This window comes from Sylvia atricapilla, chromosome 28 (assembly GCF_009819655.1).
Source record: "Sylvia atricapilla isolate bSylAtr1 chromosome 28, bSylAtr1.pri, whole genome shotgun sequence".
NCBI classification, from domain to species: domain Eukaryota; kingdom Metazoa; phylum Chordata; class Aves; order Passeriformes; family Sylviidae; genus Sylvia; species Sylvia atricapilla.
In genome coordinates, this window is record NC_089167.1 from 3,487,113 (window position 1) to 3,630,532 (window position 143,420).

General features: G+C 50.1%; 1 protein-coding gene across 1 annotated transcript; it reads right to left on the reverse strand.

Moving 5' to 3' along the window:
- Nucleotides 1–10,877: 10,877 nt before the first annotated feature.
- On the reverse strand, nucleotides 10,878–97,557 carry UNC5D (unc-5 netrin receptor D). The gene is given in 18 exon segments (XM_066337076.1): nucleotides 10,878–10,972; nucleotides 10,974–11,085; nucleotides 12,768–12,946; nucleotides 15,219–15,383; nucleotides 18,112–18,261; nucleotides 20,260–20,487; nucleotides 21,377–21,545; nucleotides 23,077–23,161; nucleotides 25,369–25,728; nucleotides 27,554–27,739; nucleotides 37,506–37,670; nucleotides 38,082–38,249; nucleotides 39,409–39,589; nucleotides 54,343–54,446; nucleotides 58,027–58,170; nucleotides 63,367–63,585; nucleotides 97,059–97,164; nucleotides 97,429–97,557. Coding segments are annotated over 18 exon segments (2,940 nt in total). The 3' UTR covers nucleotides 10,878–10,882.
- Between the last annotated feature and the right edge of the window lie 45,863 nt (nucleotides 97,558–143,420).

Sequence of the window (143,420 nt, forward strand, 5' to 3'; positions counted from 1 at the left end):
GGGTGATGGACTGGTGAAAGCCAGGGAGAAGATTGGACAGTGTCTGCGAGGATCCATGGGGAGAAACCTTTGTTACACCTGGGGTATGTTTAATCTTCACTTTTCCAGGAAAGGGCAGCTGGAAACTCCTTCAATGGCAGGAGGGGCTCCGCAGGGATGGGTGAGCGGGGCACGGGGGCAGCAGCAGGAGCTGGGGCTGGCTCATTCCCGGTTTTCCTGCAGCCCCAACCCCGTGTGGCTTTTCCCCAGTCCGGTGAAGGCCTCCACAGACAGAACCGCTGGGGAGGGAGGAAAATCGCGAAATTCAACTTTCCCTGGTTTTAAGGTCCTCTGTGAAACCCCTCAGAACATTCCCGGTGCTGTTGGGAATAAGAACAGAGATGCTGAGGTGATTTCCCCGGCCTGAAATAACAAACCCCACGCTGGGAGTGTTGGGAAGGATGGAGGGAGCTGTGAAGTTCTCATTTCAGAGCACCAGAGCCAACAGCAGCATCCCCGGCCTGTGGGGAGCTCAGGGAAGGTTTTTATTCCATGTGCTCCCTGCTCTGCCCAGGTACCACCCCCTCCCTTCCTTTTTTATTAATGTCAGAAGACGTTTCCAGCCCCGCAGGGCACAGGAGGCATTTCCCAGCTGGGCTGGTTATTAATTCAGGCCCAAAAATTTCAATTCCAGGCAGCCTGAGGTGAGGCTGTGCCCTCAGTGCTCCGGCAGAGTCCCCACAGCAACCTCTGCTGCCTCATTTCCATTTTTATCTCTGACAGCACCAGGTACTGGCAGGGAAATGAGCGCGGAGAAAAATGGGCTCTGCCTGTCCCGGGTGTTTCCTGCAGGACCCGTCAGCTGTTGGGGAAAATGAGCCAGGGTGTAACTCACTCCTCAAGGAGAATCAGGGGGAAATGCACTTTTAAAGAGCAGCGTTTTGTCATTTCTGGTGTAAACCTTTTGCTGTAATCTCAGTAAACTCTGGAGCGGGGCTTTAATGAGCCTGGTGTTTGCAGAGAGCTGCGGGTGCCCTCCTTAGCAGGGAGAATTAAACAGAAATAATTAGCGAGGGACGAGGGTGCAGGGAAGGAAATCACAGCGTCTTTCCCAAAGTCAAAACTTTAATTGACTTTCCACAAAGCGGTGAAGTTCTCTCGGCAGGAATGGTGAACGCGGAGGTGTCAGCGCTGTCACAGCCCCTAAACCCGGTGACAGCCCCTAAACCCGGTGACAGCCCCTAAAACCGGTGACAAATCCTTTCAGCAGCGGTTGTCACTCCTGGGCGAGCTCAGAAATCGAGTAGGAGCTGAAGGTGCTTTTCCTTCCAAATGTTGTCGGTGTTCCCACAAGGCCGGGATCTCTGTTCTCCGTCTCCTGCTCACTCCCAGCTCCCCGAACCTGACAGGAGCCCCTGCTAATGAGCAGTAAATAATTGCCAGCCGTGGGCAAGTGTCTGAGCAGGGACCCGCCGATCGCAGGTAATGAGGGGGAGAATTTATTTACCTGTGCACCCACCGAGCGGGGCTGAGAGAACCTGGGCTGCTGCTCTTGAGGGGTTTGTCACCCACCACCCCGGGGTGCTGCTCTCGAGGGGTTTGTCACCCGCCACCCGGCGGGCAGTTCCCAGAAGAGCTCAGCTGCTAATTAGCACCTTTAAAAATAAGATTTTTAAATTTTGTTTTAGCCCCCACATGTCCCAGCAGCTCCCAGCAGTGGCTCGGGTATTTTTCAGCGTTCCAAAGCCTTGGATCTGGGTTTTGGGGAGGATTTTGGGGTCAGTTTGGGGTTCCAGGTGTGATCAAAAACTGATCAAAAGAAGAATGTTTGATTAACATCTATTGAATATTCAGCACAGCTCTCCTTAAAGAGAGAAATCCTAAAAGGGTGAGGTGAGCTTTGGGCGGACCTTGTGCCAAACCCCCTCGGTCGAGAAAGCTTCACTTATTCTGTCTCCTAATTGGTCTGTTTTCTTAGCTCCCGCACCTCTGCAGCCGAGAAGGAGATGGAGGTGAGTGACAGGAGATAGCCTGGAGGCCTGGGCATTGCAGGCCAGGTGTTGTGGAGGAAGGACCCAGAGACCACAGCCTCAAAAAAATGAGCTGGATGAAGAGCAACATGGTTCTTGCCTCGGTCTTACCCCTCAGCAAGGACTCAGCCTCTGAGAGCAAGCAGGGCCCGTGTCAACTCTGGAGGCTCTTCTGAGATCCAAGCCAGAGCCTCTCTCCCCTTCACCCACACTGGAAGCTCCTGGAGAGGCCACAGGGGCTTGGTGGGGCCTGGCCCATCTCCATCCTCTTCCCACAGGAGCAGAAAATCAGGACAAGCCGTACAGAGCCCATCAGGGATTTGGGGATCACCATGGAGGAGTCACCGGTGCCCACACCTATTCCTATGCTGATGAAGCTAAGTGTGACCAACACATGGCTCCAGAGACTGCCCCAAGCTGGGCTGGGATCAAACCGAGGGGAGCTCTGACTGCTCTGAGGGGAAACTTCTCGAGTGGGGAAGGCATTATCTATTTTTCATATTCGCATTTGGGTTTTTTTTTAAGATTTTACTTCACCGGTGTTGATTTAGTGCTCTGCCCTGGAAACTCACAATCAGCGCGGAGCTCTGTGCCACCAGCGTGCGCCAGGTTTGATGGGAATATTTGATGGGAATATTTGATTTTACTCCACTCAAAGCTAAATTAGCTACAAAGCTTCTCCTCTCCCTGCTCCAGAGTGTGGTTTTGGAGCTGAGCTCGGCTTGGTGAGCACAGCTTTGAGGGCACAGAGGGATTTTCATTTTTTTTGCTGTGGGAATTTTGTCCTGGCCCCGCTGCTCTCCCCACGCTACTGGAAAAAAAAAAAAATCTTGAATAATCAAATGGGTCATTTCTGCTCAGCGGCTGAAATTTATCGTCCCACCGAACCGAGATCTTCTGAATGTTAATGAAAAAATCCCCCATCAGCCCGGCTCACGCCATTCTGCTTTATGACCTTATTAAATCTCACACTTTCCCCATCGCGTGGTGACAATTACTGGAGGACAGGCCGGGGCTGCTCAGCGCTGTCAGCGCCACGGGCCGGGAGATTTACACCCCGAGACAGTCCTGAGAGACATTTTTACACTCCTGACAGGATTATATAACAAGAGGAAAGGCCATTAACAAATACAAAGGGACGAGCGGGAGGGAGAGGGCAGGTGAGGGATGGGGCGGTAAATCTGCGCCTCTGGCAGGAGGTAATAAAACCCCCGAGCTGCCAGATTTAATGAGCCGCTGGCCCCACGGACAGGGGGAAAAAAAACGTTTCACCCCACGGAGAGGGGTGTTATAAATGCGTATTATATAGTTGGCTTTTCGCAGATACACCATATGGATAATTGTGTTGTGTTATGGTTTATTTATACGAGTTTAGAAGGGTAACGGATGTGTATTTTCTGATTTTACCAGAGGGTTAAGACTGAGGCTTTTTTGGGGTTTTTTTGAGTTTTTTAAATCTCTTATTTGTAACATCTAAACCACCAAGCCAAAAGTTATGGGAGGGGGGGATCACCTTGTGACCTTTCATAAAAATACCTGTTAAATTTCTGTTTTCTCATCCAAATGGAAAGAACCAGAAAACCTCAGAAGAAAATTTACACCCGTGTAACCAGAGTCAGTGGAGCCACCCACAAAATAAATCGATTAGATAAGATGATTGGGAATACTTAAAACTGATCAAAAGAAGAATGTTTGATTAACATCTATTGAATATTCAGCACAGCTCTCCTTAAAGAGAGAAATCCTAAAAGGGTGAGGTGGGCTTCGGGCAGACCTTGTGCCAAACCCCCTCGGATGAGAACCTTCACTTATTCTGTCTCCTAATTGGTCAGTTTTCTTAATTTTTTATTAAAATTATAATTTTTTAAAAAAGAGAGTAGAACTTGTTTTTCACAGGGGGAAATGCTTCACCCCACAGAGAGGGGAAATGCTTCACCCCACAAAGAGGGGAAATGCCAGCAGATCTCCAGGCTCAGGGAGCAGCTGTGGGACCAGCCTGGCCTTGTCTGGGGACTGAATTCTAATATTTGATTTTTTTTTTCACACTCTCATGAAGCTGGGAGTATTTATTTCCCCTCTTCCCCCCCCCTTTTTTTCCCCACTCTTTTTATATTTTTTCTTTTTTCCCCCCTTTTTTAGTTATTTTTCCTCTTTTCCTCTTTTTATCCTGTTTTTCTTTTTCCTTTTTTCTTTTTTTTTTTTTTCTTCCCCCCCCCTTTTTTTTTTCCTCATCCTGAGAATTTCCCAGCTCTCTCCTGATTCCAGTGGCTGCTCTTTAGCAGAATTCTCCCAAATTCTGTAGGGAACTCACTCTTGGAGGAGGGAATGGGGAGCTGGGAGCCGTCCTGCACAGCCCAGAGCTGCTGGGGCTGGGGGGAAGGAAAACACCAGAGGATTATCCTGATTTATGGCTCTTGTCCCCACCTCTGCTCTGCCGGCATTAACGGATGGATTAATTAACTAATTAACACCTTTTACTCCTCAGGGTGTCCCTATGTAGGGAATGTTCCTCATTCCATGGGCAGGATCTCGGGGTCACTCGCTGAGGGTTAATGATGGGGACATCCTGGGGGTTTTGTCCTTCTCCAATCTGTCCAGGAAGGGTTTTGGGGGCTGCTCTTGAGAAGGGAAATGACCTGAAGGGTTAAAACCACCCCCAAACCTCGGTGTGACCCACCACTCCCAGCGCCCGTCAGTTTGGCCCCAGCAGTGAGAGGACAGCAGGGTCAGGGGTCAGTAAAAGACTCTTTATTCATAAATAGCGGATAATTCCCATCTGTACATCTCTCTCCAAGGGCCGGGGCCCTGCGGGTCTGAAACTCGACAGAAAACATCCAAAGTGTCCACGGTGACTTGTCCAGGACGATAGAACACAGCTGGTTGGCATTACCAAATATATATATATATATGTATAGATATTTATATATGTACATGTGCTGAAAAAAGAAGCCAGTGCAGCCTTTCCCAAGGAGTCTCTCCCAGGTATTTTCACTGTACAACATTCAGAATTTACATCGATAGAACAAGGCACAGAAAGTGTGGGATGAAGCCAAGGCCATGCTTTTGAGTCCATGTTCTGTCTCCCTCCCCCACTCCTTCAGCTTCATCCTAAAAAAAGGGTTCAGGGCTCTGCCCTCCTTCACCCCAAACACGCCCAGCCCGGGCCAGGGAGGGATGCTCAGGCAGAGCAGCCAAGAACCGAAATTTCACAACCTATTCATTGCAAAAATAAAGGAGCAGAAGAGAAAAGAGGTCTCTCTCTGGAGGATTACTTGTGGATTTGTGTTTTTTTCCCCTCTTTTCAGGAATTATTTATATGTTGGGTTGAAGTTCCTCCTCCCGTTTTCACCTCAGAGCTGGTCCCAAGTTTTGGAAGTTGGAAATGCAATGGGGATTTTGTTCTCTCTTGTCTGACACTTGCTCAGCATCACGTTTTACCTTATCCAAAGGGACAGAAGGTGCACAGTTGAGGTTTCTACAGCCATTTATCAGCTGGGATCAGGGTCACAGCAGGAGGAATTTGGCTGTGGGGCGGGAGGAGGCAGCTGGGTGAGCTGATGTCACTCTCTGGGGCTCCCCAAGCTGAGTTTGGGGTTTGTCTGTGCCCTGGGCTCAGCACTGGGGGCTGGGTTTTAGGATGGGAGGGGAAAGGACACAAAATCTACAGCTTCACCTAAAAATATCCCTCCCTCCTTCCCCCTGCAGTGCCCAACGGGGACACCTGAAGGAATTCCTTGAGGAGATGTCCCCACCACAGGCCAACTTCCCCAATCCCAGCATGGGGAATGGCAATGGGTCTTCCCTGCCACACCCGGGGGTGGCTCAGTCCTGGAGGGTTGGGAGGGAACCCCAAGCCCCAGACCAGGCCTGGTGCAGGGACCCTGAATGCCACAAACCCTGGGGCTGGGCAGTGAGGGCTGTGTGCAGGACAGGGTGGCAGTGGTGCCAGAGTGATGGCAGTGCCAGGGTGAGTGTCAGCGGTGCCAGGGTGAGTGACAGTGGTGCCAGGGTGAGTGACAGCAGTGCCAGGGTGATGGCAGTGCCAGGGTGAGTGACAGTGGTGCCAGGGTGAGTGACAGCAGTGCCAGGGTGATGGCAGTGCCAGAGTGAGTGACAGCGGTGCCAGGGTGACAGCAGTGCAGTGACACGGGCAGCACTCTGCTCACAGGGCTGTGGGCACGGCTCTGGGGGCACAGCCATAGGTGTGCTGGCACCACCACAGCTCTGCTGGCACAGATACAGCTCTGGCGGCACACACCAGCCCAGGCACAGCCTGGCCATCTCTGAGGGACCTGGTGACACAGCCCTGTGGGACATGGTGACACTGCCCTGTCAGCTCTATGGGACATGGTGACACCAGCCCTGTCAGCTCTGTGGGACACAGTGACACAGCTCTATGGGACACGGTGACACAGCCCTGTGGGACAAGGTAACACCAGCCCTGTCAGCTCTGTGGAACACGGTGACACAGTCCTGTGGGACATGGTGACACCAATCCTGTCAGGTCTGTGGGTCACAGTGACACAGCTCTGCGGGTCATGGTGACACAGCCCTGTGGGACACAGTGACAGAGCTCTATGGGACATGGTGACACAGCCCGGTGGGACACAGTGACACTGCCCCTGTGGCTCTGTGGGAGGGACACTGCCCCTGGCCCTCCCTGGTCAATCACAATCCAAGGCAACTCCTCAGCTCAGGTTAGAGCAGCTCCTGCAAGAGCTCGAGAATGATCCCTCTTCTCCAGCCCCAAACCAAGAGCAGAGTTCAGTCTGCACTGCTGAGCCCTAAGGCAGGAACCAGGGAGGGGAACTCCCAACACGGACTGTGCTTGGACAGGACAGAACAGGACAGGACAGGACAGGACAGGACAGGACAGGACAGGACACGTTCTCCTGCACCCAGCTCTGCCTCCTGCCCTGCAGGCACTGCCTCCAACAAAGGATGCTCCGAGCCATCCTTCAGCCCCGGAGGGATTAATTTATTTCTGTCTGTGCTGGGAACGAGGGTTTTGCTACGACTTCTGCTGGTTTTGGCAATGAGGAGAGGCAGAGCTGTGCTCCTGGGGATGGGTCACAGTCACCAGCACCAGGGACTGCCGCGTTCAGCTCCTGCACTTGCTCAGGAACCCTGTAAATCATTTTAAACCAGCCCACCACGCACTGTCCATTTGTGTTTGCTGCCACAGAAACCCCCTGGCCTCTGCTGGAGCTGTGTCCGGGGAGGAATTCCACCAGAGCTCATCCCAGGAATGGACAACCCCTGGAGAACATTCCTGTAGCATGGACAGGCTCTGGGTGAGGGAGAACAGCACAGAACTCCCTGGGGGAATCGGCCCAGGAAAGGCCAAAGAATAACCCTGGAGATCATCCACGGTTGTCAAGGACTTAAAATCTCATTTCCTGTTTTCCACTCAGTTAATTACGAGCCCAGAACGGAGGCAGCTCTTTGCTGCAGTCTGTGTTTCACAGGCAGAAAAGGCTGAAAAAAGAAGATCCAGGTGGTGACCAGAAGCCCAGCCTCGTCCATCCCTGGTTTAGCTCACCGTGGACCTGAGCTGTGTCTTCCTTTTGTGGGAAATATTCTCTGGAATTGATCGGTTCCTGAACGCTTTAAAACCCACCCAGCACTGCCTTGCAGGTGGAAAAAAGAATGGACTTGAAATGTGATGTGAATACCCCGGACCCTGCAAATCCCCTTCTGGTGATTTGTGCTGAATAAGATTCTCTGAAAGGCAGCAGTGCCCAGGCCAGAGATACAAACCAGGACAAAAGCAGCTCCCTGGATTTTAGGAGCATTGTGCCGGTATCTTTTGGTCTATTACAAAAATCCCAATAAAATTTCCGTGGGAGTGCAGGGCGGGTACGGAATGGAAATGAGCTTTATGGTGCTGGCGGAGCTGGGAGTCGTCTTTAAGATGCAGCCATTAGCCTGCAATGACTCACAGCACAGAAATACCTGGGCAAAGTGCTCAGGAAGATGAAAATCTATTGAAACAGCTTCTTTGGTGATGTAAATCAGAATGGCTCTTTCCCCTGAGCGCAGCCAGGGTGGCCACGTGGAATCTACAGGGGGGAAAAAAACCTCACATTTCTCTTTCTTTTACCTCAGGTTCAGGAAAATTGTCTTTCAAATATCATAATTTATACAACAGAAGGAAGGAATGAATTTTTAATTTCTGGCCTCTAATCCTTTCCCAGGTGCTCCTCCACATCTCTGTTTTGGGCCAAATCACATAAATATGTGCACAGATTTCCAGAAGGTCTTTTTAAGAGAAAGGGAGAAAGGAAATAAATATTTGGGGCATTTCTGGTTCATTGAAGAACACAAGAGCATCAGAAGAGTCAGGAATAGGAAGGAAAACTCAAGAGTTGTTGATTCAGGTTCTCAAAGAGTGAGATCAGCAACAAGGAACAGCTTTAGCCAAAGGGCAGAAAAACCAGGAGCAAAACCTAAAAGGTTAATAAAATTCCAACTGAGGCCCTGCCCCAGCCACAAGAGAACAGTTTCCTTCTGGAATTGTCCAGTTTGGACATTTATTCCTTTTCAGGACATGAACTCTGTGGGATTGTGGGTGGAACTGGGATTCTGGTGTGGGGCTGGGGCCCTGTGAGCTGAGATTTGGGGACCAGCCCAGCTGGGTCCCTGTTAGCTGAGATTTGGGGACTGCTCAGGAGTCCCTGTGAGCTGAGATTTGGGGACTGCTCAGGGTGGGTCCCTGTGACTGAGATTTGGGGACAGCCCAGGGGTCCCTGTGAGCTGAGATTTGGGACAGCCCAGGGGTCCCTGTGAGCTGAGATTTGGGGACAGCCCAGGCTGGATCCCTGTGAGCTGGGTGTGCTGCACTGGGGGGTTTGCAGAGCTCCTAGGCTGTTCCCAGGATATTCCCAGGATGTTCCCAGGATGTTTCCAGCTGTTCCCAGGCTGTTCCCTGAGGAAGGGCGCAGGGCTGAGCTCCCAGAGGCTCCTTTTGGTATTTTGGGACCTCCGGTGGGTTTGGAAGCAGAGCAGAGCACGCAGCTGTGGGGGACGGCCCTGCAGGCCCCTGGGCTGTGCCGGGGGACCCAGCCCAGCCTCGCTGCAGAGCCAGACGCTTGCTCTGAGGCAAGGAGAACCAATTCCCTGCTGGAGGTGGGGCTGGTTTCCTCCCGACAAACGGCAAGCTCGCACTCCGCTCCTTACCTGGCTGCCAGTCCTTGTTTTGTTTTGTTCTAATGCCTGACATTTGTCCAACGAAGAACAGGTTGTGTGAGGGGGACGGACTGGCAGTCCCACTGGAGCTGTAATTCCCAGCCCTGTGAGGAGCATGTGCTGCTGAAAGCAGTGACAGCTTGCAGCCGGGATTTCTGTCTGCCCCTTCACCGGGAGCCTCCTGCCAGGCTGCAGAGGGATGCTGAGCTGCAGGAATGTTTGCAAAGGCTCAGGATTCCCAAGTCCTCAGGATTTCCAAGTCTCAGCCTGTTCCTGAGCTGGGCAGGCAGTGACACTGGCGATTCCAGAGCAGCAGGAGCAAGGGCAGAGTTGTTGTTGCGGGCTGTTGCTGTTGTTCAGATGTTCACACTACAGTCCTGGGTGAAGGAATAATTCCAGACTGGACCTGCCCTGGGGGCTGCCGTGCTGCTCTCAGCCAAAGCAGCCCCCAAATCCTTGTTCTGGCTCTCCTGCATTTCCACAAAGCTCCAAAGCCTCATTTCTGTTTCCTTTCCTCCTGCCTGTGCTCCTGGCACGGGCCGAGGAGCACCTGGGCTGTGGTGAAGGATGGGAGGAAAGGAATGGCCAAACGACGGTGAAATGTGGCTCAGCACCAGCTCCACCAGCTGACCTCGCTCCAGCGACAGCTCCTTTTGGTTGGTTAAAGCCATAACTCATATTTGTATGGAATGGATAAGAACCAAGGCAAATTAGATTCTGCTTTGGGGGTAAATGCCATTTGTAACTAAAACCAAGGTGACACAGCCAGCTCTGGGTCCTGTGGAATCCCAAATTGTGCAGTGAAATCAAGGCCAGCGCTTCCAGTGCCGTGTGGGGTTTGTGTTCTCAGCCTCAAACCGAACCAAGGGGAAGCTGTGCTGATTGCCTTCACCTTCAGGGAGTGAAGTAACAAAAATAAATGTCTCAACCTGCTAAAACAGGGCTGGAAATTTCCCCGTGTGTTATTTGGTATTTAAATCCACCCCCCAAAGACAGTTTTGACTAAGAAAGTTGCAGACGTAGAAAATTAGAAAATTCCTCTTGCGTGTGCACACACCCCCCAGTCTCAGAGGAGAAGGGTTGTTCTGGAATTTTGGTAACACAGCAGGCAGCAAAGCTCTGCAGCAAATGTACATTCATTAAGGGGCTGGAATTTTTTAAACAAATTATTTGGAGTACACACGGTATGAAATAATGATGAGATCTTCTAATCCTCAAGCATCTGAACAGGATAAGGCCAAATTTTCAGTTTTCCTGTAGCAGACATAAAGTGACAACGTGATGGGATTTTAAACCACTCCCGACGTGAGAACCCTTTTTAACCAGGACTAACCTCCAGTGGACTCAGAATATCCACCACTGGTTTGTGGATTTCACTAGGCATTACATGAACATGACTGTTCCTAAACACACAATAACATTTACCTCTTATGGCTCTGTGTCTCTCTCCCTCGTGCCCCAAAGTGCAGGTTGTCTGGGGCACCAAAAGGTGGATTTTAAGCGGAGGAGGACAGGGAGAAGCTTCTTTTCCTCGTCACCAGAGGGTTTTTTTTTTTTTTAGCAGGGCTGGCTTCTGCTCCCTCGCACTGCCACTGCTCTGGGGTGAGTTTCTGTCCCCGCCAGCCCCTCGTGTCCCCTGGCCCGGAGTCAGGGCGGCTGGCCGTGTGTCCTGGTGGACAGAGGGACTAAAGGCCCTTCCTGCTGCCGGGGAACTCGGGATCCTCGAGCTGGGGCTCTGCCACGTCTGGGAGCTTGGAGTGTGTCCTGCCAATCTCCCTCCAGGGCACAGGCCAGCGAGTCCAGGTCCCCGTCGTGCTGGTGCCGAGCCTCCCACAGGTCCAGGATGACGGCGGAGGGGCTGCTCTGGGTGGCGAAGAAGGAGAGATTCCTGCAGGGAAAAAAGGGGGAAAAAGGGATGAGGAGCAGCCTTGGGCTGCAGCTGTGCCCTGTGCCCGGCACCATCCGCGGGCTTGGAAAATAAAAACCCTCCAGCAGAGCTTGGGGGTGAGCTGAGGAGACGCCGGGGGGGTGGGTCCTCATGTGGCACCTGCCCAGCCCAGGGACAGTGACCACAAATCTGGGGTGTGACACCCGCCCAGCCCAGCCCAGGGACAGTGACCATGAGCCTGGGGTGTCCCCAGACCCAGCCCAGGGACAGTGACCACGAGCCTGTGGTGTCCCTAGACCCAGCCTGGGACAAGGACAGTGACCATGAGCCTGGGGTGTCCCCAGACCCAGCCCAGGGACAGTGACCACGAGCACAGGGTGTCCCCAGACCCAGCCCTGCTGCCCCTGCAATGGGCAAATCCCCTCTGGGCAGCACCACCAGGAAATCCAGCAAGGATGTGACAGGGAGAGGAATTCGCAGCAACTGATGGTTATGCAGAGACACATCACCTTTTAGCTGTGATTTCCTATTTTGCTCATGAGTTTCTGTTTCATTTTTAGGACCTGCAGGGGTGATTTGCATAGAATTTGATAAAACAAAGTGTTTATCCAGAACTCTTTTTCCTTTGGCTCAGATGTGGTTAATTGAGGTTCCCACGCAAAGCAAGAAGCCAATGGAAAGTTACTTCGCTTGATTTAAGTATTCCTCTGCTCTCCTGGGAACACATTTATAGAGTTGTGACAATCAGAAAATATTTTTGTGAGGGAGCTGCCTCCGCCAATTTAATTTAGCCAAGCGGAAAAAGCAAAGCAAGAAGTAAATTGGTTTTTACAGCATCTTTCAGTTTTAATAATCATAATATTATTACTCCAAACAGCAGAGCATGACTGTCTCTTTTAAAGATGTCTTTCCCTTAAAATAAAAATAATAATAATAAAAAAATCTACAGGATTCATTTTGGAATAGGAAATGCACCCATGAGCACCAAGGGGATTTGCCTGGGGGAACGTGCAGCGTTCTAAGGGCTTTGAACAACAGCTTCCATGACTGGACAAAACCCTTCCTCCTGCAGGCTGGGAGTCCTGAGGGTGGACAGAGGAGTGTCCATCCCCGAGCAGCTGAAATGAGGAGTGAGCCTCCAGCACCAGGAGCTGAGAGTTCAGCAGCTGAAATGAGGAGAGAGCCCAGCTCAGCCCCTCAATTCCCCACACACACACAGAGCTGTGGGAGCTGACAGCGTCAGGACATGGATTCTCAGGCTCCAGGCAGTGCCTTGAGGCCTGTGGGAAAGCAAGGACAGAACGCTCTCAGTCTGGCCTGGGAAATCGTGAGGAGGAACCCAAAACAATCCCTATAAACAGCCCCTGTAGATCTCCTCCTCCTGACGCCTGGTGTTTCTCCACCTCGTTTACTGGTGGAGACGTTCACCAAAAGGTGGTGCCCTAAAGGACCAAACCCTATCCCTTGCACTCAAACACTGCAGAAAGAACCTGTCCCTCACTAAACTTTGCTCTGAGCCCTCCGAAGAAACCAGAGTTCTCCGTGTCGTTACATGAGCCACCCTGAATGGTAACGACACGCTGCGAGAGCAGCAAACAAACACAAACCCAACCCCTGAAGAGCCGATAATTCCCATTCCAGGTGCCCCAGCCCTGCCCAGGTGCCCAGGGCGCTGCCATCACCTGCTGATGCTGTTTTTCTGGGCCAGCATCTGCCAGTCTTGCCCTTGGCGCCGGGCCGCGTCGAAGGTGGCGCAGATGCGCTGGCGGATGGAGCGCGGGATCTTGAAGGCCTTGGCGCCCAGCTGGGCAGGGAAGGCGCCGTCCTCGTGCCCAAAGAAGGGGATGTTCTCCCTCTCAGCCTGCAGGGAACGGGAGAGCAGAGCTGGGAGAGGGAGAATCAACCTGGGCTTCAAGTTCCTGCTTGAACTGACAGCGGGAAACGCCTGAGCTAAGAGGTGCTGTCGTGGCCTGTGATAGAACACCTGGAACATTTCATTCATAAAAACCTTTAAAATGGTTATTTTCCTTTCCATGAAGGAAATATTTCCTTCCCTTCCCTTTTTTTGGTTATTTTCATGTTACAGAGCACTGCTGGATTTCTAAACCTTTAATGGTTTGAATCGCAAACGTGGATGCACAAATTTGTGCTCGTTTCTCTCTTTCTCTGGGTGTTTTTTTAAACACCTGAATTCTTTAAGCACCTCAACTCCCCCAGCCTCTCCGGAATCCAGGTCCTTTGTGGATCTAGCCCCTCTTTTCCCATGGAATCACACCAGCCTTGCATAACAGAGCCACGTTTCAGTGCATTACTCATCTGAGAGTGACACAGCATCAATATTAACCAGCAGTGGTGGTGCAGCCTCCATCCAACATTTGTGACACATCCCCAGGGCCAGGCAGGCTCAGCCCTGGGTGCTGCAGGAGGTGCTGCTGCCCTGCACGTGTGAGATAAGCACAGCAGCCCTGGGATTGTCACGCACCGAGCAGCTCCGGGAGGGACTCGTCACTTGTAGATTTATTTTCCAGTCAAATTATCCTCCCTCTTCAATCACTGCTGGAGACAGGCATGAGAAAACCTTGCAGAGCAGCAAATCTGCTTGGAGCAGAGCTGGAACATGCTCTGGGGGATTGAGTACAGACAGGGCCCTTAAAAACACAGCAGAGAGGGGAGAGCAAGGCAGCAGCAGCACGGGCTGGAGACACTGAGAGTGACAGAGGGGTTGATGAAATAACAAAAGAGGAGCAGAAAACGCTCAGGCAGCCCTGAGGAGTTTTTACACAGGATTATGTTCCTGCTGCTCTTGCTCAGCTGCTGCACTCCCTGCTCAGGGCATCTGTGGGTGCAGAGCTCTAATCCAGAAGTATTATCTGGATTAATCAACAAAGATGCTCAATAATCTAAAAACCCCTGAAGTTGTCGTGGCTGTGGGGCAGAGCAGCAGCTTGCTCACCTGTAGGTCTGATTTCTTTTAGCCATGAACAGGGACACAAGTTTGTGCCCCTGTCCCCAGCCCTCAGTGCTCTGCCGGAGCTTCCTGCTGGAAAACTGCAGCCACCAACCCACCCAAAAAATTGTTAAATTATTGATAAATTATTGTCAGAGCTGCAGAGTCTCTGAGCTTTGATTTCTGCTGGAAATGGGATTTAAACCCTGCTCACAGCTTGGAGCTACAACTACACGAGGAGAGGACAAAAACAGGGAGGGAGAGAGGTGCTGCCCCATTCCTGGAAGGGTCCAAGGGGCTTGGAGCAACCTGGGATGGTGGAAGGTGGCCGTGCCCAGGGCAGGGGTGGCACTCAGTGGCCTTTGAGGTCCTTCCAACCTCTGGGCCTGAGAGATTTTATCCTGCTGGCAGCTGCTGACTTCCTCCCAAGGAAAAAATTCTCAAGAAAGCTTCCTCTAGAAACAATCCTGGCAAACAACTCTCCTTTCTCCAAACAATCTTTCTCCAGGTGGTGCTTTGCTGGTTTAACCAATGGCATTAGAGAGGTGTCGTTCCTATTCACAACCACGTTCAGTCTGTGTGGGAACACCTTATAAAAGGTAGTAAGAATTACACAATAAAAGGCTTTTTTCTGTGCTCTTTGTCCTCTGAAATATTTAGTCCCTCATCTTTCTTTTGCGTCCTACAACAACAAAAACCTGGGTGACACCCCAAATCCTGCAGGTGGAAATGTCCTTTTGTCATTTGTAGATGTGGTTTTCTGTGAGCCTGACATTTCTGGGTCTGAGAGATTTTATCCTGCTGGCAGCTGCTGACTTTTTCCCAAGGAAAAAATCCTCAAGAAAGTTTCCTCTCGAAACAATCCTGGCCAACAACTCTCCTTGCTCAGAACAATCTTTTTCCAGGTGGTGTTTTGCCATTTCTCTGGTTTAACCAATGGCATTAGAGAGGCGTTGTTCCTATTCCCCACCATGTTCAGTCTTTGTGGGAACACCTTATAAAGGCAGTGAGAATTAGACAATAAAGGCTTTTTTCTGTGCTCTTTGCCTTCTGAAATATTCTGAGTCCTTCTTTTGTGTCCTACAATGACACAACCCACCCCAACCCAACCCAACCCAACTCAACCCAACCCAACCCAGCCTACCCAAACCTACTCCCTGCCGCGGCCCCCCAGGGCAGGGCTCACCTCGAGGACGGGGGTCTGGAGGTGCAGCAGCAGCTCGTGGCCCTGCAGCTGCCGCACGCTGATGGTGCAGCACAGCTGGCTGGTGCCGGGGCTGAAGCGCTCCAGGGAAAAGGCGCCCAGCAGCGGCCGGGGGCTGCCGCGCCACACGCGGGAGAATGGCACCTCCTGCGGGACACAGGGACACATCAGGGACACGTCAGGGACAGGGCACAGAGGGGAACACACCCCCCGGTGTTCCTACAACGCTCTGCTGGAGTGAGCTCAGTAATGACCCTGGTGAACCTGGCAGCTCCAAGCGGCACCGAGCCAAAAAATGAGGATTCTGTTAATGAACACTGAAGGGCTGCAGTGGCCGAGAGCTCCGGGGGAACGAGGAATGGCAGACGCCTCAAAAAGATGCTTAAAGACACTTTAAAAGATGCACTTCACTCCCTCCCCCTTGCCAGGATCAGGATCGCTCTCTGTGCCTCCTTGGAATCACCTTGGAACCAGAATCCAAGGAAAGGAACTTCCCAGTGAGACCTGCCCTGGCCCTGGAATCAATCTCTTCTCCATCCTAAAGAAACTTCCCCCTGGGAACTGCCCTGGCCCTGGAACCCTCTCCTCCTGTCCCCAGCCCCTGCCTGTCCCCAGTCCCTGCCTGTCCCCACCTCCCTCCTGTCCCCAGTCTCTCCTGTCCCCAGTCCCTCCTGTCCCCAGTCCCTCCTGTCCCCACCTCCCTCCTGTCCTCACCTCCCTCCTGTCCCCAGCCCCTGCCTGGATCCCAGCTGGCAGCAGCAGCAGCAGTGAGATGCTCACAGTGATGAAGGAAACATTAGCAAAACGTTAGAAGTGGAGCAACTGTAATTAGATTTTTTTTCCAGGGTGATCATCTGTGCTTTCACTCCGAGTGGAGGAATCGCTCAGCTGAAAGGAGCCGTGTGAAACAACGCAGAGCAGCGAGGAGTGCTGCAACAATGAGTGGTTGGAGTGTTTTTCCGGAGATGCTTTCAGCTCCATTCTGCCTTTAGCATTAAGCTCCTTGCGGACAGGAGGGCTGTAAATCATCCCATGGCCCCGGGCAGGGATGGATCCTCCAGGAGACAAGGATGGGAGGCAAAGAGCAGCTGTGAGCAGCCAGAGGTGCCTGCCCTGCCCAGCCCTGCAGCACCCACAGCCTCGGGGGTCCCCGGGGGGACGGGAGCCGAGCCCTGGGCAGCTGCTCCTGCCAGCCGGGACAAACACGGCTCTGAGCAGAGCCTGCGACAACCCTGGTGCCACCATCAGCTGCCTTCCTGCAGCTCCTCAGTGCTTTCTTCATCTGCTCCCGCCCTGGAGCAGGATCCCTGCTTGTCTGGGACGTCATTTCCATAAATCTCTCCCCACGCTGCCCGGGGAGGTTCTGCTGCTGGACCAGAGAGTTCCCTGGAACAGGCTGCCTTCAGTTGTTCCTGCCAGGCAGCACAAGCAGCTGCTCCCGCAGGGTGGGACGTAGGAGAGGAACCCAGGGAACACTGGAAGAAACTCCACGTGCAAAAATAGATTATCTCCTCTATAAAGAGGCTGGAACAGAACCAGAGCTGTCACCAGACTGTTCCCTCTGTGCGAGGGAAGCACAGAGCCAGGGGAGGCTCTGCAGCTCCTCCTGGGAGCAGGGATGGTGTTTCGGAGCTGTCCCAGCCACACTCAGCTGTAAAATGTAAAATGTAAAATGTAAAATGTAAAATGTAAAATGTAAAATTAATTATTCCTTTGGGTCAGGGCGGCCCTGGGTCAGCCCGTTCTGCCACAGAGGTTTTGTAAAGGACTTTTCCCATCCCTGGGTCCTGCTCTGATCAGGCTCTAAGTGGCATTTGGAGGTTGAGTTCCAGTCTGTCACAGACATTTATTCCCTGTGTTTGGACAAGGGATTAGGAGACAATAAATTAATCAAAGTATGGAGCTCTATAATCTGCTGAGGGCAGAAGTGAATTTGCTGCATTAAGAGGAAACTCCTGTGATTGGATTTTCGTTTGGACACACGCTGGCAAGTCTCTGCTGGAGAACTGGGACACCCTAACCCTGCTTTAAAATACAGGGGAGTGAGAGGAGCAAACAAAACCCTGCAAAGCTCCTCTCCCTGTGACACTGAAAAGGCTTAATTTATTTCATTTTTTAAATTGTAGCTGCAATTATCCCCACGTTGTTAACGAGGAGAGGCTTTCTCTGGCTCTGGGTCTGTGTTTATAACTTTCAGAGCCCATTACCCTCATGTTTTGGGGAGTGTGGTGACACATTTAAAACAGAGTTTTTGCCAAAACCCTGGAGGATGGATAATTGTGTCTCTGCTGCTGGGAGAAGGGAGATTGTACATTCTAATTGAGTGCTGTATTTTAAAACCAGCCCACTCCATGTGCCAGCACATTCCTTAGGATTTCCACTCATCAAAATCCTTGGAAATTCTTCTTTTGTTTTGATTTTTTTCCTTTTTGGTTTTCAACAGCCTCTTTAATTAAAGGAGAAGAGAAAAACCAATTTGCTGCTCTTCAGCTCTAATGCTTGGTCTCTGTGTGCTGTGATTTGAACTCATGGTTACATTTAAATGTCATTTTTAGCCATATTTCCACAGTTATATCAAAACTGGGATGACAGATATTAGAAACATCTTGAGGAGTGGTTAAGTCTGAACAGGAGGAATATTTGCATTCTGTTGGAGGCAACTGAAAGGAGGGAAAGCACAAGCATTTCTGTAAAATGACAAATTTACAGCGCTCTGGTGTAAACGAAATCTGTGTTTGCCACAATCCGAAGGCAACATGTTTTTGTTAAACGCTCGGGAGGTTTAAAGATTTTTTTTTTTTTTAAATAAAAGGAACTTTGTTTTCCTCTGGGTTCTGCCCCACAGTGCAGAGGGAAGGAGGGGAGGTGCAGGTACCTGACAGGCAGTGAAGGGTTTGATTCTCCACAGGAAGGGAGGGACGTCCAGCACCGACATCTGGAGGCTGCAGCTGTTGCCTTTAAAATGCAAAAGTTTGGGTTCCTCCAGCAACTGCCCCCCTTGGAGCCTTTCATCTGAAACCACTTCCTGCAAGGGAGGAGGAGAGGATATCCTCAGTGTTAGGAACAAACCCCAAACCCAATGAAAACCCCTCTCTGTGGAGGTTGGATGCACAGTGACGTTTCGCCCGTGGGCAGCTGATGGGTTTGATGTCTGTGTTTCCCCAAAGGCTGGGTTTGGGCACTGCCAGCCCCATTTCTGGGAAGATGGTGATGGTTGGACACTGAATTTTTAGCCCAAACAGCCCCAGTGCAGCCCAGCTGTGCTCAGGAGCTTCTCTCAGGGCTTTCCAAAGCCCTCCAACATTTCAGTGAAATCATTTCACTTCCATTTCCCACCTCTGGGGCTCTTTCAGAATCACTGGACAAGACCCTGAGCAGTGAGAAGGGCAGACTCCGGGCAGGGGGTTGCATTACAGCCCTCCAGAGCTCTGTTCCAAGGGAAATTTCTATGTAATTCTGCAAATTTAAAATATAATGCAAAAAAAAAAAAAAATCCCCCCTGCCTGTACTTAAGCGATGTTTATTCCTGAGCTGTTGCAGTAAAAACACCAGCGAGGAAGAAAAGGTTGCAGAAGTCTTTAAGGATCAGCAGGAGAGCAGTGCTTCCAAATTACCTTTCTTAATCCACATAAATTATATCAAATCTGTGTCCATCCACGGGGTTTAGTGCTCCTCAGGACCAAAGCCATTGCCAGAGGAGCCCCTGGAATCGTTGTGACCTTCTGAAAATTCAATGCTTGAGCTCTCTAATGGATTTCTGTTATAAACCAATTTTTACAGGCATTTAGGTTGGTTTAACCCCTGATGGTCGGGTCTGTATGAAGGAAGGAATTGGGAGACTTCAGTTTTTGGTTTCCAGCCACCAAGGGAGCAGATTGTTCTTTTCATCTGTTCTCAGAATTCCTGGAGTGTGTTGGATGTCTTTGGATGTTCTGTGAGTGCTGCTGTGCCTTCAGTGGCAGACGTGGGGCTGCTCCCACAGCAGCAGCATTTGGGAAAATCAAGGATGTGGGTCCCTCCAGTTTTGAGGGCCAGGAGTTTCCCAGCACACTCAGACCTTCACAAAGGCCCAAGTCAGCTGCTGAGGGAGCAAGGAGGGTTTTCACACAGGGAAAAAGTTTAAAAAAAAAAAAAAAAAAGGAATTTTGTCTCTGACATAAACCTGCACCGTGCAGGATTAACTCTCAAACACAACTTGGCAACCCCAACTCTGACATTTTACCCAAAACCCTCTGTAATTCCCCAAGTTCCCCACTAATATTGACCTGCTTTTAGGGGCTGCATCAGTGCCTGAAGGCAGGGCTGTCTCACTATCTGCAAACACCCCGCTCTCCCTCCTGGGAGCGCAGAGAACTGGTAATTATTCTTCTGATCATTTCCTCCAGACTCATCAGGAAGACACCGGTACCCACTAATTGTCTAAGTGTTATAAAGAGGATAATTACAAAGCCATTGTGAGCCTCTAACAATCCTTTTGGTGCCTTGGCTTTTATTAGAAGCACAGAGGCAGCAGCGTGTGCTGCAGTCAGAGCCGTGTTCCCATTCCAAAGGAAGGGAAAAATTCATCTCACAACTGTTTGCATTTCAGCTCCCCAAAGAACAGCGTTTTGTTAAAGCCCCTGAGTTTACCAAAAGCCTGAGAATGTCATTGTTTTGTCCTGGAACACGGTGCAGGAAAATCATTCTCCTCTCAATTGCCACATGGGGATTGGGCTGGATTTGTTTTTAAGAAGAAATGCAGGATAATTGAATTTTTGTAAACCAGGGCTGGGTGAGTCTGGGTAGATGAGAACGTGGCAAAAAAACAAGAGAGCAAACAAGAGACTTTGGCTGCCCTAAAGCTCTCAGTGTAAATCCACAACTGCAGGGAAATGAAGAGATTTATTCCAGTGCTGCAGCAGCGCTGAAAAAACCCCACTATTCTCCTTGGGTTAAGGTTGGGGCTGCTCAGGGAGTAAAAAGATGTCGGCATTTCACGGGGAAAAGCAACACAGCCCAGAGGAGCAAAGCAGAATCCATTTACCTGGAATGCACAAGGGGTGTTATCCACACAATAAACCCTCAGATTGTAATCCAGAGAATTGCAAGACAGGCAGCCAAAAACGGCGACTTTCAGCTGTCGAACGGCGCAGTCAGAGAGGGGTTCCCCAATTAGGGCATAAGTTCCAAAGCTGTTTAAGAGAATGTGACAGGCATAAGGATCCAACAGGCAGTAGCAAGAAGTAGTTTCCTCTTCCACAGACATCACTTCCTGCAAAACGAAATTCGGGTTTAAAGAGAATAAAGCGAAGTCGCAATCAATAGGCCTCGACAATAGGAGTCATGGCATTAATGTTTTATTTTTATTCAGCTGGAAGGCAGAGCGTTGCTGAGAGCCAGGCTCCACTCTCGGGGAAGGGGAGAAGGGGGACTGCTTCCCTGAGTAAATATTCCCAATTTAGCCCTGAGTCAGCAGCAGGATTTATGGCCATGCCCTGTGCACAGCTCGCTGTGTACATACAATAGTAATGATGATGCCTAAGCAATTTTAGCAGCTTTTTTCAAGTGCTCTTGACTTTCTGGCTAATTTTTCCCCCCAGTGTCAAGTTAAAAAATTACCTTGAAGGTTAAAGTCAATAAGCAAACCTTGAACAATGGCTGGGGTTTGACTTCTTTCCAGAACACCCATTACAGACACGTTTTCCCTCCTGAAAAACTCCCTCTGCTCTGCCTCTGCTGCTCAGCCCTGCCCTGTGTCCCTGTGTCCCTCTATCCCCATGTCCTCTGTCCATCTGTCCCCGTGTCCCTCTGCTCAGCCTGTTTGAGGCCAGCCCTGCTGGGGCTGCCAAGGACTGAGTAAATCTGAATTAGGGAAATGGGGCTGGGAATGGCTGAAAGCAGAGCAAGAACCAGGCAAGGGCTCAGAGAGGGACAGGACAGGAGGACAGGAGGACAGACTGCAGCATCCACGGCTGGGCTTTGTAACCAGGAACTTCTGTCCATCTTGGTAAAACCCCCGGCACAAATCCCGCTGCTCCTTCCCAACCTGCAAACCCTTTTTGCTCTTTCTCTCCGGTGTCTCTCTGAGCCTCCCCCTGCCAGGACCTCTGCACGCCCCAGGGTCAGCTCCATCCCCTCGGTGGGCACAGCTCTGGGCTTACCTCCCACTGCCCCTGCTGCGTCCTCCGCTTGAGGTGGATGCTCCAGTGCTGGGGGTCGGCGTGGGCGCAGTGTGGGATGGTCAGGGCACACGGGGTGCTCGCCGCCAGCTCGGGGGGCCCGCAGCTCACCTCGGGCCCCAGCAGCACCTCGGGGCCCTCGGGCTCCAGGCTTGGGGCAGCAAAGACAAGAGTGGCTGTCAGGAGTGAGAACTCACTGCAAATATTTCAGTTCAAATCCAAGCACCTCCCTCATCTGCTCATTTCTGCTCGTTCCGCGTGGAAGCAGCAGCTGGAGATGAAACAAACCCATTAGACCCCACCTAACTCCAATCAGCGGCCGGGCGGTTTAGGACTCTGGTGTTTAAAATGCATCTCAAGTTGTTGAACCCAAATCCAGCGCTGAGGTTGCTCAGTGCCAGCCAGCCCTGCTCCGAGCACCAGCTGCTCCCGGCCCCACCGTGCTCTGCCTTCAAATGCTGCCATCAACAACATTTCCACCGCAGCCAAGATAAAGCAAATTATGGCTTAAAAAGCACAGGCTCATAATTTTTTTTCTTTTTTTCCAGATTGAGTGTGATGTCCCTGCTTTGAAAACCCGTTTTTATTCTGCAGGAGGAAGGGGCTCGGTGACTTTTACAGGCTCAGGGACGTGTGTTGGATTGAGGGCTGGGGATTCACCTGGGCTGAGTTCAGGGCTGTATCCTCTGCCTGCTGACTTCCAGAGATGTGCAACCCGATTTCCTTCCCTCCCACCCCAACAAACTGAACCCAGCCCCACATCCATGTGTTTTCTGGATCTCTTGGAATAAATCCCTGGGCAGGAGCAGTGCCAGGGTGGAGGAGCCTCCCTTGGACACTGAACCAGCAGCTGAAGCCTCTTGCCCTACTGGTTTTGTTGCTGTTTGATTGAATTTTAATTTTGGTTAATTTTGGTGGCATTTCAATTCATTTGGGTCCTGTGATCCCCATGATTTGCTTCTAAATTACTGGGCTTGCAGTCCCCTCTTCAAATGAAAGCAAATGGTGTTTCCAAGATGAAAAATGACAGGAGGAACCTCAACCAAGATAAAAATTAGAGGAAGGGCCTCAAACAAGATAAAAATTAGGGGAAAGGCCTCAACCAAGATGAAAATAAGAAGAAACAACTATAAAAGCAGGATATCAAAAGGGGAGAAGCCTAGGCTGACTTGGATACCCCATTCCAGTGCCCGTGGTGGAGCTGTGCTGTGGGTGCCCAGAAAATGCACTTTCCAAACACCATTCCTGCTGGAGAGAGGCTGGAACGTCCCAACCCTCCCCTTAGCCTGTGTCAACAAGAGGGAGACTACAAGGGAGAAAAAAGGCACAAGATGGTAACAAAAAAAGGCCAATTCCTCTTTTTCCTCTCTCAAGGGTCACAGTCATAAATTCTGCTGAAGCCTCAGTGCTTCCAAGTGTCTGTAGGATTCTCAGCCTAAAACAAAAAATCCAAGCACCCCCAGAGCCTGAGGTGCAGGTGCTGAGTTCCTCCTGAGCAGGGAGAGGAGAAGGCAGCAGCAGGCACAGGAATTCCATGGATTCCACGGAAGCAGCACTCCAGGAATGCTTTTGTGTCCCTTTCAGGGTCCCAGCAGGGTGGTCACCCCAGCAGTGGGGACCAGAAGTGACTCCTCCTGTTCCATCCCAAACCCAGGAGAGGGGGCAGATCCCAGAGCTCTCACCTGGACTCCCTCTGGGCGACGGCCAGGTAGATTTCCCAGGAGCTGTCCTCAGGAATGGCTCCGTGTGGGATCAACAGGCTGACCCCTGGAAAAGAGCAAGGGCAGGACTGACCTTGGGAAGGGCAGGGAACAGCCCCGAGGGAGCAGCCCTGAGGAGATGTCCCTCTGAATTCCTGCTGGGGAATGTTCCTTTGAATTCCTGCTAGGGAATGTCCCCCTGAATTCCTGCTAGGGAATGTTCCTCTGAATTCCTGCTTGGGATCCTTCATCTGAATTCCTGCTTGGGAATGTTGCTCTCAATTCCTGCTTGGGAATGTTCCACTGAATAGGGAATGTTCTCCTGAATTCCTGTTAGGGAATGTTCCTCTGAATTCCTGCTTGGGATCCTTCATCTGAATTCCTGCTTGGGAATGTTGCTCTCAATTCCTGCCTCTCATGGAAATGTCATCAGATGAAAGGAACATAAATTATCAAAGGAAATAAAGTTGTTGCTTTTCCATTCAATGAAAAGACATTTCCCGAAAAGACATTTCCCAAAAAACTCTTGAAGGCTCTTTCCCTCTTCCCAGCTTTGAAACCAAACCTGATCCTTGTGGCATCCCAGGGAGTCTCCCCACAGAGAGGGCACCTCCACCCCTCTGCTCCCACACATCCCACTCCTCCATCCAACCCATCCTATTCTACTTTTGCCCCACCAGAGTGGCTCAGAGGTTAACAAGGGCGTTTCCCACTGGAATTAAACTGCTTTATCTCACTCCCAGGAGAGGGACAATGTGCTTGGCTTTGCATCTGTCACAGTGCCGAGCCCAGTGAGGCACTGACTCCATCACACTGGAATTTACAACTGCTTGGCACAGCTGATCTTACATAAAGGCTGCAAGAATTACATAAATTGCGAGTGGACCAAATACATATTTTAATAATCTAATTGATGGGACCGTCGTTACATAAAGCAGCTAAATATACAGTATGAGGGAATTCTTAATTCGTGCCTTAACTCGGTGCCTCTGCAGCGTTCCTTCCTCAGCACAAAAGCAGCCTGTGGAGAGATGAAAACATTCCCCACGTTGTGCACGCCTGGGCTGTCACTGTTATCAATCCTCTCTAAACACAAACCACGTCTTTTGTGGTGACCTTTAAAGCACCCGTTTTGTGGGACACGAAGGATAAAGCTCTAAATCATCCGGTTCAGCCAGGGAGCAGCAGATAATCCTGGAGCTGCCGCTCAAATGAAAACAGAGCTGAATTCAGAGTGAATAAATGTCACTGGGGTTTGGGGGGTGATAACCCCTGCCTGGCAATGGGGTGCTTGGCTTTTTGTGCTGCCTTTTGAGGAGAGGGAACGCCCGAGGTAAGGGCTGGGATTTGGAGGGATGCAAACACAGCCCTGGGGTACAACTGCAGGGCCGTGACCCCACAGCCTTGGCTGGGCTCTGATCTGCTGCTCAGCTCACGCGGAGCTCTGAGGGGACAAAACTCCTGACACAGGGCAGAGGGAGCACCCAGAGCCCAGCCTGGGACAGGACGGGCGCTGCTGTGGGGATCTGATGTCGCTTTGATTTTCAGCCTTCTGATACTGTTTACGTATTTCTGTTGGAGATTCCCATGTACCATAAACGAAGTAAATTGTTTTCATTCCTTTCTGTGATAGACTTCTGAACTGACCACTGGGGCCAGAGAGGTGCCCCTCCTGTCCTCCAATCCTTGATCAAACTCTCAATCCCATTTAAACCTCAGACCTTAATAAACTGTCCCCTTCTTTTCCTCACTCCAACCTGACGGGTGAGCGCGGTTCTTTCATGTCGTGAACAGCGACAGGCAGGGGAGGTTTTTGCTCCAAGAAAGGGGGGGACAGGCAGGCAGGAGGGGCAGGTGGGCAGTGGGGCTGTCCCCAGGCCTGGCTGCTGTCCCCGTGTTCCGTGGGCAGGGCTGTGGGGCCGCTGATGGAACGGGAGCCCTGATGTGAGATCCCAGCCCTTCATGAGGAGCCTCTCCTTTGGAGCGGGATCCAAGCCAGGCACAGCTTTGATTAACGGGACTTTCATGCTGGAGACATCAAGAGAGGCAGAAATTTAACAGTTCAAACAGGCATGATGCCTCTTCAGCCCTCAGCCCAGGCTTCTCTCTGATCCCCCGTGTCCTGTGTGGGCAATGTGCCCTACTTCCCAAAATCTGCATTAACGGGGCCCCTGCTTCTTCTTTCCTGGCGTTTTCCTTTTTAAGTTTAACGCCACATCGGGTGGCCTGATCTAGAATTCTTTGATGTGCTTCCAGGAGAAAAGAGCCACCCACCTGTGTTTGGGACCACCAGGCGGCCCCCCAGGTGCCCAAAGAGGGCCGAGCTCCTGAGCTGGCTGCTGCTGGAGATGGAGGCCAGGCTCTGGATGAACATGGCCTTGCTCCTGGCCTGGAGGGTCCCGAAGGGCCGGGGGCTGCCCTGGGGGAAGGTGCCGGGGTGGGCCCTGTCGGTGACGCCCAGGGACACCATGAAGGAGCTCTGCACCTTGACCTTGATGTCGGCCAGGGGGTTGAAGAGCGACGACTCCGTCATCAGCTCCTTGTCCAGGGGGTCCTGCAGGCAGATGGGGCCACTGTAGGTCCTGCTGACCGTCAGCTCGGGCTGCAGGGACGAGTTCAGCAGCAGGGAGTTACCTGTGGGGACAGGGACAGGGGTCACCTGTGGGGACAGGGACAGGAGTCACCTGTAGGGACAGGAGTCGCCTGTGGGGACAGGGACAGGAGTTACTCGTGGGGACAAGGGTCACCTGTGGGGACAGGGACAGGAGTTACTTGTGGGGACAGGGGTCACCTGTGGCGACAGGGACAGGAGTTACTTGTGGGGACAAGGGTCACCTGTGGGGACAGGGACAGGAGTTACCTGTGGGGCAGGGGTGACCCTGTGGGGACAGGGACAGGAGTCACCTGTGGAGACAGGGGTCACCTGTGGGGACAGGGGTTACCCTGTGGGGACAGGAGTCAGTGTGGGGACAGGAGTCACCTGTGGGGAAAGGAGCGGGGGGATGGAGGCGACACCTCAGGAATCCCTCCCCAGGCCCTCCCCGTCCCCTCTGGCACTGGCTCTGCCCTCCCTGAGCCCTCAGAGCCCAGAATCACCCCCGGCCAGGCTGGAGGACACAGAGCTGGGGCAGAGCTCCTCTGTGGAGGGGCAGAGATCTGACTCTCGTGTTTGCCACACCTCAGGCAGCTCCAGGGGGAGAAATCCGAGGAGGAGCCTCCTTTGTTTTGGATTCACGTTCATGTCCTTGCCCTTTCTCCTCTCCTGTTGTTTTCTTTCCTTACATTAAACCCCACCGGGTGACAACATCTTCCTGCAGACCTTCTACACAAACCCACAACTTCGTGCCTGAGGGGAACTGGGACAGCAGTGACACAGGGGAAGACACCACTGTTATTCATTTTGAGGCATTTTACCTCAGAAAACACTCTGGAAAATGAGGGGTGGATGGATTTAGGGCCCGAATCCTCCAGCTGGTTTTGTGGTGGGGTCTTTTTCTTTGCTGGTTTAGTCGGGGATTTTCAGAGCCTCCAGAATGAAAGGCTTTTAGCATGAAGCCAAGCAAACAAGTCCCCAGACTCAAAACAAGATTCAAACTGAACCACAAAGGAAAACGTTCCTGTTTGAGGCAGTCATTGAGATTTACACAGCCCTAATTAAAGGTCTGGATTTAGCAATGGATGAATGAACCTCCTTCAAACGTCCTTGTCTGCCAAGCCCTTCTCCCAATTTCTTGCAAGTCATGCTTGGTGAGGAACGTCTCCAGGAAATAAAGGAACTGTAAAAACAACACCACAAAACCCCCCCAAACAAACTCTGCGACATATTTCCCTTTTCTGAGGAGAGAACAGAGACACGGGGACACTTTCGCACCCCGCCCGCGCTGCCACCCACCCACAATCCGGCAGGTCTGAGGTAGAGCGGCAGCACGGAATCAATAAACATTCTGCTTTCATCCCCCTCCTCTCCCTCCCCACCTTCCTGTTCAAAGGGAATCACATTCCTGAAAACCTGAGCGCTGCTTTTAGCGAATGCTTTGTCCGTATTTTATGGCGCTGGTGGGTTTTTTTCTCCCCAGGGCTTTAGGGCTCCAGCCTCACACAGGTTTATTTCCCACAGACCTCGGTGTGGCTACAGGACAATTCCAGCTGGGGGTCTCAGATTGTCAATGATGGAATAATCGCTTTTCTTGGAGCGAGGGGAGCTCTGTGGCTCCTGCAGGAGCTGTGCTGCCTGGCCTTGCTCTGACCTGGCCGCTTTGCTTTGGGTTGAGCTCCTCCTAAATCAGCGTAGGAGCTGGGCACAGCACTTCTAAAGCACCTGGAGCGTGGCCAGGGAGGATTCTGTGTCTGTGGGGCAGAGCAGAGCCAATTCCAGCGTCCCTGTCCCTGTCCCCTCCCCGGGGCAGGAGCCTGAGCCGTGGGGACTGCGCAGAGAAGGAAAGGAAATCGCCGCACTAACCTTGTCTGACTGTTTTAAAATTAAAACTCTGGAAGCCTCCCGTGAGTGCAGAGGAATCAATGACATCCACGCCGTACTCACTCTGACTGCGCCGGTACAGCGTCACCCCCAGCGCCAGCACGGCCACCGCCAGCACCGCCGCCGCCAGCCCCGAGTACAGCGCGATGTCCCCGCCGCGCTCCACGTCTGCGGGACACAACGGCCTCTGAGCACCGGGACACGGGGACACGGGGACAGCGGGATAGGGGGGGACATGGGGGACAGGGGCCATGGGGGACACAGAGACATGGGAGACACAGGGACATGGGGGGATGGGGGGGATATGTGGACATGGAGGCATTGGGGAGACACAGGGACATGGGGGGACATGGGAAGTCACTGGGGGACATGGAGGAATGGGCACACAGGGGGACAGGGGAACACGGGGACACAGAGGGACAGGAGGATATGGGGACATGGAGGACACAGGGATATGGGGGCATTGGGGAGACACTGGGACATGGTGGGACACAGGGACGTGGGGGGACATGGGGACATGGAGACATAGGAAGTCACTGGGGGACATGGAGGAATGGGCACACAGGGGGACACGGGACACAGGGGGATATGGGGACATAGGGGACACAGGGACATGGGGCGATGGGGGATATGGGGACATGGGAACATTGGGGAGACACTGGGACATGGTGGGACACAGGAACATGGGGACATGGGATGACACTGGGGGACATGGAGGAATGGGCACACAGGGGGACACAGGGGGACACAAGGAGACGGGGGGATATGGGGACATGGGGGACATGGGGACAAGGGAGGACATGGGCACACAGGGGGACACAGGGGCATGGAGGGAAACAGAAGTACGGGGGACACAGTGACATGTGGGACATAGGAGCATGGAAGACATGGGGGGACAAGGGGGCACACAAGGGGACATGAGGGGACATGGGGACACAGAGACTCAGGGGGACACGGGGAGCCCCCTCCTCCCCTCTGTCTTTGCTGGGTGACCTTTGGGGTCGGTGGCAGCTCTGTCCCCTGCCAGCCCAGCTGAGGTGACCCCACAGCCCCGGGGGCACCTCCAGCCTCTGGGAGCTGCTGGAGACTGAACCCCCCGGGGCTGGTCCCAGCCAGGAACCCAAACCCCTGTGACTCCAACCCTCCACAGAGAGAGGGAACCCACTGCTGTGACAGTGAACCCAAATGGAACCTGCAATGTTCCATTATCCAAACAGCCCGCCCTGCTCTCCTCCATCTGCCAGGATTTGAGATCCATGGAATCAAACCACTTGGCACGGCCCCTTGGAGGGTCCCTGGGTGCTGCCCTGATTTCTCAGCTCCAGGGAGGGTGAGGGAGCTCAGGGCATGGGCTGGGTCCTGCTGGGGGCTTCTCCTGCCCAGCAGAGTCCCAGGAACAGAAATTGGATTTATTCCTGGCCAACGAGAGCAACAAAAAATAACTGGGAAATCCAGAGTGCTCCGTGTCAGTAAATGAACTGCACTGCACAGAAATAGGGTGAAAAGTTAAAATCAGCGTTTAATAAATAGCCAATTATGGAAATTACTTAATTACTGTTTGGGAGGAGGCTTCTGTTGTGCTTTTCTGCTGAAAGCCAGATAATTTCATTTTAGCTGAGTTTTGAAAATGAACGCGGAACTTCAGACTGTTGAGATGAAAGGAACGAGCACCTCTGGGCAGCGTTTCCTTGGCTCAACACTTCCTCACAAAAAAAAGAAGCGTCTGCAAAGTGCCACCAACCCCAGCTGGATGTCCTGGGATGGGGCTGGGCACCCACGGCTCTGTCCCAGCAGGGAAATGCCCCAGAAATGGCAGCACCAGGACCCCAAATCCCAATGGCAGCACCAAAACCCCAAACCCCAATGGCACCAGGACCCCAAACCCCAATGGCAGCACCAAACCCCAATGGCAGCACCAGGACCCCAAACTCTGCACCAGGACCTGGGAACGAGGCTGGGACTGAATTTCAGCTGGGCACTCCAATCAAAGATAAAATCAAAGGTTTGGTTTCAAACATCCTTGACAGAAAGCATCCCTGTCATCCCCTCTCTCCAGCTGGTCCCAGTCAACCCCAACCACGAGATTCCAGCTTCCCACCCCAAAGAAATGTTCTAGTATCAGCTTTACCAGCACCAGGAACATTTAACCAAGAAAATAATCCTACAAAATTTCTGCTTCATTGTTAAGTAACCTCCAAGTGAAAAATTGTTCTGCTTTTAACACGTTCACCACTTGCTGGGGAGGAAAAAGAAAAATCGCAGAGTTTGCATGGAAACATCAGCCTTGAGGGGGAATCCACCTTCTGTGGCAGGCCAGGAAACCACACTGAACAAACCCATAGGGTTACAAAATTCAACTTCCTAGAACAATTCCATTGCCACACGCTTCTACCAAAGCAATCACTAAAATAAATGATTTTTTTTTTTTAATCTAAAGCCTTTTTTTTTTTTCCCCCATGAGATCCCCCCTTGAAAAAAATGCCTTAAAGAGAATTTTGAGCGTTTAGGGCTCAGTTGAGGATTGCAGAAAAACTGGCTGACAAGGTAACAACGGGTGAGGCCAGACAGAAAAAGGAAATGCAAACCCCCAGGTCTGGAAAACAAACTGGAAACGTCTCAGATCAGACCAAAACAACCCAAACCCCAATCCAGAGCCCCACTGCCGCGCTCCGTTCTGTTCCCCAGCACCAGGTGCAGAAAGGGAAGCACAGACAATAATTACATTCCTGTGTCTTCCAATCTCCTATTCCCGAGCTGCTTTGTTGTTACAGGGAATTAATTATGAAACGCTATTGTTGAGTTAATTTCTGTGGGTAATTAGAGCCATGAAGGAGGCGGGAGGAGGGAGGGGTGGATCTCCAGAACCCGGGGAACAATCGGGGTCTTTCCCTTCCCAAAGCTCGTGGTTATTGCACCACAAAGCGCCTTTAACTCCTCCCTTTGGGTCACTGCTTTAACAAGGAAAGTGCTGAGGCTGTGACTTGTCCCTCCTGCCTTGCTGGGGTGATAAATCAGCGAGTCTGAGGGATGCAGGAATATCCTGGGAAATAGGAATAGCAGGAAAAGCTCCCTAGGGCAGCAGAGGGAGGGAATCCCAGAGCTGATCTCCTGCCGCTCCTCAGGTGCTCACTCTAACTGCAATGTCTGACTCGAAATCTCCTCGAGGGCTTCAGCATCTCCTTTCCCATCGATCCCCGTGTCAGGCAGTTCCACTTTCCTGCTTTTAAACTCTTGTACGTGGGTTGAAGATGAGAGGGAGGGCACGGAACAAAAAAAAAAAAATAAAAAAAATAAAAAATGGGAGCAGTTGGACTTCAGCAAAACCTTTCTGAGAAGAATTTTCTTTTCATTGACTGTGAAGTGTCTCCAGAGCCTGAATTGGACGCTGGTCTATAAATTTTCTGATGAAAAACTCTCAGAGGAGTTCTCCCCGAGGTCCCTTCCCTGGAATGAATTGCTCTGTTCCATGGAGCACCTGGCAGAGTCACCCGGGGATCCCAGAACTGCCCGGAAAACTCACCCCAAACCTCAGGGGAACAGAGATCACAGGCAAAGGATCTTTTTCAAGGTTTAGCCGGGTTTTAAACAGCTTTATGCTGAAGGGCAAACCCAGCGTGACTCGGTATTCCCTGAATTATTCTCATGGAACACAACTCCATGAGAAAGGAGCTTTTCTTTTTGGTTTAGGACTTCGGTGTTTCTTTAGAAACAGCTACTAGTTTTTTTTTTTTTTTTAAAGTAATTTCTGCCTCTTCACCTTCTGATCTTTTCTTTTGGAGAATTCCTTCCGTGGGAGATTAGAAATTAAGGGAAGGAGGCAGGCGTGGGAAATTTGGGGGGAGGTTCTGTTTGCTTTGTTTTTTCTTTTTTTTTTCCCCCAGAAGGGAAAAAAAGTGAAAACCAACCAAACAAACAAACTGGAAAAGCAAACATCTATAGCCCGCCAATTAGCCCTTAATGAGCTGCATCCTCGCGGCCCCGGGGCGGGAGGGAGCCTGGCAGGCACGGGAGTTTTATCCCTCCCTGCTCCAGGATCCCTGTTTGTGGTAATTGCAGCCCATTTGTCACTCCACCTCCTGCCACTGTTACACAACATCCATCGAAAGCGCATTTGATGGTAATGAAGTTTCTATTAACTATGATTAAGTTTCATAAAGCACCTGAAGATAATTTAAGATGTGCAGGAGCAGAAAATGAAACATTTGGTTTAGCGCATTAGGAGACGTAATTGATTAAATTATCTCATTTACGAGGAGCGCAGTGCAGGGCCCACTTCCAGCAGGGAGAGGAGATCTGGGATCAGGGCAGGACATCCCAGCTCCCCTTCCCGAGCTCCCCAGCACTGCCACGGCCCAAAGTCCTCATCCTCATCCTTGGAGCACAAGGATCACCAGGCAGGGGCTCAGATAAGGGATCAGTCAGTGAGATGGGCTGTAACTCAATTATCATCATAATTGGCTTTGATTTCAATCCTTCTCATGGATGGACTCCCTTACCTGAGCCTCTGACTCAGGTAAAGGATCAGTCACTGCAACAGGTTGTCTCACAATTATCTTCATAATTTTGATTTTGCGTCCTTCTCCTCACTCTTGGAGCACAAGGATCACCAGTCAGGGGCTCGGGTAAGGGATCAGTCACTGAGACGGGCTGTCCCACAATTATCCTCGTAATTGGCTTTGATTTTGGACCCCTGATGAGTCAGGGAGTCTTGGAGCAGCAGGAGCTGAGCTCTGTGTCCCTGCCCCAGGCTGGAGCTGAGCCCTTCCACCCCCAGGCCTCTGGGAGCCCAAATCAATCCCCCTGCAGCCGAGTTCTGGGTCGATCAGGAGATCCAGTGATGATGTGACTTGAGACCATTTCCTCTGTGAAATGGAACTGCACACTCAGGAGAGAGCAGCCACTGCTTGAGCCCAGCCTGGCACCCCTCAGGGCTGGTTCTGGGGACAGACAAACCCAGAGCAGAAGGGTTCAGGCACCCTCAGCCGCTTCTGCAGCCCCATAAACTGATTTTGGGCAACCTGAGAAACAACTAAGAGGCAGGAATGTGAAATCACAGCCTCACCAAGGGTGGAAAACCCACAGGGATCACCGTGGTCAGCACCAGCCTCGGCCCACCTCAGGGGTGGGCACTGCCCCATCCCCTGCCCGGGGGGAAATTCCTGCTGGTGCCCAGCCCTGGAGGCCCTTCTCTCTCCCCCTGTCCCCTGTCAGGGCGGGGCTGAGCTGCAGGTCAGGACAGAAGCCCCAGAGCAGCCCTGGATGGTTCCCAGGCACAGACACAGCCTCCAGGTGGGACAGGAGCGGCTGTGCCAGCTCCCAGCCAAGAACCCCAACATCTGCACCAAGAACCCCAAACTCTGGCATTGATTCCTTATTTCCTGACTCCAAGTGCCCTGGGGATGGATCCAAATGCTCCAAGGAGGGATCCAAGTGCTCCAGGGATGGATACAAATGCTCCAGAGATGGATCCAAGTGCTCCAGGGATGGATACAAATGCTCCAGAGATGGATCCAAGTGCTCCAGGGATGGATCCAACTACTCCAGAGATGGATCCAAATGCTCCAGGGATGGATCCTGTGCCCTCAGCCAGGGCGCCCTGTCAGACACAAACTGCTGAGGATGAGGATGAGCACTCCTCTGGCTCACACCAACCCTGGAGTCTCAGAGCTGTGCCAAAGATGTTCTCAGCAGATGCCAAAGCCTCTCATAAAACCTCAGCTCCTAAACAAATAACCCAAACAGCAGAGAAGATGAGGGAAATCGTATTTACAAGAGAAAAAAAAAAGAACCTACTTTGGGGTTTTATTTCATGAAGAGGTTTTTTATCTGAGAGGGGGAGAGAGAGAGAGAAAGTTGCACTTAATAAATTTACATGGAGCATATCTATTTCCTATATTGCTTCTGTCTCACTCTATAAATGAAACATTTTCTCCTTGTTAGCTGACAATATGAATATTTTATGTTGTCCATGTTTTTCTCTTCATCTTCTTTTTTTTCCTTTTTTTTTTTTTTTCCTTTCAGGAAGTTCCTTCGCAGCAATTTCTCACTTGGTTAATTCAGGTTATTTGTTGGGTCTATCGGATGCTGTTGTTTATTTACACCTCAGCAAGAAGGAAGTTCAATACCTCGCAGTGGATCACTGGCAAAGAGACTCAGGTCAGAATTAATGATCCCTTTGTGTGTTTGATGCTGGTGATGGGCACCTAAAGCAGTTACAAGATACAAAAATGCCCAGCTCATTCACATTTTTGTACTGAAATACCTAAATAAATGGCACCTCTCTCTGTGTGTATATCAGCACACACATCTGTGTTCCCCCAACAGATGGAAATATGGGATAAAAGGGGTTTTCTATGGGACTGCAGCTCTCAAAGATGAGCCTCCCCTGCCTCCCTCATGCCAGGCACCTCAGTCACTATTTATAGCCTAAAACCTCCCAAATTTATAACCTAAAACCTGCTGAATTTATAACCTAAAACCTGCCAAATTTATAACCTAAAACCTGCCAAAGCAATCCTTAAAATTGGGAGACTCAGGTGGATTACCAGGCTCCTTCTCTTCATTCTGATGCTTGTGGGGATGCTCAGTTTAGAAAAACTTCACCCAGAAGACGGTTGCCAAAAACCTGCTGGGATGAGTTTTGGGGTTTTTTTTCCCTGCCCAAGGCTGGTGTTGATTTTGCAGGAAAATGAGGCACAAAAGCACCCAGAGAGGAGAGTCAAAGCTGAGCCTGCAGCAGAGCAAACCCCTTCCCTTCCTGCCCCAAACTGCAGAGGGAAAAACATTTCCCATGAAAATGGAGATTCCTGGGCCCAGGAGCCTCCTGGCAACAGCAGCAGAGCTGCCTGGAAAATGGAAATCGAAATGATTTGTGATTGTTCTGTGATTGTTCGGGGTGCATTAGTAAAAACATGTTTGCAGGTCAGCCCTGTTTGTTTGGTTGGGGTTTGGACGCTGGCAGAGGAAATCAATAGGTTTTGAAGTCGGGGAAAAATAACTTTAAAGCAAACAGATAAAAGTAAAACAAAAAGCTCTCCAAAAACTCCCCCTCTGTTCTATTAAGCAAAGAGAAAGCTTTCACCTCTGTAGGAGAGAGAGAGAGAGAAATCCACCCTGGCAAAGCATCCAGCTGGGAATACTGGGAGGGAATAACCACAGAGAGAACAAACATGAGGGAACCAGGGAGGTCCTGGCACTGCCTGGGCTCAGAGTGACCTTTGCATCCCAGGGAATCGATCCTGTGGCCCTGGAAACCTTTTTATCTCCCTCAAACCCCACAGGAACCCTCCTCCTGCAGCCAAGTTTGGATCTGCAGGAGTGTTACGAGTTCCAGGAGAAATCCCCTGGAGGAAAAGCTCTTCCAGTTGCTCCTTGGCAAGGATGGGACAATCGGGATCCACCCAGGGATCCAAGGCCAAGGGGAGCTCTAGGATATTCCCCATCGGGGTTATTCCCAAATTATTCAGTCAGGGACCGAATAAAGAAGCTCAGAATTGATCCATTTTATCCTTGTTTCATTCACTGCCTCCAGATGTGAACGTTCATCCCCAGGATCAGGATTTTCCCAGCCAGGCCACCCTCCATTCCCGTCCTCCCTCTCAGCTCAGCCCTTATTTGTCAGCCAAAGGAGTGTTTCTATTTTTGCCTCACAGGAGGAGCAAAGTTAATGAGTTGTGCCTGATAAAAAACCTCCAAGAGATTGGTTTGCTGTGGCTCAGGGCTGCATTTCCTCCACAATTCCCCACGGGACGAGGAGCGGAGCAGGAAAGTCACAATACTGGAAGATGAACAGGGGAGAGGAGATTTTTTTTAAAAAAATAGGGTAATTGCAGCAATTCCTGTTAGCTGGGAAAGCAATTACAGCCCTAAAAACAACGTGGCACAAGGACATGGGGACAGCTGGAGCCAGGGAGGGACAGGGTCACACCTGGAGATGGAGGGAGCAGGAGGCACGGAGCACTCCAGACCAGCTGGGCCCACAGGAAAGGCACAGATGAAACTAAAACAAAAAGCTCTCAAAAAAAAAAAAAAACCCACCCCAAACCCCCCAAACCCTCTGTTCTATGAAGCAAAGAGAAAGCTTTCACCTCTGTGAGAGAGAGAGAGAGAGAGAAAGAAAGAGAAATCCACCCTGGCAAATCCAGGCTTGGAGCAGAGCCTGGGGGTGCTGGACAGGGCTTGGAGTCACTTGGGACATGGGAAGGTGTCCCTGGAAGGGGTCCCTGGAAAGTGTCCCCATGGAAGGTGTTTCCATGGAAGGTGATCATGGAAATTGTGCCTGGAGGTGACCATGGAAGGTGTCCCTGGAAGGTGTCCCCATGGAAGGTGTCTCCATGGAGGAGAGTGGCACTGCAGGGCTTTAAAACCCCTTCCCACCCAAACCACTCCAGGATCTGGTGACTCCAGGGCCTCTCCAGCCCAGGGAAAGGAGGGAATGAATTTGTGTGAGCCCCCAAGGCTGGGCAGGGCAGAGCTGCCCCAGCTCCCTCTGCCAGAGGCTCTGGGCACAGTCCTGGCTCTGTCCCTGTGCCCCAGGATGGGTGAGGGGTGCAGGGCCCCCCGGGCTGCCCAGGACCCCACAGCGGGGAAAGGAGGGAATTTGGGGCAGGACAGGAACAATTCCCCCTCGGTGTGCCTGCAGGCAGTGACCTGAGTGGGGCCACCTCAGCCTGGCCCTGGGGACACCACAGATGGAGCTGAGGGGGTGGCAGGTCCCCTCTGGCTGTCACAGCCTCAGCTGCTGCTCCTCACACCCTTCCCACGCATCCTGTTGCCCACGGATACGCTAAAGGGCACTGGGATGGATTTGGGATGGATTTGGGATGGGTTTGGGATGGTTCATCCATGGACAGGGACCCCAGGATAAGCACAGCCCCTAGGAGCTGAGCGAGTGGCACTGCTCCCAAACCCTCTCTGGTTAGTCTTTCTTCAAACACAGGGAAGGGAAAAAACAAAACTGAATTTCTTTTCTGTCCTTGGACACCTTGGAGCTGTTCTGTAGCCCTGGGAATTTTTTAAAGTGCTGGGATCCGCAGGAAGAGTGCTGAGTGCTCCCTCCCACCAAACCCCAGCAAAATTTGACTGAAGGTCTCAGCTCAGGTTTCTCTGGAGCCTGAATAAATACACCGGATGCTCTCTGCCACTGGGAAAGCATTAAAATCTCAAGGCAAAAAAAAAGAAAAAAAAAAAAAAAACAAACAACAAAAAACAAAAAACAACAACCCAAAAAGAGTTCGTTTTGTTTAGAGGAGAAAAATGCAGAACCATGGAAACAAGGACAGAGGGCTGGTAAGACACAACGTTACAGCAAACAGACAGATCCTTGTTTACATCCCCAGCCCTGGCACTCCTGATGGCTCCCAGGGCTGCTGTTCCACCTGACGAGGTGACAGCCCTTCCACAGGGACAGGAGCGGGCTCAGGGCAGGGATAAAATCACAAATTCCTGCCGTGTTTGGAGCCTGTGCCGCTGCAGGGCTGCTCAGCCCGGCTCCCCGTGCTGGGGACAGCAGCAAGTTCCAGTGCCAGATGCTGCCCAGACACCGGTGAAGGGCACAGCCCTTCCCAGGGAGCTGCAGCTTCGGGTTTAACACCTCTCAGAGGCAGCAAAAGCAGCAAACTCCGACCTTGACCGGCGGCTGAACCCTCAGCTCTCCTGGGGACTTTGCCCGTTTGCTCAAAAGGAAAGGCAGAGGCTGAGGGACACGTTTGGGTGTGGAGGTCAGAGTTACACCCCGCAAACCCCCTGGATGTGGCATTTCAGCATCACCTGATCGCTCACCGGCAAAGAACGACCAGCACAAATCCAGCAGCCTGGAAAAATCTCCAACTCCGCACAGAAAACCACCTCCGTTTTCACGGGAATAACTGACACAAGAGCCCCACCCGCAGCAGTTCCCTGGCCTCCAGCACAGCCCACCTCTGAGGATGCTCACCTTGGATGCACAGCCCCTCGGTGCAGTTCTCCGACTCCTGGCTCAGCCCCTCGCAGTCCTTGCCGCCGTTCCGCGGGGCCGGGGCCGCGCACTCGCGCACCCGCAGGTGCTCGCACTCGGGGCTGCACACCGACCACTCGCTCCACACCTCCCAGCTGCCGTCCACTGCCGGGGTGGAGAACTCATGGTCAGCCCTGCTGGGCCACCGGGGAGTCCTGCAGCAGCGCTGCTTTCCCCTCTCTGCTCCAGAACTCCATGTCTAATATGACACAAAGCAACTTTTCGCCAGATAAATGGTGCTGTTAACAAAGTTCTCAGCTTGGGTTTTTGTGTTTCACTTTCTGGCGTTGTTAGCATCAGCCCCCCGTCCAAACTAAGCCCAGACCCCCACCCTGATGTCCCCCTGAGCCAGGGGCTGTCCTGGCAGTGGTAACTTCCAGCCTGGCACTGCACCCACACCCACACTAACTCAGCCTAGCCACGGCTGCATTCCCTGTTCCCTTCCCAACTCCCTGCCCACGGAAATGCGGGAATTCTCTCCCCCCAGAGCCCCCCCTGCCCGGGGCCCTCACTCACCGGGGCAGAGGGAGGTGCAGGTGATTTTCTGCACGGACATGCCCTCGCAGAAGGCTCCGCCGTTGAGGGGCGCGGGGTTGGTGCAGGTGCGCGAGCGTTTCTGCCAGCCGCGCCCGCAGCGCGCGTTGCAGCTCGACCACTCCGTCCACGAGGACCAGCCCCCGTTCACTGCAGAACACCAGCACGGGGGGGCTGTGGGGCCGAGCCAGAGCCCCCCTGAGCCAAAAAACCCCAAACCCATCCGGGCTGGAAGGGCCGGGCTGGGGGACACCCTGTGAGACGGGTTTGATCCCCTGTGCGCCGGGTTTGGGTCGGGGCAGCAATAGTGTGGAAAATGGATCTGTAGGGAAGGGGAAATGTGGGAAATGGATCTGTAGAGAAGAGAAATGTGGGAGATTAATTCATAGGTAAGGGGAAATGCGGGAAATGGGTTTGTAGGCAAGGGGAAATGTGGGAAATGGATTTGCAGGAAAGGGGAAATGGATTCACAGAGGATTCTCAGAGCCTAACAGGAGGCTCACATAATATGGCTTCAACTCACACAGTATGGATCTATCCATATCTATCTTGAAGTTTGCATCCATGCTAAAATTTGTATGGATGCAACCTTCAAGATAGAAAATGCTGACTTAGAAAGGCCATGAGATACAGACATTGTTGTGAGAAAAATGGAACCCAAAACAAGTTTCTAATGATGGCCTTGCAAATAGACTTCAGATACTTTGGAGAAATAGAACTATGAAAGGTGCATTGTAGCAGGACCCACGAGGGGTAATTTTAGATGTTTGGCTTTAAGGCATTAACAGCATTGTGTGACAAAAGCTTATAGGCCAAGAGACGTTTATAGTCGTTTGTAATTAGGAAATAGTTTGGCTTCTGACTGTGATGGTGGGAATTGTAACACCTGCACTGCCTCACCCTTCACTTGAGATGGAATAAATTGTTTTTAAATGAGTAGAAGAAGAGTTTCTGAATGGAATAAAATGGAATAAAAGCTTTTAAAACGCCTCTCAGTTGCCCCAACTCTGAGTCAGAAAAAGGCATCATCCAACACAAGAGCAGCCAAGGGCAGGGCAGGGCGGCAGTGCAGGCGCAGCCACCCATGTCCCCAGCCTATGTCACTGACCATGGACCACCACGGTGGCTGAGAGGTCCCTGTCACTGACCATAGACCACTACGGTGGCCGACAGGCTCCTCCTCACTGACCATAGGCCACCATGGTGGCTGAGAGGTCGCTGTCACTGACCATAGACCGCCATGGTGGCTGAGAGGTCCCCGTGACTGACCATAGGCCACCACGGTGGCTGAGAGGTCCCCGTCACTGACCATAGACCACCACAGTGGCCGACAGGCTCCTCCTCTTGGCCACGATGTTGGCAGCCATGCAGGTGTAGTTGCCCGAGTCGGAGAGGCGCGCCTGGCGGATGATGAGGTTGTGGTCGGCCCTGGTGTCGATGTTCTCATCCAGGTTGGAGTCGATGGGCTCCTCGTTCTTCAGCCACTCCACCTGGCAGGGAGGAGCACAGGGAAACATGGGGCAGGCCAAAGACACCTCATCACCTCGTTAATTGGATGGGGAAGTGCTTCCTTTGGCTGGTAACTCAGAAAAGCTGATTTTCCCTCAAGGAACATGGAATATAATCTCAGCCGAGTGAGAACAGGAAATATTTTTACATATTGCTCCTGCACCGTGCATTGGACACTCAAACACTTGGACAGCTACCAGTTCTATAAAATAGATAATAAGTGTTATTAATTCCACTTTTTGTGAAGAACCAGGAAGATGAAATTGCCTGACAGGGCACATGGAGGAAGAGCCGAGTCATCATAACGGATTCCCAGCTGACACAAACACCCTGAGAACAGAGGCCATTAGTGTTTGCTGCCACGCTCCATAAACCCCCTGAAATGCTGTGTACGAGGTGTTCCCATCCATCTTCTCCAGTTCACCTCCCCACGTCTCGGAGCACGCCCAGCACTCGTCTGCAAGGCGCCTTTCCACTCCAAACATGAACAGAAAATAGTTAAGGCATGGCAGGCTGCTGTCACAGGAGAGCAAAATTAAAAATAGAAATAAAATCAACGGATTCTATTAAAAGACCAAAGAACGGGGGGTTGTTTTAACAGCTTTTCCAGATCTGGAGGAGCTCTGGCTGTGCCCTGCAGTCAAACTCCCTTCTCCACTCCCTTCAGATGAATAACCTTGTTTAGCAACTTGTGGAAGGACTTGGAACTTTGTGGTAATGAGCTTATGGCTGTGGTAGCTGCAGGCATTCATTAGCACTCAGCTCTGCGCAGATGGGCTGCAATTTGTACATTTTCCAGTTCCTAAACAAATCTGCAAACGCTGACCATCAAAGCCAATTACATTTGGTGCCAGGCAGCAGATTCCCCTCCACAGCAGCGCTCCCAGCTCGGCTGGGCTGGATCCAGCCCTGCACAGCCCCGCCAAGGGCTGCAAACCCACCTGGAGGAGGCTCTGGGGCACCTCACCCTGCAGGGAATTAAACCATGATTTGACATATCTGTGCAAATGTGAGTTACCCGAGGGCGAGGTGCAACGTCACATGTTTCACACTGAAAATGGGGAATTTCGAGCTCTGTGATCCCTTGCTGTCCTCCTGTACCCAACCCTCTGTCCCAGCCAAGGGACACTTCCCCTGTGCCTGCAGGAGCCTGGCCACAGCTCCAGGGACTGAGCAGCCGTGCTAAATCCAGCTGTGCCAAACCGTTCCTGGACAATAACCCTGAGAGTGTGCTCCAGCAATGCCAAACATCCCCTGGACAGTATCCCTGGAGTGTGTTCCAGCCATGCCAGGCCTTTTCCAGCCATGCCAGACCTTCCCTGGACAATATCCTGGAGTGTGTTCCAGCCATGCCAAACTTTTCCTTGGACAATATCCTTGGGAATGTTTTCCAGCCATGCCAGACCTTCCCTGGACGATATCCTGGAGTGTGTTCCAGCCAGCCCAAACCTTTCCCTAGACAATATCCCTGGAGTGTGTCCAGCCATGCCAGACCTTTCCCTGGACAATATCCCCTGGATTGTGTTCCCTTTTCCTGCGGTCTAAGACACAGAACCACCAGCTAATCCACTCACTATTCAGTTCCCCTTCTGCAGTTAACCTTAGCAGTAATTATCCGAGGGGGTTTCAGCAAAGAAATTAGGAATTCAATTTAAATTATGGAGCAGCCGCATGGGCATAAATCAAGTGACAGGAGTTCGATGGTGAACACACTTTATGTGCAGTGAAATGGGCAGAGAAATGACAAACACGGCCAGCATTCCCAGAGTTCATTATTTCACAGGTGTGTTTATAAATTCTGACTCTCCTCGGGCCTTTTTGGGGAATTTTGGGGTGGTCAGAGGGAAGTTCCTGTCACCCTCATGCACTGATCCCGTATTTGCTGACTCTGGGAATGTGGGGTTTGGTTTGGTGAGCAGAAAACATTAAAACATTTACATTAAAGCGGAGCATTTAGAAGAATGATGATCCCAGCAAAGGGAGAACATTAAACAGACGGAACATAAACGCCAAAGTGTCGGGACGTGAGATCAAACCCTGATTTCTCAGGGAGGATGGCACTGCCAGTGCTCCCCCAGTCCAGCCCCCCTTCCCTGAAGAATACCAGGTTTATCCGAGGCCATCCCCTGCTCTGCCTCAGCAGATGGAGGCTTTCGAAGATGGGAGAACCAAGGGGTGGATTTATGGGATAAAAATACGTTTAAAGGAGTCGTGATGACAAAAGATGTTTGTCACTGGCAGGGAGGTGACCTTTGGGAGACTTCAGCCTCCGCACAAATGCTCACAAAGCCACCAGGGGAATTAAAAGCAGATAAAACATCTCCCAGCTGGGATGAGCGGTGAGGTCTGGGCTGCACGGTCTGAAGAGCCAACTCAAAACTCCTCAGAGCTTCACTTCCCTCACTGCTTGGAACAGAATTAAATCCTTTAAATGAAATCATTTTCCTTATAAGAATTATTCTGATGACCAGGAACTTCAGACCTGCTATAAAATGCTGTGGGTTTGTAGAGAAAGAGCTGGGTGTTTTCCTCTGGGATTCAGTCTGCCCAGGACCGACCCCCCCCGGCTCAGTTTCCAGGGAGGGCTGATCACACCAGGCTCTGCAGCTCCGGGCAGGCAGGGGTTAACCCAGCCCCTCCCCGGGTGGCAGCAGCCCAATTAGCATCATCATAAATTCCCCCCAATTACAGAAAGCAATTATCACAGGCCGGCTTATGGCATTATCAGAGTCAAATCAGCTCAGCACCAGATTATGGGAGTTAGAGAACTCTTCTCCCTGAAAAACAAACCCGTCCACCCAGAGCCGCTCACCTCTTGGACATTCAAAACTTCCCAAGAGCTGGGATGGAATTTTTTGGCCTTTTTTTGTGACCCTGTCTGAGATTCCAGCCAGGTTTAACCCCCGAGGCAGCTCCCAGCCCTGGTGGGCTGGTGAGGACTGGGGAGGTCGGCAGACAAAGGGCCTCCTGCCCCAGCTTTGGGATCAGCCTCTGCTGCCCTATAAACCCCTGTGCCCTGCCCGTGGTCAGCCCCAGGCACCGCCACACCTCAGACAAGGCAGGGACAGGACACACAACGGGCAGGGACACTGCCAGCTCCTCCCAGGGGACAACCAGAGGCTCCTGATGCCAGGTAAAAGCTCCGGGGTGTGACATGGGGAACACAAAGGGCTCTTGGGGCACAGCCCATGGCGATGGTTTTGTCTCTCCCTTAGGTGTTAAAGCAGCAAAAACCTCCTCCCCTTCCTCTAACGCAGAACTCCTGCTCCTAAAACCTCCAGCTGGAGGAATCTTCCTCTCTGATCCAGATGGAATGAGAATGAGGATGAAGATGGGCAAGGCAGCTGCCTCCATCCCTTTCTCACATCTTATCTTCCTTTCCACCCTGACACTCACACCAGGAGGGGAAACCTCCACCAGCAGGGATTTAACACGAACCCAAGGGCTGCACACACTCCTCCCTGCCTTTGTTATTTTTATTTTATCAACACCATCACAAGCCATTAATCCTGCACCAGAGCCCCTCACAACAACCCGAGCAGGTCAGCTGTACCTGCTGCGGGTTTTTTTTTTTTTTAAATTAATCCACTGAGAGAGCTCTGTTCTTGAATCATTTAATCACAGCACTGTCACACCGGGCTGGTAAGCATATTTTCCCTTCATTAGATTGAATATATAATCTCATTACAGGGATCTGACACGCTGACTAACCCATAAATCAGCCCGGGCCGTGCTGGGGAGGCTGGAGGAGGCTCTGCCCGGAGGAGATGCACTTGGGGGTGGCCAGAGGCACCAGCTGAGACCCCCGGTGCTGCTCACACCCTGTTCTGTGTTGGTTTTTCCCCTGCAGGGCAGGCAGGGAGGGTTTGCTCCACAAAATCCACCAGCGAGGGCAGAAACCCTCATTTGTGGCTACCACAGCTCCATCCAAAATCCCAAACCTCCACAGTGATGGAGGATCCAGAGGGAGGGACGCAGGCCAGCGTGGGAGGGGGTGAGTCAAAATGCAATTAAAATGAGATTTGGATCAGTATAAAGGGAGAGGTGACAGCCTGGACCTGTGCATCAATTTATAGTGGGAGAGGTGGGCAAGGAGCTGACTCAGCCGGGCTATTTTGGGTCCCTGGGATGAGGAGCCATCCCTAAAAATGCCTCTGCTAATGGTACCTTGTCTGCTTGGTGAAGACACCACCAGATCCCAAATAAATTCTTCTTCATTCCTATTTTTGGAGTGTCTACCGTTAACCGTTGTGCATATCTCCATGCACAAACGAGGAAGAAATCAGCAAATTAACAACCCCAAAGGTGGTCAGGGATGGGACAGGGCACACACACGGCGATCCTGCTGCAGCTCCAATCCCTGACCCTGCGAAGCCCAGCGCTGCAGCCTAGTTTATTTGTTGTTTGGTTTGCTTTTTGCTTGGTTATTTAGTTACTTAGTTTGCTGAATAACTCCAAACTGAAGGATGCAGAGAAACCCTCGGGTCTCGTTTGGGACTGGTTCTTGGTGCACAGGCACTCGGACATTATAATACAATATAAGATAATATGATATGATATGATATGATATAATACGATATGATATAATGCGATATAATACAATACAATATAGTATAATATAATGTAATGTGTTTGGGCAGTAACCAAAGTGCTGCTGACACCGAAATCCCCTCTTTAGGCAAGGCTGGTGCCGATGGTGTTTGCGGGGTTTTGGTGTCCTGAGAGGCAGGATCACACTGACACAGGAAAGGCTCGGAGATAAGGAAATCATCACGGGAAGCTCTCAGGAATTGAAACCAAAGCCTCCCGAGGCTGTGATTTCACCTTCTCTCGCCTTCTGCAGGATCATCGATACCCAATGATGTTCCTTTTCCTTACAGCCTCCAGATGGAGGCTAAGAATGAAATAATGATTTCAATAATGCAATTGTGAGGTCTCACAGAGTGACCTGGGCTGGGACCGACCTGAGACATCACTGAGCACCCTTTAGATTCCTTCAAGAATCATCTTTTTTTTACACTCTGGACACAGTATTGAACCCCGACCTCGACAGAAACACAACTGTTGCTTAAGGAACATGTGGCACTCGCCGTGTCACTGAGGCAGCAGGCTCACAGCTCCCCGCTGTCCCCTTTAATGCTGTTTACAATTAAAAGAGGTGTTGGTCCCCATGCCCAGGGCCAGAACATTCCCGGAATCAATAAAGAATTTCGGTGTCACCCCTGGTGGGGCCTCCGGCTGGTTCAGCCCCCAGCTCCATGGCTGAGAACTCTCCCAGTCCCCGCAGGAGTCACAGCGCCGTCCCCGTGATTGCAAACACAACCATAAAGTCTCACGACTGATCCTTTCATGTTCGAGCGTTCAAAATTAAAAACATCTCTGACAACAGGGCCGGAGAAAACAGACAGCGCCGCAAAGCAGCACATCAAACCCGGAGAGGCCCCAGAGCACTTGTCTGCATGAAAAGGAATTATCTATTCAGGGGAACTACAAAGTTATCTCCCTTCTTTTTTCTTTTCAGTTTAGCAATCTAATTCAGAAGTGCTTTGCTCCAGCTTTTCTGTTTCGTGACCTCGCTACCTCCTGGCTGTATTGATTTATTCACAACCAGACGAATCTCAGAAGGAAAACAAACAGTTTTTATTTTTTTTTTCTGCTGGAAGAAAAACCCCGGTGTCCAATAAAGGGGAGATGTGCAAGGGCTGAGGAGCCCCCCAGGGCTGGAGACGGGACAGGAGCAGGGCTGGGAGTGCCATTGGTCTGGGTAACTGCTGCAGGGGACAGCTGGGGTGACACATTTAACACTTTCAGGACACAGGAGGACAGAGAAAAAAGTCCAGAATGTCCAGCAGGGCATTGGGGTGGCAAACCCAGGGCTGGGAGGGTGAGAGGAATGACAGACTCATCTTTCCAAACAAACTCTGGGTCTGCTGGTGGATAAAACCAGCGCTGAGAGAGAAAAGAAACAATGGGAAGGATTCCACTGATTGATGGATGGAAAAGGAGATATTTGCCCTTACAAACGAACTGTGGGTTGGCTGAAAAATGAAACTGGATATTGAAAGATAAAAGAAACAAAGGGTAAAACCCCATAAATTCCATAGGAATTAAAAATCAAAAGTGGGGTTATACATTACAGGGGAATTTTAGGTATTGGGCACTCCGGGCAGTCTGTGACTCTCCAGTGCCTCAGCCAGTGGGGAAAGAGAGAGGGAAATGGGGCCGGGAAATTGGGATAAATAGGGGGCTCCAAAAACTGGAGAGAAACACCCCATGGCCTCTCTCTTTACTGGAATAAAGGCACAGGACTCCTCTGAATCCTTTTTGGACACAAACTCTGGCGTTTGTGGATTAATTTTCCTGACAAAGGGAAGGGCTGGAGCAGCTCTGCCCTCAGCCCCTGGAGCACCCCTGGAGCTCAGAGCAGCCCAAATTTCCCTTCTGCCAGGATAAATGCCACAACAGCAACGCCTGGGGCAGCAGGGGGGAGGAAGGGCAAGGTGCGGCTGGAGGTGTAACAGCACACAAAATAAATGGAATTTGGAAACGGAACTGGTTTTGTGCTGCCCACAACAAACCCCTCAAACAAAACAGCTTTAACCGAGGCCAAGTTTTAGAGAATAAAGAGGCTGACACATCATCAGAACACCCCTTGCTGTAAAATCAGCCCAGACCAGCACGTTCTGCGCCAGCCGTGACAGCTCTCAATCTTTGCTCAATGGGAAACCATAAAAATGATGAATTAGCTCTTAAAAGCAGCTAAAAACCGCAATGTAAATATCAGTCCAATCACAGATGAGACACTGCACACACCCGGGCTGGTCCTGGGAGTGAAATATCCCCGGTGAGGAATGAAACCCGTTTATTGCTCTTGAAACTGATATCCCTGAAAAGCAGAGCAAACACGGCTGCTGCAGAGCAGCGTCCAGAGCACCTGGACAAACGGAGGCTGTTTGCACTGTCAGGAAAATTAATCCACAAACACCAGAGTTTGTGTCCAAAAAGGATTCAGAGGAGTCCTGTGACTTTATTCCAATAAAGGGAGAGGCCATGGGGAGTTTCCCCTGGGGTCTCTCCAATTTTGAAGCCCCCTATTTATCCCAATTTCCCGGGCCCATTTCCCTCTCTCTTTCCCCACTGGCTGAGGCACTGGAGAGTCACAGACTGCCCGGAGTGCCCAATACCTAAAATTCCCCTTTAATGTATAATAACCCTCATTTTAATTTTTAATTCTCATGGAATTTATGGGGTTTGCCCATTGTTTCTTTTACCTTTCAACATCCAATTTCATTTCTCAGCCAAGCCACAGTTTGTTTGTAAAGGCAAATATCTCCTTATCCATTCATCAATCAGTGGAATCCTTCCCAATATATATATATATTTTTTCCTCTCTCAGCACTGGTTTTATCCACCAGCAGACCCAGAGTTTGTTTGTGAAGACAAATCTGTCATTCCTCTCAGCAGTGAGCAATCCCCCCGAATCCAGGCGGATTCTGGGCGGGCTGTAACTCTCCGCCTGCTTTGTGTTTTACTGCAGCCCCATAAATACACAAACCTATGGAAAACAGGCTGGAGCCCTCGCAGCTTTTCAGTTTTATGTGGGTTTCGCCTGGTGTTGATGTGCTGCCCGGAAGAGAAATGATTTCACATTTCCATTAAAAGCCCCGGCGGTAAATAAACCCTCGGAGCTCAGGCAGATATTCCTGGGAACATCCAGAGCACTCCATTAAAACGTCAGAATCTGTGTTAAACGTTTGAAAAAGCGGCGCCGGATACAACACGTTTAAATCTGAAATATCTGCATATATTATGCGATAAAGATATTTTAAGAGTATTTCACAAACCTCTGCAGAGCACTCAGCAGTAATAGTTCAGTAACAGTAAACTATCAGCGATCGTTTAGCACAACAGCTGCCCTTTTATTGCAGGAGAAACCCAAACCCAAAACAAAACCAGAGCAAACAAAAAGAGCCCCAGATTTGGGAGAACCAAACCACGAGCAGAGCAGACGGGAGGTGCAGAGAGAGCTGTGAGCTCCTGCTAATGCTCAAATGTCAGGTTTGGGCTGATATTTCACTGGAATTGAAATTCCTTCATAAGGGTGAGTTTAAGGCTCAGGTTTGCACCTCGTTCCTCACCATGGCCTTGGCTGCTGCTCCCCTCTCCAGCCAAGGCTTCCAGGTGGGAATCTGGAATTTCCAGCTCCTCCCCGCAGGTGCAAAGCCCCTCAGCTCCTCCAGGGGAGGATAAGCAGAATCCAGCAAGCTCAGATTTGGGATTGGGTTGATTAATTTGAAAGCCTGCGGTTGATGAACATTGATCTCTGATATCAGGGTGATGTGGCACTTTCACCTCGGGGCTGGGGCGTTTGTGAGGGACAGGCGAGAGCAGTGGTGACAGGATTTGTGACCTCCTGGGGCAGCTTCAGCCCCATTTCACAGCCCCCTCATCCTCACACTGTGGATTTCAGATGTCCCAGCTCCACATCAGACCCTGGCCTCGAGGAGGTGATGACCAAAGAGCTCCCGGAGCTCCACTCCAGTGCAGGGAATGCATTTAAACATTGAAAAACCCGATTTTCAAGCCCACTGAAGGAGACAGGAACAAGCCCTGACAGCTGAGAAATCCAAAGCCCGTTTGTCACCGCGGCAGGAGGCAGCGGTGACAGTCCCCAGCACACCTGCCTGGAGGATTACCACCTACCAAAACACCTTTGATTTCCCTGCTGCTGTGCCCGACAGAATTAATATTTTACACTCTGAGGCACTAACAAGGCCGAACACACAGCCCGGAGATTATCCCCAACTTCATTAAACGGGTGTTGACCGAGGATTTTCCAGGTTGCAGCTCAGCCCTGCTGTGACAGCAGCCCCGGGGCTGGGGGAGGCGGCGCAGGAGGGAATTGATGGCACTGAGGGTGGAATTCTTTGTGTTTGCTGCGTGCTGCAGGAGCTGCGGTCACCCCGAGCCCTCCTGAGCTGCTCAGGGTGACACAGCGGAGCTGTCCCTGTTCCAGGGCTGTCCCTGCTCCTCATTCCAGAGGAAACGCTCCTGTCCCTGTTCCAGGGCTGTCCCTGCTCCTCATTCCAGAGGAAACGCTCCTGTCCCTGTTCCAGGGCTGTCCCTGCTCCTCATTCCAGAGGAAACACTCCTGTCCCTGTTCCAGAGCTGTCCCTGCTCCTCATTCCAGAGGAAACACTCCTGTCCCTGTTCCAGAGCTGTCCTTGCTCCTTATTCCAGAGGAAACGCCCATGTCCCTGCTCCAGCCCAGAGGGAGGAAAACGCCCTGGCAGAGCTCAGGGAGTGCTGAGGGGTGATGGGTTTGGGTTATGGAGTGACCTGGCAGTGCTGGGGACGTGAAATCCCTGCAAAGCTGCTCTGGACAGCTGGGGAATGGGAATGGGAATGCTGAATGGGGATAGGGAATGGGAATGGGAATAGGGAATGGGAATAGGGAATGGCAATGGGAATGGGGATCGGGATGGGGAATGGGAATGGGGAATGTTAATGGGGAATGTTAATGAGGAATGGGAATGGGAATGGGGAGTGGGAATGGGGATGGGAATGGGAATGGGGAATGAGGAATGTGAATGAGGAATGGGGAATGAGGAATGGGGAATGGGGAATGGGAATGGGGAATGGGAATGGGGAATGGGGAATGGGGAATGGGGAATGGGGAATGGGAATGGGGAATGGGAATGGTGAATGGGGAGTGGGAATGAGAATCCCAATGGGAATGCCCAGGGGGCTGGGAATGCCCAGGGGGATGGGAATGCCCAGGGGGTTGGGCAGCTCTGCACCCAGCAGGGACACAGAACATGACAGACACTGGGGTTTCACAGGGGTGAGGGCTCTGTGCCCCTTTGGGAACCCACAGCCTCATTCCCCACCACTCCCGGGGGTGATCTGGAGCCGAGAGCTCTGAGAGCAGCTCTGAGCTCCTCCGGCTGCCTCAGGGCTGGGAGCTCCTGCCAGGGCCCCTGTGACCCTGCAGGAAGGGTTACAGGGCTTCACACAGCCTGGCACAGCCCAAACTCGTCCCCAGCTCCATTTCCCTCTCAGCCACGTCTGTCCTGTCCCGTGGCCTTTCCAAGGCAGCAGGTTTTATCCCAGAGTTTGCACCCAGAGGCTGTGTGAGCTTAAGCCAGACTTTGGGAATCCTCTGCAAATCCATTTCCCACACCTGAGGGTCGGTCCTGGCCCTCAGCCCGAGCCTCAGGACACAATTCCTGCACACAATTCCCGAATATCTCCCTGGGGAGGGAGCCCAGAGCTGCCTCCTGCCCAGCAATGCTGAAAGGAAATTCTCTGCTCCCACCCAGCCCGTGCCAGCAGAGACTCTCCAGAGCTGAATCAACATTTGCCTCAGCGGGGGATTTTCAGCTGCTCTATTTAAATGCTGAATTTTCCTTTTCATTTCGATGCTTAACTCATAAAAACTGAATTTATTTGGGTTGGGTGCCGATGCCTGCAAGCACAGCTGCTCACCAGCTCTCTCTGCTCGCTATGGAAATGCACGAGAAGAGGATTTAAAAGCCTTTTCCAGCCCACCCGGCACCGGGATTTGGGGTTTCTGCCTCTCCTACTGCTGTGCTGATGCAGCCAGGCTGCCCCAAAGCAGAACTGGGTAGAAAAACAAAACATTCCCTGCTTTGTAGAGAGCTCTGGAGATGGGAAACCTGCTGCAGGGGCAGGAGTACACCCAGGGAGAGTTATAGGGACAGAAATAAATCCAGGGGTGGTTATAGGGGCAGAAATTAATCCAGGGGGGAGTTTAGGGGCAGGAATACGCCCGGAGAGGTTATAGGGATAGAAATAGACCCAGAGTGGGTTATAGGGGCAGGAATTATTCCAGGGGGGGTTATAGGGGCAGGAATTATTCCAGGGGGGGTCATAGGGTCAGAAATACACCCAGTGCAGCAGCTCCACCCTGAGCCTGCCCATCTCGGTCTGGGGATGCCAAGGCAGCCCTGGGAGAGCTGAATTGGAATTTTTGCTGCTCCCTATTTGCAATCCCCGGCTTTTGCTCTCCCTGCTGTGTCACTCAGCCCAAAGAGCATTTCCCACCCTGAGCTGTGTGAGCAGAGCAGCCACACGAGCTCCCATTGCTGGGAAATTCACTGACACGGGTTGGGTTTGAGCTGTTTTCACTCCAGATGCACTCAGATCCAGCCCTTTAATCCGTTTTCTCCTGGCTGGTTTTATACTTCTGTGCAGAAATGAACACGTGTAAAAGCAAACTTAATCTGGGTATTCCCATTGCTGCTGCTCCTCTCCTGGAACAGATGGCAGGGACAGACCTGCTCCCAGCAAAACTCCATTGGCAGGAATTCTGCCTGAAAAACCTCCCAGGAGCTGATTGGGGTCCCTGTGCCATCCCCACTGCCCCACCCCACAGATAAATCACTGAACAATGGGATTAGTACAGAGGGACACCACTGGCCCAGCAATAAACTCCTAAATCCAGGATTCCTAAATCCAGGTGAGTTCCTGTTCCTGCACAAAGGATTCCTAAATCCAGCTGAATTCCTGTATTCCTACACAAAGGATTCCTAAATCCAGGTAAATTCAGGTGAATTCCTGTTCCTGCACAAAGGATTCCTAAATCCAGGTGAATTCCTGAATTCCTGCACAAAGGATTCCTAAACCCAGTGAATCCCTGAACTCCTGGCCCAGCGAGGGGTGGCCCCAGGGCCCCCAGTGCCATCAGCACCCCTGGGAGAGGAGGAGACATTTCCTGAGGACACCAGGAGCTGCCGGGGGCCACTCGCTGGGCTCTGGCCAAGACAGCAGCAGGTGAGAGGATCCGAGCAGGGACCAGAAATGTGGAGAGGAACAGCGGGAGAGGAAAGGCTTTCCCTCCTGGGAAGAGAATCCAAGGGAATTCCAAGGAAACTGTGGCAGCACTAGCAAATATTCCCGCCCCCCACACCTGCAGGGCTGATGGCAGGAATCTCCACACCAGGCTGTGGCGTGGGTCAAGAACATTTGATCTTAAGGTTTCATGTTTGAGTTTCAGCACCTCCAGGGTCCAGCAAAAGCCATTCCAGGGAAGGAGGTCTCTGTCGCTGATGGCGGGGCTGGTTCCCACAGCTGGGCTGGGCTGAGGTCTCACTCCAGGGGTGAAGTGTCCGAACTCCAGGGGATGCTCAGGGGCTGCCCTGGGCCAGCCCTGCCCAGCCAGGAGCGGCGGGGGAAGCACAGGAATGTGTCTGGGTTTGGGGAAAACAGCGTTCCTGAGGTTCTGCAATTGGAATAACCAAATCTAATGGCGTTCCTGAGGTTCTGCAGTTGGAATAACCAAATCTAATGGTGTTCCTGAGGTTCTGCAATTGGAATAACCAAACCTAATGGTGTTCCTGAGATTCTGCAATTGGAATAACCGAACTTAAAGGTGTTCCTGAGGTTCTGCAGTTGGAATAACCAAATCTAATGGTGTTCCCGAGGTTCTGTGAATTGGAATAACCAAACCCTACCAGCGTTCCCGAAGCTCTGCACTGGAAATAACCAAACTCTAGCAACATTCCCGAGGTTCTGCACTTGGAATAACCAAACTCCAACAATATTCTCGAGGTTCTGCAATTCAAATAACCTAACTCTAACAGAGTTCCTGAAATTCTGCAATTCGAGTATCCAAACTCTAACAACGTTCCCGAGGTTCTGCACTTGGAACAATCAAACTCTAACAGCGTTCCTGAGGCCCTGGAATTGGAATAACCAAAGTCTAACAACATTCCCGAGGCTCTGGAATTGGAACAACCAAACTCGTAACAACATTCCCGAGGCTCTGGAATTGGAATGACCAAAGTCTAACAGTGTTCCCAAGGCTCTGCACTGGGAATAACCACACCCTCGCCAGGGAGAGGCTCTGGCAGGCGCTGTTTGGGCTGGATCCTCCTTCCCCCTTGTTTGCTGTTCTCTTTGGGCTGAACAAACCCCAACAATGCTCCAATCAGCATCTCCCTTTGCATCTCATCAAACACCAGACGAGCTCCTTTGTCCCGAGTTACATTCCAGCCTCGTGTTTCCATCCAAGGCTGCATCCAAACCCTAATGAAACCAATTCTTGGATCGGAGCCAGGGATCCGCTGCCAGCACTGGGTTTGGAACCCTCAGCACCGCTCAGCACCCATGGAACAATCGCTGAGGGAGTGACTCTGTGGCTCAGTTTGTTATTTTGTGGCTCAGTTTTATTATTTTGTGGCTCAGTTTGTTATTTTGCTGCTCAGTTATTCCCCAGCCCTGTTAATCAGGGCAGGTTGTCCTTTAACTCGGAAATAAAGCCGAGTTTATCCCCCAACCCAGAGCTGAGGCTGCTTTAGCAGATTTAACCCACTTTCTAAAGACGCTGAATTATTTCCAGCAGACTCTTTACCTCGATGAGCCCAGAATTAGCCCGAGCCTTTATGGGACGTTTTATTGGCCAAAGCAAATCTGACCTGGTGAGATTTACCAGCTTTATTAGCGGCAATAACAATTTTACTGTCAACAGCACTAAATCAGGGGTCGTTGGGAACTCCACCGCTTTTATCTGGAGCAAGCAATTAAAATGTCAGGTTTTCATTGGCCATAATTCCTGCCCTCCACAGAAGACAGACTCCCTGTTTAAGTGAGGGATGTAAAACCGCCAGGTCAAAGAAATCTGTAATTCTTGGTGAAATTCGATCACACCGAGGTTGTTTGGGGAGCCACACCTGTGCAGGTTTGTGTTGTCTCCAAACCACACCCGTTTTCCAGAGAACTCGCTCAGCGATCCCGGCAATTCTCTGCAATTCCACATCCATTTTCCTGGTAACGGGTGAAAATGCCCTGGAGCTGAGCAGGAATTGGAGGAACAGAGCAAAGCACAGCAGAAACCTGGACACAAATCCCGCCACTCCCTGAGCCCATCTCTGCCTCATTTTCCTCTCCTTTAGCACCTCTGCCTCGCTGATGGTGTCTTTGCTTTCCTCCTCTTTATTTCCAGGGACATCTGCTCCAATCCCTTCTCATTAACTAAAATCACACATTTCTCTGGAGTTTATTCTCCTTTCCTCCCCTCGGTTATTACCAACCCCAGCCACGCTGGGGATCAGGGGCAAACCCAGCTCCTGAGTGATCCAGCTGCTCCCATTTCCCAGAAGGTGCTGGGGAGAACTTCGGGGTGCAATTAAAAAAATCTACATTTCCTTGGCTTTTAAAGCCCCAGCAGCAGATTTTTAAACACGACCTGCTCTGAACTCCTCCCTCCAAGAGCAGCCTGGTTGTTGCCATTTTAAGGCATCCCCGTTGTTTTCCTGTTAAGATCCAGCTCTCATCACAAAAAGCCTGTTTAAAGCTAAGCCAAGCCCCAGAAAATTATTACTTGCAGCAGATTTTCTCTCCCCAGCAACCATTTATCACAATATTTTTAGGTTTGCCTTTTACTTTGTCTCGTTTCTTGAGGAGAAAACTAATTCCTGGGAAAATGTGCAACAATCTGGTTTCGGTTTGAAAGCACAGGACTCGAAAATTGTCTGAAAATATCTCAGCAAACAGTCCAGAATTTGGGTAAAAAGCCACACTTTTGTAAACCTAGTGAATCCTAAAAAGGACACTTGGAGCGTTCTGGGGGAGAAGAAAACTGGGACCAACAGATCCAGCATCTCACAGGAGCTGAGCTCTTTGCTTCCCCATCCTTCCTTCATGCCAGAGCTTTTCCTGGTGCCCATCCCAGAGCTTTCCCTGGTGCCCCCGTGCCCATCCCAGAGCTCACCTCAGCGGCGGGGACGCCCTCGGGGGGCCGGCAGTGCAGGACAATCATCCCCTCGATGGGAACCTCCTTGCCCTGGGGGTCCTGCTCGAAGTTCTTCCGTAGATCTGAGGGGTTGGACAAGAATTGGTCAGGATTGGCATTCCTTGGGTGAAAGAATTCCTCATTATTGGCATTCTTCGGGTGGGAGAATTCACCACCATTGGCATTCCTTGGGTGGAAGAATTCACCACCATTGACATTCCTTGGGTGGGAGAACTCCTCACCATTGGCATTCCTGCCCCACAGCTCCCAAGGGGCTGCAGGGTGCGTGATCCTGGCCCCGGATCCCGGGATCCCATCACCTCCAGCTCTGTTCCCATTCCTCCACTCTCCAAACCCTCCTGTGTTTGACACAACCCGTGGCAGAATCCCCAAGGGCAAGTTCCAGCTGTCCATCCCATCTCCAGAACCTTCCCAAAACCTGGAGAGCTCCATGCAGGAACAGCCCTGGGGTGCTGTGGGGGAATCCAGGGGGCTGGAATTGCCCTGGGAGCGAGTGACCCCAGCCTGGCTGGGCCGTGCCCTGCTCACTGCAGGTCTGACAGCCCAGGGGGTGCAGAGCTCACCCCGAGAGCTGCAGCCAGGAGCAGAAAGGGGCTGGGAGCAATTCACAGGATCCCAGAATCAGGTGGGAAAAGACCTTTGGGATCATCAAATCCAACCTGTGCCCTAAATCCATGCTGGGGACAAACTGTTCACTGCAGACACCTGATAACTGAGCTGATAACTGAGGCTCAGGAATGTCTGCAGCACCTCTGGGTGTCTGGACACACCAGAACAGGCACAAAGAGCCCCTGGATCCAGCCAGGATCACTGGATCCATCTGGGATCACTGGATCCAGCCGGGATCACTGGATCCCAGCCATGCCCAGGAACACCCCGAGTTTCCTGGCAGTGGGAGCAAAGCAAACCCCCAGGGATGTGCCTCCCTGAGGGAAATGACAGTGTCAGAACACGGAGTTTTAGGCTCCAGGCAGTGTCTTGAGGCCTGTGGGAAAGCCAAGGACAGAACTCTCTCAGTCTGGCCTGGGAAATCATCAGGAGGAGCCCAAAACAAGTGGATTTCCTCCTCCTGACACCTGGTGCTTTTCCAATTTGTTCACTTGTAAGAAGTGGTCGAGAGGTGTTGCTCTATACTGCAACCCTGGTTCCGCTCCTGAGGCGTTTTGGTTTTCTGGAATCCTTTTCCCAGGGAATTTTCTGTAAACAGGAGAAATGTTTTTGTAACTGTAACTTTGTTATTCATTCCTTTCCCCAGGAGGGACTTCTCCTTGATGTCCCTCTGCTCTGACCAATGGGAGTGAAGAGATTTGTCTTTGTGTCACCAATCAAATTTGTTTGTGTAAAATAATATAAAATGAAGACACATCCCGAAAATAAAGGAGTCATTTTCAGCCCTCTGAATCTTGGATTCTGTGTCGTTGTGGCATAAAACAGCATCAATGAAGGACCAATCCTATTCCTTGTACCTAAACACCGTATAAAAAAAATCTGTCTCTCAATAAACTTTGTTCTGAGCCCTCTGAAGAAATCGGAGTTCTGTGTGTCATTCCATGAGCTGTAATGACACCTTCCTGCTGCAGGATGTCCCATTAGGAGCTCTCCGAGTTCCCGGTGTCTCAGGCCCCACATTTCAGTGGGGATCCCATCTCAGTGGGCATTTACAGACTCCGCTCCCTCTCACAGCTGATGAAATAAAGTCCTGGCGTTTTCCAGAACACGCTGAGACTCCTCTGAGCAAGCTGCAGAGAGACGCTCCCGGTGCCTGCCTGCTCCTCTCCATGATTCTTCCGTGATGTCGATTTCCCCTCTCCAGACAAGCAATTCCTTTTCCAGCGCTCCCTTTAAGGAGGCATTCATTAACAGCCGGGCTGCGCTCGTGCCTACAAATGCCTTTATTAAGGTGAAAAATGGAGCAGGGTCTCTTTGCTCTGCCTTCCCCACTATCACAAAGAAATACTCACCTGCTTCCTCGCAGAAATATGGAGTGCTGCAGCACTGTGGACTTGACTCACAATTCAGAAACTTCGGGGGTTCAGTGCAAAATCAAAAAATGAAAACAAAAAAGGGAGGGAATAAAGGGAATAAAGCCACAGGTTCCTCAGTGCGCATCCCAGAGGTGCTGGGAGAACATCCTGGGTTCTGTCAGAGATTGCACCTGCAGGGTCTCATCCCTGACACCCCCCGGGTGCTCCCCAAGGCAGAAATCCCAACCCGGGGTGTTCCTGCTGTGCCTGAGGAGCCCCTTCACCTCTGCCCTCGGGAATTGCTGCTTTTCCCATCCAAACACTCGGCTTTGAGCAGGAACAGCCCAGGAAGGGGCAGAGAGGAGCTCAGCTCCCACACAAAACCCCCAGGCGCCCCCAGAACACTCCAGGCTGGACTGAAGAGCCTCTCCAGAGCTCTGTGGGGTTAATGGGGTCTCGGGGGCACTGGCAAGGAGAGCTGGCCCCACAGCAAGGGGTTGAAAAGCCCCAGCACACTCCTGCTCCTGCTCACGCTGAGCCTGGCTCAAATTGCCATTTTGTGGGGCTGGGAAATCACAGCGCCGAGAAAAGTCAATAAAAATTCAATTCAGATAAAGGTCCTTTCAGCTCGGCAGTGCGAGGGAATTATTGGCTCAGTGTTATGACAGTTAATGCAGCGAAATAAAAAAATTGGATTTACACGTATTTAGACATTCAGGCTGAATCAGCCAACAAAAAAAAAAAAAAAAAAGATCCGCCATTAATGAAATGAAGGTTTTCTTACACTGTCCTTTTACTTCTGACAAATGTTTGTTTTACGCTGTTAAATGTTGATCCTGGTAAAAGACACCTTTTCATATTGTCAGGAGCTGCTGGAACACTCCGTGGAAAGTCTCCCTCAGGTTCTCCCTCTGCTCCTGCCCTCCTCTCCCAGGGAATATTTCTCCCAGCTCTTTGCAGGCTGCACCTCCTTTCTCAGGACAGGAAAGGGGAGATCTGAGCTGGGGGCTCAAAGGAAAAGGTCAGCCCAGGCTGGGGGCAGCAATCCCTGAACTCTGCACTGCCAGGGGCTCTGATCTGCCAGGAAAACATCCCAGCTCTGATCCCAGGAGTGGGGTGAGGCCTGGAGTAGCTCCTGATGACAGTTCTGTGTTTGGGGTTTTGCCCCTGCTGTCCCTCTGGCTGTGGGACTGGGGACATTTCCCCTTTTTGCAGCTCCCAGCAGGGTCTGTGCTGGTGAGTGACGACTCCACAGCCCATCAGGGACACGAGGAGTGGACGATCATCCCCGACTGGCCCTAAAAACACCCCGGACAGCAGCCCCATCGTTTGTCCCCAACACCAGCCCAGGGCCCTGCAGCGTTCCTGGCTCTTTTTGGGATGGGTTTGTCCCAACAGAGCAGGAACAATCCCAGCAGAGGAGGGACAATCCCAACAGAGGAGGGAAAATCCCAAGAAAGGAGGAAAAATCCCAACAGAGGAGGGACAATTCCAACAGAGGAGGGTTTATCCCAACAAAGGAGGGAAGGAATTTTTCCCTCTGCTGACCCCTGTTTCCTGAGGTGTTCCTGCAGGCATGGAGGTGCCAGATCACATCCATGGATGATGTTTAACCCCAGGGATGATGTTTACCCCCAAAGGCAGCCCTCCCACCCCCAGAAATGCAGGATTTACTCACAGGCGATGCGCACCGACGCCTTCCTGCTCTTGGAGGTGCCCAAGTGGCTCCAGGCCACGCACTGGCACCAGTAATCCTCGGGGCCATGGAAATCCTCCACCTGCTGCCTCGTCACGTTGATGGAAACCTCCCGCACCTTCAGCCCTGCGGGGAGAGGCCGAGAATCAGCAGGGACAGGCAGGGGGGTGAGGCTGGGGGACCCTCACCTGTTCTGTCCCCAACAATGCCCCTCTCAATCAGGGCAGAGCCGTAATTACTGCCACAATATTGTCTTGGCACTAATTAAATTCTGTAAAATGCTCTGAGTTCCAGGGATTATCCCCAGGGTGATCTCTGCACCTTCTCCCTCAGAACCCTCATCTCTGGTGCCTCCTTCACCCGGCTGTTTTGTGGGAATGCACAGGACAGAGAGGAAAACAGCCTGAATTGGCCTGGCTGGTTTGACAACCAGGAGCAAACACAACTCTGAAGATTACAGGGGATGGGATTAAACCTGTTTACAGGAAGAGAAGAGATTTGATCAAACTTCTGCAAGGAAAAGATGTTGTAAAACGTGTGAGTTGTCTGTATGATCCTTAACCTGATTATTGCAGCAGAAAATTATTAACCTTCCTGAAATGGTATATAAGGAAAATTTGAGTAAAATCGAATTCTGGCCATTGAATCTGTCTTCCCGTCTCTCTATCAATCATCAATACTGTTTGTCTGGAATTCAATCAAGTACAGTAAAAATGTCTTTAAACAACATCTAAAAATATCTTTAAACAACCTCTAAAAATGTCTTTAAACAACATCTCCCTGCCCTTGCAAGCCCCCTCCAGCATGTGGGGAGCTGAGCACCTCCAGCCCCTCAGACCAGGAGTTTCCCCCAGGCAGTGCCCGGAGGTGAATTCCAGACCTCCAGAACCCTCCCACACCTTTCCTGTGGCACCCCGGGGACATTCCCCAGACCTGCAGCCACCTCAGCATGACAGCCTTGGGAGAGGAAATCCAACCCAAACCTGGAGCTGGTAACCGTTTGGAAGAGTCAGAAAAACATGAAACGAAACCAGGAAACATTCCTGCCTCTCTCCTCCTCCCCTCTCCCCCAGCACAGTCCCCAGGCAGTTATTTCCCCTCCGCTGGAAATGGAGGCAAACCCAATCTCGCCGTATTTCATGCCTGTGGAGTTTATAAAGCAGCAAGGATTCTCAACCTGAACTCCATAAAAATTGGCTTCCACTTAATCTCAGGCATCATTAACAGCTGGGCAGGCGCTGCTCAGAGTCACTGCACTGCTCCGGCAGGAGGAGGGACGGGGTTCACGGGGGATGCTCCAAAAAGGGAAGCTCAGACAAGCTTTAAATCCTCGACAAAAATACAGAATATTTGACGCTTTTCCAGCAGCAGGAAAAGGGGATTTTTGCTTCTTTTCATTAAGCCTGGCTTACAACGAAACGCAAAGACAGGGACAAACCCTTGACAGCTCCCCTAAGTTGTCTCCACCATCCCTTCAGCCCCTCAAATATTTATTCCCCCTGCAACAAACAAACACGGCTTTCCTGGCTGCTTTTATTTGCATTTTGTTTTCTCCCGTGTTGACGCCGTTTTGAACAAAACTGTTTACAAAAACCTCCCTTTGTTTCCTGACACGGTGACAACAAACCCCGAGGAACAAAAGCTCTGCCAGAGGCCCTGCCAGGAAAACGCAGCCCCTGAACCAAACCATCCCTGCTCCGGCAGCCAGAAATCCCGGGATTCTGGCGTTAGAAGGTTTGGCAGAGTGATCTGTGCAGGTTTGGGGTGGGAGAAGATGCAGTGAGTTCCCTCAGAGAGGGTGGGAGCGCTGGGGACACAGCAGAGCTGCCCTGGCTGAGGGTTTGGGCTCCATTTCCCACCAGGAGCAGGAAAACCCTGCCTGGGTTATCCAGAGCCGGATTTCGGGAAGCAGCAGAGAGACACAGAGAGGTGGGAGCTGCCCCAGCACGGCCCCTGCTCACATCGACAGGATTCTGATACCAAACACACACAAAAAAGTCGTCACTTGATGATGAATTTTGGAGAAGCTGAAGCTGTTTCTTGGCTCCTGGGGGCTGCAAATTTCTGAGCAGGCGTCGGTGAATCCAGGCATTTACAGCTCCAGATTTATTAAGGTGGAATATTCTCCAGCCCGGCTCTTCCTCTCATTGACACGGCGTTTAATTAATCTATAAATCAGCCCGTAGTTAATGTGGCAAACAAAGAGCAACACGGGCTGGGGAAAGCTGCGGTTCAGCGTTTTGAGAATGGGCCAGGAAGGAATTCAGGCCCTCTTAAAGGTCTCCCAGATCACCCATAGACAGAATAAACGCATCCAAAACCTGCAGAATGTCGGAATTGTTGGGGCTGGACGGGACCTCCGGAGGACTCGGGGTCTTTGGGGGAAGTTCTGTTTGTTTATGGAGAAAGTGCAGCTATTTCCATTTGTTTAAGGAACAAGAAAGCAAACCCACAGGGAGGAGAGGAACACTCTCCATTTATCAGCCCCGGATTTCACCTCGGACACATCCAGCTCTGCTCTGTGCCTCGGGAAACGCCGGGAAAAATCCTTCCTGGACGCTGGGTGAATCAAACCAGGCACCTCATAAACCTCAGTGACATTTTACCTGCGCCTCCGATAATTCCGATTAGCGCCGCCAGCCCAACCCTTTAAATTATCGCGCAAATTAGAACCATCATCTTTTGTTTTCCAGTAGGGCCGTGCAGAATATCAAGTGCTGGCACCGAAATGCTAATGGGCTCCGCTGGATGCTCGAGCCGCTCAGCCCCGGCGCTGGCAGCAGATGAATAATTGCTCTCCGTGTACTAAACACGACGGAGCTGCGGAGAACTCCGGCATTTGTCAGCTTTATTTGTTTAAATGAGGAAAAAAAACCACTGACAGCGGTTATTGCTGTAATCCTTTCAGTTATCAGACAAAGAAAGTCTCTGAGAGGGGCAGAGCCTGTGCTGAGCCCCGGCCTGAGACAGCCGGGTGAGTTCTGGAGTGTGCGGGAAATTAATCAGCCCCTAATTAGCACGCTCTGATCGAGATGCTGGCAGCATCCACCAGCTCATCCCCTCCGTGAGGCAGAGCACCGAGAGAACCAAGTCCCTGCTCTGCCAGGATTGGGAATAAACAGGAAGAGCAGAGGCAGGGCAGCACAGACAGCACGGGGACACTTCCAGACATCAAAACCTGCAAAAAGCCCTCCCAGCCCTGCTGCTGCTCCTCACAGACACTCCCGGCCTGCCCTGAGGGGTTTGTTCCCCTCCTATAAAACCAGAATAATGAAAATCTGGGCTCTGTGCCCACCAGGGTGACAGAGCTCACCCGAGAGGAGTCCCTGCCTTGGGACACCCCGAGTGCCACTGCAGCCCCTCTGCCAGGAGCCCCTGGGCCCCAAATCCCTCCACCAGCACCAAATCCCCTCCAGTGGCACCAAATCCCCTCCACCAGCACCAAATCCCTCCACCAGCAGCAAACCCCCTCCATTGGCACCAAATCCCCTCTAGTGGCCCTAAATCCCCTCCACCAGCACCAAATCCCCTCCAGCCTGGGCTCTGCTCGCTGCCTTTCACCACTTCTCCACACCCTCCGGGGGCTCTGACCCCACACATGCCGAGGGAGGATGGAGAGGGTCAGACCCTCTCAGTGCAGGGAGGCCCAGAACCCCCTTTAACCCAAATCCCCATTTTTGGCACAAATCCCAGAGCAGTTTTTCCCAGCTGGAACCCCCAGGGCAGCAGACCCTGGACTCCAGCAATGAGGGCACTGCCCATCCATGCCAAAAACCCCCCAAAATCCCAACAGCTGCTGCTCCCTGAGGGCTGAGGAGAGTTCCACACGAATCCCTGGCTGTGGGTAGGGATCGTGGTGAGAGAATTCCCCTTCTGGGCTGCCTCTCTGTGCATTTCTGTGCCCTGAGGAATGTTCTGGAACACCCAGGCACTCCCCTACCTGAACCATGGCGGGTTTTGGGTCCAGACCTTTGGGGCAGCCCCATTCCTGGGCTAAATCCGATCCTTCTGTGGCCAGGGGAGCTGCCCCTTGAACCAGAGGAATTTTCTCCCAACTCAAACCATCCCATGGTCTCTCTTGCTCTGCTCTCTCTTGCCAAACCTCAACGTTACCGGTGTCGTTTAAAGCCCACCTCGTTTGTTCTGTTATTAACCCAAAGCTCAGGAATCATAATTGCAGCACTCACGGAGAGGTTTTTCTGGGACCATATGGAAGGAAAGCTTTTAGGGACGACATTTCTCCCATACTGATTCGGCAGTGCCTTCGGAAGTAAAGGTTACGCCTATTAAATTATTTCTGAAAAGGTAACTGCAGAAATTAAAATTCATTCAGATTAGCATTTACCAAAAAAAAAAAAAAAAAAAAAACCTTTAATACGAAACTTCTTCAGAATGTGTCACTTCAGAAGAATGCCAAGAACTACTTTAGGAGGTGCAACTTCTTTTTAAATGGCATTTTTTGCCTCTAAAAAAAGGAATTTCTTGTGTTGCTGGAGAAGGTGTTGTACACAGAGCGCTGCTGCCAAGGCTGGGGGTTGCCTAGCAATGCTGGGAGGGGAGAGGGGAGGAGGAAAAACAACCAGAATTGTGGAGCCCAAGCATTAAACTGGTCTGCAACCCTCATCAGCTCAATGAGGAATGCCACCGGCTCTGCCTGGAGCTGATAACATCTTCTATTCCAAATCTCTCCCTTCTTCTCTCCCGCACGCACTGGACACTCTGGGTTTCTCCTGCTGGGGTTCTTCCCACCCCAATTCCTGCCCTGGCTGGAGGCCAACCCCAGGGTCCAACCCAAAAAAAACCCCATAAAAACTGGGGCTGGGGGCAAACCCTGAGGTCCAACCCAACAAAAATCCCATAAAGCCTGGAGTTTCCTTATTTCTACCTCCTGCTCCAATGGAAATAGAGGAATCCCAGGTCTCTGCAGAGCCCCTGGAGGGGCCAGCGCTGGGATCCCCCCTGGGATTCCTGTGGGATTTCCCCTGGGATTCCTGATAGGATTCCTGATGGGAATCTTGATGGGATTCCTGCTGGGATTCCCGATGAGATCCCCCCTGGGACTCCTGTGGGATTCCTGATGGGATTCCTAATGGGATCCCCCTTGGGATTCCTACTGGGATTCCTATGGGATTTCCCCTGGAATTCCTAATGGGATTCCCACTAGGATTCCTGCTGGGTTTCCCGCTGGGATTCCCACTAAGACTCCTGATGAGATTCTCTCTGAGTTTCCCATTGGGATTCCCTATGGGATTTCTGATGGGATTCCCCTGAGATTCATCCTGAGATTCCCGCTGGGATCCCCGGGAGCAGCGGGGGCCTCACCCGTGCTGTGGTCCAGGCTCTCGTGGGACACGTGCTCGTTCTGGTGCACCCACTCGCCGTTGCACTTGAAGAAGATCTGCATGGCGGGCGCGGCGCGGCACCGCAGCACGATGGGGTTGCTCTTGATGATGTAGGAATCGTCGGGCTCCTCCAGGAAATGGGGCAGCGTCCCCGGGGCCGAGGGGAGGGACTCGGGCAGGGCCTCGCTGTTCTCATTTCCTGCAAGGCAAACACAGAAAAAAAAAAAATCACCTTTTTCACGTTGCTTTACCGCCTCGTTGCTGGAGTGGAAAATCAAGTTTGAGTTTTATTTGGGTTTTATTTGGGTTTTACTCTGGGAGCGCCTGCAGAGCTGCTGGGTTGGGCTCTGCAAGGACACACACAGACAGAGAAAAAAAAAATCTAATTATTGAAGGGTAAAAGCTGCCAAACTGCCACAAGTCTGCAGCAAAGCCACCAAAGCTGCCCCACAGGTGGAGAACTGAGGCTCCAGAAGCTGCAGGGTGCAAATGGAGAAGTTTTCTCCACTCCTACACATCCTCTCAGAGCTGTGGGGGCATTCCTTCAGCAGAGGATGAGCCCAGGCCCCTCAATCCCTGAATTGCAGAGGCTTTGTTTGCCTTTAGAACAATTCCCACCCAGGCAAACCCTCCTGGCTGCTGCCAAACCCAGGAAATTCCCACTGATCTCCGGCAATGCTGGAATTTATCTGAGCCCTTGGTCGGTTTTTTGGCAGCAGTTCAGAGGAAAGTGACAAACGGGAGCGAGAGGGGATTGATTTCTGCCGGATGATCAGAGATGGGGATAACCCGAGAGGATGAAGGGAGAGGGATCAGAGGGAGAACACGGAGGGCACCAGGGCCCTGAACCCAGAGAACTGGAATTAAGGCAGATGAGAGGGAAGTTGTGGTGCTGAGAAGGAAAACGAGACCCTGGAAGGAGCTGACGGAATAAGGAGAAGGTTGTTTTTTTTCTGTTAAACCCAAGGAGCTCTGTGTGTGCTGGGAAATCTCTGCCACCTTCAAACGAGCTCGGAGCTTTCATCCCCTTCTCTGGGCGCTTTATAAGACATCATCACAACTCTCGGAGTTTTACTCCCCAGCGTTGGTGCCAATTTCCATCTTGTCAATCCTCAGCCACGCTGCGTCCCTGCAGGATTGACGGAATCCCAGTTTTCGAGGGAATAACAAAAACAAGTCATGAGATTTTGGAGAGGCTGGGAAATCCCAGGCTCCCATCGAGGTCTGGAGTGGAGGGGGAGTAGCAGAATCCCTGAGGATCCCCCAGCTGGAGAACTCTGGGTGACCCCGAGTTATTCCACTCAATTTGCTATTTAGGGCACAGCTCAGAGGGGGAAATCCCAGCCCCACTGAAATCCAGGGCGGATTTCTCCAGGCAGGCTGTGCCTGGAGTGTGTGGTCGGGGGTTTTTTGGGGTGTCAGGGGGATTTGGGGGCTGGGAGTGGCTCATTCCCGATGGAAACCTCTCCCATGCCCCAATCCAGGTGCATCTTTTCCCTTCAGCGTTTTCCTTTGACAAACCAACCAGCCAAGGTCCCAGCAAAGAAAAGCAAGAATGGTTCCCCAAACCCTCACAGCCACATATTTCTGTATTTTGTATTTTACAGAATTTCTGTATTTTACAAGTGTTTCTGTGTTTCACAAATGGAATTGCCTGGATCCCTCCTTGCAGCACATTCCTGCTCCAGGAGGAATCAGCACAAATTCCCAAATAAATAACATTTCCTCCATTTACCTGCAGGAACAGCTCCTAAAGTGCCCTCAATATTCAGGATTTTACCTCAATGCCCCTTTCCCCTTATGATCACCTTTACTGTGCCTGAACTCAAATTCACACTCCCCTAAAAGCTGCTGGAACTTTCCCAGGGGCTGACTGCAAATCCCTGAGGTTTTCCACGTCAGTTTTTGGGATTCAGGCCCTTCAGAGCTACACCAAAAACCTGTTTTGTAGCAGCAGTAAATGACAGAAGAGGAAAGCCTGACACACAATTCCCGTGGTTTTCATCCCTGGAAAATTACCTTTCAGGAAGGGGTTTTGTGTTTTATGCTCTGCACGAGAGGCCAAAAGGGACTTTAAATCTTTTTATGACAATAATAGAAATGAAAAAGAAAGGAGAGGGGGAAAAAAAAAAGTTAGGAACAAACATTAAATTCTTCTCTGCAATAAACACACTGCTGTTGTCAGAACGCATTAGGAGACCTAGACAGCAGCAGGCAGGGATGAGTCAGTATTTCAAAACTGATTAGGATAATTTAGATGTTAAAATGAGATCTTAAACCAGGGAAAAACTATGAGGCCTGAACTTTTTTTTTTTTCAAATTAGGAATTATTTGAAGTGAGCGGCATTATTCTTTCTGCATTTAAAAAAAACCCAAAAACCCGATCCAGAAGTTAAAGTGCCCCAAAAAGCTCATGATAAATCCAAATAAATCTGGCAATAAATTATGCAGAGACTTTTCCCAAGTGCCCCAAACACAACTTTTTTTACACTTTGTGCTACCAGAAAAACAAAACTCCTGAAGTCCCAAACGGGGCAGAATTTCCCTCTCTGATCCAGCAGCTCTGGGATCAGAAGGAACCCTTTCCCCTCTCTGCCCGGGGTTTGGGGTTTTCCCTCTCTGCCTGCTCTAGGGTTTGGGGTTTTCACTGATTTTTGGGGCAATTCCTGCTGCAGGGACACAGGAGCCATTCCCACATCAAACTTCTCCCAGTTCCCTCCAACCTTCTTGTCCGGCTCAGGAATTCCTCCCCGCTTTGCTTCCTTTTCCCAAATTCCCAGAATTTATAAACCATGGAGCAGCTCTGGGTTATTTGTTGTTGCTTTGGATGTTTTTTCTGCCCCAACCCAGAAGGAAAAACCCTCTTTTCCCAGCTGGGAACATCCCAACCCCACCTTTGGACAGCTCAGGAGCAGAAACACAACTGGAGATGACCAATATTCCAAATATTCCTCATCCTCCCTTTCTGTGAATCCCACAGCGCTGATCCCTGCTGGATTTTAACCCCTTGCACTCACGATTTCTTCCAGCACCGAATAAATTCCAGCACCTTTCCCAGGCGTGCTCAGCTTGCCAGGGAAATTAGGGCACGGAAAAATAAAAAAGCCTGTTCCAGAATAGAGAATTTCCTCATGCCTGGCACGGTTTCCAGGATGAATTTTAGTCATTATTCAGTCAGAAAAGCAGCTCAGTGAGATTTGCCTACATTTGCCTAATCAGATGACCCCGGCCCCCACGCAGAGTGGGGTTTTTGGGAGGCTCAGAAAGGGGTGGGAATGGCAGAGTCAAAAATTACCCTAAAACGATCCAAAAAAACAGCTAAAAGACCTCTTGTAGACTAAGTCTACGAGCTATTTCCAAACGCAAAAACTCCTTTTAACCCCTTTTTAGAAAATGCCGTAAATCCGAAACCACAGATCGCAACTCCCCTTAAAAACACCACAACAAAACTTCTCCCTGTCTGTAAAAAAATCTATAAAGTTATGACCAGCAAATTCAATACACAAACCAATATAAATAATTGCAATAAAAATCAACCCAGACAACCAAAAAAACAAACAAAAAAAGGGCAATGACTGCAGCAGTGTGGACAACTTATCTTAAAAAATATCTTAAAAAAGAGGGGTTTTGCCCCAGTGTCACCAAAGAGGCCCTGGTGGCACCAGGACCAGGAGGTGGCTGTGCTGTCACACACAGAGCTGTCCCTCTATCCAGCAGTGAGGTCATTTCCCCAATCCTCATTTCTTTCTTCCCAAAGCTCCCAGTCCTTGCTCAATCCCTGTGACCCTCACACCTTCATTCCTATAAAACCTTCACTCCTATAAAAGAGAAGGAAGTTTAACCCATCCCACCTTCACCCACAAATTCCAGCCTTCATCCTCCTCTGCCTCTGTCAGAACCATTCCATGAACATTCCCAATTCCATGGAATTTATCAAGGGAATGTCCAGTCCCCGGTTGCAGGAGGGGAGGGCGTTCATTTTCCCCAGGCAGGATTAATTTGTTGATAAAACAAACATTGCTGCCCCTTCCTGTGCCACTGAGATGAATGTGCATCCCACTGTAATCCCTTCTGCGTCCGCAATTTATTTATATCCCAGCTACACTGATTTATAAAAATGATCCATTACATTTATTAAATATTAACTGGGTTACAAACTTGAAGAATCTTTCATACATTTATTTAACTTCTAGGTTTTTGGGTTTGTTTTTGTTGGTTTTTTTCTTTGAGCAATATGCAAGCACGATAAATCTTTAAAGGGAAACAGGATCCTGCAGCATCCCGAGCATAGGGATCTGTAACTCACAGTGTCTCAGCACGGGGTGTGTGAGGAGGATCAGCCTCGCTGGGCATCAAACTCCCACCTCAGCCTCTGCCAGGGGGAAACCACAGCCTGGGAATGGAAAACTAAGGGCTTGGAATGGCCCAGCAGCTCCGGGACAATCCATGGGCAGCTCCGGGAGAATCCCTGAACAGCTCCGGGACAATCCATGGGCAGCTCCGGGACAATCCATGGGCAGCTCCGGGACAAACCCTGAACAGCTCCGGGACAGTCCATGGACAGCTCCGGGACAATCCATAGACAGCTCCGGGACAATCCATGAACAGCTCCGGGACAATCCATGAACAGCTCCGGGACAATTCCCGGACAGAAGGAGTTTCCCCTCCCGCACAGCCCCGGGTCAGGGCAGAGCCGGTCCCGCACAGAAGGCGCTGCCCCTCGGGGTCATTTCATCTCCTTCTCTAAAGGCACCGAGGACATGAGAGCCAGGGATGGCTCTGGGGCTGTGATCCCTGCCGGGGGGATCCAGGAGAGGGAGCAGGAGGTTCCATCCCTCAGGGACTCCCCAGCACAGCCTGGGATGGATCAGACCCCTGATCCCTGCCACGGGACATCCAGGAGCAGAGAGAAGAGCAGATTCCATTCCCCAGGGACCCCCCAGCAGCTCCAGCACAGGCTCTCAGCGCCCAAAGTGCCACCCCTGCAGTGTCCCCAGCCCTGCAGTGTCCCCAGTGCCAGCCTCACAGTGTCCCCAGCCCTGCAGTGTCCCCAGCCCCGCAGTGTCCCCAGTGCCAGCCCTGTCCTCCTGGGGACACTGCTCTGCCTCTCTGTGACCTGCTGCCCTCAGCAATCCCAGCCAGGGAACCCTGAGTGGAGCATTTCTGTCCCAATAAAATCCCATTTATGGCCCAGCAGAGAGGCTGGGGGTTCACCCCGACCCCCTCCCAGGCTGGATTCAAACCTCAAACCCCTCCCAGTGCTGCCAAACTTCCCGGAGTTTTCCATCCCAATGGATGAGCGAGGCAAGGAGCGGACTCCCCAAATTAACTCCTCTCCTACTCCAAATTTCATGTTTCACCTGCTAATGTGGATCCCTGCCGAGTTCCCAGAGTCGTCTCTCTGATGAGATCCGGGTTCAGTTAATCTTAATTACTGAGACAACGATATGGAAATGCTCATTTGGAAAAAGAAAAGAAAAAAAAAAAAAAAAAAAACAACCAACAAACCCAAAAAAAACAACAAACCCACAAGAGGAGCTCGGAGACAAATTCAGCTTCATTCCAGACAGGCTGAGTGAGAAACCAGGCTCCAAACCCGGGGCTTCACTCCAGTGCTGAGAGACCACGGCAACAATAAATGATGAAATGACAATTTAGGGACACTCGGTGGCCGAGTAAGACATCAGAGTGCAGCTCTCAACACCGGAGCCTGATATCCCTGAAATCCCTGCTGAGCTCGTTAAAGCCGGCCTGAGGAACCTGCAGCTCCTTCTGCTCCTCCAGGTGACTCTGAGAAAATGGGGTCCATTAAGTATTAATGGGCAATTCCAACGTGCAGTGCTCAATTTAAACCGGAGTTTAGAGGAGAAGGTTTGGAGCTCCAAGATTTCCCAGTCCCTGTGTTTGCAGGAGTTTCCAGTCCTCGCTGCCCTTCACACAAATTGAATTGAACGATGAGTTTTCATATCCTGAAATTTTATTTCGTTGTGATTGGGGAAACAAACTTTAGCTGCAGTTAAACAATAAAGTTTGGGATGTAAAATTTTGTATTTTTTTTTTCCTCGCAAAACAGATTTGGGATTTCTGTCCAGTTTTTGAAGTGTCCCTTACAACAGGACACATCCAATCAATTGATGTTTTCTGCACTTGCAGAGACACTGAGCCACAGATTTTTTAGCTCTCTCTGTGAATTCCATCACAGCAACAAGTGACATTTAAGGAATGTTTTAACGTTGTGTTTGCAGCAGCTGAAGGCAGCAGACCCAGGAGGGGGAGCTGGGCACTGGAGCAGTGAACACACCCAGCCTCTTCTGGCTGCTCATTTTCTGCTTTTTCAGGGTATTCGGCTACAAATATTTCCTGAAACGACCTCCATGCAATTCCAATTAATCAGTGAAGGGTATTGGTAAATAACATTGCTGCAGACCCGATTTACATCGGCTCTTTCCTGCACTGGGACACCATCAGATCTCAGAGTTAATTGTTTGGATATGGAAATAGTTTGCAGTTCTCCTTCCACTCTTCCCTTTCCAACCAGAAAACTTTGGATACAGGGATGGGAGCAGAGATATCCCAGAATAAAAAGGGAAACTTTGGATAAATCAATGGGAGCAGCGAGATCCCCCACAGAATGGGAAACTTTGGACAAAGCCATGGGAGCAGAGAGATCCCAGAATAAAAGGGAAACGTTGGATAAAGGGATGGGAGCAGAGAGATCCTAGAATAAAAGGGAAACTTTGGATAAAGTGATAGAAGCAGAGATATCCCAGATGGAATGGGAAAACTTTGGATAAATCAGTGAGAGCAGAGAGATGCCAGAATAAAAGGGAAACTGGATAAAGCCATGGGAGCAGAGAGATCCCCCATGGAATGGGAGAGCAAAGGCAGCCCCAGGAGCTGCCCTGGTTTGGCAGGGACAGAAATCCTCTCTGCCCACGCCCAATTCCCCCCAGACCCTCACAGCCACCCCAGGGACCTTTTCTGGAACTTTCCCCGTTTTCCCCCGAGTGTGCCGAGCCCCTGTGAGTGGGGTGAGCAGGACAGAGCCACCTGAGTCATCCCCTCACCCCAACCCCATTTCTGTGCCAGATCTGCCCCAAACCACCCCGCAGGAGGTTGTTTACCCGTTTTTACTCCATTATTCCCCCTCTGCAGTGAATCACAGTCCCCTGACTCTGCTGTCACCTCCCTCCCCTGTCACTCGTGCTGCTGTCCCCACCGGCAGCTTCAGCTGCCTGTTTACTCAGCCCCCCGTGGGGGAAGGAACAAAAGAAACCCCCCCTGAGAAAAAAAAACACAAAGGGAAAGAGAAAAACAGCCCCCAAAAAAGCCCCGTTTGGAAACGCTCTCCCGCAGGAACCTCCCACACCCGCCGCCCCTACAGCTGACGGTTTTGTGCCGCACAAAGATTAATAATTTTCAAAACCTGACATTTTCCATCTGAATCACAAGCCACTTTTGTGAGAGATCTCTTTTTTTTTTTTTTTTTTTTTTTTCCACATCCTGCTCCGTGCTGCTGCTCACGCTGAAGGGCGTTTTTAGGCCGGTGGGTTTCCAGCTGGGGGCTGCCACCACCAAAGGTTCCTCTTTTCCCAGCCACATTCCCTGCCCTGAAATCCTCAGGCTGCCATGGGCCCACCTGGGAAAATTCACCCAGTCTTCCCTCCAAGCAAAGCCCTTCCCCATCCCCAGCCTGATTTCCAGCGATTTTACCCCATATTGCAGCCTCTGATCCTTTATAGAATCTCCTCGAGGCTTTTACGATGAATTTTTAAACAAATTTTACAAAATCCTACAGAATCTCCACCAAGGGGCCGCCAGGTGACAGCAGCTCTGGCACCTCCAGCATTTGCTGACGGGAAAAATTCCTGCCTGTGGGGTCAGGGAACACCGGCCCCTTGTGCTCTCAGCATCCTGAGAACCTCTCCTTTACTCCTCAGACTGGAGGAAACTTTGAGGGTGAGATTTTGGGTTGATTTCTAAAGGAATAATTCTGCTTTTCTTTTTTCTTTTTTTTTTTTTCTTCCCTGTCCATGAAATCAGAATTTCCCCTGCTATTGCTCAGTTAACAACCCCCAATTTCTCCTTTCCTGCGTGGGAAAAGGGAACTCCAGGACCCCGAGCAGCGTTTGCAGCAGATGAAAAGCTCCGAGGAAGAGAGGGCAGCGATTTTCCTCAGGTCCTGCTCAGGACTGAACTCCTGGCAGAGAACAAAGCCGCCCCTTCAGATCCCAATTCACACTTCAATTTCCCCGAGCCTTGTAATACAAGTCATTACATCCTCCATGACTTATCCTCAAATTGCTGGTAATTTTTATGTTGAACAAGCACCCATTTGCAGGCGTTCTCCAGCCATTAGGAGCGGGAATATTCCAATTTGGAAGTGGAGGTTGATGGCTGGAGAGGCAGCAACCCACGGGCTGAATGCAGAAATACAGAATCCAGACCTTGGGACTGAATGCTGGGAGGTTTTATAACACCCAGGGCTGGAAACCTGGTCAAAATCTGATTTTTTTTGTCCCTAACAGGGCAGGGGAAGAGGCTGAGCGGCACCTCTGCATTCCCACAGCTCACCAGCTGCTCTCAGAACAAAAAACACCAATAACATCCCTCAACACTCCCATTTTTTTTCCCCCCACCACAGCACATCAAAAATTACGGAGTATGACGTTAAAATCAGTCTCCTTCCAGCTGCCTGAATGCGATTTTTGAGTTGAGTTCCTCGGCGCCGGGACACGGGGGGTTTATGGGGTGTGATAAATGTCAGCCTGGGCAGTGGGTGAGGATCCAGCTCCTCTGGAGGCTGCAGCTCGGCCCAGCCGCGCCCGATGAGGATGAGGATGGAGGTGAGGATGAGGATGGAGGTGAGGATGAGGCAGCCTGTCCCTGATTCCATCACCCCCAGGTGAATGTTCACACCCTGCTGCACTCACACCCCAATTCTCAGTTTGCTGCTGCTCCCCTGGGGAAGCGCCAGCACAGCTCCTGAGGGGCTGGAGGAGGGAATATTATCCAAAATCCTGCAAGTGAGGCTGGCTCAGCTCCTCCAGCCCCAGCGAAACCCTGGATGGAACCTTTCCCTGCCTAGTGCTGTGTGAGCAGCCAAAAATTACTCCCGGGCGGTGCCAGCAGTGACCAGCCTCCCATTTAACTCCCATTTAACTCCCATTTGTCTCCCATTTAACTCCAGTTGAATTCCCATTTAAGCTCCTGTTCAGCTCCCATTTAACTCCCATTCAGCTCCCCGTTAAAGCTCCCATTTATCTCTCGTTTAAGGTCCCATTTAGGCTCCCGTTTAACTCCAGTTTAAATCCTGTTTAAGCTCCTGTTCAGCTCCCATTTAACTCTGGTTTAGCTCCCACTTAACTCCCATTCAGCTCCCGTTTAAGCTCCCATTAAAGCGACTGCTTAACTCCCTTTAACTCCCGTTTAACTCCCGTTTAAGCTCCCGTTTAACTCCCGTTCAGCTCCCGTTTAAGCTCCCGTTTAAGCTCCCGTTTAAGCTCCTGTTTAAGCTCCTGTTTAAGCTCCCGTTTAACTCCCGTTTAACTCCCGTTTAACTCCTGTTTAAGCTCCCGTTTAGCTCCCGTTTAACTCCCGTTTAACTCCCGTTTAGCTCCCGTTCAGCCGGGAGCAGCTCTCAGGCTGCTGTTACAGAGTCGCTGAGGTCGAAGCCCATCCCTGACCCGCAGTTTGTGCCGAGCCCCGTTCCCACCCTGGTCCATCCGGGAAGGGCACTGGGGAGCCCTGGGGGTGTCAGAGCCCCCGGCAGCCCCGACAGAGCCTGACCCGGGCTGGGTTCAGAATTAATTAAGAATTAAGGACATTTCAGATGACGAGAAAGAAGATGACAAGGATGATTAATGACTGCTAACGATAACACAATGCGAAGCGGGGTGTTTATCACTTACTCAAACACTGCACCAGCACCCCAGGGTCTGCACACAGCTGACAAACTCCTCTCCACCGAGGGCCTGGACAACCTTTCCTGGGCGAGGTGCTCGGGTCCACCCCAAAAATCGGCTCAGCTGTTGTTTTACAGGGTGGAATGACCAGGTCACAGTGACCTGTGACAAGGGACAGCTGGACCCTCCCTGTGCCTGCCCTGAGAGAGCCGGGGAGCTGCTCTGGTGGAACAGGCTCCCTGCAAGGTGTCCCTGCTGGAAAAACTCCAATCCCTGCAGCTTCCCGGCTGGATCCCCTGCTCAGCACGGCACAGACACCGCAATCCCAGGGAATTCAGGGACACAGACTCCTCCAGCAAAGGGGAAAACCTGCTCTGGGGCTGGAACCCCCAGCGGTGTGTCACTGGTGGGAGCAGCTCTGGCGCAGCAGCCGCACACGGTCCGTGTTTCGTGTTGGGAGAGGAGAACAGAGAGGAGCAACAGCGTGACAATTTGTTATTAATGATGTACAAAGCCCTTCCTCGTCAGCTCAGACAGCCTGTCAGAGACAAAGGCATCCTCGGGCTTTGTTCTGAGGCAGAACAAAGTGGAGAGGGTTTCATCTCACTTCTAACGACAACTGATCCTAAAGAGCCTTGGGAATGTCACTGCTTGGACAGGGACAGGCTGGGCAGGAATCAGCAGCAGCACAGACTGCCTGACTCAGTCCCAGGAGCTGAGAACTCATCCCAAGAGCTGCTCCCATCCATCCATCTCTCCTTTACCCCATCCCAGAGCTGCCCCTGGATGGAAACCAATCCTAAAGAGCCCTGGGAATGTCACTGGGGCCGAGCCCTGGACAGGGACATGCTGCTGGGCAGGAATCATCCCCACAGACACTCCCTGAGTGTCCCAGGAGCTGAGAACTCATCCCAAGAGCTGCTCCCATCCATCCATCCCTCCTTTACCCCATCCCAGAGCTGCCCCTGGATGGAACCCTGCTCCTCTCCCCCTCAAACTGCTCCTCTGAGCACACCCCAGCTGTGGCAGGGATGTCCCAGCACCTCGGGGATGTCCCCTCAGACCCTGCAGAACCCCTCAGGTGCTCCACCAGCCCCAGCCGGGCTCGGCTCTGCACATCCACCACGAAAAGCTCCGGGAAGAACCTGGAATTATCCCTGAGCCGTGCTCCAGTGCCCCGTGAACAATATCCTTTTCATATCTGCAGCATGATCAGATCACTGCTTCCTCCCCTGCTGCCTGAGTCATCCTCCGGCAGCGTTATTAACCCCTGCTCGGGGACTCGCAGCCCTTTTGTTCCAGCACTTGGAGATTTATTTGTCAAGTCTGACAGCTCTGATCTCGTCTCGCAGGGAACGGCGGGGCCTGAGCAGGAATTTGTGAAATCAGGAGCCGCAGGAAATGGGCAAAATCACGGCGAGGGTTGATTTGGAAACGAGGAGGAGATGAACAACATTGGAGATAAAAATCTGCATTTCCATAAAAAAAGGCTCGCTAGAAAGATCTGAGAGCATCAAGGAACGGGGAAGTGACAGATCTCACGTGCGCTGAACATGCGGTTTATAGATTTTTCAGAAGATATAAAACCACTTAAACTCCATCCAGACATCTTTCATGCTGGATCTTGAGAAATCAACAGGTACAGAAGAGGCTCGTTCAGGGGGAAAATGAGATTCTTTGCTCTTGCTCACGAGCGGTGTTACCTTGGGCTGAACTGAAACACTCGAGGTTGGAAAAGAAGGATGTGATTAACACCATCAGGCCTCATCAGGGCAGCATTTAGGGACATTTTAAAGTCATTTTCCTCATCACAAAACTCCCTCACCTCCCGTGAGAAGCACAACCCGAGGGCGCCATTCACCACCAGGACCTCATCAAACACAAATGAAGCGATGGGTCAGAGCCTGCCCACCCCAAATCCCGGCAGGGCCACACTCCGGGGGCTCTCAGCCAGGATTTAGGGGTGTTAGGTCTTTGAGAACAAACCAGAGATCACAGAAACCACAGAAATCAATCTCAGAAATCTCAGAAACCACAGAAACCACGACCAGCCCAGAGCCTGCCCACCCCAAATCCCAGCAGGGCCACGCTCTGGGGGCTCTCAGCCAGCATTTGGGGACACAGGGTCGGGTATTTGAGCACAAAGCAGAAACCACAGAAATCACTCAATCACAGAAATCAGAGAAACCACAGAAATCACGAAATCACAGAAATCACAGCCAGCCCACCCCAAATCCCAGCAGTGCCATGCTCTGGGGGCTCTCAGCCAGGATTTAGGGATGTTGGATCTTTGAGAACAAACCAAAACCACAGAAACCACAGAAACCACGGCCAGCCCAGAGCCTGCCCTCACCAAATCCCAGCAGGGTCTCGCTCTGGGGGCTCTCAGCCGGCATTTGGGGACACTGAATATTTGAATACAAACCAGAAATCATGGGAATCAATCGCAGAAATCAATCACAGAAACCACAGCCAGCTCCCCACTGCTGTGAAGTTTTGTGTCATAAGTCAGACCCAAACAGGTTTTGGGGTTTATGGACATCCAGACCCAGCTCTGGCTCTGGGCTGGGTGTCAAACCCGAGCCCTGTCCCTGAGCCAGCCCAGCAAAGCCAGACCCAGCCCAGGGTCCCCCCCGGGCACCCCCAGCCCCGGCAGGAGGAGAATAAATCAGCCCTGGGGGATTTCACCTTTGCCAGAGCCCAGCCCTCAGCCCACCCTCATCCCCCACCAGGCAGGGCTTTGGTCAACAGCGATAGAAATAGATAAAAAAAAAGTGCTGAAACGCCACCCAGGCTTTTAATTTGGTGTTTAAATAAAGAAATTCTTTATTTTGGGATGGAGCACCCCGGGGTGCTGGGGATGGATGCGCAGGCACAGCTCCCTGCACTGCTCTCACAGGCTCAGCCCAAACTCCCTGCTGCTCCTGTGCCGGCGTTAACGGGGCTCTGAAAGCTCCAGGAGTTCAAAACAAAACCCTTTTTATGGTTTTAGCCAGTCTTTAACTACACAAACCCGTCCTGAGGGGAGAGGCAGCAGCGCAATAACGGCCCCGGGTCTGGTGAATGTGCTGTTCATTAGCCTGGAGCCGGGCCCCAAAAGACACATCCTGCCTCGGTTTTGGAGGGCTAATTAAGAATAATATCGAGAGGGAAAAAAGAAAAAAGGAAATAAAATCCCCACGAAATGGTGGTGTGTGGATGAAGCAGCTGGGGCAGGAGAGGGGCTCTGCCAGGGCTGAGAGGATTTTCCTTCCTGGCCACCTCCAGCTGGTTTTTACCTACGGGATGGTGAATATTTAATGGTGTCAAACCTGCCCATGAAATGAAGCCAAGAGGAGAAGAGGATGCTCAGAGGTTGGGTTTTCCAGGCACTCTCTGCTCAGAGGTTCATTCCTGGAGAACTCGGAACCAGTCTTAAAATAAACCCTGAACAAAACCCCAAAAAGCCCAGCCAAGGCAGAATTCCCTGTCAGGCACACCCCGGTGCTGGGATGTGAATCCCAAAGGCTGGAGTTGACCGAGGTGAGGAGCAGCATTTTGGGTCTGTCAGGGGTTTGTGTCAGGGCAGATTAAATCCCTCCTTCCCCTGGAATCAAACACCACAAAATCCTACCTGGAATTCCAGGGTGGCAATTCCTGGTGGGGTTCTGGGGGAATTTATCCACCAGCACAAGGAATGGGGCCAGAAGAGGGAATAGCAGCAGAATCATCCCTAATTACCCCTAATTACCCCTAATCCTGGGATTTCCAGGGCTGCTGGACATCCCCCAGCCCAGGGAAGAGCTTCAAGCAGAGATGGAAGATTCCCTGTCTGGAATTGCATGACCAAAAGGCTTTGAGAAGCTGCCCCTGCCCGGCTCCAGGCTGGCCAGAAATTAAAGGTTGTGGAGGCTCTGAGGAGAAGTTTGCACTCCCCACGTGCTTCCTCAAAAATGCACAACACAACACCCCGAGCCCTGGAGGGGAAAGGGATCAAAGGAGCAGCAGGGAAGTGGCAAAATGAGGGGAAAAAACCTTGTTCAGCAATGTTTAATGAGGCCCTGCTGGTCCCTGGCTGCAGCTTCTGAGAGCAGAGAAAGTGCACGTAATTACAATAAAACCCCTCCAATGCAAACCAGATCAATTACAATAAAAATCTCCCAAACCAGGATCAAATCTGGGCTTTAAAGCAGCAATGGGCTGCTCCTCCTGTGAGTGACTGTGATGGCAAAGGGTGACTGAGCCACAAATCTCCTCTCTCTCATTTTTCACCCCGTTCCTCTTGAAAACTCTGCATTTTAAATCGGTTTTGTTGGGAATGGACACGTCCTTACCCCTGCCTGCACTTTCTTTGGCTGGAGAAGGGGAATTGTCACTCGAGCACAGCTCTCTGACGGGCAGAGCGTGGTCTGGGGAGTGACAAAAGTGCTTTTTGAAGGGAAAAAACCATGGAAAGGAGCCAAAGAGGAGCCTGGTGGTGGCTCCCAGCTGTGTGGGGTAACCTCACCCCCAGCCCCAGAGCTCTTTCCAGGGGCTGAGTCAGGAGCTGGGGGAGTCAAACCTGAGAAAAAACAGAATTTCCTCCAAGTCCCTGTGCTCTGCAGCCTCTGACCTGAGCCTGCAAACCCCAATTCCTGCCTGGAAACATCAAATCCTGCCCGACAACCCCAATTCCTGCCCGACAGCCCCAATTTGTTGGAGCTGCAGCCCCTGGGGCAGGATTTGCTCTGCTCTCTGCTCTCCCCTCCCCGTGGGAGCTGCTGCAGGGTCAGGATTGTGGTTAATAAAATGCAACAAAATACAACAAAATGCAATAAAATTCCAACTGAGCTGGGGGAACGGGGGGCTATTCCAGGGGGAGGAATCAATTCCAGGATAAATTCACCTTGTCCCCACTGCAGCACACGATCCCAAGCCCTGGAGCTGCCTGAAAACTCGTGTCATTGTCCCTTTTCCCATCCCCTGGACAGCAGTCACACTGCCAGTGCTTTTTTATCTCCTGTTAAAAGCAAAATAAAAAAAATTATCTCTTCTTTCGTAGCGACATAAACAGGGAAAGTGAAGCAGGGCGGCCCTGGGGAGGGCTGGGATGGCCTGGCCTTGTTTGTTCCCTAAAATTCCCCTTTTATGGAATATCTCTGGCATTGTCCATGTGAAATATTACCTGGGCTGGTGGCAGTAAACTCTGCTCCTGCTGGGACAGGGATGGCAGGAGCTGTGGCCTTGAATATTCATCAGAGCCAAAGTGAGACACGTAAAGGGGTTCTTTTTTCTGCCTCCTGACAGATTTTAGTGGGAAAAATCCCACTTGGAATTCCAGGGTGGAGGCAGCAACTCCTGGTGGGCTATGTGGGGGGATTTATCCACCAGGACAGGGCAAGGAACGGGGCCAAAAGAGGCGAGAGCAGCAAAATCATCCCTAAAAATCATCCCTAATAATCACCCCTAATCCCGGGATTTCCAGGGCTGCTGGAATTCCTTGTCCCAGTGCTGGGATGTGAATCCCAAAGGCTGGAGTTGGCCAAGGTGAGGAGCAGCATTTTGGGTCTGTCAGGGGTGAGGGTCAGGGCAGATTAAATCCCTCCTTCCCCTGGAATCACACACCACAAAATCCCACCTGGAATTCCAGAGTGGCAATTCCTGGTGGGGTTCTGAGGGAATTTATCCACCAGCACAGCACAAGGAATGGGGCCAGAAGAGGGAAGAGCAGCAGAATCATCCCTAAAAATCATCCCTAATCCTGGGATTTCCACGGCTGCTGGACATCCCCCAGCCCAGGGAAAAGCTCCCGGCCCCCTCCAAACAGATTTTCAACGAAATAATCCTGGAAAAATGCAGTTCTGGGGCTGCTGGTGGCAAAAATATCCCAGATGGGGCTGGGATGGTCCCAAAACCTCCAGGGCTGGGCAGCAGGAGGATCCTGGCGGGGAAATCGAGCAGCAGGGAAGAGCCCAGCACCCAAAGCTGCTGAAATAACGACAGGAAACAAAAATCCCTCTGCAGGGAACAGATGATCCAACCACATGGAGGTGGTCTGGGGGAAAACACCGGCTGCAGGGGAGACACCTCCAGTTTGCCCAGTAAGGAGCTCCCAGTTACCCCAGCCCAGCCCCTGCAGCCTTCTTCCTTCAGCATCATCATCCTCTGGGCCCCACAGGACCCCAAACCTGCCTCCTCTCCTTCATCATCATCATCCTCATGGAGCTCCAAAACTGCCTCCTCTCCTTCATCATCATCACCCTCATGGAAGCCCAAACCTGCCTCCCCTCCTTCATCATCGTCATCATGGAACCCCAAACCTTATTCCTCTCCTTCATCATCATCATCTTCATGGAGCTCCAAACCTGCCTCCTCTCCTTCATCATCATCATCATCATCCTCATGGAAACCCAAACCTGCTTCCTCTCCTTCATCATCATCCTCATGGAACCCCAAACCTGCCTCCTCTCCTTCATCATCATCATCCTCATGGAAACCCAAACCTCCCTCCCCACCTTCATCATCATGCCCTGCACCCCACAGGACCCCAAACTTCTCTCCCCTCCTCCTTCATCATCATCCTCACAGAACCCCAAACCTCCGTCCCTCCCTCCCTCTTTCAGCATCATCCCCTGCACCCCATGGGACCCCAACCCTGCCTCAGGTGAGCCTGGATGGAATACCAATAAACAGGATAACAATTAACGGGATAATGACTCCGAGCCAGGAATAACAATTACCAGGGTGACAATTAGCAGGATAATGACCCCAGGCCCCCAGCCTGGCCCGCCAAAGGCAGCAAATCCCGTTTTGGGGAAGCCAAAGGGCTCCCCGCGGGGTTTGACTGATGGCTCCGTAATTTGCTGTCACCTCCACGTTCCCTCACCTCGCTCCCAATCGCGGAGTTCCAAATTACGCCGGAATTGTGTTGTTTGCACTTTTAATCTTGTAAAAACCTCTGCGGCAGCCACACTCATTCCATGGGGGAGGATTCCTAATTTATGTAAAGTATTACAGAAAATGATCTATATGACAGTTCGGTGTAAAATGCTAAATGCAAGTCATTACTCACTGAAGATAATTTGAGAGTATTGTGTCAGGGGAGACATTAGATTGCAGAGGATAAAAAGTTGGAATAGGTATTCACATATTTATCCACATTTGCATAATCAACCACAGGAGGTGGTGGCTGTTCTCCTGGGCCCAACTAACGCACCACGAACCCAACAGCAGCCGGGAAACTTTCCATTATTTCCCAAACTAGCCACACAATTCCTGCCTTTTTTTTTGTTGTTGTGTTCCAAAGACAACTGCGGTTCCTAGCCCAGAAAAAATATCCCAGCCCAGAAAAATTATCCTATCCCAACTCTCTTCTGAAGTTCCTGTCCCGAGAAAGAAACCCTGTCCCCACTGCCTTCTGCAGTTCCTATCCCAAAAAAATATCCCAGAAAAAAATCCTATCCCAGAAAAAAATCCTATCCCATCTTCTACAGTTCCTATTCCCGAAAGGATATTTTTTATGGGATAGGATTTCTTATCCCCACTGCCTGTGCAGTTCCTGTCCCATAAAAAACATCCTATTCCCACTGTCTTCTGCAGTTGTCCTCTGCCAGCTGGAGCCTCCAGCCTGCTCCTCTCCAAGGCACAGATACTGAATTTGTGCTCCAGGGAAATGACACCTGCGCCACTGGGAATGGCACACTGGGAATCACACCTGTCCCACTGGGAATCACTGGGAATGGTCCCTTTCCCCCAGCCTGGCACAGCAGCAGAGTGCTCTGGCTGCATCCCAAAGCTCTCCCAGCCCAGCAGCTGCTCCGGGTGTCCTGGAGCCCCAGGGAAGGAGCTCCAGCCCCAGTTCTGTTCTGGAGCCCCCAGGGAAGGAGCTCCAGCCCCAGTTCTGTTCTGGAGCCCCCAGGGAAGGAGCTCCAGCCCCAGTTCTGTTCTGGAGCCCCAGGGAAGGAGCTCCAGCCCCAGTTCTGTTCTCCAGGCACAGCCGCTGTCCCCGTGCTGTCCCCAGGCTGGACTGAGCCCGCAGGTGGCAATTCCAGCCACCAGATGGGAGATTAAACCTGTCCTGGCTCTGGGACACGGCACCAGCTGCTGGGGATTGGGGGATCCCAAATCCCCAAAGGGATTCCAGCCTGGAATCCCCAAATCCGCACGCGGAGCAGCCAGAGCGGAATCTCTGGGATTTGGTGACAGAAGCACGGCCAGACCTGAGCTAATTCCTGCCCCGTCCCTGCTGGCAGAGGGCGGTTTGGAGCTTCTCCAGCAGGATTTCACCTCCACCCTCGCTCCTGTTGGGTCCCAGCCCCGGAGCAGAGCTCGGCCCTCGCTGCCCCATCCTCAGCAGACACAAACACACTCAGGGGCTGCCCTGATTTTTTATTTTTCAGCCTTTTGATGTTTATATTTTCATCCTGGAGTTTTTATGCACCGTAACATAAACAAAAAAAAAAAAAAAATTTTTTTTTTTTTAAAACTGTGCGTTCCTTTGGGGAGGAAGGACAAATTTCTGGGCTTCTAGTTTGACCAGCGAGGTCAGAGAGGTGTCAACCCCATTGCCCAATCCCTGATCAAACTCCAAAAACTATATAAAATCCCAAATAAACTTCCTTCTTTTTTTGCTCCCAGGTGACGCTCGGGTCCCTCACACCTTCCCTGGATGATAAAGGAACAGGAGTCGCCTCAGTGCTGGAGGAAAGAGGCGGCGTAAATTAAAAATGAAAAAGAATTCAGCAGCTCCAGCAAGAGTTCAAGCCTGTCTGTGGCTGGGAATTACCTTTTGTTCCTTTACCTGAGCGCTCTGCCCTTCTCCTGTTCGGGACCCACAATTAACACCCGCCTTTAATTACACACGCCTCGTTCTCTGCCAGGGCCGGGGCTGAGGCAGGAAAATCTGCAGCTCCCCGTGCTCTGCTGGGGTCACTGCTGTTTATAACATTTCCACATCATTTATATTTAATAATATATAATTTACATAATAATTTATATAATTTCCACAAATTATTTTAAAATTATTTAAATATATTAAAGATATCGATAATAGAAATATATATTATATGACTATATAATATATTTAATTATATATATATAAATATATAATGTATGAAATCGAAACATAGAAATGTAGAAGCATAGAAATGTAGAAATATAAATAATAGGTATAATTTTAATATAAAATAATATATTGTTTAATATAAATATGTATTATATATTATATATATTATATATTATATATTATATATATATTATTTTATTTTATATAAAATATATTAAAGATATCAAAGCCCACAACAAAGATTTGGGAATCCCTGAAATTTCCTGTGACATCCTCCAATAAATCCTGGCCTGGATTCTCTGGGATTTTGGGAACACCTAGAGCTGCACATCCTGAGGGCAGCCAGGAAGGGATGGCTGTGTTCACACTTCTCCTATTCTTCATCACCAGCATCATTAACATTATTAATGTTATTGTTTAATTATTATAATAATAATAATAAATAACAAATAATAAAACTATGTTATTAATTAATAATTAATAAAAACCCACTTCTCCAGCAGCAGCCAGGCAGGAAAGGGCAGCCCTGGGAGGGAACTCTGTGTCCATCTTCGGTGTCGCCTCCACCACAGAAATCCTCAGCTCCGTGATTTTATTAGTTTTTATTAAAAAAACCATTTTACTATTAAAGCCTGACATCAATTCAGAGCACCGAACGACACCTCCACCAAATGTGCTTTTCCAGCCCCTAGCCAAGTTTAAAAATAAACTTTGCATCTGTTGGCATTCTATTTCTGCATAAAAGAGAGCAGAACAAACCCTCCTAATTTCCAAGATGAAACAGCCCGGTGCAGATAACGCCGCTGCCGGATGGTTCCACGGCTGTAAACCCTTTTATGAGGCTTCATGCTCGGGGATGGAATTGTAAATGGGGAAGTGCAGATTGCTTTGATTTAGGAAATTTGCGCCATTAAAGGGTAGACAGAGAAGCTGCTGCTGATCCCTGTCCTCAAGGTGTCTGTTGAGGGAAGAGCTCCCAAATTCTCCTAAAAATATTGTGATTTTGGGGCTGCTGCTCGGTGCTGCAGCAAAAACCCTGTGCCCCTCTTTGGTGACCCAGGAGAGAGAGGCAGAGGGTCCCTGTCCTACTCCAGTTGAAGAAAATAATCATTAAGAAGAGTTTTATTTGGAGCACATGGGTCACTGGGCTCTCCCAGGCCTCCCAAATCAATCCCTGTCTTGTGGAATTGTCGCCCTCAATCCGCTCCTGCCCCTGGCACAGGGACAAAGGCACAGACAAACCCACAGGAAAATGGAGCTCTGGTCTCCTCAGCCAGTGCCCACTCCAGGACACAAACCAAGACCTTCAATGAACTGGAAATGGCTGAGAAATCCTGACCCAGGTGAGATAAATTCCTCCAGGATGCATCCAGCCAGCCAAAGGCATCCCGTGAGCTCAGCTGATCCGCTCTTTAGGTTGTTTTCCGGGCCATTTCTCACGGGCTGCGGCTGCTGACCTGATAATTCACTTTTCAGTGGGGGCAGAGGGGAGGGAAAAGCTCCACTGCAGGTGCAGAGAGAGGGCAAACACCAGGGCAGGCAGGGACAGCAGCCAGAGAAATGCAAACCTGCAAGATATTCTCCAGAAAAATAAAATAAAATAAAATAAAAAACAAAAAGGGGAGCTTGTATTGGTGAGGAAGCACAGATCCAGCAGCTTCCAGGAGAATAAAGACCCTGATCCCATTGTGTGAGCAGGAAAATTCAGGAATAACCCGGATGAGGATTTAGGGAACCAGTTTAGGATCTGGTTTTCCATTTTACAGACGTTAGATCTCCCCAGCTGCCAGCAAACCAACATCCCAGGAAACCCTGGATCCCAATAAACTCTCCTGGATGAGGCCCAGAGTGGCCCCAGACTGTTCCCAGCAGGAGCTGCCCAAAGGGGACTGGGAATTGTCACCCCTCGGCCACCCCAAAGTGCCCCTGGATGTCCCCTCCTCAGCTGCCCCCAGAACAGCACAGAAAACCCAGGAGGAGCAGGGAAAATGAACTTTGGAGTTCCGTGGGATGCACTGGGGGAAGCTGCAGTGAAATCCAGGCAGGATGAGAAAACACAAACCCTCCACCAGGGAAAATTTTACCAGCAAATCCTTTCCCGCTGGAAAGACTGGAGCTGGGCTGGAAATGTCCCTTCTCCTGTTCCCATTCCTCTTCTTTTTCCTCACTTTTCTCCTCTTATTTTTCCCCCCTTCCCATTCATGGCTTTTCCCTCCCTCTCTTCAAGTGACATTTTCAGATAATTCCTAAAATTAATCAGTGCAAAAAAAAGCCACTTTAACTGTGGGTTTGGCTTATGGATGCAGAAGAGACATTGCAGCTTTGGGCTGAAATGCAGCTCAGTGCTTCCCCACTGGACTCTGGAATTTCTTCCTTATTTGATCCTTTCATGTTAAAGGTGATTTTTTTTTTTTTTTTGCCTCAAAGGTGTCAAACCCAGGACTTTGTTCCCAGGCAAAACCTCCCTGCCTGAGCTCTGGGGTCCAGGCCAGGAGGAAATTTCAGCACTTCAGGAAGGTTGTTACATATATTTTTTAACATCACCATCCATTAACAGAGCTCTGGGACACAAATATTGATTGGCTTTTGACACGTTATTGATGAAACCACTGCTTCACAGAATTTATTCCCACCGACATTGTTCAGGCCTTAAATTAAGTTCAGTGATGATTTCAATTATTTAAAGGGGAATTATCAGTTGAATGACAAGCGATGGCAATTCAAATTGTTATGAATAAATAACAACTGGGGAGGTCAACAAGTGTTTTAATTAGTTTTAATTGGTACGTGCCAAATATCCTCTCAGAGTAATGAGAAGAAAATGGAGCCGGATCCAGAGGTGAATTTTCAGAGCAGATGTTACCAGGGCAGCTTTTCACTGTCCTGACTCTGCCCAGACCCAATTTCACCCTGAATTAAATAATTGGCTCCTGGTACAGATAAAAGGGGCCCGGACAAGCACTCGATTTTCCTTTTTTATCTTCTTTAAGGACAATAATTAGTTCTGCACTCAGAGCTGTGTTCATCCCCCTCGTTCCTCCCACGGCATCACTGCTCTGAATGGGAACATGGAAAGAGAGAAAAAATAACAACAAACCCCTGAGTTCACGGCCAGAGCAGCTGCAGGAATTGGGATTTTTAGGGCCGACTTCTGATGGGTTTTGTTCCCTCTGACCATCAATAATTCCTCTGCTCTGGCCCAGCAGCTTTAACCTAAAGCTCACCTGGGCCCAGGGCTGTGTGCAGAGGTTTTCTGTGCCTCAGCAAAGGGAGACTTTCCAGCCCAAAAATCAACCCTGGCACAGCTTCTGTCGGTAACTCAAACCCTCAGCCTGCCACTGACAAATGCCCTGTGAAAACATCACCATAAATCACCAAATTCCCCATCTCGTGAGGTTTCACTGCCAGGGCTCCCCTGGAAGCTGTCTGGACAAAACCTCTGTGAAAATATTGCCATAAATTGCCAAATTCCCCATTTTCTGAAGGTTTCAGTGCCAGAGCTCCCCAGGACCCTGCCTGGATTCCCCAGGACACCTCCCAGGTTAAACCAAGAGCAAACCCCAGCGTTTGGCAGAGCTGGCAGAAAGGCAGCACCCATAAAACATTTAACTGAACACTCAGTTAAACACGGCCTTGGGCACTCACAGCTCACTGAAACACTGCTGGGAAGGCAGATCTAGCCCTGGGTCAGATTTATCACGGGTTCAGATTTGTCCCAGGCTCAGGTTTACTTAGTTCATGTTTATCCCAGGCTCAGGTTTACCTGGTTCTGATTTATCCCAGGTTCAGGCTCAGATTTACCTGGTTCAGATTTATCCCAGGCTCAGATTTACCTAGTTCAGGTTTATCTGGTTCTGATTTATCCCAAGTTCAGGTTTAGATTCATCCCAGGTTCAGATTTGTCCCAGGCTCAGGTTTACCTGGTTTAGATTTATCCCAAGTTCAGGTTCAAATTAATCTGAGGCTCAGATTTACCTCGTTTAGGTTTATCTCAGGTTCAGATTTATCCCTATTTTTAGGCTCAGATTCATCCCAGGCTCAGGTTTATCTCAGGCTCAGATTTATCCCATGTTCAGGTTCAGATTTATCCCGGGCTCAGATTTACCTGGCTCAGGTTTATCCCAGGTTCAGATTCAGATTTATCCCAGGTTCAGCCCAGCAAAGCCTCTTGCCTCAAATCACTGTTAAAGTTTTTAAAATCAGACCCAAACCTGCTGCATTTCAGCCCAAAGCTCTGATGTCCCTTCTGCATCCAGACACCAAAATCCACACTGTAAAGTGTTTGCTTTTCATGGATTAATTTTAGGGATTATCTGAAAATGCAACTTTGAAAAGAGGAGGAGAAAAGCCATGAATGGGGGAAAGAGAGTTAGAAAAGGAGGAAAGAGAAAGGGAATGGGAACAGAGCCCAGGAGCTGGGACATTTCCAGCCCCAGAATGTCCAAGGTGCCGCTGGAGGGCTGGAAGATTTCATCAGAGCAAAGAAAACACTTCCAAAAATCAACCTGGCAGGAAAATCTCCAGGAACACAAAAACTACAGAAAAGAGCAGGAGAACCCAGAAAGGAGCAGGGAAAAAACAAATCCAGAAAGGAGCAGGGAAAAACCAAATCCAGAAAAGGAGCAAACCCTCCTGAGCCAAAGGCCTGGGGAGGCACGGAGGGCACAAAGGGAGATTCAGCCAAAATAAAACCCTGGAAAATTCCCCTCAGCCCTGGCTTCCAAACCCGCTGCCACCACAACAAAACCATGGTCACCAACCCCCAAAGATGCTCCAGCCCCGACACAAACACAAACTGAGGGGGGACCAGAGGAAATCCCGGGGGATGTTTTGTCCCCATCCCACCCCGAGGCGCGTGGGAACGGAACCATCAGAAGCTCCGGGATTTTTATTGCGGATTGTTCATGAGGATAAAGGACCCATCCTGGATTATTTCTGATGGATTCGGAGCTCTGGAGTTGCCCCAGGGGGGTTCAGGCGCTGCTGTCACACGAGAATTACAGCGGGCACAGCACAGCCTGGGGACAATGCAGCGACACTGCCGAGCCCTTGGTGGCACTTGGTGACATTTCCGAGCGGCAGCAGCGCCAGGGGCACGGGGACAGTGACGTGGGCGACGATTATGTCACGGTGAAGCGGCTCGGGGTGGGTGCCAGCCCCGGGGAGGGGCTGATGGAATCCACTGACAGCGTTAATCCAGCGGAAAAAAACCCGAATTCACATGCAATTAAATCACTCCTGAAATGAGGAAAAAAAAGAAAAAACAACCAATAAACCTCAGCAGGACGATGGTCTGTGAGCAAACTCCTCTGGGATTCTCTGTTCACTCCCTGGGGCCCTTCTCCCAGGGGAAAAATCCAGTTTGTGCCTAAAAATGCAGTTTGTAGCTCAAAAATGTAGTTTGTAGCTCAAAAATCCGGTTCGTAGCTAAAAATCCAGTTTGCACCTCAATAGTCCAGTTTGTGCCCCAATAGTCCAGTTTGTCTCTCAAAAATCCAGTTTGCACCTCAGAGATGCAGCGCTGAGCCCATCCCTGCCACCCCAGGGGTGCTCAGGAGCTCAGGATGTCCCAATAATTCCATTTAAACGCCGGCAAATCCCTTCCTGTGCCTCCACCTGAGCCCAGGTTCCCCTCGTTGGGATTTTTTTCCTACGGGGTTTTCCCTGCTCCGGGAGGATTTGCCAGCCCCAGGAGGGTTCTGGGGAACCCCTGAGGGTCTCACACTGAGGGAAAAGGGGGAAATCCCTCCCCAGGCTCCTTTACCCCAAACTTTCCCCTCGTTCCTGGGGCTGTGGGCAGGAATTCTTCTCCCAAACTCGAGGCAATTTGCCCAGCGGTGGTTTGGTGGTGACAGAGCCCAGCCACATTTCTCCAGCTCCCCCAAATTCCTCATTTCTGTGCCAACACAGAGCCAGGGCAGGAAATCCGAGCTCAGGGGTTCCAGCAGAACTCCGGGAAGGGGCAGATCCATCAGGAACAGGGCCTGGAGTAATCCAAATAAAGATTCCTGATGTTTCCCCCCCACAATTCCTGTCCCTGACAGCAAATCGATCCTGCCTGGAGTTCACAGCACAGCACTGAGGTGGGACAGGAAGGGCTCTGCTCACCCCAAAGCTTTTGGTTTTGTTGGTTAGGTTTGTTTTTTTTTTCCCAAATTAAATTTCTGGGGCTAATTAAACAGGAGGTGATTTGGTTTAGGTCCCTCCCAGCCTGAGTGTGTTAATTACCTGCACTGAGAGCCCACAGATCCACCCTGCTGGAAGGGACCTGCAGCAGATTTGATTGATTGATTTATTATTCTTTGGGGGTAGGAGCAAAGAGAACCCCCAGCACCCGCAGGTGAAGCAGCCCGATTGTGCCAATTATCCAAAGCCTAATTAACCACAGAGGATTGCTGTCTGTGCAGCTCTCTGTAAATAAAATCCTGATTTTCGTCTGGCAAAGCCTCCTGGGGATAACCAAACTCCTGTTCCCGAGGTGTGAGCGGTGAGGTGATGGAAACCCCTGGAGAGGCAGGAAAACAGGGATGGGAATGTCTGGGAAAGAAAAGAGGGATGGGAATGTCGGGGTAGAAAGGGAGAAGTCGGAAAAAAAACAGGATGGGAATGTCTGGGGAGAAGAACAGGGGTGCGAAGAAAAGGAGGGATTCTGGGAAAGGGGGGAACACATGAATGGGAAATGAGAATATCCTGAGGCTGGAGGAAATAAGAACACAAATCCCTACACATTCCACACTTCACTGCAAACCCCTGGGAGGAGCCCAGGGCTCCCTTCGCTGTGGCAATCCCGCAGTTGGAGACCAAACTCTGCCCAAACGCTCCCCAAAGTCCCGTTTGTCCCCGGCTGAGCCCGTGACAGCAGCAGCTTTCCAGGGTTCTCACCAAACCCATCTCAGAGAAGCCTCGGCCACCCTCAGCCCCGGCTGCAGCAGGAACCCAAAAACCGCTGAATAGCCCTGAGGAGTCACATGCTGCAATTGAGGAGAAGCTGTTTCTGCGCTTGAATTTGGGTGAAATTTAAGAAATTGAACTCAAACTGGTCCCTGGGAGCTGCTCTGCACCAGCCCAGCCCCTCAGCCTACTGCAGAGCACAAGGTTTGATTGTTTTATAAAAAAAAAAATCATCCTCATTTAGGGCTTGATCCATTTTACCTTCCTCAGCACAGATGAAGTTATCAGCGAATTAATGAAACTCGTCTGCAGGATGGCAGATTTTTATTCCTGCGGGGCTGCAAAAGTCGTTATCAGCCCTGGGAGCATCGGGGGCCAATCTCAGCAGCACAAGAAGGGCTGGGGTGATTTTCCCTGCCAGGATTTCCTGGGATTTTGGGGCTTTTTGGAGCAGAGCAATGGCTGCAAACCCTAAAATCCCCTCAGCTTTTGGGGGGAAAGGCAAAGGGAGCTGCAGGCACCAACATCCCCCAACTTGCTGGGGGTCTGGAAGGGATTATTGGGAACAGGAAAATCCCTCAGCTCATCCTCCGCCTTTCCTCCCGATTTCAGCGCTGGCAACACTCCTCAGGGGGGTTTAAACTGATTTTATTCTGGTTTATACCAACCGATGGCCACTTACAGATGTGGGCTGATTTAGGGCTGTTTGAGAAAAAGCTGAAATCAACTCCCATCCCCACACTCTGGGATTGCAGAGCCCAGCACTTCTCACCTCCTGCCCCCTCTGAATTCCCCCCAGAAGGATCAGGGGGGATTTTATTCCCAATGCTCCTGGCCAGGCTGTCCAGGAGGGGGAATGATTTCAGCAATCCCATTTTAGGGTGTTATAGCCCCATTTTAGGGGGTCACAAGCTTTTCTTTCTCTCCCTCAACTCCCAAACACCAAAATCCTTCCCCGAAAGTTGGAGTGAGGAGGGCAGAGGCTCGAGGACCACAGGAAAACGGGGACTGGGAACTGAAGTGGTGCTCCTGGAGGGGGAACGGAGCCTGTCCCGAGCAGCCAGCCCCAACCTGACCCATCAGCACCTCTGGCTCCATCCTGCCCTCAGCTCTGCCCCAGGGGATGGCTCCCAGGGCAGCCCAGCCCGAATTCCAGCTGTTCTCCAGAATTCCAGCTGTTCCCCAGGCACCCCTGAGCATTCCCCAGTGCTGACCGTGCCATCAAGCCCTGCCGAGGCAGGCTGGAGGGCTCAGGGCTCCAAAAAGCGCTTTTCACCCCTGGCTGAGAGGGCAGAGAAGACAATAAAACATCCTCTGGAGTTCCCTTTGGCCAGGAGCAGACACTGGGACGTTCGTGCTGCTGATTATCCTGATGATGCAGGAATTTGGGGTGCTCAGAGGTGCTGCAGGTCTGGAGGAGCAGCACAGGGGGGTTGGTGTGGCAGGGCCAGGAAGAGGAACGACACAGAAATGACACAGAAACGGCACAGAAACGTCTGACACCAACACCCCCAGGTGAGAGACACCAGCCCTGCTCAGCTCCTCGCAGAACTAACCCTGGAAAAATGTGATTTTTGTTGGGCTCTCTGGGGCTGGGCTGAGTCAAAATAGAACAAAAACCACGCTGGGTCTGTTTAATAAAAAAACCCACCAAAAAACCAAGAAAAAAACCCCCAAAACACCACCTAAAAACCCCAACTAACCAACCAAACAAAACACCCAATCCGATAATCCCGAGCAGTCGCTGTGTATTTTCACAGAGGAGAAGAAGTCTTTGCAGAATAATCACTCCTTAAAGAAATCTGCCAGCAATAATCCTCCCAAATCCTGCCCTGGCCCCAGCAGAGGCTTTGCAGAGCTCAGGGAACCTCACCAGAGCGAGAGCCGAGGTTCCCCCAGCTGGAGGAGCCTTTGGTAGGGCCTGAGTTTACCTGGAGCTGTTCAAATAACAAAGTTTGCGTTTCCTTGGGAGGACAAACACAAAGCTGAGGAAAACTCAGACTGCGAGTGATTATTAATTATCAACTGGATTAATTTAATTTTATTCCCGTCCTGTCATGGAAACCAAACTCTTTTGGATGCATCATGCTCAGCAAAGACAGAATTGCTGGAGTAGCCACAGAATTCCCCCCAAAATGGCCCAAATCATTCCAAACTCAATCCCACAGAGGCAAGGGAAGGGATTCTGCCCCTCAAAGCAGGGAAAAATCATTCCAGGAGAGACAAAACCACAGCCACAAACCCCCAAACAAACATTTCCACCTGCAGGATTTGGGGTTTCACCCGGGTTTTGTAGGACACAAAAGAAAGATGAGAGACTAAATATTTCAGAGGGCAAAGAGCACAGAAAAAAAAAAGGCTTTTATTGTCCAATTCTCAGTGCCTTTTATCAGGTGTTCCCACACAGACTGACCATGGCTGGGGAATAGGAACGACACCCTTCTAATGCCATTGGTTAAACCAGAGAAACAGCAAAACACCACCTGGAGAAAGATTGTTCTGAGCAAGGAGAGTTGTTGGCCAGGATTGTTTCGAGAGGAAACTTTCTTGAGGATTTTTTCCTTAGGAAAAATTTCAGCAGGCTGAAATCTCTCAGACCCAGAAATATCAGGCCCACAGAAAACTGTAGCTACAAATCACAAATCAACATTTCCACCTGCAGGATTTGGGGTGTCACCTGGTTTTTGTTGGGAATCTGGGGCTGGGGGAGGCTCCGTGGTGCTGAACATTTCCCAGGGAGATCCAATCTCCATCACCACAAGTGTTGGTTAAACCAGGAAAACGCCAGAGAAAGGTGCTGGAGGGGTCTGAGTGACTCCATCAGGTCTGCAACTCATTTACAGGGGGGAAAGGAAAGGCAAAACCCCACAGCCACGACCCCGAATTGGAGTTTTCTTCAGAAACACCCTTCAGATTTCCGCATAAACATCAACCAAAATATCTGTGATGTAAAAACAGCACCGTGCCCTCGGCTGGCCGTGCTCCCCTCACAGAGAGCAGACTGTGGTTGTTAAATGTCCTTTATTCTGCACTCCCCTCGCCAGGGACCCTTTTCCCTGCCACTCCAGGAGCCCTCTGAGCCCCCCCCCCCCGTGCCCCTGTCCCTCCTCATCCCCCGGGGACCCTCACCTGGGGACCTCCACGGCCATAAATCCCTGCTGGCCCAATGATTCCAGCATGGAAATCACCTGCTGGGACCCCCCAGGTGTCCCCACGGCCCCGGAGGGGACACTCAGGTGTGACCTCCCTCACCTCTGTGAGGACCAGCCCCACCTCGAGCCAGCCCACAGCACAGAATTCCCTTTTCTTGGTTAAATCCAATCTCAGAGCACAAAATTCCTGTGGTTTTGGTTAAACTCAATCTCAGAGCACAAAATACTTGTGGTTTTGGTTAAAACAAATCATCTCAGAACACAGAGTCTCCCTTTTTTATTTTTGTTAAACTCAATCTCAATGCACAGAATTCCTGTTTTTCAGTTAAACCCAATCTCAGAGCACAGAATTCCTGTTTTTTTGGTTGAATCCAAGCTTGTCCCTGCATGTTTGGAGTGGAATCAAAGGCAGCCCTTCCCTTTGTGCCTCAGCAGGACAGAGACCCGAGGGCTGCCTCCTGTGCCCTGAGCAGAGCCAGGGCTGGGACTGTGTCCCTCTGTCCCTCTGCAGCAGCACCAGGGACAGGGAAACGGGAAATGCTCTGGATTTTTTAAATGTAAGAAAGAAAACAGGCAAAAAATCCAAAAAAACCAGCCCACAACCGAAAACCTTAACAAATAAACCCAAAACAACAAAATAAACCTCAATACAAACAAATAACAAAACAAAAAAAAAACCCAAAACAAACAAAAAACCTCCAAAACAAAACAAAAGAAGAAACAACAAAAAAAAAATCCCCCAAAAGATAAACCCCAAAACACCAAAACAAAACCAAAAAAAAGCCCCCAAAAACCCAACCCAAACCAACCAACCCTCCACAAAACCAAAAAAAACCCCACAAAAACCAAACCAAAAATACCAGCAGCAGCAACCAGGAAAAAAAAAAAAAAAAAAAAAAAAAAAAAAAAAAAAAACAAACAAAACAAAAAAAAAAAAACCCACCAAAAAACCCCCCACAAAATAAAAACAAAAACACACACACACAAAAACAAACAACCCAAAACCCCAAAAAATTCATTAGGGATGACGATGTCCAAGTGTAATTAAGTGTACCTCCCTGCATGGAAATTCCTGGAAGTCTTTGGCACTAAACAATATTGGGAAAGCCACTGGACTTCACAAAAGTCTCTTCATCGAGGACATTTTTGAGTCTCTTCATTGAAGACATTTTTTGGTATTTCAAAAGGCCACAGAAGGGTGGGTGGGGATGGGGAGGACACGAAACTTTCACCACCTTTGTGCAGGTGAATTTTGGGTGCTCAGTCACCCCTGAGCATCTGCCTGCCCCAAAATGTGATTTTTTTTTTTTGGTGGCAGCTGATGGGCCACAATCCCTCCCCAGCGCCCTGGGGCATGGCCAGACCGTTCAGGGGTATAAATAGAAAATGAAGCGTTTTTTAGTGTTTGGAGGCAGATGAATGTGACCATCTGCTGCTGCTGCAGCATCCCGAAGCCTCCGGAACAGCAGCCTCTGGTGTCAACACTCTGCTGCTTCCCCCAGACTCCACCTTCCGCCAGAGCAGGGCTAAAAATACGGGAAACACACAGCCACTGACCCCCAGGGCTGGCCAGGCTCTGGAATTTTCCATCTCAGCAGAAATCGCGTTATTTGTGTTTGGAACATGAGGGGCAGTGCCCTAAAACCAGATCAAAAAAACAGGTCAGATATTCCTGTCCAAAACAGGCCAAATAAATATTCCTGTCCAAAACAGGCCAAATATTTCTGTCCAAAACAGGCCAAATAAATATTCCTGTCCAGATCAGGCAAAATAAATATTCCTGCCCAAAAAGGACCAAATATTCCTGCCCAGATCAGGACAAATAAATTTTCCTGTTCAAATCAAGCCAAATATTCCTGCCCAAAAAGGATCAAATAAATATTCCTGTCCAGATCAGGCCAAATATTCCTGTTCAAAACAGGCCAAATATTCCTGCCCAAAAATGAACTAAATATTCCTGCCCAGATCAGGCAAGATAAATATTCCTGTCCAAATCAAGCCAAATAAATATTCCTGCCCAAAACAGACCAAATATTCCTGTCCAGATCAGGCTTTGCCACTTCCTCTCTGAATTCTCTCCCAAATTCTGTCCCACCACATCACGAACACAGCAATAAACTGCAGAAAAAAATTCCAGGGCTGAACAGAGCCCCCGACAAAACCATTCCAAGCCACTCACTCCTGCATCCTGCACACCCAGGTTTTGCCACTCCGGTCTCCAGAGTCCCCAGATCCACCCGTGGTTTGGAGAAAATAAATAATTCCAATAAACAATCCGAGCCCTGAGTGTCCCTGCCCAGAAAGGACAGCGAAGCTCCAGCACCCCCGGGTCACCCTGGAGAGGTGGGAAATGCACCCTGAACCCACCAGGGAAAGGAGTTTTAGTTCCTGGGAAGTTCATTTCCAGGGAAATTACAAATTAAATAATATAAATATTGATGGCAAAGCCCACACAAGCCCTGCAGGGGAATGGAAACAGAGTGTGGGGTCGTTATTTTAATTAACACTTCGTCTTAACGAGCTCAAAATGCAGAATTGGCTGCGTGGAGAGACTGGAGCAGAGGCAGGGGAGGCTCCAGGAGCACCCAGGTCCTGCTGGCACAGAAATGTCTGATTTTGGGGGATTTGTGTTCATCCCAAAGCCCGGGGCTGGGTTATCAGTGACATTTGGGGTGCAGATCCATCAGTGCAGGGACACCCGAGTGTCCCCAGCGGGGCAGAAACGGCCCCAACCACCCCAAATCCTCCCCTGGGGCAGGAACGGGTACGGCCCAGCACCTGCAGCCCCCAAATTGTCCAATCCTGGGGCACACAGGGAAACCCCAGCCCCTTCAGGATGCGTTAATTGGGGCCTCGTCTAATTCACATCATTAAATGTGAGACTAAAGGGCCAATCTGGGCACAGCCCGGCCCTGCCCTCACTGCCAGGCCCATCTCCACAGCAGCAAAGCTGCTCTTTTCCACCTGAACCTGAAATTCCTGGGGTTTACCCCCACCAGAAGCTGCTGTTTCTGTCTGAACCAGAAGTTGCTGTTTTCCACCTGAACCAGAAGCTGCTGTTTTTATTTGAACCAGAAGTTGCTGTTTTCAACCCCAAACCAGAAATTGGTGTTTTTAACCCCAAACCTGAAGCTGCTGTTTTAACCCCAAACCTGAAGCTGCTGTTTTAACCTCAACCAGAAGCTGCAGGTTATTTTTATCTGAACCAGAAGTTGCTGGTTTTTCCCCAGTGTTCTTTCCCCAGAGCCCGGCTGGTGCTGCTGGACAGCGCCGCTGAGCACACCGCAGCTCTCTGACCAGCAGAGACCACGGCCAAAAAAAAGCAATTTAAAACTCCACAAACCACCAGAAACACTCCGAGATCTTTGCTCCAGCAGCTCCAGGTGCCTTCATTTCCTCACCACAAACCCGAGCAGGGCAGGGAGGGCAAGAAAATCCCAAGAAATGCTCGTTTAGCACCAAATCCCCTCAGATCTCAGCACAGCTCCAGGCTGGGGGATGAAGATGCAGCAGAGAATTAAGGCTCGTGTTCACAGACATCTTCATTCCGAGATGTGTGACTCAAAATTAGTTTGGAGGCATCAGTGAGATAATAAATATTAGTGGCTCTCTCCAGCCTGTCTGGGTGGTTTTTTTCCTGCGAAAACAACAGCCCAGAGCTATCCATGTTTATTCATTCCAGCAGATTTCAAACGCCGTGCCAGGGCTTTCTACAACAGCTCCATTCGTCTTTAATCCCCGCTCAGAACACAAACCTGAGCTCAATCTGTCTCCGAGGCGGCTTTGAGACAACTTCATCATAAACCAAAACCTCGCAGCTCCGGGGCTGCAGCTGAGCTTGAGCTGCCTCAGCTGGAGCTGCCCGTGATCAGCGGGCAGCATGGCCCCAAAACGGCCCCAAAACGGCCCCAAAACGGCCCCAAAACGGCCCCAAAACGGCCCCAAAACGGCCCCAAAACGGCCCCAAAACGGCCCCAAAACGGCCCCAAAACGGCCCCAAAACGGCCCCAAAACGGCCCCAAAACGGCCCCAAAACCGCTGCTCTGCCCCACCGCCGTACCCAAAACTGCCCCAGGCCAGACTCTGAAACGCCCGAGCTGGTTTGAATTAAGGAGCTGGGATTTGCCACTCGGCGGCCACAGGAGCCTCATCCAGCCCCGCGGTGTGAAATTCCGGCTCCTGACCGCGCTGAGCTGCCAAAGGCTCCCGGTGGGAGGCGGGGAAGGAAGGCACTGACCCCCCAGCACTGACTGAGGTTTCCCTGCGCTGGCACCTCTGCTTCTGGATCCAAACACCATAGAAAACCCAAGAATTATCATTTTCCATTCCCGTCGTTTATCTCTCTGTCCTGTAAACCAGCGAGGTTCTGGGGGTTGGTTGGGGTTTTTCCCCTCCCCAAAAGGGCACAAGGCACAAAAACCTCCGGGATTTTTGTATTTCAGGGCCAGCTCCGGGCAGGTGAGGAAACCAGGGAGGCTCCAGCACCTGTGGCGAGCTGGCAGCAGCCCGTGGCTACCTGAGGATGGTGTCTCCTGCGGAGAGCAGAGCCCAGCAGTTCCACCCGCAGGAGAACGGCAGCGCGGGTACGGCGGCTGAGAGCGGAGAGCTCCGGGGCCAGGCAGAGGATTCCTGAGGAGCCGCAAAGTCTGACTGCTCCGCTGTGCAGGGCTGCCATCAGCGCCCCGGAGCTGCCTCACCTCACCAGGTGCCTCCTCCGAGAGCAGAGCCCGCCGCAATTCCCGCAGCCCCAGCGCCGGGGGTGCGGGACACGGGGCCGTGAGGGCCGCCGACATCTCTGCCTGGGTGTTCTGGGGAGGTGATCGGCCTCCGGTGATTTACCGGGTGAGAGGTTAAATAAATTCACAAAAAAAATTTAAAAAGGACTCGGAGCATCTCTCCAGTGCTCGCCTTGCGCACGGACAGCAGCTCCAGCCGCGTGTGCGCATCACCCCGGCGGTGAGCCCGCGGGGGCTCGGAGCCTCCCGGAGCCTGTCCCGGGACAGCCCGAGCGGTGTCCGGGCCCGGAGCCAGCGCCAGCCCCGGCCCCGAGCCCCGCGGGCTGCTGCACCCACAGCGCGGAGCGTCCGCGCCCGCAGCCGCAGCCTGCGGGGACCCGAACGGCCGCGACCACCCGGGACATCCCGGAACATCCCGGGACCACCGGACCGGCCCGGAACCACCACCGGGACCACGCAGAACATCCCGGGACCACTCCAGAACAACCTCCAGATCCATCTCAGTAAAACCACCATGACCACCCCGGGACCACCGCCGGGACCCCGCAGCCCATCCCGGCGCCGCCGCCTCCAGTCCCCACGGCGGTGCGGGTGTTTCTCCGGGAGATGAGATGCGGGTGCTTCTCCCAGAGGGAGGATGCCGGTGTTTCTCCCGCAGGTGGGATAGCGGATATTTTTTACCCGCAGGTTGGGGTAGGGGATGTTTTTCCCGGCGCTGGGATGCGGCTGTTTCTCCCGGCGGGTTCCCTCCATCCCTCCGCGCCGCGCTGCTCCCGCTCCCCATCCCCGCTGCTCCCGCCCCGGAGCAACCGGTGGGAGCCCCGCGCCCCACGCTGGCCCTGCGGAGGGCACAGCGAGCCCCGCTCACCTCGCAGCGCCGCCGTCCAGCTGCACAGCCCCAGCAGCAGCAGCAGCAGCCGCCGGTGCAGGCGCGGGGCTCCTCCGCCCATGCCGAGCCCGCAGCGCCGGGGATGGAGCCGGGATGGAGCCCCGGGATGCGGAGCCGAGGATGGAGCTCGGGGATGGAGCCCCGGGATGGAGCTCTGGGATGTGCAGCCGAGCTCCAGCAGAGAATTCGCCGGGGTTCGGGGCGGTTTTGGGGGGCTTTTCCCGCTCCTGCCCACCGCGCTGTCGGGCTCCCGGGGATGCGGTTCCCGAGATGCGGTTCCCGGGGATGCGGTTCCCGGGGATGCGATTCCCGGGATGCGGTACGGGCTCCGCTCCCCGCTCCGGCCGCCGCCGACTCCGGGGCCGCGGCGCGCGCCCGCATCCCTAATGAGCCGCCCCTCCCCCCGCAGCCAATTAGGGGCGCGCGGGGCGGGTCCTGCCGGCGGCGCGCGCGCAGGTGTGGGGGGGAGGGGGGATGGGGACGGGCGAGAGCCCCCCCTCCCCCCTTCACCCCAAATGCGACGGGGGAGGGGCACCCAGGTGTGCTGGGACACGCCCAGGTGAGTTGGGACACGCCCAGATGTGCAGGGTGGAGACACGCCCAGGTGAGCTGGGACACGCCCAGGTGTGCTGGGACACGCCCAGGGGACACGCCCCGGGGCCTGTCCAACACTGTCTCCCCCCGGGGGTACGGGACCCGCCGGCCCGGGCTCGGGACAGCCGCTGGGAGCGGCCCCAAGGAGCGGCCCCGACCCTCCCCCGGGGCCCGAGGCCAGGCTGGGACACCCGAGCCCCTCCCCGCCCGTCTCCTCCCTTCCCAGATCGCTCCACCCTCTAAACTCACACATTTGGGGCCAAACCCCTACAAACGCGTTCCTGTGACCAGGACAGGATGGAGGAGCCCCCCCAGCCCGCTCTGGGCTGTTGTTATCAATATTGCAGGGGGCTGTGATCTAAAATTCTGTTTCTTGCCAGCAGCAGCAGTTTCCCTTCCCCGGCTAATTGCACATCAATATTTTTATCAGATCAGGATGCAGCACAAGGGTCCAAGGCCAAAACCTCCCGGCTGTGCCCGGGTGGAACCAGGGCTGCTCTGCTGGGGATAAATCCCACCGGGGACAGGGTGGGAAGCAAAGGCAGCACCTGGAGGAGGAATTGGGGTTCATATAGAACTGGCAGGCTGTGACCTTTGGGGACAGGATTTGGGGAATTAGTGAGGCTTTCTCTGCAGAGGAAAGGGGCAGAGTGTCAGGGTGTGTGGGACACAAACCTCGGTAACGGGGCAGGGAAAGGCCCCAGAGGAGGTTTGATGCTCAGGGGTAAAGATCCCCAGGGACAGGGCAGGGACAGCTGGGCTGTGGTTGCATCGTGGTGCCTGTGAGGAATTCTGGCTGTGGGAGGGAGCACGGCAGAATTCCTGGCCAAGACCCTGCAATTTTTGTGTCCATTCCCCTTTTCTTTTGGAATTCAACTCCATTTATATCCTCCTTTTGGAAACAAACTCCATGTCCATGCCCTCTTGGAAATGAAGTCCATTTCCATCAGGGTCCAGGCCAGAGCAGAGCTCAGGGCTCATCCCCTTTCCTTTCTTTTGAAAATCAACTCCAATTTCATCCTCCTTTTGGAAACAAACTCCATTTCCATCCTCCTTTTGGAAACAAACTCCATTTCCATTGGGGTCCAGCCCAGAGCAGAGCTCAGGGCTCATCCCCTTTCTTTTGGAAACAAACTCCATTTCCATCCTCAATTAAAGAAAAAGGAACTTTAAGAGAGGGTAGAGGGGGAAAAAAAGAAAGAAATCCATATCTGAGCACATCCCATCAGAAGGTTCCTCATTCCCACACCAGCGTGTGCTGGCCAGGCTGGAGCTCTCTCTCAATGAGGAGCCGAGCTGCAAAGGCAGAGAGAAAACGCACGAAAAATGTGTTTTCCTTCAACAGCCTTTTAGGTCATTTCTTTGTGTTTGATGCTGCTGAGGAAAATAAAAATAAAGACAAAAATAAAAATGAAAATAACCCCAGGGAGGGGCAGAGCCCCGTCCCCTGCCCACGTCAGCCCAGCCCTTTCCTGGTGCACACGGAGCCACTCGTGCCTCGAGCCCCACTAATTATGGATTTTTGCCTACGCCACGGAGTCTGTGTTTGGTGCTTCAGATAAAAATACCCAGCCCTCGGCTCCTAACGCAGCTCTGATGGGGAAGGAGGGAGCAAAAGTAGAAATAAGGGCAGCAGCTGCGGCTTCAATCAGCGCACTTGGAAATGGAAATAAGCAGAATATTCCACAAAAATAAAATCTCAGGGTGAGGCGGCTTCTTCTGAGTGCAGCTCGAGCTGAGGTTCATCCGTCCTTTAAGGGCTGCTGCGGAATAAATCACAAAGCAGGATGAATCCAGGAATTCTGTGCACACCAGGGCACTCCAGGAATGGGGGCCTGGTCCACACTCCACATCTGGAGCCTGCATTTCCTGGAAACTCCAGGCCTGAGGCAGCTGCATCAAAAACCCACGAGGAAAAAAAAAAAATCAAAATCAAGAAGGAGAAAGTTGCTTTGGTTTGACCTTTTCTGAGCGCTTTGGCCCAGCTGGAAACCTGCCTGGGAGGGGCAGAGAGGATCCAGAACCCCAAATTTCCACCCTGCAGGAACTTCTGGGGACCTTTCCCCCCATCTCAGGTTTGTCCTTGTGCCACTCAGCCGGGCCCTGAGGAGGTCCCTGAGATCTCCATCAACCCCCTGAAGCTGCCAGGGAAATCTCTGTGGGGAGGAGATGCCGACCCCGCGATCGTTTCCAATAACCCCGTTTCCTGCAGGGCTGGGGGAGACAGAACAAACCAGCGCCTGGGGCAAAGCAGAATGCTCCAGCTGAGCTTACAAAGGTCTGCCCTGAGCTCTGCAGTCAGGTGAGCGCAGGGTTTGCTGTCTGGAGGGTGCCCTTGGAGCTCCCCGTGCCAGAAATGGGGATTCCTGTCACCTGGAGAAGGGCAGGGGACACAGGTGAGCGGCAGCTGCCTCCTGCTGCTGCTCTGGCACGGGGAAACATCCCCAGTGTGTGACAGAGCCGCTGCGGTGGATGGAGACATGGTGAAAGGGAATAAACACACCTGAGCCACCGGTGCTGGCACCTGAGCCATTGATGTTCCACCTGAACTATTGATATTCACACCTGAGCCATTGATATTCACACCTGAACTATTGATATTCACACCTGAGCCATCGATGTTCACACCTGGGCCATTGATGTTGGCACATGAGCCATTGATGTTCACACCTGAACCATCAATGTTCACACCTGGGCCATTGATGTTGGCACAGAGAGCACCAGGCAGGGAGCAGCTGCGAGCTGAGTTCACACCTGAGCCACAGGTAAAGGACCCAGAGAGAGCGGGACATCCCCGGTGAGGACAGACCACAGGAATTCCCACCAGGACACATCGCAGGAATTCTCACCAGGACAGGCCACAGGAATTCCCACGAGGACAGATCAGAAGAATTCCCATGAGGACAGCTCACAGGAATTCCCACCAGGACACATCGCAGGAATTCCCACGTGGCATCAGGAGCCGCTCTCGGGCACCGATCGTGCTGTGTTGGGTTCCACGGGACACCAGGAGAATCCAGAACTGCCAAAATTCAGCTTTTTTTTTCCTCTGCCCTTGATTTGGGGGCACCCTCCAGCTGCCCCTGCTGTCCCAGACTCAGGGGTGGAGGAGTTTGGGATCCCGTGGTGTTCACAGAACACGTTCCCTCATCCCTGCCCCGTCCAGGATCCCGCTCTGCTGGGCTGGTTTGAAGTTTTCTTGCTTTGTGAGTGTTTGCAGTAGAGATTCTCACACAGCTTCATGTAAATATTTCAAATTATCTACTTTATTTACATATTCTTCCTCCAGGAGGAGAAATATGACTGATGGGGATGTTCACCAACGAAGTCGAAAAAGTGTCAACCTGTGTAGCTAATCTTCTGCCTTCTGTTAAAAGTGTGTATAAATGGAGTCAGAATTATTAAAATTAAACTTTTGTCTGATACAGCAGCAGGCAATGAAAGCACAGACAATGAGAACACAAATGGGATATTTGGATATCCTCTGCAGCCCTCTCGACATCCCTGTCCCTGGAATTCCTTCCTCACCACATTTCCCCCCAGCCCAGGGGGGTCTGTGCACCCCCAGCCTCCTCCTGCCCCTTCCACACCTCACAGGGCAGAATTTGGAAATTCCTCACACAGAATTTTCAAAGTTCGTGACGCCAAAAAGAGGATTTATCATATTTTTTGTTCAGCACTCCTGCCTCCCCTCCCACAGCTGGGATTTCCAGGAGGCCTTTCCCTGGGTTTGTTTCTTTGTGTGACTGTACAAATCTCACCGAATTTGGAATTACTGCCCGGACACGAACCGGATCCAGCCCCCAAAGGAGCCCTGGGGCAGGGAATTCCCACAGGATTTAAACAGAGCCCCTCTGATGCAGCCCCAGGGAACAGCTCCCCGCTGGATTTTGCAGTCCCCTCAAGTTCTCTGTTGTTCTGTACCCAAATCAATAATAATAAAAAAAGAATAGAGCCCCTTTTATTTCAAAGACTAAACTTCATCCTCCTCAGAGATGAGAAAAGAACCCTCTTTAAAGCCCCTCGTGATGTTTCTCTAAACAATCCCCAGCCACTTGCTTTCAAGTGAAGTCCCCATTTGATCTGTCACAAGCCAGCGGCTCTGATGAGCTGGAAATCTATATTATTTCTTTATTCCATTAATCCGAGATGAAATACAATGCAATTATTTGCATTTCCCCGTGTTTGCTCGTTCCGAGGAGCAAAGTGGATCTGATAAAAGAATTCAGATGGAGGAGCTCAGGGTGGGGAACAGCATTAATGTGCCAAGGGGGACACAACATCTGAATTTCCCTCATGGATTTCACGAGTCACAAGACCCAGACATTTGGAATATTTCATTATCTTCCCACCCAATTTGCTGATTTGTGATTCGGGGGAATGAGCCGCAGGTGACATTTCACCAGCAGCTTTTCCTCCGACTGGGCGAGGAAGAATTCCAGCTTCAGCCTTCATTATGATTGAATTATTATTTGTTATATAATTACTATTTAAATATTTTAAATTATTATTTGATTATCATTTAATCATTATTTAATTCTAATTTAATTATTAATATATTATTATTTAATTCCAGGCCCTGTTTAGGTTTCTCCATGTGAATCCATACTTTGGTGCCACCTCCACTGGCACTCCTGAGCGCTTTGGGCTGGAATTTCATTATTCCTGAGCACTTCTGGCCGGAATTTGGGCATTCCTGGCTGGAATTGGGGCACTCCCGAGCCCTTCTGACTGGAATTTGGGCACTCCCGAGAATTCCTGGCTGGAATTTGGGCTCTCCTGAGCACTTCTGGCTGGAATTTCATTATTCCTGAGCACTTCTGGCCAGAATTTGGGCACTCCTGAGCATTCCTGGGTGGAATTTGGGCTCTCCCGAGCACTTTTGGCTGGAATTTCATTATTCCCGAGAACTTCTGGCCAGAATTTGGGTACTCCCGAGCATTCCCGGCTGGAATTTGGGCTCCCCCGAGCACTTCTGGCCGGAATTTCATTATTCCCGAGAACTTCTAGTCAGAATTTGGGCTCTCCCGAGCACTTCTGGCTGGAATTTCATTATTCCCGAGCATTCCCGGCTGGAATTTGGGCTCTCCCGAGCACTTCGGGCTCCGTGCAGCAGAGGGAAGCATCCGGCGCCGAACGTGCCCGGGCACGGAGCATTTCAGGGTTGGATTTTGCTCAGCCCTCAGCTGGGCTCTGGCAGAGGCAGGAGCTCACTGCAGGTGAAGGACCGAGGGGATTTTCCTCTGATTTTAGGGAAAACTCTCCGAGTTCGGGAAAACGAACCCAGCGAAGTGGGCTGGAGGGTTTTGGTTTTGCTTGTCCACACCCGACTTCAGGTGTGTTGGTGCTTTACCAGAAAAACTCACTACAAATACCAACATTTCCATCAAATCTTGAGATCTGATGAAAATCCCTCAAGTATTACCGATAAATAATTGAGTCTCTTAAGCAGCACAAATAAATCTGCTTTGCTGAATGGAAATACATCCCCAGCCTCACCTGCTGGCGGATCAAGGTGGAGAAGTTTGCCTTCAATAGATTTGAAATATTTAAAGTTCAGCGTTTTATGTCTTTGGTGTGATTTTCTTTCACGGAGGAATCAAACAGTTACATAGATATGTATTTTGTTGTTTTTTTTTTTTTTTTTAATAAAACTCACCTCTGGACCATTTTCTCCCATAGTTGTGCTGTTTGTCATGTCAAAATCTCAGAGGAATTAAATGCATTTAATCACACCCGGTTCTCCCTTCACATTTTGGAGGCACCGGAGCCCTCAGAGGTGTTTTCTGCACAGGGGCTGCAGTTCCCAGGCGGGTCAGGGACAGCTGTGACACCGAGATTGGGTTTGATCCTGGAGAAAAGGCTGGGATTTCCCTGCCCTGCTCCCACCTCACCTCTCCAGGAGGCTCCAAGGTCCAGCATCCCTCAGAATTCCCCGTGAACCACCCAAGGCTGTCACTGACGTATTTTAACTGATTACAACGAATTTGTGACAGGCTTTAACACAACAAACCCCAGAGCAATAGCTGAAAGGCACAAATTTGGGAATTCCAGGGTTTTCCATGGGGTTTTCCCTTTGGCCACAAGTCAGGGCTCTGCTTTCTGCCCCAGTTCCGCCTTTAATGCCCCAATCCCAGTTTAATGCCCCAGTTCCCCTTTAATGCCTCAATTCCTCTTTTAATGCCCCATTTCCCCCTTCCTGCCCCGGTTCCCCCTTCCTGCCCCAGTTCCCCTTTAATGCCCAAATTCCCCCTTTAATGCCCCATTCCCCCTTCCTGCCCCAATTCCCCCTTTAATGCCCCAATCCCTTTTAATGCCCCAATTCCCCCTTTAATGCCCCAGTTCCGCCTTTAATGCCCCAATCCCTTTTAATGCCCCAATTCCCCCTTTAATGCCCCATTCCCCCTTCCTGCCCCGGTTCCCCCTTTAATGCCCCAGTTCCCCTTTAATGCCCCAATTCCTCTTTAATGCTCCAATTCCCCTTTAATGCCCCAGTTCCCCTTTAATGCCCCAATCCCCCTTTAATGCCCCAATCCCTTTTAATGCCCCAATCCCTTTTAATGCCCCAATTCCCCCTTTAATGCCCCAATTCCCCTTTAATGCCCCAATCCCTTTTAATGCCCCAATCCCTTTTAATGCCCCAATTCCCCCTTTAATATGCCAATTCCCCCTTCCTGCCCCAATTCCCCCTTTAATGCCCCAGTTCCCCTTTAATGCCCCAATTCCCCTTCCTGCCCTGTGCCCCAGAGGCTGAAGGAGACAATTCCCCCATCCTGCCCTTAAGAAGATTTGTGGGAAGGGAGGCAGAAGGAAACGTTCCAGGTAAGGATAATTATGAAGAATTAAGAGCCCAGATCATATGGCGAAACCATAAGATTAAATCCCTTCGAAATACAGATCTTTTTTTTTTCTTCCTTCCTTTCCTCAACACTTAAGGTAAAATAATATTAAATACCTGCTGTCTCAGGTCTCAACTAAAGGTTAAAGGCTGGTAATTACTGGTTATTTAAGGAGTGGCTGTAATGAACTATGACAGAGACTCACATTTCTAAGCCAGGGCTGTATTTTAAGGTGGGAATGTGACTGCCAGTAAATTGCTCTTGGATTTGGAGCCGAGCTGAGATTTGCAATAAAATTCTCCCAGGCCCAGGAAATGTGCAGGGCTCCAGCTCAGGCCACCAGTGCTTTGAGATCAAAATACAGATATTATTTTAGTAGGAAGTTGGTATTTCCCATCTTCTAATAAATCCGGGAGTTTTGCAGAGTCAGAACAAACCCGATTTCTGGAGCGTGGTGTCGGGGAAATCTGCACTGCAAGGGACACGACCTTGGTGTGAAAAATGAAATGAAAGCCAACCCCATCAGCGTGTGTTCCATTACATCACAGGCTTCAGATCCCCAGCAAGGGAATAAACCCCACAAATTCTCAGGGATCCCCTTTAACCTTGCCTCCCAAAAGCCAGGCAGGATGTAAAGAACTTTAATTCAGCTTCAGAAAGCTACAGGAATAAAACAGAGCAAGAAAAAGCGCCGGGATTAACGAGGAAAAACCTCCTTCTCTGAGGAGATTTCCATCGGGCAACTCAGCTCTTCAAAAAGATCAACTTTGCTGAGCGGAGGTAATTATTTTCCCTGAGGTCAGCTGGTTCCCGGTGCCTTTTTCCCCACTGTCACCTCCCATTCTTCGGGATGCTCACAGAACCCTCCCCGGTTTTGTTCCGGCATCCAGAGAATGAAATCCCAATTTAGAAATTAGAAATCTCCCGGCCCTGGCTGGGGGGCGGCTCCTGCCCCCTTTGAAGTGCTCCCCCTGTCCCTTCAAAGGCTGGAACAGCCCCAAACCAGAGGCAAAAAACCTCAAAAAAATAATCTGGGAAATGAGGTTTGAACCTCCCTGCACAGCCCCAGCCTGGAGGGAGCCCTGGGGAGGAAACTCACAGAATGAACGAGGCTGGAAAAGACCTTTAAGATCATAAATTTTGTTTAAAATGAACCCACAACTCCTCAGGAATTGGAGTGCTGGGGGTTTGTTTTAAAGTGAGGAATTTAAAGTGAGCTCCTGCCGTGGGAGATCCCTCCCGAGCCCCTGCAGGGCTGGCCCCGGGTGACACAGGGCACATCCCACCCCTCGATCCTGGATTTCCCAAATCCAGCCTTTCCCCACCCCTGAATCACCAGTTTGCCCCAGTTTGTGTTGTAAACCAGCCCTGGGATTGCTGCCAGAGCCCAAATTTCTGTGGTGAGAACACAGCCAGCCTGAACAGACCCAGCCCAGACACAGAGGGTGCTGTGCTCCCAAAATCCCGCTCTGCATCCCCAAACCTGACATTCCATCGCTGAGGAGCAAAAAAAAGAGAGGTGTAAACTGTCCCATTTCAGCTCGATCCTCCCGTTTCATTTTAGGTTTTGGGTTTGAGGTTTTCTGGATCCATCAGCAGAGTCCATGGCCTCCACATTCTTCCCTTCCCTTCCCTTCCCTTCCCTTCCCTTCCCTTCCCTTCCCTTCCCTTCCCTTCCCTTCCCTTCCCTTCCCTTCCCTTCCCTTCCCTTCCCTTCCCTTCCCTTCCCTTCCCTTCCCTTCCCTTCCCTTCCCTTCCCTTCCCTTCCCTTCCCTTCCCTTCCCTTCCCTTCCCTTCCCTTCCCTTCCCTTCCCTTCCCTTCCCTTCCCTTCCCTTCCCTTCCCTTCCCTTCCCTTCCCTTCCCTTCCCTGAACTTCCCTTCCCTGAACTTCCCTTCCCTGAACTTCCCTGAACTTCCCTGAACTTCCCTGAACTTCCCTGAACTTCCCTTCCCTGAACTTCCCTGAACTTCCCTGAACTTCCCTTCCCTGAACTTCCCTTCCCTGAACTTCCCTGAACTTCCCTTCCCTGAACTTCCCTTCCCTGAACTTCCCTTCCCTGAACTTCCCTTCCCTGAACTTCCCTGAACTTCCCTTCCCAAAATTTTTTGGGAGGAATTTCCCATTCTTTTCCCATTTCTCCTTTTCCATTTCCCATTTCCCGTCGAGTCCCAGCGGCAGAAGCCGATTAAGGCGTCACCAAACCCTTTCTCCCCGTCAGCAGATAACCCCATTTCTCACCCCGTCCCTCTCCTGCCAGAACAAAGGGGATGTTATTAAACAATTCCCCTCGGGCGGCTGCGGGGGCAGAGGATGGAAACCCAACCCTGGGATCCTTCCCCAGCCCGGGAACAGGAGGAGCCGCTGCCCAGGAGAGTTCCACTCCTCTGCTGCCATTCATTAGGGGAGAAACGCCCATTTCAATATCAATTCATCAATTAATTCATCGATCACCCTGGGACCTGATGAGAGCTGAGGATGTGCCCGGATGGCTCGACAGGAACGCGGGGTGACAATAATTCACTTTCGTCCCGTTGCTTTCCTCAACACAAAGGCTTCCTCCCCTATTTTGGGGTTTAAAAGGCTACATCCCCCTTGATTTGGGTTTAAAAGGCTTCATCCTCCCATTTTGGGTTTAAAAGGCTTCATCCTCTCATTTTGGGTTTAAAAGGCTTCATCCTCTCAGTTTGGGTTTGAGAGGCTCCATCCCATCTCCTTTTGGGTTTGAAAAGCTTCATCCCCTCCCCTTTAGGGTTTAAAAGGATTCATCCCCCCATTTTGGGTTTAGAAGGGTCCATTCCCTCTGGTATGGGATTAAAAGGCTTCATCCTCTCAGTTTGGGTTTAGAAGGCTCCATCCCCCCTTTTTGGGTTTGAAAGGTATTGTCCCCTCTGGTTTTGGGTTTAAAAGGCTCCATCCCCTCATTTTGGGTCCAGATTTCTCCCGTGGAACAGCCACAGGCAGGTTTCCTGGCCTTGATCCCAAACAGCCCCGGGAGATGTGGAGCTGTCCCCACCTGGGCTTCTCCCATTTCCTCACCAAGCTTTTGTCACCAAACAGACCCCTCGCTCCTCCTGAGCAGCCCCAGAGCTGCTGTTCCTGTCCCCAAAACCCATCTCAGCTCCTGGGGCCTCACAGCCAGCACCAGAATGAAAACCCTCCCATCCCTACTCATCCCAGGAGAAAGACCCAAAAATTCTGGGAATTCAGACCTTCCAAATGGACCCGTAACATCTCAGAGCACTAATGGCAGTTAAATTAGTAATAAAAGGTGGAATTGTACAAGGAGGAATTAATTCAGACCCCAAATAAGTCCTGAACTGCAGCAACCCAAAAACCATCTCAGCTCCTGGGCCCTCACAGCCACCACAGAATAAACACCCTCCCATCCCTGCTCACCCTGGAGTAAAGAGAAAACCTAAAAATTCTGGGAATTCAGACCTTCCAAATGAACCCGTAACATCTCAGAGCACTAATGGCAGTTAAATTAGTAATAAAAGGTGGAATTGTACAAGGAGGAATTAATTCAGACCTCAAAGAAGTCCCGAACTGCAGCTGGAAGAGAGAAGAGTTTCTGGACAAACGCCAGAGTCATCAGTAGCTTCTTTAAATCTAAATGTTTTATCTCAAAACAAAACAACAATAAAACAAACAAAAAAAAAATCATGAAAGAAAAGTCACCAAAGGGAGCTGGCAGCTGATAAAAACATCATTCCCAATAAACTCAAGCACTGTGGCAGCTACATGATGGAAATTCATCAGAATTTAATGAATTGGTCCTTAAAAAACACCCTTATCTTCCTCATCCATATGAATTCCGATGGGATAACAATCCCAGGTCTGGTTGAAGGGCATTCCCAGCTCTGTTTGGTGGGAGAACAATCCCAGGTCTGGTTTCAGAGCTCTCCCAGCCCTGGTTGGTGGGATAACAATTCCAGATCCAGTTCCAGATCATTCCCAGCCCTGTTTGGTGGGATAACAATTCCAAGTGTGATTCTAGAGCTCTCCCAGCCCTGTTTGGTGGGATAACAATTCCAGGTCTGATTCCAGAGCATTCCCAGCCCTGTTCGGTGGGATAACAAACCCAGGCCCGGTTTTAGGGTGCTCCCAGTCCTGTTTGATGGGATAACAACTCCAGATCTGATACCAGAGCATTCCCAGCCCTGTTTGGTGTCCTGTCCCCCAGCCCGGGGGCAGCAGGAGCCCCGAGGTCTCCCAGGATCCTTCCCATGGATTTGTGTGGTGCCGGCTCCATCTATTGATGGAGAGGAGGGAGATGGAGCATCTGGGGGGCCTCCGTGCCCTGAAACCACATCCTGAGGGCACTGGGAGCTGTGGGATTGCTTTAACTGGGGGAACTGGGGGGCTGCGGGGCTTTTTTGAGAAAAATGAGGTTTTGTGGGTTTTAGTGTTTTGTTTTTTTTTTTTTTTTTTTTGTTTGGTTTGTTTTTTTGTATTGTTTCGTTTTGTTTTGTTTTGGTTTGGTTTTTTTAGGCAATTGAGGTGCTGTGGATTTGGTTTACACACTGAAAGGATCGAGGTTCTGTGAGGTTTTTTTGGAGGGAATTGAGGTGCTGTAGATATTCTTTAAGGGAATTGAGGTGCTGTGCAGTTTTTTGGGGTTTTGTTTGTTTGTTTGTTGAGTTTTTGGGGGGAGGTTTGAGGAACTGAGGTGCTGTGGGTTTTTTTTTGTTTTGGTGGGGTTTTTTGTTTGTTTTGGGGTTTTGGGGGTTTTTGTTTGTTTGTTTGGGTTTTTTTAGGAAATTGAGGTGCTGCGGGGTTTTTTGTGGGGTTTGGGGGTTTTTTGGTTTTGGTTTTGGTTTTTGGTTTTGTTTTTTTTTATTAATTGAGGTGCTGTGGGGGGTGTTGAGAAAATTGAGGTGCTGTGGGTTTGTTTTAAGTGAAGGAATTGAGCTGCTGTGGATTTTTTATTTTTGCGGGAATTGAGGTGCTGTGGATTTTTGGTGGTTTTTTTAAGGAGTTGAGGTGCTGTGGGTTTTTCGAGGTGCTGTGGGTTTGTTCCCCTTGCGCAGGGGTATTCCCCTGCAATATTTGCCTCCAAATCCCCAATTCACCAGCCCCATCCATCCATTTCGCCATCCCAGCTCTGGGCATTACCAGCATTTTCCTCTAAGTGATCACGTAGGAGAGAGAATAATAATAATAATAATAATAATAATAATAATAATAATAATAATAAAAACCTCCCCTGAAAATGAACTCGCCACCCGTGTAATTTCCAGACTCTTCTTTTCCAAATCATCTCAAAGTGAGTGCGATATTGCAGGGCAGGGCACAGAGTTCACCGAGATTCGTGCCTGGGAAGGATTTCCTCGGCAGCTGCAGCACAAGGAGGTGTGAACGTCCCCGGTTTCACACATTCATTGTTGTTTCCAGCCATTTCTCACAGCAACGTTTCGCCCCTTTCTCCCTCACCCCCCTAAAATTCGCAATAAATACAATAAATAATATTTTCTCCTTTTCTCTCGGGCCGTCCCGGAGTGTACATTTAATTTTGTTGAATGCAAATAAACTTCTATATCTCCACCTTCATGGTTTTTGGTCAAAAAAACCCCAGCCTTCAAACCGAAGCTGAACATCTCCCCGAGCATCCGACATTTCTGCTGCTGAACTGCAGTTGCTATGGCAAGGAGAGAATCCTGCTGCAAAACGAGGCACCTTCAGCTCCGAGGGTTTTACAGAATAAACGTGTTCCTGGCAGATAAACGTGATTCCCAGAGGATAATGATGAATATATTATTATATTAGATTTATTGTTATAGTATATTATTATTATTATTATTATTATTATTATTATTATTATTATTATTATTATTGTTGTTGTTATTATTCAGAGCAATTTCTGCTCTTCCCAAAGAATCCCAGGTGATCCTGCACCTGGAGCTGGGAGAACCCAGAGAGCCCTGGATTTCTCAGGGGTAACTGCCCAGGGAGAAGGGCCCAAAATCCAGAAATTAGGAATGAAAATGAGGAAAAGGCCGGGTCTGGATGTGGGGCAGGGATGGATCTGAGCCCGGCAGGGAGACATTCCCTTTTGGGGTGGGAGCAGAAAGAAATTGTGCAGAATTCTCACCATGACCAAAGATAAGGTCGATGCTGTCCGCTGCACGCTTGAAAATTTTTAAACAAGAACTTTTTGGCAGGTCTCAGCAGAATTGTTGCCCTTTCAGCTATTGGAGGTTTCCGTTCTGCACTTTTTGTTTACCTGGGCAAGGACCTGGCTGGGGTTTAATTGCCTTTTATCCCTTTTCCTTCGGCCTGACTGAGCTTTTTAATGAACATTAAGAGCCCATTGCGAACTTCCCAAAATGACCGACACAGCTGCTCACCAGAAATCCGCATCAACAAACCCAAATTAGGCCTGGAAAAGAGAGTCCATAAAATGGAGAAGAAAAAAAACCAGAGCGAGCCATAAACAACATCCGCGGCCAAGGTTTGGGAAAGCTGGGAGAGGAAAGTTTGGGAGAGGAAAAATGGGTGAGGAAAAGATGGGAGAGGAAAAGCCGGGTGAGGAAAAGATGGGAGAGAAAAGCTGGGTGAGGAAAAGATGGGAGAAGAAAAGATGGGAGAAGAAAATTTGGGAAAGGAAAAACGGGTGAGGAAAAGATGAGTGAGGAAACCTGGGTGAGGAAGATCTGGGAGGCTGCACTTGACATTCTCACCACCAGCACCAGGGGAGCAGAGGCAGGAACCAGCTCAGAGCTGATCAACTCCGAGCTGAAAAACTCAGCACCGGGAACTTCACCAACTCATAGCCGATAATCTCAGAGCTGATAAACTCTGAGCTGATAAACTCTGAGCTGAAAACTTCAGCATCAACACCAGGAACTTCACCAGCTCCTGGCTCTTGAACTCAGAGCTGTTGAACTCAGAGCTGATGAACTCAGAGCTGATGAACCCAGAGCTGATGAACTCAGCCCCGACACTCGGAGCTTCCCCAGCGCTGGCTGAGGTGAGGCACTCTTGGCTCCTCACTCGAAGCTCTCCAGGGCTTCTCACCTGGAATCAGCCTCAGTTTCCTTTCCAGCTGGGTGAGCAGGAGCTGGGTTAGCTCAGGGCGAGATCCGAGGTGGAATCAGGTCACTCCTCAGCTCAATCCTCAGCTCACAGCGGTCCCAGGTCAAAATCCCCGTGTTTGCTGCCAGGACCAGCACAGCCCTGTGAGCACCCTGCAGCAGCACAACAATCACCTGCACAGCCCCTGGCCCTACTGCTGTCCGTGGAAGCTTCCAGAATTACCCTTCCCCTTTGTGCATGGAATTCCTCACCTCACCTTCCACCAGCCACGGATTTTGCTGATAATTTGCCAAAAAAAAACCCCTCGAGGTCTGAAATTATGATTCCCTACTGACCCGAACCTGCAGGACTCAGAGAATCCATTGAGCTTCAGCTGAAGGACAAGGCAAAGAAAAGCAGTGGAATGACATTGAGGAGAGGGACAGGAAATGGCGAGTTCAGAGCTCCGGGAATTTCAGTTTTAGGATCTGTGTCTATATTGGATGGATGATGCAACACACACATACATATATTTATATATAAATCAAAACCTTCTATTTGATGCCTCAGCACTCAGGGCTTTGCTCATCCAAGGCTGCCTTCGACACCAGAGCCTTTTGTGCCAGGAAAATGTGGTTTGTGTTTTAATTTTCTGTGGAGTGCAGATGTGAGGCTGCAAAAGGAACAAACCCAAATTTATCCAGAGCAGCTCCCCCTGTCCACGTCACACTCCCTTTCTCCAAAAAGATTGGGTTCCTGTCTGTTCCATTTCATTGCTATGTGAAACCAAAAGGATTAAAAATGACTCCAAGGATCATTGGATTGATTCCTGTGGCATTACCTGGTGGCAATAATTGAATCAAGGCTGGTAACCCCGGTTTATTGCCAGGCTGGGCACCCCCAGGATCTGCAGGGCTCACGGGAATTTGGGGCCATTCCTGCTGCAGCAAGGACCTGGTTTTTCCCTTTTCCACATGAATGCCTGAAGCCCCCGTGGGGAATATCTGACCCTGTCAAAACAAAGGCACGGAGAATTTTAAGATGCAGTTGTGTGAACGAGCAGGACAAAATCCACAAAGAGTGAGCAGGAGAGAGAGAAATTCTGTTTGGGTTCTGGAATGGAAGCAGAAAAGCCTTGGGTTCAGGGATGTTTGGACAGGTGGATGCACATCCCTGTTCTCCTGTGTGCTCCATGAGCATCCCCAGCTGGAATTCTCTCCCTGCTCCTGCCCTTCCCACAGCCCTCACTGACCCGAGATCCCCTGGATGTGCTTGTGAAAAACGAGTTTCAACTCTCTTTTAAAAATTTATGAGTTTAACACAAAATAAAATAGACAGTTAGGAGACATGACAGCAAACGTTCCAGCTGGGGTGCCTCAGCACAAAGCACACCCTTCTCTTTCAATCTCTGTGTTTTAAGGATTTGCTGGTTTACATGTTCAATAGATATTAAAACATTCTTTTCTGTTTCAAGTTTCCCCAATCATCTTATTTGATAGATTTATTGGTGGGTGGCTCTGCTCTGTCTGGTAACGTGGGGTTTGGCTGGTTTTATTTTGATAAACAAACCAGAAATCCAGCGCCTTCCTGCAGGGCCACGAGGTGACAACTCCTTCCCCATAATTCCTGACCTGGACAGTTTTAGATGTCACAAAGGGAAAAAACAAAAAACAACAACAACAACAACAACAATAAAAAAAAAATAAAAAAAAAAAAACACACCCAGTTTTTCACTATTCACACTGTGTCACAATCAGAAAATACATTCATCACCTTTCTAAACTCTCATTAACAAAACACAACACAGCACAATGAGACGTACACTATTCATTCCAATATTTGTGCAAAGCCAACTTTATAAAATGTATTTATAACATGCTGATTCCCCCCCATCCAAAAAAACCCAGGAATGAACTAACAGCCCCCAAAACAAACCCAAACCAGCAGCACAGCATCACCCGGGGGCACCATAAAGTGCTTTATTTTTACTTTCTCAAAGTGCTCTCAAACAAGAGCTAAAATCAGAGAGACTTCACCCAACTCTCCCAGAGCCAGGGAACGTTTCCCTGCCACCACCAAAGTCCCGTGAGGCAGCATAAAAAGCTCCTCCATGAATTTTTCAGCGGCTATCACCGAAATTAAAAGCCCTGTGCCATCGCTGCGGGGAGGCGCTGATAGTTCTCAGGGTTTGGTTTTTTTTTTATTTTCCTGGCTGAAGCTCTAGCCAGAATTCCAGCTGGGAGCTGGGCACGGGTGTGAAACGGGAACGCTGCAAAAGACGCTCTGCCTGGGCTTTTCCACCCCGGGGTTGTAAATTAAACCCACCCTGAGAGGCTCCAAATGCTCACAAGAGACATTTATGTGTCATTTGTAGTCAGGGATGGGCCAAGGACTCGCTCCTCAGAAGTTTCTTTGACCAAATCCTTCTCAGAAAGGAGAAAATTTCTCTCTCTCTCTCTCTCTCTTTTTTTTTTTTTTTTTTTTTTTTTTTTTTTTTTTTTTTTTTTTTTTTTTTTTTTTTGACGCTCTGCTCGTTCCAGAGCGCAGAAATCTGGTATTTAAATTCCTTGTGGCTTGTACTGCTTTGCCTCTATAACTTTCAAACCCCTGAAAGAACATGAAGTTAAAATTTTAATGGCATTTCAGCAGAACCTCTTTGAATTTTGTATTAGATCTCAATTTAGCCTCCAGTAAAGCCTTCAGAAGGAAAAAAAAAAATCCCGATGCTTAAAAATGTAATAATCATCCAGGAACCTTCCAAAGCCAGCATCAAATAGCATAAAACATATTTTAATAATGATACAATTCACAAAATTACCAGCCCTGCCACTCTCTGCCTGCAGGAGAAACGTCCTGGGCTGGTTTTGCTGCACACCTGGGGTTGGGGTTTGTTCTGGGTTATTTCACCCTGGCTGTGGGAGTGTCCCAGGGGAAATGGGAATTTTAGGGGTGTTTGGTCACGAAATTCCCTGGGGTGGGGTTTGACACTGTTTTATATCACACGACACAGACTCCGACTTCAGAGGGCTGGAAATGGCTCCTTTATTTCTGGGATGTGTCTCCCTTTTATACCATTTCACACAGACCAATGGGATTGGTAAAAAGGCAAAACCTCTTCACTGCCATTGGTCAGAGCAGAGGGACATCAAGGAGAAGTCCCTCCTAGAATAAAAATAAAAATAACACCAAAGTCCAGTTTACAAAAACATTTCTTCTGTTTACAGAAAATTCCCTGGGAAAAGAATTTCAGAAAGCCAAAACACCTCAGGCACAGACCAGGGCTACACTGGTTTATACTTTTATACTATTTTATACTATTATATCTCTTTTATAGTATTCTACACGGACCAGTTTGATTGATGAAAAGGCAAAACCTCTTCACTCCCATTGGTCAGAGCAGAGGGACTTCAAGAAGTCCCTGACAGAGAAAAGAATGAAAACAAAGTCGCAACTGCAAAAACATTTCTCCTATTTAAAGAAAACTCCCTGGGAAGGGAATTTCAGAAAACCAAAACACCTCAGGCACAGACCAGCTCCTGCTCCTGGTGAAGGACAGAACCTCCCTCTCATCCCTCTCCTTCCCCAGACACACAACGAAGCCTCCTCTGCTCCTCGGCAAATCCTTCCTCTGTCTTGGAGAAGAGATATGTTTTTGTCACTTCCTCCCGCTGATAAGACTTGTATCAAAGCTGGGGAGGGGGGAATGAATTGCAATTTTTCAATTTAAAAGCCTGCTCCTATCAGCCCAAGCCTCGGTTAAACAAATCCCTTGTGAGACGGGAGATAAGAGGCGACACATTTGTGTATTAAACAGGAGACGGCTCCCGGGCTGTGGGCAGCACATAAATATCTGAAAACTCCTTCTCCTGCTCATTGATAACGACTGATTGAACAGGGCAATTAATGAGATGCCAATTAGGCTGGGCTCTGCTTTGGCTGCTCTCAGGTCAGCGGACAAAACTCTTCCAGCACCACCCGGGAGCATTTCCTTGGTGTCCCTCTGTCCCGACGCTGTTTTATCCGACAACCACACAGACCTCGAACTTCAGAAGGCTGAAAATTACTTTTTTTTATTTCTGTGATATGTCTCCCTTTTATACTATTCTACACAGACCAATCGGATTGGTGAAAAGGCAAAACCTCTTCACTCCCATTGGTCAGAGCAGAGGGACATCAAGGAGAAGTCCCTCCTGGGGAAAGGAATGAATAACAAAGTTACAGTTACAAAAAAAATTCTGTTTACAGAAAATTCCCTGGAAAAAAGAATTTCAGAAAACCAAAACACCTCAGACACAAAATGAGGGGTACAGTCCCCCTCAGCTGCCAGGGCCTGGCAGGTCCTGCATGGACAGACACACACAGGAACATTTCCCATCCACAGTGGGACTGGAATTCCTGGATTATCCCAGTCTGAAATCCATTCCTGCCCCGGTGTCCCTGCGGGAGTTTGTCCTCTCTGCTGCAGATTTGTTCCACAAAGGACAAGTAAATCACTCCTGAGGACACAGCAAGGCCTTGGTGCTGCTCTTTGCCAGGGAAGTTCAGACAGAATTTCCACTAAAATCCACATCCAGGCATTTTCCTGCCTTTGGGAATGGGATGGAGCAGGAAATACCCCAGGTTAGGATCTCACCCTATTCCCTTTTTTGGTGAGAATCTACCTGTTTTTATCAGAAATTCAAGAAAAAAGCAAAGGTTAGGATCCCTGTTTCTTTTTTAAATGAGAATCCGCACCATTTTATTTGAAATTCCGGAAAAACACGGGTTAGGATCTCACCCTGTTTCCTTTCTAAGTGAGAATCTGCCTGTTTTTACTTGAAATTCAAGGGAAAAAAACGGGTTGGATCCCTCCCATAGTGAGAATCCGCCCATTTTTATTTGAAATTCAGGAAAAATATGGGTTAGGATCTCACTCCTGTTCCCTTTTGAGGTGAGAATCTGCCCATTTTTATTTGAAATTCAAGAAAAAACATGGGTTAGGATCTCTGTTTCCTTTTTAAGTGAGAATCCACCCGTTTTTATTTGGAATTCAGGAAATCACTCCAGGTTAGGACCTCACCTCGTTCCCTTTGAGGTGAGAATCTGCCCGCTTTTATTTTGAATTCAGGAAAAACACGGGTTAGGATCCCACCCCTTTCCCTTTTTAAGTGAGAATCTGCCCATTTTCATTCCTGTTATCACTCTGCTCCCATTCCCTCTCCAGCTGAGTGGAAATTCTGGGAATATTCCGAGCTCAGAACTGCCCCAGCTCCCCTCCTGGCAGGGACTCCTCTCCCATAAAATCTGGAGGAGTTTGTTGTTATTTTTATGGAGTTATTCTGCTCCGCCTGAGTTTATTCATTTCCATGAACTGCTTTGGCTTCGTGAAGGGCCGGATTATTTCGTGGAGACTTCCACTTTATGTTCTCCACAAAATGAAATCCTTCACGGTTACACGGTGTTATTTTTATTTATATTTCATTCTCTCTCTCCTCTGGCTGTTTAGAATAAACCGCCCGCCGCAGCCCCCGGGAGAGAAATCCTTCAAAGCTAATGACCTTGTTAAGGGTTCACTCATCACAGTAAAATGTCAAACAAGGTACTTTGAGGTAGCAGGGCTGGATGGCAAATGTAGCTTTACATTATTATTTAGGGGGGGAGAAATAAAAAAAAAGCCGCAGCAAACCCACACCTAGAGGTAGGGCTGTCGATTCCATGCATTTAAATGTCATTCTTGGCCATTTCTTGGCATTTGATGTCAGGTTGAATATAACAGGGGCTCTACCAACATAAGTTAGCAGAGCTGCTTCTGCCACTAAATATTGCTGTGGCCTGGGATAAAAAAGAAAAAAGGCACAAATGAGGATTTTGCAGGGGAAAAAAATAAAAAGGTCTGCAGGATTAAGAGTTTAATTTATTTTTGGGTAAGTGCTGCTGTCTCAAGGGAGACAGCTCAGGCAGCCCTGAGTGTTCCCACCTCTCCAGCCAGGAGCAGCAGCCCCACAAACCTGGATCCCAAAACCTGCCTGGCAAGAATTCTGCCCCTCAGACTGTCCCTGCAGCTCCAGGATGGAAAACAGGCTGGAAAACGGGCTGGAAAATGGGCTGGAAACCCCAAATCCTGCCAGACCGCCAAGTGTTTTGTGGCCATCCTTGTAGGAGCTGAATTTTAATCCTAAGAAGATGTTTGTGGTTCAGTCCAAGGTGGAATGCCCAGGAGAGGTTGGAGGACACACAGGATGAGGCTGGAGAGCACCAAAATCCCTCTTTGGCCTGGAAAAACTCCAAAGCTGTGGCTGCCACCGCGGTGCCTGCAGGATTTCTGTGCTGGTGCACTCAGATATTTCCAGATTTCACACAGGGATTTCTGTGCTGACACACTCAGAAATGTCCAGATTTCACATTTCTGTGCTGATGCACTCAGAAATTTCCAGATTTCACACCAATTTTCAGGTTCACTCCACGAGTGCAGCCTTGGACCGCCGGAGTCTTATTCCCAAACCTCACTGCCAACTTTTTATTCCAAGTCTTGGGCTTCCAGAGGAGATCGCAAACCCTTTCCCAGTGCTCCTCTCCACATCCACAACTCTGCCATGGAGCAGGATCGGAGTCGGGCAGTAATTAAATTCCTGGGCAGTGCACACCAGTGTAACGTGTTAATAAAAAACTAATTGCACCTCCATTGTTTCTGCAGCTTTGGGTAATTACGTGGCACTTCCATTCCTCCGCGCTCACTCCCAGCAAGGGCTCCCCTCGCCATCTGCTGATATTTAATTAATATATGCTAAACGTCCTGCTAGATTATTAAATCTCATTTAGAAGTGTCCTCAGCTCGCTATAAGGCTGCCTAGATTGCAGCAGGACGAGCGGGGACCCGGCCTCGTGTTTAAATAATTCAGATAAAAGGAGGCTCGTTAATGAAGGAGAGGTGTTATCTTTCCCCCTAGAAACGAGCAGAAGGGGAGGACAATTATTCCAGGGATGTGATGAAATACCTGGAGATTTCCCAGAGGTAAAATTTATCTCGAAATCCTTAAACAGCACCAGCTCTGACAGTTCTGGCTGAGGAGAGGCGACCCCAGTTTGTGTGGGAGGGAGCAGCAGATTCACTTTGGGGTCGGGAATTGGGAGTTTCCTGCTCCCAAATCCCAAAGGATTTCCCCCTGGCCGTGCCCAGGGAACCAGGGACAAGGCTGGAGTTTTTCACCATCCCTTCCCTGACAGATTCCCTTTTTTTTTTTACCCCTCTGCTGAAATGTCATCGAGGAGATTTCACAGCTGTGACTGTTGGTTATTATTGCCAGCCAAAATATTGTTCTGCATGGAAAAAGGGAAAAACACAGGGAAGGAAAAATGGGACAGAACCAGGACAAAATCTCCTTTCTTAGAAAAAACCACCATGACCAAAGTTCCTAAAATCCCCAGGGAGAGGGGAAGAGGAGCACCCAGCGGTGTCTGAAGGGCAATGGGAAGCTGAAGCCAATTAATTCCATCATTTCACTGTTTCCTCACTATTCCACGTGATAACATTTAATTCCATGTGATAATATTTAATAATGAACTATTAAAACCTGCAAGAGCAACGGCTGCAAATGCCTTAACTCCCAATATTATCTGTATTCCAGAATTCCAGCCTTTTTTAAATCCCTGCCTCTTTCTTTGGGCTGGTTTTAGGTGGAGGTGATTCTTATTGGTAATTTTTTTCCTGCTTGTGCTTTCGTTAACAAACCTGTCTTTACACCTTTTTAAATTTTGAATCTGTTCTGCTTTTCTCCTAAACCAGAACCTGAGGGGAGGGAGAGGAGGAACAAACCCACAATTATTCCTAACAAGCTCTTCCCAGATACGTCTGTGGGGATTTGATGCAGATTGAACCCTGCCTGTGTAATTTGTTTATTGCTGGGGTTTTTATTTTGGTGAGTAACTTCATTTATCACAAAGATCTGCGGGGAGGGAGATCTGCTGCTACCACCGAAGGCGTTCATTTTATTATCTGTCTTCGTGAATAAAAACAAGAACCCAGAAGTGGCTCCTCGTAGGACGTGAAGGGCGATTCTTAAACTGCCACAGGAATGTTAAATAAAAGCCACCAAGAGCTCCCCAAACCCACCAAAACCACCAAAACCCACCAAAACCACCAAAAGCCACCAAAAAAACCCACCAAAAGCCAACAAAAAGCCACCAAAAAACCACTGAAAGCCACCAAAAATCACCAAAAACCACCAAAAGGCACCAAAAAAACACCAACTCTCACCAAAACCCACCAAAATCCCCCCAAACCACCAAATGCCCCCCCAAACCACCAAAAGCCACAAAAAACCCACAAAAAGCCACAAAAACCACCAGAAGCCCTCAAAAGCCACCAAAACGACCAAACAACCCACCAAAAGCCACCAAAAACCACCACAAGGCACCAAAAAACACCAACCCCCACCAAAAGCCACCAAAATCCCCCCCAAAACCACCAAAAGCCCCCCAAATCACGAAAAGCCACCAAAAGCCACAAAAAAACCCACAAAAAGCCACAAAAACAACCAAAAGCCACCAAAAAGCCCCAGCCCCCACCAAAACACACCAAAATCTCCCCCAAACCCACCAAAAGCCCCCCAAATCACCCAAAGCCACCAAAACCCATCAAAAATCATGAAAGCCACCAAAAGCCACCAAAAAGCCAGGACGCTGTCCAGGCCATCCCACAGACCTCCTGACCCATTTCCCTAAGAATCATTGGCTTTGAGGGAACACTTCAAAATAATAATTTGATTTAATTAGCTGGCGTGAAGGAAGAGGTGGGGATTAGCAGCTGATTAAAACACCTGCAGAAAACAGCTGTGATGGAGGGAATTGATAATCCTCCAAGAAAGGCTGCAGCAGGTAAATCCTGAGCCCAGCGCTACTCAGGCTCTATCCAGAGCCCAAATTTATCCCAAAATCCAGAGAGGTCTGACCTGTCCTCACACAGAGAGAGCAGAATCCATCCCCACCTCTTTATTCTGTATTTAGGGTGGACTTTAAAGAGCTTTTGCTGCTGCAATTGCAACGCAGAAGTTTCCATGAGGTGTTTTATGGATTGATCGGATTTCTCCAGGATTCTCACGTATGGCACCTCCACGATGTCACATTTATTGATTTATTTGCTGAAAATTCTCACACGTGGCACCTCCAGGAGTATTTCACATTTATTGATCGAGAATTCCCACACGTGGCACCTCGAGGATTTCACATTTATTACTTATTGATTAAGAATTGTCACATGTGGCACCTCGAGGATTTGACATTTATTATTTATTTATTGAGAATTATCACACGTGGCACCTTGAGGAGTATTTCACATTTATTGATCGAGAATTCTTGCATTTGGCACCTCGAGGATTTCACATTTGTTGATTGAGAATTCCCACACGTGGCACCTCGAGGAGCGTTTCACATTTATTGATCTATTTATTGAGAATTTCCACACGTGGCGCCTCAAGGATTTGACATTTATTATTTATTGATTGAGAATTCCCACACGTGGCACCTCGAGGATTTCACATTCATTTATCAAGAGGAGGAGGAGGAGGCTGAAGGCGCCGTTAATATCCACCAACCCTTCATGGCCATGGAGCTGCCCACGGGCAACAGCGGCTCCATCCATCACTCACCTCCCCAGCAGGAATTCTCCAGGACACAATTCGGGATGAGCACGAGCAGTTGGTAATTGGGGTTAAGCGTTGGGCAGGTGATTTGTTCCCTCCAAGCCTCTCCTCCAGAGCTGACTGTGACCATGGGGATGGGGAATGTTCTTTACTGATTAAATAAATTTATTGATTGATTATTTATTCTGTATTTATTAAAATTATTAATTAAATAAATGGATTTATTGGCTCTTTGTTTCGGATTGGGAGCGGGTTTAATCTGAGTGCACACACGGACACACAGGTAGGGCTCTGTCACCTGGGGAAGCTGCACCTGGTGCTCGGATAATGGGAATTTCCAGCTCCCCTGTGCCCAGGCTGGCACTTCAACTCCTGCTGCTGTGATCAGGGCTGGGACAGGAGAGGAATCGGCGTCCAGGGAGGGCAACCACAGCTCTGTACAAACCCGGGCACAAAACCCGCTCCCTGCTCTCATTTTGGGTCTCATTCCACTTATTTTGGGGCCATCTCAATCCTCCTGGCCTTGGTTTCCTTCTTGGTTCTGCCCAAGGCGTGGAAGGAGCTGGAAAAGTTCTGGGGAAGGGACAGAGGGAGGAGCAAACTGGGCAGAACCTCTCCAAAATGAGGCAATTCCTGTATCTCATCATGTAAATAATTCCTGTATGTCACCAGGTGAATTATTCCTGTATGTCACCAAGTGGATTATTCCTGTACCTCAGCACGTGGATAGATTCTATACATAATCAGGTGGATAATTCCTGTCCTCACCAGTGAATAATTCCTGTATCCACCAGTGAATAATTCCTGCACCCACCAGTGAACAATTCCTGCACCCCACCAATGAACAAGTCCTGTGCCCACCAGTGAACAATTCCTGTCCCCCAGCAGTGAACAATTCCTGTGCCCACCAGTGAACAATTCCTGTCCCCCAGCAGTGAACAATTCCTGCAGCCCACCAGTGAACAATTCCTGCCCCCCCAGGTGGCTCAGCTTTTTGCACACGGTTTATTTCAATACCTGCCAGCGACTGGGCGTGAGCAGGAGAGGCTTTTTGGTTTAACTGGGAGCGGAATTGGATGGATTCAGGGTGCTGATTCCCAAAGTTCTTTTTCCGTGAGTGAAATCCTTCCTAGGAGATACTTCCTCTCTTTTCTCTGCTCTTGCTTGGGGCGGCCTGGGATGATTAATCCAAACAAGAGGCATTAATTGGACAACCTTCTGGGGGAATGGGCAGAGAGTTATCTGCTCAGCTCCCGTCTCTGAGCACATGAATCACCCTGCCCTGAGCAGGGATGGAGAGCTCCTCTCCTTTTTATTTATTGGGAGAACGCCTCAAAACACGAATCCACTTTGTTATTTTTCCCCCCTTGCAGCCCAATTACTCAGTATCTCTGCAGCTGATTTTTTTCTTTTGTAATTCACTTATTTTTAATTGCCGTGGGGTCCTGAGCAGCAGCATCTCTGCAGGAATGAAATTCCTGAGGAGCAGCAGAACTGCGGCTCTTGGCTCATCCAGCACTTTGGGTTTAGGGTTTTGTTATTTCCTCCTGAAGTGAGAGAAATTCCGGCAGCACAGAGGGAGGTGGAACCCTGGGAATTGCTGAGACAAACCTCAGTGCAGCCAAGACGAGGGTTTAAATCCTCATTTCCACCCTGGAACTTTGGGAAGAGGCCGGTTCAACACCCCAGCTGCAGAGCTCTGACTTTGGGTTGTTACCCTGAATATCCTTCAATACCCAGGGGATTTGGGGGTTTTGTTTAGGAGCCCCTGGTGCAGATTCTGTGGCCAAACCCTGCTGGAAAATCCTCGTGGGGGATTCCAGATTTTCCCTCTGGCATCACCAATATGGGAATTCCCCACATCTCACCTCCACAGTTCTGCTGAGCCCAAATTTGGCTGTCTGAGGTTCAGCCCAAAGAGTCCTGCTCTGAACAGACCCTCTGGTGAGGAAATCTCACCTGGGACACCTGAACAGCCCAAAATCTCCCCTGGATCAGCTGAGAAGCCCTAAATCTCACTGGGGACACCTGAATTATCCTCTGGGTGAGGAAATCTCCCCTGGGACACCTGAGCAGCCCCAAATCTCCCCTGTGAACCCGGAGGTGTGTCCTTTGCTGCTGTCAGCTGTCAAACCCTGGCTCCCTCCACTGTGATCCCTCCGTTTATTCTCTCCCCGCTCGCCAGGAATCAATTCCTCCCTCACAACAAAAGGCAACAACGGCTTAATAAAACTAAAAAAAAAAAAAAAAAAAAAAAAAAAAAAAAAAAAAAAAAAAGGAGAGAGAAAGAGAGAAAGGGGAAGAAAGACAGCAGAGATTGATTCTGCCAATGAAGACAGGGAGAAGCAGAGGGAGAGCAAACGAGACAGGATCATATCAATAAAAGAGCCAGGGTGACTGTGGCAGCCACGGGGACATTTCCAGCATGACCAGCCGTGCTCCTCTTGTGTCCCTGTGCTCCCCCAGAGCCAAGAATCTCATCTCATTTAAAGGTGGGCACCCAAAATGCTCCTGAGCCTCTCCCACCTGACACGTGAGGGCTCTAAAAAACAAGGATGGGGCTGCAGGGCCTGGCAGTGTCCAGGTAAAAACCAGAATTTGGCCTTGTGGAGCGTGTTTAGACTCCCCAGGGTTGTTGTGCCTCGGGTAAAATCCCAGTCTGGGCCGTTCAGGACCGGATTTATTTTGGTTTTGTCCTCACAACAGCGCCATGGGTGGTTTTAGGGTCCTGTCAGGGGATCCTCAGTGTCACTGGGAGGGCAGGACCAGCCCCAGGGGGACGGGAAGGGAACATTTTACAGGAGCTGAACCCACAGCAGGGCTTGGCTCAGAGGTTTCTACACAAAGTTTTTCCATCCAGAGGTTTCTATCCAAGGGCAGTTTATACTGGGTGAAACACCAACTGGGAAAAGGTTTCTTTCTTTCAATTTCCTGCCAAAATTTGAAATTTAGAGATTGATTCGCTCTGGACATTCCCAGGCCAGGGTGAAGGAGCAATTTCCCAGGTGAAATTTAGGATTAACTCCCTCTGGACATTCCAAAACCAAGCCAGGGTGAGGGAGCAGCTCCCCAGGTGAGATTTGGGATTATTTAGGGATTAATTCCCTCTGGATATTCCCATACCAGCCCAGGAGTGGGGAGCAGCTCCCCAGGTGGTATTTGGGATTAGTTCCCTCTGGATATCCCCAAACCAATCCAGGGATGAGGAGCAGCCCTCCAGGTGAGATTTGGGACCAGTTTGGGGTCAGGGCCGTGGCTGCAGCCCCCGGGGGCAGAGCACAAACCCCAAAGCACTCGGAGCCTTTTGAGAAATCCAATTTACGTAAAGAAAAGCTTTAAAAAAACCCCAAACCCTTTTTTTATTCCAGGCATGAAGGGCCCTGAGCCCAGGAGCTGCTCTGAATTCCCTCCCAGCTGCTCCTGGAGGACGTGGGGTCACTCCCGGCTCCGGGGGTGAAGGGGGCCCCCAGATATCGATCTCAGCACCAGCAGCAGCAATCGCTGGAATTTGATTTTTAGGGGACGGCGAAGTGCTGACTCATGGAACGGGGAGACAAATCAAATCACGCTCGCTGCCTGCAGGAGAAACGTCTTTAGGAGACATTGAAGGGTCATCAAAAACCCCTCTGCGCAGACAGGGCCCCTGAAACGAAATTAAAAAACAGTGGGAGTAGCAGGAAGGGATGAAATCGTGGAAATGAAAGCCTAATTTTTAATTAAAGTCTCCGAGAAGGCTGGTGGAGGTAGAAATGGGTATGCAAATGATATTATCCGGAGAAGAGGTAATTACCTGAGCGGAGTGGCAGTTGTTTACTCCGCTGAGTTTGGTTCATTCGGAGCCTCATTCTGGAAAATTTCAGCTCTCCCCGTTGGACAAAAGACTTGGAGGTGTTGGGCACTCTGAAAATTAAAGGCAAAAAGAGAATAATTGTGGCCAAATCCGGCACAAAAGTCTGGGGAGTGCGGGGCTGGCAGAGCGGAAACCCCATGGGAACAAAGCTCTGCCTTCCCTTCAAAAAGTCAAAAAATTCTCCTCGTTTTGAAGATGAAAAAGCACAAATCAGATTCTTCATTATTTACTCATTGCTTTTGTTTTCCTCCCCGAGCTGGTTTGGGCTGTATAAATACTTCATGAGAACCTTATTTATATAGTCTCAAATAAAGTGAGGCTTCAAACCCAAAAATATTAACTCCGGGCTCCTCTGGAGCAGTAATTGCTTGCCTGTAAGTATAAAAGTTAGTTTAAAACTATATAAATACATCATAAACCACAATTGGAGCCCGAATGAAAAATTCAGATTTTAAAAGCGAGAGACGGGCGCGGGGAAGAAAAACAATAAAAGAGAAAAAAACAAACTTTGGCTCAGCCTGGAGCTGAATGGGATCAGCTTGGACAGGGAAGGTGTGGGGCTGTTAATGAGTGCTGATGAACTTGTGTTAATTGGCTGCTGAAATCAGAGATGGGAGCAGCTCAGGAATGACCAAGGTGGGAAGGAATTAATGCCAGAAGAGCTCCAGAGGGGCCGTGGGGAAGCACAAGGGGCTCCAGGGAACCCCAAAAAGACCCACAAGGTTCTGGATATTCCAAGGAAAGGGAAATCCCTGTGGGCCAGGGGGGCTCCGACCCCAGCAGGGCTCTGGGAGTTGCCAGGACCTTCCATTTGGGACTTTTGGGGGTTGTTTTTTGTCACGATGGGCAGCTCTGATCACCCCAGGAGTGCTGTTCCCACCTACAGCGCCCAGGGAAAAAAAAAAAATCCAAATAAAATCAGGATTTCTGCCCCAGGGCTCTGCCAGCACTGGGACCAGCCAAGATCTTCCTGCAAGGCCTATTTTGTATTTTTTGGGTTGTTTTTGTCAGGATGGACAGCTCTGATCATCCCAGGGGTGATGTTTCCCATCAGCAGCACCCACTGAACTCTGAGGGGGAAAAAAAAAAATCAGAATTTCTGCTCCAGGGTTTTCCCAGCACTGGGAACAGCCAGGGCCCTCCAGAAGCTCCCATTTGGGACTTTTTTTGGGATATTTTTGCCAGGGTGGGCAGCTCTGATCGTCCCAGGATTGCTGTTCCCACCAGCAGCACCCAGGGAAAAAAAAATCCCCCCAAAAATCAGTATTTCTGCCCCAGGACTCTCCCAGCACTGGGAACATCCAGGACGTCCCAGCAGGGTCCATTTGGCATTTTTGGGGGTAGTTTTTTGTCAGGATGGGCAGCTCTGATCATCCCAGAATTGCTGTTCCCACCAGCAGAAGCACCCGTTGAACTCCGTGGGGAAAAATCCCAATAAAATCAGGATTTCTGCCCCAGGACTCTCCCAACCAACTCTGAAGTCATCTGCCCAAATTTCCACTGAATTCTGCGTGAATTTCCTCCAGAATTTGTTCTTTTGGAGGAGGCAGCTCTGCTCTTCTCCCTTTGGAAGGCGCAGCTCCCGGGGAGTTTACAAACATCTCACCACGCCGCTAATGGAAATTAAAAAAAGGCAAATGTTTGTTGTTTCGCTGCCTTCCAGGAAAATGAAAAGCAGGAGAAAAAGGGCTCAAACTCGTGTGTTTCCCTGGGGAATTCGGGGGAGGAGGAGGGCTCTGGAGAATCTGCCAGGATTTATTTCCCTCTTGTGCCTCTTCTTGCAGCTGCACTGAGGGAAAAAAACTGAGCAGGAAAATCCGAGAGGAAGGAAAGAAAAAGTGCAACGAGGTTTCTAAAATATTCCTGGCCCTGCAATCATTTTCCTGCTCGATATCATGAAACTCGTCAGTGTTGGGTCCTGGTTTCCTGCTGAACACCAAGAGTGTGATGGCGAGGGAAGGGTGGGAGCACTGAGGTGATCCAGCAGGAATTATTTCACCTCAGCAGCTGAGGAAAAAGGGAATTCCTTTGGTATTGTTATAAAATAAAAATTTTATATTTAAATAATATATATTTTTTTAAATAAAACAGAAGCCCTGTTTCTATTTTTTAACCTGGAGGGGCTGGAGAACCCCTGGGCTGAACTTTCCCTGGGTGACCCCTGATGGAAAAGCAGAAGCAGCAGGGGAAGAGCTGCACAAAGGGCTGGGGGGGAGTTCCCCAGGCACTGGGATTGCCCCAGGACACTCCTGGTGTCCTTCCACTCCTGGGAGGATGGGACCCTCATCATCATCGTCCTCATCATCATCACCCTCATCACCCTCATCATCCCCATCCTCCTCATCCTGGAATTTCACACCTGGTTGTGACTCAGGGCTGAGCACACTCCTGGTGTCCCCTCATTCCTGCAATGATGGGATCATCATCCTCCTCCTCATCTTCATCCTCATGCCTCATCTGGAATTTCACACCTGGCTGTGACACGAGGCTGAGAACCCTCCTGGTGTCCTCTCATTCCTGGAAGGATGGCCTCCTCCTCATCATCATCTTCATAATCCTCATCTTCATCATCATCCTCATCATCCCCATCATCCCCATCATCCTCCTCCTCATCATCATCCTCATCCTCCTCACCTTCATCTTCTCCATCATCCTCATCATCATCATCTTCCTCCTCATCATCCTCATCATCCTCATCATCCTCATCATCCTCCTCATCCTGGAATTTCACAACAGGCTGTGACAGGGGGCTGAGCACACTCCTGGTGTCCTCACATTCCTGGAATGATGGGATCTTCATCCTCCTCCTCATCATCATCCCCATCACCCTCATCATGCCCATCATCTCCCCATCATCCTCATCATCATCACCCTGGAATTTCACACCAGGCTGTGACACAGGGTTGAGCACACGCCTGATGTCCTTCCATTCCTGCAACAATGGGATCCCCCTCCTCCTCATCTTCATCCTCCTCATCCTCCTCATCCTCCTCATCCTCCTCATCCTCCTCATCTTCATCACCATCCAGGAATTTCACACCTGACTGTGGCACTCCTGGATCCCTCCTGCCGTCCTCGGTGCGTTTCCCCTTTGCTGAGCTCTGACTGCAAACCCTTAATTCAATTATCTCCCTGAGACATTCACCGCCCGGGAATCGCCGCTGAATTATTGAATTCCTATTTTCATTTGTTTCCTTGCATTTGTAGCTCTCTGCTCCACCCTCCCAACACCTCTTTATGTTAAAAAAAAAAAAAAAAAAAAAAGAAATAAAAATAAAAGAGACAACGACAACAACAACAACAAGCCCCGAGCAGGTATCAGGCTGTTAATAATTGATGAAGCATTTGTAAACCCTTAGCAATGAACAGGAGAGTGACACATGAATAAAACATGTGGCTGACAGAATAAAACACCCGGGCCGGGCTCGGGAGCAGCTTTTGTGCTGCAGGAGAACAGAGATGAGCTTGGGTTTGGGTGTGAGCGGTCAGGGGAAGGTGCCAGGAGGAGAGCTCTGGGCGAAAATGAATAAATTACAGCAGCAGTTTCCTCAGGAGGCTCCTGAGAACTCCATGGGGAGTTTTTTACAGGGGCTGGGATTTCCAGGGTTGGATCCTGAGGATCCAGAGCCCGTCAGGATGAGCTGGGCCAGGAGCTCAGCCTGGAAAGCAGAGTGGGAGTTCTCCTTCCCCTCCACAGAGCGCAGGAGGCGCAGGGGTTTAACCCCAGATTTATCCATCCCTGCAGGAATTACCCCAGTCACTCGTGATTCCCCACATCACTCATTAATTATTACCCAATACTCATTAATTATTCACACAACTCATGGATTATTCATGTCACTCATGAGTTATCCACATCACTCATTAATTATCCACATCACTCACTATTTATCCATGTCACTTGTGAAATATCCACCTCACTCGTGACTTATCCACGTCACTTGTTGATTATTCACACAACTCATTAATTATCCACATCACTCATTAATTATCCACATCACTCATGAGTTATCCACATCACTCATTAATTATTCACATCACTCATTATTTATCCATGTCACTCATGATTATCCACATCACTCATTAATTATTCACATCACTCATTAATTATCTACGCCACTCATGATTATCCACATCACTCATTAATTATTCACACAAGTCATGAATTATTCATGTCACTCATTATTTATCCACGTCACTCATTAACTGTGTGAGTCACTCGTGAATCATCCACGTCACTCGTGAATCATCCACCTCACTCATTAATTATCCACGTCACTCATTAATGATTCACACAACTCATGAATCACCCACATCACTCATTAATTACCTGCATCACTATCCCCCTAATTACAGAACTCAGCTGGTTCCTGCAGTATCTGTGGGAATCCCCTGCCCCAAAGTTTGGCTCCACACCCAGTTTGGTCCCAGTTTGGTCCCAGTTTGGTCCCCGAATTCTCCCCAGTGGCATTCCCCGCCCTGCTCCTGTCCACTGCCCCTCTGGAGCCGGGGTTTCCTCCCCAGGGCACGTCCCCAGATGTGACATTCCACCAGCAGCAGCTGTCCTGGGGCGGGTGGGGCTCCTGGAATTCCCTCCATCCATGTCCTGCCTCTGTGGTCATATTGACGGTGGGAGGAGCTCCCGGGGCAGGCAGGAGGGACATCGGTCCCCTAAAGCGACATCGGTCCCCTAAATGAACTTTTCTGCGGCCCCAGTCAGTGGGGAAGGGGTTTTCAGGGAGGGAACTGCAGCCAAGTTTTACCTGGCTCACCACAGAAATTCCTCCTCCTGCCCCACTGAGGGGATTCCTGAGGAGAAATCCCATTCATTGGCTCCTTGTACTGAAACAGGAGAGGAGGAAATTAGAACCAAAGCAGATTTCACTTTTAATCCCTCACACAAGGAGCTTTGTGTCGTTCTTTGTCACTGCTGCGTGTCCCATCCTGGGGACACAATGGCAGGAAAACACATCAGTCACAACTTTGATTTTAGGCATTTGTGGGGCCACCTTCAGCTCTGCCAGAAGGGCTGGGAGGGTGAGGCCCACAACCCCTCCCTGCCTGTGGAATATTTGGGATTCAGGGAATGTCGGTCCTCATTTCAGTGGCCCCCTGCACAAGAGCCTCATTAATGGGAGCTGTAATAAATTAGATTAACACCCAGCCCTCGTGGATCCAATAGGGCTGGGCTGCATCCATGGATCAGCCATGGAAAAATCCATTGGATCCATGAATCAAATCCATGGGAAAATCCATTGGGAAAGGCAGAGAGCCCAGGCAGAAGGGATTCAGACACAGCTCCCACTCTGAACTGCAGGAAAACCACTGGAATTCCCTTCCCTTCCCTTCCCTTCCCTTCCCTTCCCTTCCCTTCCCTTCCCTTCCCTTCCCTTCCCTTCCCTTCCCTTCCCTTCCCTTCCCTTCCCTTCCCTTCCTTCCCTTCCCTTCCCTTCCCTTCCCTTCCCTTCCCTTCCCTTCCCTTCCCTTCCCTTCCCTTCCCTTCCCTTCCCTTCCCTTCCCTTCCCTGAACTTCCCTGAACTTCCCTGAACTTCCCTGAACTTCCCTGAACTTCCCTGAACTTCCCTGAACTTCTCTCCCATCTTTTTCCCCACACAAGGTTGGGATGGTGTAGGGCAGAGCCCAGGGCACAGCTCTGCATCTCCCTCCCTTCTAAACCCGCAGCTGTGCTGTTTCTCTGGGCTCTCGATGTTCCCAAAAGGAATTTTCAGCCAGGCCGGGCTGGTGAAACCCCTCCAGCCTGCACTGACCTCTCCCACCCTCTTCCCCAGGTTTTTATGGACATTTCCGCAAATGTGGAAGCTCTTTTTGGACAAAACCCTGCACCAAACCAAGAACACCAAACCAAGCCAGAACAGGAGTTTTCATGGACATTTCTGTAAATGTCAAACTCCCGTTGCCCAACCCCTGTCCTGCAGTGAACAGAAAACCAAACCAAGCCAGAACAGGGGTTTACAAACCTTTCCCCATATCCCAGCTCTGCCCAGACTTTTCTCCCCCAAGCCAGCAGCTCTTGGATCCCAAACTTTGCAATGTGACTCCGACTGCACAGTAACAATTCCCCCTGATCTGCTGGAATTAGTGCAACATGTTGTACATGCAAATTCCGCCTTTCAAAGGTTTACTTTTTGCTTTAATCACCAGCATTAAAAGGACCTCGTGTTTCCCTTTCATCTGGCAGCAAATTAATTATAAAAAGCTGTATGGTAATATTAATATTGTCTTACTGGAGATCAATGGGTTTATTACCTTTGATTCTAACATTGCTCACTCGGTGACAAAACCTATATTTGTATCTCCCCAAACTTCAGGATGGTAAATTCAGGTAAAGATTTAAATAGAAATGTTTTATCTTTTAAAAATGTTGACTCAGTTTAAAGTTGGGAAAAACAATTGACTTTGGTTCAGCATTGGGGGAAGAATGTCAGAGAATCCTAAACATCCATTTATGGGTTTTTTCCTTGGTGTCAGCAGTAAGGGAAGGAGAAGATTCTCAGGAGCTGAACCTCCCCAGGTGGGAATTGGGATTTCGCTGGGGTCACACGTGAATTCAGTGGGTCAGGCTGAGGAGGGCCCAGGAACGTCTCAAAAGCCAACTCAGAATAATCCTGGAGTGTGAATTGTGTGTCTGTGACTGTTCTGAGCGATATTTGCCAGGAACTGCAAGCTGAGGCTGAGCTCCGAGGCTTTTGTCTCTTCAGTCCCCTGAACACACTGAGCACAGGGATTTTCCCTCTTCACAGACTCCTGGAATATCCCGAGCGAGCGGGACCAGCCCAGCCGAGCCCCTGTCCCTGCGCTTGTCACACCACAAAGCCAAAGCCACCCGAGTGATTTGGAGCCCGGAGCTCCAGACACGGCTCCTCTCTCTCCGCATTTTCTGTATCCCGGCTTTCAGACAAGCTCCGTGCCTTTCCCGTTTGCCATGGACACGTCTTTATCCCGCCCCGGGTGAGGACCACGGGGAGCAGGGGCTCGTCCCGCTCCTCCAGAGGAGTCGCTTTATCTGAAATTGGATCCAGGGATTTCCCGGGAGATGCTCCACAGCGCACAAATCTCTCCCTGCCGCTCACCACAAACCCCGGAGAGCTTCACACCCTCGGACACGGAGCCAGCAAAGGTCGGGCGCGATGTTATTTTGGAGAATAAAAATTGTTAAAGGAGCAGATAGGAACAGGATGTAAAACACGGGGGTTGGTTCAACTCTGCACGAGGGAGCTGATGGAGAGAATCTGAACGAGGAGGGGCTCGTGGGACAGGGATCTGCTCTGCAGGGACACCCTGGAGCAGGGACGGGTCCTGGGGTGCCAGACCTGGCTGTCTGTGCACACAGGGCTGGAGCCAGCTCATCCACGGATTGAGAAAAATTCCAAATTCCCTCCAACTTCCATCCTGTAGAGCTGGAGCAGGGAGGGATCCTTGGGTGCCAGATCTGTCTGTGGTGTGTGCACACGGGGCCGGAGCCAGCTCACCCCTGGATCGAGTCAAACTCCAGATTCCCATCAATTCCTACCCCGCAGAGCCGGAGCAAGGCAGTTCCTGGTGATTCCATGGATTGAGTAAAACTGCAGGTTCCCACCAATTCCCACCCTGCAGGGCTGGAGCAGGGCTGGAGCCAGCTCACCCCTGGATTGACTGGAATCCCAGATTCCCTCCAATTCCCACCCTGCAGGGCTGGAGCAGGGCTGTTCCTGGCGCTGGGATCCCATCAGACAAAGGCTTTGCTCCCTGAGCCTCTGGCTGGAGCTGCTGCCCCCGAGGAACCTGCAGCTGCCTGTGCTCATCCTGACAGAAACATTCCCAGGGAATTCCTCCTGGAGGATCCTGGGTGGGTTTTCCCTGCCTTTGGTGGAGGGAAGGGACACAGACCCGGTGATGCCGACGTCTGCCCCGTGTCATTCCCACACAGAACACGTCCAGCTGCAGCCAGCACACCAAAAATCCCACCAAATCCCACAGCTGGAGCTGCCAGGCCGGGCAGATTTGCTGTTCCTGGTGCTGGAAATCCATGGATTTGCCGGGGCTGTGCAGACACGGGCAGGAAAACCTGCTGGGACACGGTTGGAATTTCCCTTGGGACAGGAGGATTTCTGGGGAGTTTGCTCTCAAACCTCATTTCTGGGCACAGAGAAAGGTTTCCAAAGATGCAGGGAAGAGCTGGGAGTGTGCTAGGCTCAGGGAAAAGCCAGAGGGAATCAGGTGGGATCAAGGACAAACTGAGAACTGCTGGGCAAAACTGCACAGGGAGCAAATTCCCAATTTAACTTGGAACTGAGAACTTTCACTCTCTCCTCTCCCTTTTCTTTCCCAGCATCAGCTGAAAGCTGCTGAGTTCTGTGGAAACGGACAAAACTTTCCAAATCCCCTGAATGTTCCTGCCCAGATTTCAGATGGACTCAGGCAGCAGGAGGAGCTCCCACTCAACACCTCCATCCACCACCCAAACCCTCCCTGCCCTGAAAACTTCCAGGTTTTCCTTTTGCAGACAATGAGAGCAGAACCAGTCACCCCTCAAGATGAGAGAGGAAATGGAATTTGATTTAATTTCTGAGTTTTAGGGGTTTTTTTTTTCATTTTGTTGTTGTTGATTTTTTTTTTTTTATCTTCTCTCTAAACCTGTTCCTCCTCACGTTTTATTTCTGGATCCTGCTGCCCTGAGCCCTCCATGATAAACTCAACAAGATGCTCCTGCTAAACCTTCTCAGGAGGAGAGAGTGATACAATTTTCTTTACTCCTTCCCTTGCTGTGTCGTGCCATAAGAACAATAATATCCCTCCCTTTGCAGCGTAATTAAAATAAACTGCTGTGCTGTGGCATTTAGTCAATTGGAGCAGTCTTTTATTGCCTCGTATGCAACAAATCCTCTGAGATTCCAGCGCAGAGCACTTCGGAATTTTGGAATTTTGTGCTCTGGCTCAGGAGGAGCAGCTGATCCTTGAGCTGAACATTCCAGAAGTCCAGCCCTGGCCGTTCCCAGAGCCGGCCCTGCTGCTCCTGCTTCATTCAGGGATGGAAATTCACCGAGGGGGGATAAAGCTGCAGGTCCCAAAGTGCCTTCGGTCCCAAAGGGCAAATCCTGCCTCTGGAATTGTCCATGTGGGAGCTCAGCTTGGGTCTGTGCCATGGGAATAGCTCAGGGATGGCACAGGGATGGCACAGGGATGGCACAGAGAAATCCCAGGATCCCTGAGGCTGGAAAAACTTCCAAGGTCGAGTCCAAGCTGTGTCTGATCCCCACTGTGTCCCCAGCCCAGAGCTCTCAGTGCCACATCCAGGAACGATTTTGGGGCAGAAGAAGGTGAATTCATTAATCTTTCCTCCTGGGAGATCCCATATTTTAGAGGCCAGAATAAGGTGAATTAATTCATCTTTCCCCCTTGGAAGATCCCTTTTTATGGGGGCAGAAGAAGGTGAATTTGTTCATCTTTCCTCCTGGGAGATCCCAGAAAAAGGTGAATCCAAATAACCTTTTCTCCTGGGAGATCCTATTTTTTAGAGGGCACAATAAGGTGAATCCAATAAACCTTTCCCCCTGGGACATCCTATTTTGGGGGCAGAATAAAGTGAAATAATTAATCTTTCCCCGTGGGAGATCCCATTTTTGGGGCAGAAGAAGTTGAATTCAGTGAAGGCTCTGGGAGATCCCACACTGCTGCACAACAACCCCAGATTTCGCAATTCTCTCTTGGAGAGCACCTTGAATGTAGATTATGAAAAGCAGGTCACTAACAACAACAAAAACAACAAAATAGAAGAAAAAGGGCAATAAACCTGCAAATTTATAGTGTAATTTTGCCCTAGTTACAACAGCGTACAACTCTGACAAGCAACGCTGCTCTCCACAAACAAATTTATCACCACTGGTTGCTCTTCTATTGCTTTCAATAAGAAATGCCAAAATAAGTATGATTTAACAATGCCATCAGCTGGCTCCAGTCCTCGGTAGATTCGGCGCATTACAATCAAATTGGTCTCTCTAAGTGTGGTATTTAAAAAAAATAAATAAAAAAGGAACGAAGCCGGACCTAAATCTGCCACTTAATGCTCCGCAGCTCTGCCTCAATATTTACTGGGAGCCGGTAGAAAATTGTCTTTGCACTCTAATTTACATATTCATGGGGTTGTCATAGAGCTTGAAAGACGAGGAGGTTTTTTTCCTGCTTTGTTATAACACTTTAAATATTAGGGGTTTTTAGTGCTCAGTTTATGTAAATCCCACTCGGAGCAGCGTGGCTTTGCCTGGTGCCTCGTTTGGGATTCTGCTGCAGCCCAGGCTGATTTAGGGGGGAGAAAATGATTTAGGGGGTAAAATCCCTGTGCTGGAAATTCTGGAAATGCTGAGTGGAGCTGGAGCTGTGCAGGGAGGAAATTCAGGCAGCGGAACAGGAAGGGATCCCACACTCCTGGACACGGCTCCTGGAATCCCAAAATCCTGTTCCTCCACCCCATGGTTTGGGGCAGTTTGGGGTGAAGGATTTACCCCTGAACTGTGAGCTGGGTGATGCCTTTTGGAGGCAAAGCCCAGTGGAGGAGATGAAAATCGCTCCAAATTTTGGGTTCCACGTGCAGAGAAACGTGGGGCAGAGAGAAGAACCCCACTGTGTGACCAGTGACACCGACTCTGCCCTCAGAGCCAGGACACTGCCCAGAGGGTTTTGTCACTTTGTCATCAGCCTGCCCCAAGGTTGTTATCATTTCTGGCAGGCCTGGGGGGTTGATGAGGTTTCAGAGGCCGGGGAAGAGTGGCTGGGTGGGGATGCAGGCACAGCCTCCCCTCAGGGACAGCACAGCTGGAGCGCTGCAGCACCTCTGGCTTTGGCCATTTGTCTGCACTGCTGGAACCCCAAAAATCCTCCCCCGGCAGGCAGAGATCTCCTCTCAGCACCGGGCTGCTGGGTCACAGACAGATCTGCTGCAGGCTGTGACACTGGGGACAGCAGGGACATCAGCAGGGATGTCACATCCCCGTCATCCCCAGCCATTCCCTGCTCCAGCAGCAAACCCTGCTGGACGCCCACGGGGATCTGAGTCCAGAGCAGCCACCCAGGAATCCTCCTTTGGGTTGTCCTCATCTTTTTAATCCCACAAAAACATCCTTCAGCTCCAGCAAATCCAAATATATAAATCATTCTTTTATAAACGAGGCCGTAGATCCGGAGTTAGAAAAAACCAAAAAAGCCAATCATTTATTGGAAACAAAATGACTACTGGGACAGTTATTTCAGGAACCCCTCTTAACACCTTTTATAGCAATTCTATTGCAACCAACGGCTGATTTAGACTTTCCAGCCCTCCCTGTGGTACCTTGTGAAGGATTGGTGCTTCTGTGTCTTTTAGATACTCAGAAGCATCTTGCTGAACTAGTTAATTAGTTTACTAGTTAACTCTGTAGCGCTGGGGAATTGTAATTTTTCTGCTGATGGATGGTCGCTAGAACCTGAAAGCTGCTGTGAAATCGCAGTGCAAGGGGCGGGTGGGTGAGTTAAAGGGGAAAACTTGTGCTGTTAAAAAGATCTGAACATGCCAGAGGAGGATTCCAGAGCTCAGAGGCCGGTGGCAACCAGCAGGATTTCAGGAGTTAAAGGTCTCCCATGGACCATTGTCAGTGGTCCTGGATTGAATCCCTGCTGATGATGCACATCCTACACGGGCAGGTAAAAAACCCAGAGTGACACAGCCCTGCTCAGGGTGTCACAGCTCCTGCAGTGTGTCACTCTCCCTGCCCTGCTCAGGGTATCACAGCTCCTGCACTGCTCAGAGAGAAAATCCTCCCTGCACTGCCTGGACAGGACATTTGCCAGGAAAAGAGGGGCAGAAATCACATAAAAACCTGGATTTTTGGGTAAATGGGGTTTTTCTCTGCAGCTGCCCCGTGCTGGGGACACTGGGGACACTGGGGACACTGGGGCAGCTGGCCCGGGCTCAGAGCATATCTCCATCCCCTGACCACGCTCAGGAGCAGTCAGCAGACAGTGGCTTTGCTCCAGAGCAGCCACAAACCAGATGGCTTCAAACGCTCCCCTCTGCCTCCCAGGCGGCATATGGAATATTAATTAATAATAGATTAATAGACCTTTCCCCACTCGAAAAATGTCATCTGTTTGTGCCAGGGAAGCGCTGAGAAACAATTGCTGTGCTCAAAGAGCTTCTCTGAGATGTCCTTCGGTGACCCTGGGGGATCTCAGCCCCCACCAGGAGGAGCAGGGCCAGGGGATGGATCCCACAGCTCCTGCTCTGGGAATCTGAGGGATTTCAGCACTTTCCTCCTTGGGAATGTCAACGAGAGAGGAGGATGGGAATCACAGCCCAGGGAAAGCTGCCTGCAGCAAGAGACATTGCCATAAATAGTATTTTGGTGGAATATTTGTACCACCAAAGCGCAGAGATGCGGGGATACCTGCTGAACGTGAACGTGCAGGCTGCTCCTTCCATCATGTGAATGTGAACAATTTCCTGTCTGTTTTCTCTCAGTGCTGAATTTTCTGTCTGTGCTGTAACTCTGCTTCCCTCAGCACTGTCCTGTTCACTCACAGCACTCAGCGGTTGTCAAAGCTCAGCACAACATTTGCAGAACAAAGCGGCTCTGACGGCTCGGCCTGTTCTGCATCTCCTGATCTTATCTCACAGAGGGGAAAAAGAAAAGAAACACCCGAACCACTTCATGAAATCTGGCAAAACGGAATGCAGGCAAAAGTGAAACCACCACAGCAGGGCTTTTTTTTCTTTTTTTTTTTGGTGGGGACCAGTTCAATCCATGGGGAATGATTTGAACAGAACTTGTCACAGGTGCTGCGGCTCCAGGCAGGGGCACAGCGGGGATCTGTGTAATGCCCAGCAAAAGCTGAGTCTGAACGGAGGTTTTCCACTCTTATTTAATAGTATTTTCCTCCCCACCAGGGTTTCTAATCCCAGATTCTGTCCCTGCCGTGTCTCCCTCAGCTCCCCTCTCCCCTGGGATCTCACCTCCTCATTACTGGCCGGGATAAGCAGCTTTAATTCAGTGTCAGCCCCATCGACGGAATTAAGCCGGGCCCAGAGAAATCCCATTACTCTTGTGAGGGAAGGTGAATAAATGTGTATCTTGACTGATGGTGGATTAATCCCGGGATCCACTTAGGCCTGGCAGAGCCGTTGCCTGGCAATGTAATTGAATGTAAGGCTGAGCGTGCTGAAAAAAAGGGTCAATTGCTAAATAAGCCCCCTGAACCTCATTTTTAGCTTCTTTTTTCTTTTTTCTTCTCAAGCTTTACGGGTTTTTACCCCAAATTTCCACAGTGACATTGCACAAATGGCTCCATAATTACTTTTTTTTTTTTTACACTAAATCATCCCAGTGACACTGCACAAACGGATCCCCTAATTCCTGGTTTTTCACCCCAAATCACCACAGTGACACTGCACAAATGGCTCCATAATTCCTGGTTTTTTACCCCAAATCACCACAATGACACTGCACAAATGGCTCCATAATTCCTGGGTATTTACCCAAATTTCCCCAGTGACGCTGCACAAATGGCTCCATAATTCCTGGGTTTTTTACACTAAATCATTCCAGTGATACTGCCCAAATGGATCCCCCAATTCCTGTTTTTTCACCCCAAATTTCCACAGTGACACTGCAGAAATGGTTCCATAATTCCTGGGTTTTTACCCCAAATCACCACAATGACACTGCACAAATGGCTCCATAAATCCTGGTTTTTTTACACTAAATCATCCCAGTGACACTGCACAAACGGATCCCCTAATTCCTGTTTTTTCACCCCAAATCACCACAGTGACACTGCACAAATGGCTCCATAATTCCTGGTTTTTTTACACTAAATCATTCCAGTGACACTGCCCAAATGGATCCCCCAATTCCTGTTTTTTCACCCCAAATCACCACAATGACACAGCACAAATGGCTCCATAAATCCTGATTTCTTGCCCCAAATTTCCCCAGTGACACTGTACAAATGGCTCCCCCAAATCCTGGCTATTTACCCAAATTTCCATAATGACACTGCACAAATTGCTCCCCTAAATCCTGTTTTTTTACCCCAAATTTCCAGTGACACTGCACAAATGGCTCCCCTAATTCCATTCCCATGGATCTGCATTTACATTTAATATAAAACACATCCAGAATTTGTAAAAAAATCCCACAAACAAAGCAGAAATCTGTCCCAGCAAACACCCAATTAATAAAAATAAACTCCCAAGGGGTGCAACAAGAGCCATCCTTCAAACGTGGCATCAGCCTGCAGCACTGGGAGGATTTTAGGAAATCTCTCCCTTGTTGTACAATCCAGAGAGAAAAAACACGTTCAAATGTGAAGGATTTGGTGGTTTTTTTCCCCCTCCTCTGTTGATTGGAGTTACCTGGGCAGGAAACATCTGCTTTTCCCCCACTAAAGAGCAAAGATTAGCAGGTTTTTGTTAAACCTGGCATTCTGTGGTTATTTACTGGGACTTGAGGAGGAGAAAAAAAAAAAAAAAAAAAAAAAAAAAAGGAGAAGTTGGAACCTAATTACAGAGCAGATGCTGAGAGTGGTATTTATTCACTGAAACCACCCAGGTCATTCATTAAAATCTCAGTTTTAATTAGCAAACACCTGTTTCGTGTTTGGTTTTACACTGATCTGGACTGGCTGCAATTTGCCAGTTCTTCAGGAGGAGCAGTTCCAGGGCCTGGCAGGGACTGGGAGGGGCAGGGCTGGTTTACTGAACATTTATTTTAATATAAATAAATATTCAATAAAATCCCCTGGTTCGGGGATTTCACTGAACCCTGGCTTTTCTAGGAATAAAACCTCAACTTGGCTCAGGTCTAAGCCTAACAAAGGACTCAGTTTAATCTGAGGAAGGAAACCAAACGAAGCAGCATCTTCTTCTCCCCCAAGTCCTTGAAAAGTGCATTTAACACAACGCTGAGCACTGAAAACGCCTTTTGGTGACAACGTGGAGCTGAGCCGTGTTTTCGTGGATGCAAATTAGCCCCCATAATGAATTCCTCTTTGAAAGTGGATGGATTTGAAGCTCGTGTTCTCTATCACAACCACACGTTGCTCATTGTCCTCAAAGCACTTGATTTTCAAAAAAAAAAAAAAAAAAAAAACACAAAAAGAAAACAAACCAAAAAGAAAAGCTCTGGCACCCACACAATCACAGTTCTGGAATTTTTCAAAGGGCTCTGAATCAATACCTGCCTCGTCCTTTTAACTAAGGATGAAATAATTCTCTAATTCTGAGAACGATGAGGCAATAAACCAATTACAGTAATTAAAGCATTGCTGTAAGATGGGTCGCCCAGGCAGGAGAGTGATACAAGTGATACCTGTGATTATAAAATTATTTTATAGCTTAGGGGATGTTTTTCTCCTGAAAATCCCTAAACACAGAAATCCCCTAAAAAAGGTTTTTCCCCGGGGAAGGGGGTTGGAAATCCACTAATTAAATGGAACTGTGTCACCCGGGGGGTAATTAATCCAGATCTCTGCCCATCCTGCCGGGGAAGGGTGTGAGGAAAGCTCAGGGTAGAATCTGCTGGAGGAGGTTTGGGGCAGAAGGGAGAGATTTGGGGTAAAAGGGAGAGATTTGAGGTAACAGGAAGAGATTTGGGACAAAAGGGAGAGATCTGGGGCAAAAGGAGAGATTTGGGGTAAAAGGAAAGATTTGGGGCAAAAGGAGAGATTTTGGGTAAAGGGAAAGATTTGCAATTAAAGGGAGAGATTTGGGATTAAAGGGAGAGATTTGGGATTCTAAATATCCACATGGAGCTGTGTGAGAATCTCCACCACCAAACTGCAAACACCAGGCAAGAAAACTCAGGGCGACACAGAAGGCTGGAAATGACTCCTTTATTTCTGGGATGTGTCTCCCTTTTATACCATTTCACACAGACCAATAGGATTGGTGAAAAGGCAAAACCTCTTCACTGCCATTGGTCAGAGCAGAGGGACATCAAGGAGAAGTCCCTCCTGGGGAAAGGAATGAATAACAAAGTTACAGCTACAAAAACATTTCTCCTGTTTACAGAAAATTCCCTGGGAAAAGAATTCCAGAAAACCAAAACACCTCAGGCACAGACCAGGGCTACACTGGTTTATACTTTTATACTATTTTATACTATTATATCTCTTTTATACTATTCTACACGGACCAATTGGATTGGTGAAAAGGCAAAACCTCTTCACTCCCATTGGTCAGAGCAGAGGGACATCAAGAAAAAGTCCCTCCTAGGGAAAAAAATAAAATAAAAACAAAGTCCAGTTTACAAAAAACATTTCTCCTGTTTACAGAAAATTCCCTGAGAAGAGAATTTCAGAAAACCAAAACACCTCAGGCACAAATGAGGGCTGCAGCTTACGACACCCCAAAGTGCCCCAGGAATCCACTTCTTGGCTCAGCGTTACCCAAAGTGACAGAACTGCACAACCCCAGAGCTTCTTCCTCTGGGGAATCCCAAAAACCTCGGGCTGCTCCCTGCAAATCCAGAGCTGGCTCCGAAATTCCGAGCTGTTCCAACAAACCCCAGCACAGAGCCCTGTGCTCTCCTCCTGTGCCTCTCAAACAGGATAAAATAAAATAGAATGAAATAAAATAAAATAAAGTAAAATAAAATAATAAAAAAATGAAATAAAGTAAAATAAAATAGAACAGAATAGAATAGAACAGAATAAATAAAATAAAATAAATGAAAATAAAATAAAGTAAAATTAAAATAAAAAATAAAAGAAAAGAAAATTAAAACAGAGTAAAATAAAATAATAAAAATTTGAAATAAAGTAAAATAAAAAACCAAAATAGAATAAAAATAAAATAAAGTAAAATAAAATTAAAAAAATAAAATAAACAAAATAAAATAAATAAATAAAATAAAATAAAATAACCAACTGCCCCAGAAGAACCCCCTCAGGTGAGTGTTACCCCTGCAATTCTCCTTTTGGCCCCTCCTCAATGGCCCTGTCAGCTCAAAGCACTCGGGGTCACAGCAATCGCTCCCCCAGGAATAAAAGAGTCTCAGAAAAACCTGAACTCCTCCAAGCCAGGTCTGCTTTTAATCAGCTTTAATATCAGAGCAGCAGCAGCAACAACCTCCCCGCTCAGGCCACAGATGACAGGTTTATTATCCTTCCTTTTGAAACCGAGAAATTGGTTCAGACTCTGGGATGGTTTTGAGCTACCACCAAGAGGGGAAAAAAAATAAAATCAACCCAAATAAACAAAACAAAACAAAACAAAACAAAACAAAAAATCGAGAAAGAAAGGGGAAAAAAAAGGAGAATAAGCAAGGAAGTGGATTTCTTGTGAGGTTTTTAAAGCTCTGTAGAAAATGCAGACAGACAGAGCAGTGGTGCTGTTGTCGTCTCCCTTTCACCCAACTCTGGGCAACTCCAAGAGCAAAAATTTTGGGGGGTTTTTAACCCTCTCTGTGCCAGGTGAGTGGATCTGACCAGCAGCTGATCTCCCTTTGCACAGACAGAAACAGACCCTGCAGATCAGGGGTGGTTTATTGCCT